Source organism: Pseudochaenichthys georgianus, chromosome 3 (genome assembly GCF_902827115.2).
Source record: "Pseudochaenichthys georgianus chromosome 3, fPseGeo1.2, whole genome shotgun sequence".
Taxonomy (NCBI): Eukaryota; Metazoa; Chordata; class Actinopteri; order Perciformes; family Channichthyidae; genus Pseudochaenichthys; species Pseudochaenichthys georgianus.
In genome coordinates, this window is record NC_047505.1 from 17,367,209 (window position 1) to 17,511,387 (window position 144,179).

At 41.3% G+C, this 144,179-nt stretch overlaps 7 protein-coding genes, 1 long non-coding RNA gene and 2 pseudogenes across 11 annotated transcripts; 5 read left to right on the forward strand and 5 right to left on the reverse strand.

The window, feature by feature from the left end:
- Positions 1 to 6,286: 6,286 nt before the first annotated feature.
- drd4b (dopamine receptor D4b) lies at positions 6,287 to 20,573 on the forward strand. Its single transcript, XM_034104052.1, has 4 exons — positions 6,287 to 6,626; positions 8,134 to 8,246; positions 10,067 to 10,659; positions 17,445 to 20,573. Exons 1-4 carry the CDS (start codon positions 6,378 to 6,380, stop codon positions 17,675 to 17,677), a joined length of 1,188 nt encoding a protein of 395 aa, XP_033959943.1. The 5' UTR covers positions 6,287 to 6,377; the 3' UTR covers positions 17,678 to 20,573.
- Positions 20,574 to 22,845: 2,272 nt separating this feature from the next.
- sirt3 (sirtuin 3) lies at positions 22,846 to 27,343 on the reverse strand. 3 transcript variants are annotated; one of them, XM_034105904.2, is made up of 9 exons: positions 27,190 to 27,343; positions 26,956 to 27,110; positions 26,773 to 26,830; positions 26,135 to 26,323; positions 25,822 to 26,054; positions 25,616 to 25,716; positions 24,954 to 25,115; positions 24,271 to 24,480; positions 22,846 to 23,786 (listed from the first exon to the last, which is right to left on the reverse strand). In XM_034105904.2, exons 2-9 carry the CDS (start codon positions 27,047 to 27,049, stop codon positions 23,763 to 23,765), a joined length of 1,071 nt encoding a protein of 356 aa, XP_033961795.1. In that variant the 5' UTR covers positions 27,050 to 27,110; positions 27,190 to 27,343; the 3' UTR covers positions 22,846 to 23,762. The 3 variants fall into 3 exon arrangements, with proteins under 3 accessions (XP_033961795.1, XP_033961803.1, XP_033961789.1); XM_034105912.2 differs by having other exon boundaries at positions 26,773 to 26,827; positions 26,956 to 27,343; XM_034105898.2 differs by having other exon boundaries at positions 26,956 to 27,343.
- A 137-nt stretch (positions 27,344 to 27,480) lies between these two features.
- psmd13 (proteasome 26S subunit, non-ATPase 13) lies at positions 27,481 to 34,063 on the forward strand. Its single transcript, XM_034105889.2, has 13 exons — positions 27,481 to 27,679; positions 28,325 to 28,403; positions 29,646 to 29,680; positions 29,790 to 29,845; positions 29,934 to 29,977; positions 30,068 to 30,154; positions 31,285 to 31,456; positions 31,561 to 31,640; positions 31,722 to 31,847; positions 32,367 to 32,429; positions 32,942 to 33,022; positions 33,216 to 33,332; positions 33,755 to 34,063. The coding sequence occupies exons 1-13, from the start codon at positions 27,579 to 27,581 to the stop codon at positions 33,848 to 33,850; spliced, it is 1,137 nt and encodes a 378-aa protein (XP_033961780.1). The 5' UTR covers positions 27,481 to 27,578; the 3' UTR covers positions 33,851 to 34,063.
- A 14,427-nt stretch (positions 34,064 to 48,490) lies between these two features.
- On the forward strand, positions 48,491 to 66,276 carry jph3a (junctophilin 3a). Its single transcript, XM_034102536.2, has 6 exons — positions 48,491 to 49,810; positions 55,252 to 56,032; positions 56,803 to 56,927; positions 57,546 to 58,780; positions 59,365 to 61,873; positions 66,190 to 66,276. The coding sequence occupies exons 1-5, from the start codon at positions 49,429 to 49,431 to the stop codon at positions 59,443 to 59,445; spliced, it is 2,604 nt and encodes an 867-aa protein (XP_033958427.1). The 5' UTR covers positions 48,491 to 49,428; the 3' UTR covers positions 59,446 to 61,873; positions 66,190 to 66,276.
- Positions 66,277 to 67,598: 1,322 nt separating this feature from the next.
- On the forward strand, positions 67,599 to 70,514 carry LOC117463669 (zinc finger protein 319). The gene has a single exon (XM_034106035.2). It carries the CDS (start codon positions 67,605 to 67,607, stop codon positions 69,360 to 69,362), a length of 1,758 nt encoding a protein of 585 aa, XP_033961926.1. The 5' UTR covers positions 67,599 to 67,604; the 3' UTR covers positions 69,363 to 70,514.
- Positions 70,515 to 71,816: 1,302 nt separating this feature from the next.
- On the forward strand, positions 71,817 to 80,853 carry LOC117463605 (casein kinase II subunit alpha'-like). 2 transcript variants are annotated; one of them, XM_034105941.1, is made up of 13 exons: positions 71,817 to 72,082; positions 74,493 to 74,872; positions 76,055 to 76,166; positions 76,899 to 77,000; positions 77,142 to 77,192; positions 77,354 to 77,413; positions 77,863 to 77,946; positions 78,427 to 78,537; positions 78,649 to 78,750; positions 78,879 to 78,979; positions 79,287 to 79,435; positions 80,018 to 80,118; positions 80,392 to 80,853. In XM_034105941.1, exons 2-12 carry the CDS (start codon positions 74,766 to 74,768, stop codon positions 80,089 to 80,091), a joined length of 1,053 nt encoding a protein of 350 aa, XP_033961832.1. In that variant the 5' UTR covers positions 71,817 to 72,082; positions 74,493 to 74,765; the 3' UTR covers positions 80,092 to 80,118; positions 80,392 to 80,853. The 2 variants fall into 2 exon arrangements, with proteins under 2 accessions (XP_033961832.1, XP_033961823.1); XM_034105932.1 differs by having other exon boundaries at positions 80,018 to 80,105.
- An 807-nt stretch (positions 80,854 to 81,660) lies between these two features.
- kiaa0895l lies at positions 81,661 to 92,905 on the reverse strand. The gene is made up of 7 exons (XM_034105920.1): positions 92,693 to 92,905; positions 90,953 to 91,716; positions 90,730 to 90,873; positions 85,866 to 85,998; positions 85,019 to 85,324; positions 84,675 to 84,772; positions 81,661 to 84,261 (listed from the first exon to the last, which is right to left on the reverse strand). Exons 2-7 carry the CDS (start codon positions 91,667 to 91,669, stop codon positions 84,100 to 84,102), a joined length of 1,560 nt encoding a protein of 519 aa, XP_033961811.1. The 5' UTR covers positions 91,670 to 91,716; positions 92,693 to 92,905; the 3' UTR covers positions 81,661 to 84,099.
- Positions 92,906 to 100,039: 7,134 nt separating this feature from the next.
- LOC117461410 (microtubule-associated tyrosine carboxypeptidase 1-like) lies at positions 100,040 to 106,558 on the reverse strand (annotated as a pseudogene).
- A 7,123-nt stretch (positions 106,559 to 113,681) lies between these two features.
- On the reverse strand, positions 113,682 to 118,955 carry LOC117442105 (microtubule-associated tyrosine carboxypeptidase 1-like; annotated as a pseudogene).
- An 8,381-nt stretch (positions 118,956 to 127,336) lies between these two features.
- Positions 127,337 to 127,650, reverse strand: LOC139433086 (uncharacterized). The gene is made up of 2 exons (XR_011642647.1): positions 127,560 to 127,650; positions 127,337 to 127,472 (listed from the first exon to the last, which is right to left on the reverse strand). It is a non-coding gene; the product is annotated as an uncharacterized lncRNA (long non-coding RNA).
- Positions 127,651 to 144,179: the final 16,529 nt, after the last annotated feature.

The following is a 144,179-nucleotide window of genomic DNA, read 5'->3' on the forward strand; positions in this document are numbered from 1 at the left end:
TACTTTCCAAGGTCTGACATCATGAATTGAGCTACTTTTAAAGCAAGCAACGATGTTTTCAAATCTGTAATCAAAGAGGTCCGCAAAAATACTATCGGCCAATCAGATTGCTTGATTTGACTTGTCAGTTTTATAAATATATTTACATTTCTTCTGTTACGAAACAAACTTACAAAGCATAAAATGGAAACATTTAAGATTAACTTCGACCTCCGGGGGGTCTTACTATGGAGGAGTGGATTGAGGAGTGCCTATCTCCAGAAAAAAAAAAGCACCTAAACGACGACATGCAGAGCTACGTGAAGAGCAGGTAGACCAACTGGAGAAGTACCACCATTCAAAAGCTTTCTGATGCGGGTCTTGAAACAAAGCAGAGAAAGTATGACCGTTAGTGGCCACAGGTGCGAAAGCTCTCTCCAGAGCTACTGGAAGCCAAATCTCGGGGACCGGAGAAAGTGGAGCAATATTCTCACCACGCCGAGCAACAGCCTAGAACAACCTCAACAAGTAACCACGTAAGCCATGCTACTGATGCTGGACAGGTTTTCAGTGGGTGCAACATACAAATGAATGTAAATAAATAGCCAAATAATGAATCAACGCTCTCTGTCTAATATGTTCGCTAGCTGTTAGTGTTGTTGCATAGCAACCACCTCGCACTATGTTTCGCGCAGAAGGCAACGGAGGGACTATTTTATTTGGAACATCATTATTTACTAATAAAAACTATTTAAATTAGAGTGTGTATTTTTTTTTCATATTGCCACACTTGGTAACCGTTTTATAAAAGCAATAGCTCACTTCAGGCCGTGATATATCCTCATTATATCACAGCTAAGGGGGTTGTCGACCCTCCGCTTCGCGTCGGGCCGAACCACGCCCCTTAGCTGTGATATAATGAGCATATACCACGGCCTGTCGTGAGCTATTGCTTAAATATATATATTCTGCCCAAAAGGTTTCAGGGTGAGTTTAACATCTGCGTTGTGTTTTTCTAAGCATGTGTGCTTTTCTTCTTTCCCCCCGAGGCTTTGTGAAGATGTGTGAAAAACCAATTGCTGCTGACTTTGTTCTAATGATATTCATGCCACAGAAGCTAATAACAGTCCCTTGGAAAATTGTTTGCTTTTTGACTCATCTTTGATTAAAACATTGTTGGGATGAAAACTAGACTCTCTGCCCTCAGTTCAGAGCAAATTCAAGAGCTAAGATTAGTTTGTAAGAAGTATAAAAATATTTGGTCTTTGAGGTTGGAAGATTGAATAAGGGTGGCGATGGGACACGTTTTAACCGTAGACTGAATATATAAAGGTTTTAACCCAGGTTAAACTAGCGTCAGTGTTGTTGCTATGTCGTTTTCAAACAATTACAAATGAAACAGTAAGTTGAATGATGTACCCAAGACACATAGTCAGATGCAAAAAAATTACAATTGGTTGCTAAAACTGCTCCTCAAAGCCAAAGCCAGCTAGTTAGCATGTACAGCTAACTAGCCTGCTTTCACAGAGTTACGATTGGTTTAAATTAATTATTATTATTATTAATCTCAAATTACAGTTAAATTAATTTGGGCAAGATTGGTTGCCAATATATACACTTGTTTGCACGATGGGGAAAAGAGTGAACATCTGAGCAGGTTTTAAGATCAGCTGGAAGCATATTCCAATGTTTGATGGCCTCAGTTGGATGGTTTAATCAGAATTTTGGGCAGATCGTGAGGTTCTCCCCATTTGTTTGGAGCGGAGCTGGAAAAAGCTTCTCAATGTTGGTGTAGTAGCATCTTGTATGCTCTTTTAAACCAATCGTAGTTTGAGAACAGAATGAGAAAGCTTAGGAGGCAGAGCAGAAGTAGTAGCAGCACAAGTAGTAGGGTAGCCGTTGGAGAAGGAGTCCCAGTTCAATCAGGAGAGACGTGATGTATGAGTACATGTTTATTACCGGGACACATGATATGCGGGAATAGTGATTGACGTATTACGACAAGTAACTGTAATGATGTTTTGGCGATTAGGCCCCGGGTTTGCAGGATGATCATTCAGGAGGGAAAGAACCGTTTCCGATGAACCCCCCCGGGTCTAGACCTGGTGATGGTGATAAGTGGTTAGGTCCGGTTGGAAGGGAGAAGGTTGAGCTTGGCCCTGAGTTGGAAGCAGGAGGTGAAGGGGTGGAGGAGGGTTGCGCGTTGACACCTGGAAGACAGCTGATAGAAAAGGGGAGAGCATATATAGAGGGTTTAACAGGTGCGATAATTAGGCTTGTGAATGGAGGGAAGTGATATGTTGGCTAAGGAGTGGCGCTCCCTGTCATCCAGTGGAGGGAGCGAGTATTGCCATGACGAGCAATACGGAGTGATTGGTCTTCCTGCCTGAACTTGCGCTGAGCTTCATTTCAATCAGGAGAGACGTGATGTATGGAATACATGTTTATTATCGGTCACATTATATAAATGAAACATAATGATGACAGTTTATAACAAGTGAATGAAATGTGTTTTGGCGACTAGGCCCAGGTTTTGTAGGACATCATTCGGGAAGGGAAAGAACCGTTTCCGATGAACCCCCAAAAGAAGTGAAGTATGAAGTACTGAACGTGAAGACATCTTACCTTGTGGGATGCAGTGGAAATCTATGGATGAAAATGAGAGGTTAATACATGTGGGAATTTAGACGTACTGATGCCTCCCAGTCGTCCTTCCTGGCCGTACGGGGCATCCCGGCCGTACGGGGCATCCCGGCCGTACGGGGCATCCCGGCCATACAGGGCATCCCGGCCATACAGGGCATCCTGGACGCACAGGGCGTCCCGGACGTGCGGGGCGCCCTGAACGTGCGGGGCAACCTGAACTTAGCAGGGACACATTTATACAGACCCGAAGGTTTACTACCTGGCATACAGGGTTAGATATGGCAATAATATTAAACATGAACACAGACCCGGAGGTCACAACCTGACGTGCAGGGTTAAACATGAACACGGACCCGGAGGTCACGACCTGACGTGCAGGGTTAAACATGAGCACAGTGACACGTATGCTGACGTGCTATGAAACCACCACCACCAGTATAGGCATAATTACCATTTTGTTTAGTGTTTGAGAGACCTTGGATAGCCAGCACACGCTGATGTCCGGCAAATGTGGGATGTGAAGGCGGAGGAGGACCACCGCCCGAGTTGCAGGGATGAGGGAGAAATGCTTGATTGCAGCAGAGGTGGCTGCGCCTATCTGAACGAAAGCCCTGATATGCTATTAAGACGCCACAACCAGTTATGCATTATTTACCATCGGTAAACTTAAGAGCTCTTGGATTGCAGCACGAGCCGATGTCCGGGCGAAGAGGGAGATGTAAATAAGTAAGCACGAGCTGTTAGCTGGAGTACAGTGATGCATGAATATCATAGCCTGGATTGATGCGAGCCAAGTGAGCAAACCCGAGAATATGAATGAAGTGCAGAATGCACGCAGAAAAGACGTACACTTAGTTAAATGCTGAGACATGACCCACGATATAGTATAGCTTAATAGAAGTTAAGTGCGCCAGGATGAGTCATAGATGCTGATAAACTGATTGAGTGATTAAGATTGTCTTCCATCATCTGAGTGAGGATGGTGGGAGGAAGGGGAGAGCAGATTTAAAGGGGTTAGCAGGTGCGATGATTGGCTAGCTGGGGCGTAATGCCCCTGATCACTTATTGAGATAATGTGTGACACCCGATGATGTTGTCTTCCTGATTGAACTTACGCTGGCTACATTAGTCAAAAAGTGGTAATGACATATGCAGCTGAAGTAAACATATTAAGGGACAGTTCATCTCAAACTAAAAACGATATATTTCCCTATTTCCTGTAGCGTTACTTATCAATGTAGATGTGTTTTGGTGAGGGTTGCAGAACACAGGACATATTGGCAGTACAGATGTATACCTTCTACTCAATCAAATCGAACTCGACAGCACTTGGCATTGCAGTGCTCAAAGCGAAACAAAGTACAATACAATAGCTCAACAGCAATGTCTATTGTTAGAAATGATGACACAGAGCTTGATCTTCTTTTTTGCACTGACTGAACCACAGGCATCACACGGGAGTGAAAAATACAAAGTACATATATACAGTATACACTAGATATATATATATATATATATATATATGTATAGCCTCAGAATACAATAAGGAATATTAAACATCTCTAACACTTAAATATATTTTTGGGATAAGCAAAATTACTACGATAATACATTGGTTAAGAGAATGTTAGATTTTTTTTTGTATTCTTTTAAAGCAGATGATTGATGAATTGAGATTGTATGGGCCCAGTAGTAGTGCTGAAATAAAGTTGAATAGCAGTAGAGGCTGCAGCACAAGGTAGTATAGTCAAATAAATAGTTGCAGAGGTACTAGTCAAATAGCAGTGTAATATTTGCAGCCGTAGTAATAGTATCAGGAGCAGCCGTATACTATGCAATACAAACGTACATTACCCAAAGCATTACTTTGTTTGAATCACATCTATTTTTTAATATTGTAATTGAAATCCTCCTGGAGCTCCGTCAGCTCGCAGGCCGACTGCTCACTGCAGATCAAATCAAAATCTTTCTACCGCTGCATGTTCCCCCGCAGAGACCTGCAACACATCCCCCCTCTAGAAGCAGAGATTTAAAAAATACTGAAGGCAGTCTAAACTTCTATACTCAGTGCAAAATATGCGCTGTGAACTGTATTCTTAAACAGACCGACATCACTGCATTGGCAACAGGGTCATCTTTTGGAGAGAAACGTAAAACAGTTATTCAAGTACTGCACTTATCAGTAGCTTGTACTTAAAATACAACTTTCCAATAATACTGACGCAGCTATGTTTCTGGTTACTTTGCAGATTTAGAGTTTATATTCAAACATAATATTTAAATGAATATGCAACTTTGGTTAATACGTGGTCTCACTTTAAACATGTTTCCCCTCCGATTGGAGTTGTTGATACTTTTACTTAAGTACTTTGTGGGATTGCACATATCTGAATATCAGAGATGGAGATGTCCATTTATTGAGTTCTGTACTAAAGGAGGCCCACAATTTACTTGAAACGTTGACTTTAATTAAATGTATTATTTCAACTGATTTCACATAAGTGTATTAGGTTAGATGAAATCAAAAATGTTAAGTTTAAATAGGTCCAATTATTATTATTGCTTTCAACTAACCTAATACAGTCATTTGAAATCTGTTGACATGATACATTTAATTAAAGTCAAGGTTTCAGTCTTTTCAGTGTTTCCATTTCAGGTTGCTTTATTCTTCTACTAAATAATGCAGTGTTGACTTCCACAGATACTTTGCAGAATTAGTTTAATATTATATTATAAAGAAATATATTAGGATGTAGATGTAGTTACCCTGTGATATATAAATAATACAAATTAGCTCCACCATTGTAAGCGTCAAAATCATGTTATGAACACAATGCATCTCTAAATATAATCCAATAACATAAAATATAGTATATGATGTTATATATTAAATAAATGGGCCATTCTGCATGATGAGAACTTTTGGTTGTCAACGTACATTTTGATAAGAATACTTTTTCTACTTTTAATTGGGTAAAAGTTTGAATGTATAACTTTTACTTGCAATAAAGTGTTTTGTTTATTTAAGTAAAATATGTTTGACACATTCAGGTTAAAAGATGAATTTCTCTCTTTGTTTTGGATAAAGACGTAGGTTAAAATACAGATTCTAAATCATTTAATGCACTCGATGTGTAGAATTATTTACATTAAATATGCTCAAGTTGAGTCCTGAGGTATGCAAATAAAATGTTCATCCCGTTTTATCCAACAGACTGGTGTTTCACCTGCAATTGTACAACTTTAAGCAGTGAATGTGCAGGGTGACTTGGCATACTTTAGTCAACACAAATATCATTGTGTTGTGCTGGTTGTACCTTCTGCTGTGACTGTTCAACAAGCCGAGCAGCAGAGCTTCGATAAGAAGATTTGAGCGGATGGATGTAAGCTGTTGCCTTCTGATTCGTACACTCGGCTAACTTATTCCTCCAGGAGTGGGCTGAGAGGACGGCAGGAAAACTGATCCACACAATGCTACAGCAGCCTGGCCGCTTCCTTCGAGGTATATTTGAGATAAAGTGTGAAGTGGGTCTGTATAAACAGAGGAAAGCAGGATCTGGATACTGTGCGCACCTTGGCATCGCGTTTGGAGAGCAGAGCGTAAAATGAGCGTCCGCACAGGAAGAAAACTCACTTGTTACTTAACCTGTACCGCCCTACATGTATCACGGCTGCAGGATACGGCTCATAGATGAAAACTACCCCGGTGAGAGTCGTTCTCTGTCGGACAAGGAGCCCGTCAGTCTGGGACCATGTCGGACATCTCCCCGGATATTAACAACGACACGCTGCCGGCGGGGCGGATCACTCACTTCAACTTCCCTGCGCTGATATTCGGGATCTTGCTGATAGTGATCATCACTGGCGGAAATGTGCTTGTGTGCCTCAGCGTGTTCCTTGAAAAGGCTTTAAAAACCACAACAAACTACTTCATAGTCAGTTTGGCGTTCGCAGACCTGCTGCTGGCGGTGCTGGTCCTGCCGCTCTTCGTTTACGCAGAGGTAAGCCCCGACCTGCAGGTGGATTACCGGAGGTGCGCAGGGGACACAAGGGGCAACGGGGTCCTTATTATCAGGATGTGTGTTGATGATATCTGTGTAGTGAGAGTCGACTGTGGTAGGAAGCTTTAGACAGCCTTCACCTTACGTGGCAAATAAATAAAGTGCAGCCCTAGTTTGTCAACCAACAGCAGCTGAGGGTTCTGCAGAATATCAGTGAAACTACAAAAGACATGCAACTAGACTAGATTAGCAAAACTACTACAAAGACCAACAGAGCAAAATGACCATGAATAGACACCAAATGACCACTAAAACATGCAAAAGGACAACCTAGAATTGCAAAGAGACACACATAACAACAGCGAAATGACACCAAAATCAAATGACAACTACAAAGATGCAAACATGATGAAATATTGAACACCAAAATGTGCAAAAACTACCTCAAATAGCAGCAAAATGATGTGAAAGTCACATTTAAAACCACTAGAAGCTGCAATGAGATGCAATATTATGACAAACAGCCACAGAATCACCACAAAGACATGCAAAATAACAACAGAAGCACTCGGAACAAAGTCACGCATGCAACAAGACACTGACTGTTACGTTGTGTCTCTTTCAGTGTGGGTGTTTCACTAGTGAATGTACTTCATGCTGGTTATTAGGAGAGGCAGGATCCATGAATCATTAGCCCTCATTAAAGTATTAAACACCACCTGCCTGTCTTCCTTAATAGCTGTGTGGCTCAGTCACCCCGTTGAGGCTTCCAACTTAAGTCTTGGAATAGTCTGCAAATTAAATGGAAACTGAACAATCTGGTGCCACTAAATGTTTTTAAAGCTCGGTTGGATACTAGTCAATCGGAAACTATTGGGACCTGTTTATGTGGATAATTATGTAAATGATGCTGTATGATGTCCTTTTGTTGTTCTGTTTATGTTTTTATGTTTCATGTGGAACTACTTGAGCAGGTCTCCCTTGAAAAAGAGATCAATGATCTCAATGGGATGTATCTGTATAAATAAAGGTTTGAAATGAAATGAAGTCCTCCTTAATTAGCTGTACTTGCGATCATGTTACCTTTGGCAGTGGCCGCAGCCAGTTCATCTACCGAGTGTCACGGTTTGTCGGCGTGTCTTCACTGGGTTTAGAAGAAGTCAGTGTGAAAGTTTAGACCTTTAATGTTCACCTCGAGAAGTCAGGCGAGGGGAACGTGTTCCACAGGAGGAATGTTTGGCGCAACACTGAGCTGCGCTGGTGCAAGAGGATTAAACATATTTACTCTCAGATTTAGAGCAGCTAATCGGTATATGTTTGTGTTTCTTTCTCTCTGTGTGTGTGTGTGTGTGTGTGTGTGTGTGTGTGTGTGTGTGTGTGTGTGTGTGTGTGTGTGTGTGTGTGTGTGTGTGTGTGTGTGTGTGTGTGTGTGTGTGTGTGTGTGTGTGTGTGTGTGTGTGTGCGTGCGTGTGTGCGTGTGTGTGTGTGCGTGCGTGTGTGTGTGTAGTTTCAGGGTGGAGTTTGGTCCTTGAACATGCTGGTGTGTGACAGCCTGATGACCATGGATGTGATGCTGTGCACCGCATCCATTTTTAACCTCTGTGCCATCAGCGTGGACAGGTATGTGCGCGTCTGGCCCGATGAAGTAACCTGCATTTACATGACAGAGATGTTCAGTTTGTAGGAAAAGGAAAAGGAAACCACTTAGGGGATGGGGGTGATATGTATACATTTAGAAAAAAGACTCAATTTGTATCCCTTAACCAATCAGACAACACCTTTCATGTTTTCGTGTTGGAAAAACTACAATTTAAAATCATGGAAAGCTGTAGTGAAGTGTTCACGACACTCGATCATAATGGGAGAGAAGTGTTCTGCTCCTACACTGAATTTATGTGGAGTGCTTTGAAGAAGGCGTGAGCAGTCCATTAGTTTTAATTAAAATCCACATAAACAATAAAGGTGTAGTGATGGAGGCGATTCATCCATTTCTATTTTGAACAACTTAAGTGCTGCCATTTTCCAGAATCTGTAGAAGGGAACAAACACACTTTAAGAAAGGATTAATAAAACACTGCTATTAGTGATTACAACAGCTGAGTATGACATGCAGAACAAATGCTGACAAGTGCCAGTTTACTGTAGCTCAAACCAGAAAAAAGAATGAAGATTTAAGCAAATTCAATGTGTTATATATTGGCCTTATTTTATATACATTTGTATAAAAACAGTTGGGAGGAGCCTGAGGTCTAACAATTGTTCTGCCAGTGGCTGCTTCAAATGTGATACTCAAAACGTGTCATCTCCTTTTAAAAGCTTCTCAGAATTATTTTTAGGAAAACCTTGTCTGTCATTTAAAAAAAAGAACCACGTTTTCAAAATGTTAAAGCAGCAACCTTCAGCTCATTGTGTTGGTTTCAGGTGACTGACTCATTTTAAAACTAGCTTGATGATATAGTGGAGCGATTAGCAGCTACACACACAGATACTTCCCTCGGCCAGAAACAGAGATAATAGAAAGTTAAGAGTGGACTTTTCAGGGTCAGGTTGACAGAAACACTCCAAATGTCTGCTCAATGCACAGGAAATACTCGCAAACACATTTACCATATCATCTTTATAAAAATCTTTTCTATCGCTTGTTACACTGCCTCAAATTGGCCCCTACATTTCTTTTAGGAATATAAGTTAGAGTATGGTCGAAACCCATGCAACCATACAGTTTAAATATGGCTCGATTTTTATTTTGCTAAATGAATGGGCTAACAGGTTTATCAATCTTTCCTGATACAGAGTTGCTCATCGAGATTTGATAGCAGCAGAACAAAAAGTAATACAAACAGGCTGTGTCTGCAGTGTAGTTTATTACACAATTACTGTTTTAGCTGAGTTAGCCTCTAATTCTGAAGATAGAATCAAACTCAGCGTGTACGGATAAGCGGGAGAAGATGGGTGGATGGATGGTTTATAGAAACAAAGCAGATGGGAGCTGCAAAAGGTCTCTGCATGGCATATGGCTAATTTACATTTAACTCGTGAAAACCCGTAAAACGCAGGAATGAAAAAACTGCCTTGATATCTTGAGTTACAGGGATGCCCTCGTGTATCTGTTTCTTATTTCATTTGTTATGTAACTGCTTCGATAAAATGGGGACAGTATGAGTAAATTGGAGGAAATTGATTTGACATTCAGAATTGTTTTGACCTCTTTTGGGGGGATATCTGGTCTAAATGGTCTGTTTAGTAAGTAAAAGGAAGTGAGTGAAGATGTACATTACACATTAGAAACCCCAGGAATCATGTTATATAATAAAAGAAACATTAGCCCTTTGAATGGATTTGTAATTACTGTTTGACTAAGTAATTTAAAGATTGAGAAAGAAAGATTTATTAGGTGTTTAATTAGTCTTGTTTTTGACCCTTCTTCATTTGTTTTCTAGGTTCATTGCCGTGTCCATCCCACTAAACTACAACCGTAAACATGTGGACCACCGTCAGATCGTGCTGCTGTCGGCCACGTGGCTGCTGGCCCTGGCTGTGGCCTCGCCCGTCATCTTTGGCATCAACAACGTACCGGACCGCGACACTAGCGAGTGCAAACTGGAGGACAACAACTATGTGATTTACTCCTCCGTCTGCTCCTTCTTCGTCCCCTGCCCCATCATGGTCCTGCTCTACTTTGGGGTTTTCCGTGGGTTACGACACTGGGAGGTGACTCGTAAGGTCAAGCTCCGCAGCAGCATAGAGGCTTGCAGGAGACTGCAGCATGCGGCCGTGGCCACCGCCCTCCCCCCGCTCACAGGCACCATCCCCGGACCTCTGCCCATGCCTCTGCCCAGGATCATCGAGAGGGACTTGGCCCAGTCTCGGTTGGACGACACGGGCGACTTCATGCAGAAGGAGATCCCTTATCCCCGGCAGTACAGAGAGAACTCCGTGCCCACGGTGACCTACAGCCAGGTGCACCGCAAGAAGAGAGCCAAGATCAACTGCAGGGAGAGGAAAGCTATGAAGGTGCTGCCTGTCGTAGTAGGTGAGTGATCACGTTCCCCCTCTCTACCAATCAGAGGCTGGTGTGACAGCACAATCTAAATAAAACACAGCTAAAGAACCATAGCAGTGTTTTTAGTCCCTTTAATCACTACTTTTCATTCATGCCAGGTGTAGTTCAAGCTTTGTAGTACTTGTAGCGCTTTTAGAAATAAAATATGATAAAGACATCATTCACCTATTCACATTCATTCATACAGAGGCTGCCGTACAAGACGCCATCTGCTTAGGGTGACTGACACACACCTACAAACTGTTGGCCATCAGAAGCAATCAGGTTAAGTGTCTTGCCTAATGCCTATAGGCTACAGACATGTTGACTGCAGGGGATGGGGATTGAACCAGCGACCTTCCAATGGTCTACAGGTCTACCTCCTGATCCACAGTTCACTAAAGCAATTTGTGAGCACTTCTACGCTTAAGCTAGAATAATTCATCCAAGGCTGAACGGAAGAAAATATACATGGGTGTCTATTGGACCCTTTCGGATTGAGGGCGAGTGTACATGTGTACATGTCGAGTGAGAAGCAGCTCCACGTCAAAGTGAACACAAATAAGGGTGAGACAATGACAAGATGATCAACCATATGAAATGCTTTTAAGGCAAATGTATTTTCTCTGCTCTCTTACAAGAGCACTTGTGGATGACAGTGAAAATAGATGGTTTCAAGATGGTTGCTCTTGAATTGCAGATACATTTGTGAGATTTAAATTACTGCTTGCATGCTACAAATTTGCTTAAGCTGACGCCTTAGCTGCAAAATGATTCAGCAGGCGAGTGAGAAAGTATTAGATGCAGATGATGTCCACCAGCGGGGAATGAGGACCCTCAGTGTCAGTCTCATCTAAATATAGATGTTTATCCGACCCCCCGAAGTCTCAAAATAGAGTCATTATTCGTCTTCAATCTCAGTTTATATCATATTTTGATCATTCTTTCTAATTCTTGCTTCTCCTCAATATTTGTAAGAAATCAAAAATGTCAGACGATGACCTTTATGGTGCTTGTTTACTTGTAGAAGATCTTAGAAGTAGTGTTTTTTCAAGTTGAAATGTTGTTTCCTCAAGGGGCCTTAGATTATACCCACGTGTGTATTTTAGACATCCGTTTATTCACTGAAGCAGGAAATGAGAGGGGAATGGCTCATGACAGAAGGTGAAGTGTTTTAGTGCTGAACAGTTCAATATGTTAATTACGACCCTGTTTAAAATTGGCACTGCAGCAGCTGTTTGTAATGCCTCTTAATCAAACAGATCAGAAAATAAACTATTAACACCTTTCCAACATCATCTCTTCTAAGTGAATAATAATAGTTTTTCTGAAATGTTTACCTGCGGCCCGTTTTGAAAAATGGACTTTGGATGACAGAACAGTCATTTCGCTTTACCTTGTCAACAGTTTAATTATCGTTGTGTTGCAGCTCAGGTACAGGAGGTTTATGCAGGGGTAAAAGCCTCACCTCTGACTTTACGTCTCTTAACGAGGAGCTGCCATCATAGCTTAAAGCCCTCAATCCAGTTATTATGCAGCACATTGTGTCACGCCGTGCCCACGTGCAATAACAGGCTGAGATCTGGCATCATACATTCACTGTTTGGACCAACCACCCACCAAAGATTACCCAGCATGTACTGTATATAGTATTGTACAATGTACTACTTCTAACTGCAGTGCTCAGCAGGTGTTCAGCCAACATTAGTTTAGTGATGTATGGCAGCACCAAACCGTCCACACTAATCTATGTCAGTAGTAAAGGGTTCAACTGAGCACAGGCTGATTATTTACAATCCCCATCTGTACATCGCCATCAGTGGACTGCAGGGGTAAACATCACATGGGCATACATAACTAACAACAACTGACAAGAATGTAGCCTTTCACTTAAATAAAAAATGTAATTTACTTTCCTATTACAATTAAGAGTGGGGCATATATAAAGCATTGTATTGCCATATTTCGCGTGGCAATATTGTATTGATTCACCATTTGTTATCATTATATAAAACTATTATTTTGCGAATACAAATGTAACTTTTTGGTCACAATTGCTTTTTCTATCTATTAGATCAGTGGTTCCCAAACTTTTTTCCCAAGAGCCCCCCCAAATGACTCCTGTTGGAAGTTGCGCCCCCCCCCCCCCCCCACACACACAACGCGCAACAGCGGTAATTAAAGTTTAAAAGTCTCAAAATGCTACAACTACTGTCACAAACTAGATGAATGTGAAGTATTTTGTTAAAGGAGGATAAAAGCGTAATTAAGGAGCACTATTGGAGTGACTTTGATGGTTATTGGACTCAGGATTAATTCATTTGGATTCCCGCTGTATGAAGAAATTAAATGACGGCGCGGAAGTGGAAACAATTCACAAAAGGTTAAAACACATGCTCAAAGTAAGCCGAATATTGCCGATGTGTTTATGTGGATTCAAAAGAGACCGATCTGATCGGAGCAACTGTGACGATGACGTATTCGTCATCGTCACAGTTGCTCCGATCAGATCATCCAACTGAAACCGGCATGGACAATGACTATGTTTTAAAAATGCGCTTATCCAGAAAAGCCTGGTTTGTACACTTTACGGGAAGAAGAAACATTTCTATTAAAGAAAGAATTATACATTTCTGTCTTTTTAAGCCTTTGATAATAGCTACTAACTTGAATTGTTATTCAAATTAATTAATAAATTGAGGCCTGGTGCCCCCCCTGCGATCTTTGGCGCCCCCCCAAGGGGGGCGCGCCCCCCAGGTTGGGAACCACTGTATTAGATGACATGGAGGGTTTTTTTCGGGGTAAAGTCAGCGGGACAGGCAGGAAGTAGCTAAAAAAGGAGGCCAAAAAAAAGGAAATAAAATACTATATATAGAAATATATTTTCGCAATGCTCAGCTATCATCAAGTGATAATAATTTGTATCTCGTTGTACTTAAATGTACTTAAAGAAATGATCTCATTCTATTTGGAATATTTAAAAAAAAATGCTCGCTTTTGTTCCTCTTTTCTGTCATTAGAAAATACATATTTTCTGCTTCACTGAAAAGTCCATTCTAAGTGTATGGAAACTGCTTTTCACATCACACTTACGCTGCGTTCGGGACGCTGATTGGTTTTAACACCGTTTTGTGATGTCATAACACCCAAAGATAGGTCAAGGTTATAAACTTATATTAAAGGTGAGCACAGAGAAACTTCCCCTCCTTTACCAATCAATGTGAACACCACCAACATCATTCTGCAGCGAAGCAAAACAACGAAATACTCATATTTATATTAAGAAAGTTGGCATGACTTACAACAAACTAGGAAAGTAGTGTGAATATTGGAACAAAATATTATAAATATATACAAAATATACAAAATATTGAACCACAGGCGAGACAGATATGATTAACTAAAAGAAAGGGAACTGCATTTCAACCCTACTCAAACTTGTGAAGTGTGTGGTAGTATATAAAAACTGTCAGGTAAAAATCAAGTGTGCTGTTAATTGGAGTTTCTGTCATGTTATTGTGCCTAAAATACTACGACAGAACTAGATAACTGACACAGATCCTACTTTAACATAGTTTTATCAGAGCCGGCCTCAATTAATCTCATGAATAAGAAGTGATGCATGATGCCCTACTGACAGTACAGCTGTCGCATATTATGCAAAGTCCCCCAATCTCCTGAAAAGAGACACAAATCTCATCCATCAACCTCTCGGCACTGAGGAACGGCTCGGATCCTTTTTTATCACCAACATATAACGACATCAGAGATCAACAGCCTTAGTGCGATTGACAAAGTTATTCATGGTCCTCCTCACCGATAAAGGTGAGGAAGAGTCAGACCTCTGGTTAGTTTGAGGAGGGTCTGTAAATCAGAGGTCGGAGTGCAAGAGCAAAATAACCTTGAATGAAATCTGCCTGTCTCTGTGTGGTCAGCTAAAGTAGGCATTCCTTAGGGTTTCAGCCCTGGTTGATTTGTATTTCTATTTGAGTGAAAACGAAGGAACTGTCTTAAACTTGGACTCCTTTGTTTACTTCTGTAACATGATGACATCACTATGTAATGTTGGGCGGGCAGTGGCTCCGTCCTGTAGGGACTTGGCCTTGGAACCGAAGGGTCACCGGTTCACGTCTCGATCTGAAAATAATACAAAGTGTGGACTGATTGCTGGAGAGGGGCCAGTTCACCTCCTGGGCCCTGCTGAGGTGCCATTGAGCCAGGCACTGAACCCCTAACCGCTCCTTGGCGCCGGACTAACACATCGTACGTGATAGGCTTAAGGCACAGGACATCTCTAAGCGATTGACCAATCACAACAGATCCGTCCAGCTAACCAATCAGAGCAGAATGGGCTCTGGTTCAGACGGAGGGTGAAAAGAGGGTGCTGCAGCACAAGCAATATGAGAGAAATCAAGAGCTTTTTGAACATTAAAGCATGGAGACATGTCCCAGTATGGATTCTTGTTGTGGACACATGAGCTTGTCACAGACACACAGTTAGTTATATAATACTATACAGTAATTCAGTCAGTAGGCCATAGGCTTAATCACCATTTGTTTTTTTAACAGCAACAGAACATCTTTAACTGGAAGTCCACTTGATCTCCAGATTCAAAAGAGTTCTGCCTCTTTATCCACCCTTTAAAACTGTTGCCCCGCAAAAAACTGTGAGGGGAAAGAAAAAAATCAAGAAGTCCAAAATGTATCAAAGTCCCCGGAGCAGTGATGAGTTGAGTTAAACATATGAGACATCAGGGTCATACATCTGCACTTCACCTCTAATGAAGTCAGTCTGGTGGTGAATCATTCTCAGTCACGCTGTCTGACACCTTTTTCAATAAAGCTGGATTTTAGGGTGGGGAAAAAACATGGACTACTAGAAATGAATGACATCAGTTACGAGGAGAGAGGGACTAATCTTTGAGAAGAGACGGGTGAAGGGATGGGGTTATTAATATATTAAGTTCTAATTTCTGCCTGCAGTTACAGAGGTCCTACATTGGAGTAATATTCTCACATTGAGCTCGACACCTAGTGTGGAATATAAATCATTCTGAAGGACGTGTTTCAGATTAGGGTTTTGCACCTGTAGTGCTAGTCTTACATTGGCGCTGGTACCTGCCAACCTTGTAATGCAAGCTTGGACATTTGAGTCTGTGCTTGTTTGCCTTTCACGTTTCACAGATTGGGGATTACATTTGATGTTCGGAAACTTCCCCTATGGTCAAACTTTGACTCTCATCTCTTTTGGGTAAATACAGATGTATTCAGTAAAGTTCGAATCTCATTTCCAGTGGGTCTGTAGCAGCGCTAAAGTCTATTAGTCAGAAGTGAAATACCCTGCCCTCTCTCTCTCGTGGTGGATTCTCTGTTTCCTTTACACAGCGCTGAGTACTAAACCTCTCGATGTAGTACATTTGTAAACACTCTGATGTTTTTTCACTCATGATTTCTAAAATATGTCTTTATATGTCGTAGCTGCTACAGTGTACTGCCATGTGGTTAATGCTTTATGGTTCTCTTACTCTTTCTGCATCATGTATTTATTTTTGCTATGTATATAAATGTCAAATGTGAGGGACTACGGATGGAAATGAGCTAAAAGCTAAAATCCGGCATATTTACATTTTGAAGCATTAATTGTTAAAAATGTTCATCAATGTGCATTGTCCCTCTTTAAATGATTAAATGAAATAAATGAAAATAAAAAGGATCCAGCAGGCATGAAATTGAAAGCACTATGTTGTAGGCATAAACCTATGGTATATTTAATTCATTAATATTGCATAGCCTGACACAGCAGATCCACAGATGGCCGTAAATTAGGTTATTTCATGTGACAAATGTGACTGTTTGGTTGATTCGATACGTGTCTATACTCTGGTAGTGATCATCATGTTAATAAAACTGACAGACGTTGAGCTTTTTCCATTTTATGCTCATTGTGATGCTAATACATATTTTTTTTCTCCATTACATTTTTTTACATAACTTAAGTTATTAGTTACTTTGCAAATTGAGATTAATATTACAAAATATAAATCACCAAATAAATTAGGCCTGTTATATTTCAATACAAATTAAGCTATTCAACAATATATATACTGTACATTAGTTAAAATGATGTTTCTCATATGCCTGTCTTGCAGCACCTCTTTTCAACCTCTGTCTGAAACCAGAGCCCAGTCTGCTCTGATTGGTTAGCTGGCCGACTCTCTTGTGATTGGTCAACCGCTTAGAGATGTCCTGCCCCTTAGCCTATAACATACAATGTGTTGAAGCGCAAACCAATAGAAGCAGACGTGTTACATAGGGAAACATGTAAATATGAAAACCTATATAACACACCATAGGAAAAGGCATAATAGAGTCCCTTTAAGTTTGCAAGGTCTGAGTAATTCCTGCCCTCCCGACAGTAGTTCACAGTTTGCTGTGATACACGGTACAGTGCTCACAGCTCAATGCAGAACGTTTGGATTAAAAATAACTACAGGAGCAGAAGTAACCACGTTGGACTTTTTCCAAATAACTAACTTTATGTAATTCTACTGATCCTGCCAACAAAAACGAGAAAGATGGCAAACAATAATGCCTGAATTGGTTAACAATCCCCGCATTGTCACAGATTTTGTGACATATGGTCACAATATTTAGTTTTACGCCTGGCACAAAGCTCCATGAAGAAGTGAATTCTGTCACATTTGTTACAAACGCCTGCATCTTATTATGTACAATAAATCCTGAATGACCAAGTCTAATCTTCCCATTTCATGCAGGTTGCTTCCTGTTCTGCTGGACTCCGTTCTTCGTGGTGCACACGACGCGAGCCATCTGTCAGACCTGTGACATCCCTCCCGCTCTGATGAGCACCGTCACCTGGCTGGGCTACGTCAACAGCGCTCTAAACCCCATTATCTACACCATCTTTAACACAGAGTTCAAGAAATTCTTTAAGAAGTGTTTTCCAAATTTCCCTCCGAAGACGCTAAAGGAAGGAACTGGGAGGTGATAAGGGATTAGAAAGTGCGAGGCTAACAGTTGGACCGTCAACTCATTACTGGGCTGCCAGCTGGACGTGGATTGTCGATTTGGCCGACAGTTTAAAAAAAAAACTCTTTAACACCGTTTCTGATGATGTGTATTACATTTTAGAGTCAATTTTATCATTTGGTGAAGTACTTTCGTGATCCTCTGGGATTACTTCCAAAACTAAATGATGACCTTTGGGGGCGTAAAGCTGCAGAAAACCGACTCAGAAAATTGTCTGAGGGGAGCTAATCACCATTTCCAGTCTGTCCGCAAAGCACTTCTTTATCGTTTATCAGCCCGTGATAAAGTTATGGTCTGCCAGCTCCAGTTAACTACATGGGATTTGTACAGAGCCTGGTCTGCCTGAAGGGGTCATCAGGGCGAAAACTGTCCCCAGGAGCCCAAATAAGCTTCAACAGACCAGCTAAAAGCAGCTACACGAGTAAATATCCTTTAAGAACGGCCAATGATTTGTACACTAAAATAAACACTTGGGAAATACGCTTTCTTGCTGAGAGTTGGATGAGAAGATCGATAGCTCTCTCATGTCTCTGTAATATGAAGCTACAGTAAGCAGCTGATTGGCTTAGCTTGGCCAAAGGACTGGAGATAAATGAAACAGATTGTGTCAATTGCTTACCAACACCTCTCAGGCCTAACATGTTAAATCTTTAATTGAATCTTTAGTTAAATCATATTAAACTTCTTTTTTTTTTATGTGTAGTTTTACAGAGGGTAAAACATTCACATTCTTAATACACATTTGAATGCTTTTTTGTACTTTTCTTTGCATATTGATCCTGTTAAAACCCAGTATTTCAACAGGGATTTCATATCTAATATATTTAAGATTTGATTCCAGCCGTGCCTCTGTAGGAATGTTTCTAACTTGTGTGATCCAAACTGATCCACACACACAACAACAAAAATGTAAAACGAAAATGTCCAAATATCAATTCAGGCTTAAAATGTAATAAAACACAAGACATGGACTACTTCTTGGGTTGAGGTAGTAACTTAGTAGAAACTAGTGAAGACTCCAGGGTAGCCATTTCCTAGTCTCCAGTCTTTATGCTTAGCTAAGCTATCTGTCTCCTTGCTGTCGGACAGTGGTATCAAAAGTCTTATCCAGCTCTTGGCAAGACAAAGAAAAAGAGGAATTCTTCAAATGTTCTGTTTCTGAACTAAACATTTACATACAGTTGTCATGGTACTGTCCAAAGTCTGGAGAGAAGAACATTCTTTTTGGGAAACGCCCAAAGAAGAAAGCTGGTCAAAGAAAAGTGCTAACCCTACGCTTCATCAACAAAATATCTACCGGGAATCTGAAGTGTGACATAAAGAGGTGTGAGAGAGGTGGAGTTTCCCTTCAGAGGACTTAAAGGTCAGCTTCATCCAGACAACTGACACTTCCCTATCTTGGATCCCTGACTGTCTCTGAGTGTTGAATCGGTAAAATGATTTATAATGGGGAACATGGCACAGTTTGAACCCGCTCACCATAACTTTTTCTAGTCATTTGAACATTGTGTTTTCATGAAAAGAAACATTCATACAATATTAAGTAGCATCATGCCTTAACATTCATAGAATTATTTGTTTAGTCTTGTCATAACAGAAGAGAAACTCTTCTGAGGAGTTCATGGGATTAATATATCTCCTGTTTTATATTTAAACTCCTTCTCAGTGAACCTTGAGTTACACTCATCAACACAGAGGCTGAGGAGTCCCTTTGTATCTTCGATTTCCTCACTTAGCAAAAAGGAAAGTTTATCCACCCACTAATTGTTTTACTATGGCAGTTAACTCCTGCCACCATAAAACAAAATAAATAAATACTAAAACAGGTTATGGTTCATTATTTTCATGTTCAACATATACTTGTCATTATTGCCACATGTGAAATTGTGATGCAGCTTTCTGTACGTTTAAGACCTTTATCATTGCTACAGAAAATCTACTCAAAACATTTGAATAACATCAGACTTGTCTTGCTTAACAACCTGGTCTTATTGAAATGAAAGGAAAAATGGTGTTGTCATGATAACACTTTTCCTTTTTTAAAAGGAAACATTTATTATGTCCACCAACAGCAATGTTTAATTCAAAACACATTTCTTTCAACAAAATCATTTGGTATGTAGTAATTGCGAGAAATAGATGTCCTTGTAATTTGTATATGTTGTGGCAAGGATGTTGGTCAAATAACATACTAAACGAGAAAGTGTTTCAAAATATTTGTTACTAATTTCCAATTTGGGGTCATCTCATTTTCTTTTGCTACGTAAATACATAGAATAATATTACAGTACGTGTTTAAAATCAGCTACACTGTAGACAAATTAATTGTATTTGTTTACTAAGTGATATTGAATATCAGATAGTTTGCTTTCTAATGTTTACATGATAATAAATTAAATGTTTGTTGCTATAATGTACAAAACAAAATGTAAGTGAAGCATTTCCAGATTGTGTCTTCATAACACTGCAAATTAGAGTCATTATATCCTTGTGTAAAGTTTTGTAAAAAAAGTGGTTCTGTTTTGAAAAATGTTGGAAAATATCCCGGGTGGCAGGCTGGCTTAAATTGAAGCCATTGCTGCCTGTCACCACAGTTTGTAGTTTGGTTACTGACTGTGCCTATTGTCTGCCATATCCACGTTTTATGTGGAAACCGTTCTAATAAATGGTGTCATCTGTATAAATGTTCCAGTGGCCTTCGGCTGTAATGTCGTCAGCTCTGTTGGAGGTCGATGTTGTCAAACTATCTTGTCTTTTTATCTGAGATAACTTCATGTGCCAGATGGCATCACGCTGAGCAAACATACCTTTCATTTAACATTTTGGATGAGCCACATTCCGATGCCAATTTTAAAACTACATTTATCGCATGGACGGACTGAGACAATAAGCCCCTGGACACAAGCAACGGGCCCAACGTTTCTACATACTGTACACAAACATGACGTGGCTGCATCGTTTTTAACAATGTAGTTGTTTTGGGTCTCATTGTGGTCATTCTGCATCACTTTTAAGATATTTTGGGTTCAATTCTGGTCATTCTGCATCTCATTCTGATGGTTTTGTGTGCCTTGGTTGTTATGTTGCTTCTTTTCCTGATCGCTTTACATGTATTTGTAGTCTTTTTGTGTCTCTTTGAAGTACTTTTTTGTATCTAACTGTTTAGTGTCTCTTTCAAATGTGATTCCTGCTTTGACCAGTGGATCTCATAGTCAACCCAATTCCAACTGGAGGCACATTCAAAAGCATAAGAAGAAGAAAAAACTAAACGGAAAAAATAAGTGAAATGTACAGATATTAACTTTTGCTTTAGTACTCGAGTCCCTTCAAGAAGAACATAGATAACTACAGGAAAGGGAAAAGTTCCCTTGCAGACGATGATATCATGCAGTGATAAAATACACCTTTTCTTATCATGGACGTCAGCAGCAGCAGCAGCAGCGGTGGGGGGAAGAGAGGTGAAAATTGGAGCAAGGTGTGAAAGTTGTCTTGAAAACTGGTGTGGAGTTTAATCAAAGTCTGCATGACTACAGAAAGAAGAGTAAGTGACTTTTTCCTCAACCAGAATAACTCACATTTAATTCATGTCACACTTAGTCACGTCATGTGAGCCATCTTGGGAAAAGTTGATGCTATACATAGACATTATTATCCAGGCTTTGATCATATTTGGGATATAGTATGTACATGACACATGAGGCACCTGGGTGACAATATCATAGTGAGATTAATGATCGTCTGCATCAGAGCATTGTAGTTTGTATTTGAAACGTCCACATCCAGCAAATCTGTCATTCGTGTATCGACTCAGCTGACTGGCTGTCTGGATTCCACTTCTCCATCCTATCTTTAGTGAATCTTTTGCTCTAATGTTAAAAAGATCTTTATTTGTCTCATACTGCCTGTGCTGCAGCACCTCTTTTCACCCTCTGTCTGAAACCAGAGCCCAGTCTGCTCTGATTGGTTAGCTGGCCGGCTCTGTTATAATTCGTCAACCACTTAGAGATGTCCCGCCCCTTAGCCTGGGCAATGTTTTAGATTGCTAGCCAATAGAAACGCGAGTGTCACATATACCCCTTTCACACCAACATGGTTTTCAGGGCCGGTTCGGAGCTGGAGCTTGAAAAGCACCGTTTTTTCCTGTTCATACCGCAGAGGAGCCGCCTCTAAGCTCCGGAATCCGGTTTGTTTTCAAGCACCAAAAAGTTGTCGGTCTAGAAAGCAAGCACCACATACGTCACGCTTACGTCGGATCTGGGCTGTGTCCAAATAACACGCGATATCCGCCTTTCCGCCAGCTTCAACATGATCTGTGGAAATAACATTGAGAATCAGTTTTAATGTTATACCATAGTAATTAATGCTGCAAAGCTGGGTATCTTGAGCTTGGCGCATGCAGAGGCTAACAACAGCTAGCTCTAACGCCATCGAATAGGACGTATACTTACCTTCTTTCTCCTACGTAATCGTCGTCGTTGATGATGATGATTGTGAAGAACATTTGAAATGTAGCATATAACGACTGTAAAGTTGGTAGTAAAGTCGTCCCATTTGTTCCATTTCGTTTCGACAGAGCAAAACCAAAACGAGTAGCGCTTCAATACAATTTGCCATTGTTGTTGTTGTTGATGTGAGGGGTTTCCGCGCGGTTTGGATTTATGAAGCAGGCACGCAAACGGTTACGTCATGACCAGTCTATGGTCATGACGCAGCACCAGTCGGACTCTGAAGAAACCGGTTCTGAACCAGAAAAAGATCTAGCACGGAGCTAGAACCGGAAAAGCCTTGGTGTGAGAGGGGTAATAGTGATGTCACTATGTTAAGGAAGTAAACTAAGGAGTCCAATGGAGGCGTTTCAGGTGGGGGGGTGTGTGTTGGAAAGAAACTCCCTCTGGCATTGACTTTGGTATTTCAGCCTTTGCAGACCATTTACATGCACACAAACCTATATGACACACTACAGGAAGGTCTGAGCTAATATAGACTTGTATAATGTAGGTTATCAATGTGCAATCATAAGCATCCAACTAGGCCAACAGGAGGTCACTGTAGCATCCAAGCTGTTGGAAAATAACAGTTTTAGGATGCCACACAATATCTTACAATAAACAGCCAACACTTTATAAATGCAGGTATGACTTTTTTAATTCATGCATTAATAAAGATGTTTTAGTGTGCAGTACATAATGCAGTGTGTACAGTGATAGGCAATTATCATAATATGATAACCCAACTGACGTAATTTGATCATTTACAAATGAAAGGTTTTATTTCCGCTGACATGTTGCTCTGTTTCAGTTTAATTAAGATATTGTAAACCATACTAGAGATTTACTCACGACAATATCCTCCCCTTTATCAGTATTATAAAACCAGCTGCCACTTGATTTCAAATTGAAACAGTGATCTTTGTCACACCAAAGGCAGTCCTCTGGCTCCCTCTGCAGGTTATAATACTATCAAATCCCACGAAAGGACCAACATATATCTTCTATCTCCGTGCTATAGAGCTCCATTCTTGTCCGAAATACATTAAAAACACCTCAGCACCAAATGTGAATTATTCCAAAAAGTGATTCCAGTTGGATGAATTAACCTTATTCAAACAACGGCCATTAACAAGGTTGTTTCTTACTCAAGAAATGTCCTATTTCTTTCTTAAGGTTTTGACACATTACAAGTTAAAGAACAATAAAATACTGCACATTTTTCTTATAGTTAACGCAACATGGAAGATCAGCTGCACAGTATATTATATTGCACATATACACCTAGTTTAATTTTTCCGTGGTTTGATCATCTGCATGTCACTTACCTGTGTTCTGTTATATATCAAATAAGAGAGACATTTCTGCATTCCCATTGTAGCAGTTCCTTATATGAAAGTCCGTGAGTTTTGATTCATATAACCAAACATCAAACAAGTATGACCACATGAGCCCCAGTAAGAAAAGAAGTCTGAGTTTAGTCCTGCAGTGTTGGTGTTTTCGTTACAGCGAGTGCAGATAATAAAGTCAAACCTCCAACTTGATGCGGTGAATTCGTCACTCTTCTGTCTCTGTTGCAGCCTGCAGATAAAAGTACACACACAACATCAAAGTGGCTCCTGTTTGAAACTTTACAAGTAATCACTCATACTGCAAAAAATTTACGCATAGCTGGTTTGCTTTGCTTACAGTCAAACTATTTCTGTTTTTACTTTTAAAAGCATTGGGCCGCACGCACAACACACAACTAAAGATACATGGCCAAAGACACTAAATGTTGATAAAGACAGGTAATGTACACTTAGCTCTATGACAGTGTTTAATAAAAAGCTAGTTCTTAGTGATACATTAACTATTGATATAAATATGAAATGAAATGATCCTTTGTAATGTAAAAGAGGTCACAAAGAGATGTATCACTTAACTTATTCAGCTCATTGTTTTTCTTTTTTAAGGCCTTAACTTTAATTGCTATTTGATTTAACATACATGGACCTGAGTGCAGAGCCACAACAACTGGGGACGTAAAAAAGTGTGAGCTTGTAAGCAAAAAATCATAACTCACTTTCTCGGCAGCAGCGGCCATCAGAGCTTCCAGCTCCTGAGTCCAGCCGAGGGCCTGCACCAGGGCTTGCACACCGCTGACCACGTCGCCCAGCTGCACCACATCATGAGGACTGCGGCGCCCGGCGAACGGACCCACCCGGTCCCTGTTGATGAGCAGACGGGGCACAGAGGGGCGCACAGTCCCCGCCAGACTGGCAAAGGGCTCCACCTGCAGCGCAGAGAGTCAAACAGCAGCTTTTAAAGCAAGAGGGGGGTATTTTTTCTTTATTCATGGTGATGATACAGACAGAAAAACAGAGTGAAGCAAAGTTATTACAACCAAGAATCTCAACAACATAAAGTACAACTATTTGACTTTTAACATAAAACCCTGTCCCTCTTATCATATAAAAACATATTGCAAAAATGGCAACAAAGACCTATTCTTTGACAAAACATTGTTTTACATATTTTCTATAGGAAAAGGTTTCCTGGTGGCTCACTGGGATTTTTTTTTTTTTAACCTGTACTGTATCTGGACACAAGAAAGAAATGATTTTGCGTGAAGTACAACTGTCAGTTTCAATGTTTGTTCTCCAGTGTTGAACCTGTCCCTCACTTATGTCCCTTCAACATATTGTTTATACTAGGAAAATGTCAGATTACAGAGTACAGATGTAGTTTAAAATCTGTGGCGCTCACCTCCAGTGATGTTCCCATGACGATCAAGAGGTCTGCCAGTGGGAAATCTGTGAGATACTTGAAGAAGTGAAACGGAAGCTCCTCCCCGAAAAACACAATGTCGGGCTTCACCACGCCTTTACAGGTGGGGCACTTCGGCACCACACCTGACATCACATCTGACTGAGGAAACACGGAGACCAGATGGAAAGTCAATAATAATTACATTACAAATCAAAAATCCTAGTAAAACTGCAATAAAATAAAGGAAAACAAGACATTACTAAGATTTGGAAACACCTCATGTGTGTAACTTAAACTTAAAAAATGTGACTGATCTTCAAAACATCATTATAACACCTTATCTGATGTGAAGAACTGGTTAAAGAAAGAAGACTTTTTATTTATTTTTAAAGGACATCTATGTGAAGATATGATAACATGAGTAGACATCATAGGATCAAAAACTTGTTGAACAGTAAATAAATAAATACATGCACAAATGATCAACAGTGTCTGCAGAACTCCGAACAGTTTAACAAAAATTACATTTAACAGAAAGATTTCACTTTGCGCTTAATATTCACGTGGCTAACAGGGGACAAAATCATTACATTTATTTTAAATATTCTTAAAAATATAAAAGCTAAATGTGTAGAATGAGTGTTTGGGTTTAAACTCACCCGTAACTCTCCTCCTTTGTATTTCCTCAGGCAGACCGTGCAGGTGGCGGTGGCAAAAGTACCGTGAGCCTCCACCAACATCTCAGGAGGAATCCCTGCCACTTGAAACACAGTTAAACAAACATATAGTCTTCAAATGACCAATGATATGCAGTTATTTCTTTATATGATCAAAAACAAAACAGCAAAATAATTTAAACACATACGCCTCTCCAGCCCGTCGATGTTCTGGGTGTACATCCTGAGGAGCTGACCCTTCTTGTGAAGCAGCCGTACAAAGTGATGGGTCAGATTGGGCTGATAATTCCCTGGGTACAGCTCTTTGGCCAGGGTGAAGAAGGGGTTTGGGTTTTGATGGAAAAAGTCTAACTCGAATATCGCCTCGGCGTAAGGCAGGTCATACTGCTGCAGATTGTTGTAGAGACCGCTGCCTGGAGACCTGTGAGAGGGTTATCTTCTGAATACACCTGATATTAATAGGTTTATCTCAATACTGGAAAACATGTCTAATTGTTTTACCTGAAATCTGGGATGCCACTAGGTGTGCTGATCCCGGCTCCAGCCATCACAACCACCCTCTTGTACTGCTGCTCTCTGATGTTCTGGGCCAGGTCCTCCAGGGTCTGCTGCTCCTCGGAGGCACCTCCACCACCACTACCCCGGGAGAGAAACCCTCGAGTCCCATTCCACCAGAGAGAGTTTGTTTGTCTATGAAGAAGCAAAACTAAGATGAGGAGAGTTGTTGATCAAGAATTTTTAATATGATACACATTAGTAAGAGCAGATGGATCCTGATCGGTTTGCAGCAACCCTCGACCACACTGACCCACTATAATCCCTCTTGTATTCCCACCACTCCAATCATGCTTTTTGGGGTTTTCCCTTTCCTGTAGTATGTTATATAGGTTTTTGTGCATGTAAATGGTCTGCAAAGGCTAACATCCCTAAGTTCCCTCCATAGGGAGTTTCTCTGAAAATTAGCATTAGAAGGGACCCTTTTAGTTTTTGGATCATATCTTTCGTCATTGTTTCATTAACCATTATCTCAAGTGTTATAGTTTAATTACTTATTTACAAAAAATATGTGTTGCAACTTCACAAAGGGCAATGTTTTGTGTTTTTTGTTACTATTATGGAAAAACATGTGCATTAAATACCTGCACAGAGCTGATGATGCACCTGCACCAGGGCACCAACTCCTTTGACACAAAACTACTTGGAAAAAAGCATTGTCACAATTAATAATCATAGAATACTTCCTATTATTTTATCATAAAGTTGTGATACTAACAACTACTAAGGTGTGTACTAAAGGTAGTACTCTATGGTTTTCCACCAACCGTGTTTAGAGAGCGTCCTGCTCGTCCTTGAGCACAGGTGCACACAGAAGAGTCTGACAGGTGATATTAATGAGGAGGTCGCTAAAGAAGCCATAACACAAACTTAACAGCTCCCAGAGTGTTACTCCATGACTGCAACTGACTCAAGAGGATACCTACAAACAGAAAAGAGCTGTCAACACAGTGTCTCCACCTAAAACAAAACAAAATATGTAACTAATGCTAGCTGCCTACCCAAAATAATGCTTGTTGTCGTCGTCCTTTGACCTCCTTGTGACTCGGACGTGAGTAACCTTAATGTACATGTAGAGTAGCTAACTTTATTTACACAAAACAGCACGGTCGCTTTCTACCAAGCCAAATCACCCATTTCCTTTAACAATTAAAAAAAGAACTAACTGTGCGAAACATTTAAAATGTTTTGCTAACAAAAAAATCCACTTTAATGTCCAAACAAATCTTAGCTAATGTTAGCTAGCTTTAGAAACGCCTCCTTAATTTCCCATCATCCTTTGCGCCCAGCAGCAGACCCACAACACGACTGGCTACTAACGTTAGCCGAAGATTCAGCAAAACCCATCAGTTCAGATTTTAAATAAATACTTTCGAGTCTTGTTTCCACTATGAGAGATGTTAGCGGGTTCCTCAAACAGCAACAGAGCAACAGCTCCACGCCGGAGATGGCGACGGAGTGGCACACATTGGAGGAGTTTCACAACAAAAGGTAAAACGAGTAATACTGCAGCTAGTCCTGCTAACGCTAGGCTAGCTAACGTTAGCTCCCTCATTCATTGTAAATGCCCGCTGAGTCATGCACAGAGCTAGCAGTAGCTCAGGGTTGGCTTGCTAGCTGAACGTTTCTTCAGTAATATCAGAGCTGAAACTCGGTTTTTAATGTTTCATTTGTTTAACACTTCATTCGGTGACGAATATATACCTTAACGGTTAAAAGCTTTAGACCCAAACTATTGATTTAGGCCAGTACTAGATTAAAGTTAATAACATGTTTTTCTTAGCTGTTTGCTAGCGGGGATACTATGGATGAGTCCTTAGTCACTGCTCCATCTGAATATCATAACTTCAATGTTGTGCTGTTTGATCATACATATCACCGTGAAGGTTTGAAAATCATGACGTTTAAAGGAATCGTCTACAGATTTCTGTTTTAGTCAAATACATTTAAAAAGCTTACTTGGCTTGACAAACAGTCCAGCAACCTGGAAGTTGGAGACACATATATTAGAAACCTTTCATGTTATACTGTGTCAGAAGAAGTATACAAATCATGTAATGAATTTAAAGACGATTGTAGTATGTGTGTAATTTTAAAAGTGATTCTCAATCAGTTATCTGAACTTTTTTTTGACAGATTGTGGCATCAGTTGACTCTCAGGCTGTCAGACTTTGTTAAAGATCCTTGCTTTGATACCGGAGATGGCCTCATACAGGTAACTGCATACTCACATCCTATGATAGACTACCACGAGATATGAGTTGGGATGTACATTAAATCAGAATGCACTTGTATGTCAAAGTGTCATAGCATGTATTGTGAAATATTTAAAATCAGTATCATGATAGATTGAAAGGTGCCTACGATATGACAATCAAGTTATGTTTGAATAAGGGTTTTAGACCGAATCGTTCAAGCATTATTGTTTTGTAATTTGAAATATCTTTTATTGTTTATTTATTTTCATAAATATCCCATTAGCTGCTGTTTGATTCAGAACCCGTATAACTTGAAGCCTTGGCACTGATTAAAATACAGACATACAAGCCAGGGTTTCCGCTAGGATTTTTTCTCGCCGGTTAAATGTCCGGGCAGAATTTATTTTACCGTACTAATTTGAAACTTACCAGTCATATTTCAATAATAATAATAAGAGTTGTGTAGCAGAGTTTCCGTTAGCAGGTAATTACCGGACTATGAGCAGATATGCTTCAGTTTAAAACTCAGTTCACGGGGCTCATTTTTATATTGCTTCAGTTTATAATCGTAACAGATCAAAAAATTCAGATTCATTTTTCAATAAATTATTCCACAAACAACAAACAACATAATTATTACATTCAAACAAACTAGATAAGATAAGATAACGTAAATTATTCAGAAGTTTACATCAACTTTGAATAATAACACGGGAGAAACGGATCCTCTCTTTCCCTCCCTCTCTCTCCTGACAGCACGTCAGTTTCTCATGCAGCTCCTGCAGCTCGCTAAACAGAGGGCGGGGCTTTAGGTGATTTTGCAGAGCTGCCTGTCTCGGTCAGACTCAGCAGCTGATCTGATCTCTCTCTCGCTCCGGTTACACTTCACTCGCGTTTATGTCCATATCGATCAGATCCAGCTCTCCTGATCGGCCTTTATAGAGAGCACCGATCAAACTATTAAGAGTGAATATCGGCCGATAATGACCGGCGGCCGATCGATCGGAGTCTCCCTAATTATTACCAGACATTTTGACCGTCAGGTTTTAAATTTACCGGTTTTTTATAAATTTTAACAGCTAAAAACCGGTAATTACCGGCTAACGGAAACCCTGATACAAGCATGTAAAACATTGGACTATATACACTTTCCTTGTTCCTTCTTCATGATGAACTGTAATGTAAATTATTATTTGTTGCCTCTATAACAAGATGGATATTTTTCTATGATCTGATCGTTCCTTTTTTTCTTTTTAAAGCTCTATGACAACTTCATTAGTGACTTTGAACACAGGTGAGAAAAACTATATCTAACTCTCATTCTAGTCATTATTACCTTCTAGTTAAATATGCTCCGACATTTGCCTGTTTCGATGCTAATCTGTGTTTTGCTTTCTCATCAGAATCAACCCATTGTCCCTCATGGAGATGATACTTTATGTTGCCAGACAGATGAAAGGTACAAAATAATGTAAAAGGATATATTTCGTAGCAAAAAATACTTTTCTTTCTTATCTTAGTATTAACAAAAATGTTTTTGTTTCCAGATCCTAATGATGCCATCACCTTTCTCGAAAAGACCCGGGAAAAGGTGAGTTGATAACGACTTCAAACATTTAGAAAAAGGACTGATAATGGTGGAATTGAACAAAAAACTTAAACATGTCTCTTTCTGTTTCAGGTGAAAAGCAGCGATGAAGCCGCCATTCTCTGCAGGACTTCTATCGGCAGACTTAAGCTGGAGATCAACGATCTTCCTGCCACAAAGGTAAAAGCTCCAAAACTCTGTTCTCTCCCAGATGCAAAACAAATCTCACACCTCATTCACATATAACCCGTTATTGCGCATATTCAACGCCAAGCTGCTGGTAAGGTGCCTGTGTGATGTGTCGGTAACACCGTTAAACAAAGCAACAGCATCAAAGTCACACATCCACAAGTCATTATTTTTCTTACTGAATTAACTTGAGAGAGTTGGCAAACACAGACACAAATAAAGTAGGGAAAAAAAACGGATGCAGATTTGATGTGACCCGGGATTAAAAGAATCCTTATGGAATCAGTACTATGAATCCACAGAACCCTGAGTTTAAGTAAGAAAAAGTCTGATCAAAGTGTTCCTTATTATAAAAGACTTGGTACAAATGACATGCTGGATGATGGTATTATTTCTAAGTACCGTACTTTTCGGACTATAAGCCGCAACTTTTTCCCCCAATTTTTTTTTTGTACAGCTAATGGCCACTAGGGAACCTCCTAAATCTATGGATTTTACAGGTCAAATTAACCACCTTTAACCCTATGGGCTCTATGACCGGTCCGCGCCCGCCACCTTTAACCCTATGGGCTCTATGACCGGTCCGCGCCCGCCACCTTTAAGCAGCGGGCTCTAGCAGGAAAAGCTGGAGGCCGGAAAAGAGTGAGACAGGTAGCGCGCCAAAGTAAAAGTGGAACCGAGAGACACAACGAGAGCAAGACAGACGGACAATTTAGCTGCTGCGGCTTATATGCAGGTCTTTATAGTCCGAAAAGTACGGTAGCCTAACATTTCAAAGGGAAAAATAATATATTGCTTGCAAAACAGAAGCATGTTATAATCAAAGGGAGTACAAAAGAAACATTTAGTTTAATTCTTCTTTGACACTGTTTAAAACAGAAGGTTTACAAATATTCCGTGCCAGACTTATTAACCCATTGTTTAAACTGCTCCTTAGTCAATAAAATATAAATACAAAATCTCATTGTTGTATGTAGCACTTCAAAGTTTCGCTTATCTGGAGCTTTTTTGCTTTTCAGTATTCAGAATTATAAATACAGATAAAATAATTAGCTAAATGAAAGTATAAGAAATAGGATCCACAATAAGCACACATTCCCTCTTTGTCGCTGCACGTCCAGAAACTCATTGAAGAGGTCGAGGGAATGTTGAACAACTTGCCCGGGGTGACGTCGGTCCACGGACGGTTTTACGATCTCTCCAGCAAATACTACCGCATTATCGGGAACCACGCCTCCTACTACAAGGACGCTCTGCGCTACCTCGGATGTGTGGAAATTAAAGACCTGCCAGGTGAGCACCATCAAACACCTAGACTTGTTTTAAGGCTGAAGGAGAACAGAAAGTATTTTGTGTGGCTGGCCGATCTAATGCTGCTGCTGTTGTTTGCTCCACAGAGACGGAGAAGCAGGAACGGGCGTTCACACTTGGGCTGGCTGGACTCTTAGGAGAAGGAGTTTACAACTTCGGAGAGCTTGTGGGTTTTAACACAGTATTCATCATGTTGTTTATTAGCGCTGTTGAGCTCTTGTTGACGATTGCTGTTGTGTTCTTGCAGCTGATGCATCCTGTACTGGAGACCCTGAGGAACACAGACAAACAGTGGCTCATCGATACACTGTACGCCTTCAACGGAGGAAATGTGGAGAAGTTCCAGAGCTTCAAGTCTGCCTGGGGCCAACAGGTGATTAGTATTTTTATAACAGCTCTACAGATTGATTTAGTATCATCAACTCAAATAGTTGTCAATCTAGCATTTAAATAAGCCTCTGTTTGAGGGGTGCATGCAGTTTGAAGGTGCAGATGGGTGACGCTTAAAAGCAGAACTTCCCTAGTACGCAGCTTCAGTTGCCTTTTACAAAGATTCTCAAAATCTCTAGAGGGATGTAATGCCAATCTTCCATAAAATGTTCCTGCTTCTTTTTTCTTCAAAAGTACAGTTGGGTGGACATCTGTTGACTGTCAAGCACTTTGTTTTGTATTCTTGATTGGTGAGATAAGCCTGTTTTAGCTCCGTAACTCTGTATGTAGCATCTCGGATCAAAACCCCTTCAATAAGTAATTGAGCCAAGTTGGACACATGTCAACCTTCAAGATACCATCAGTATGAAGGCCGACTCATAGCACAGGACCGGGTCAAAGGATTATACATGATCCATGGTACTGGGCAACTGTCTGATTTAGTTTCTTGTTTTGTTCCCAGCCTGACCTTGCAGCACATGAGGCTAAACTGATGCAGAAGATCCAGCTGCTCTGTGTGATGGAGGTGAGACTGAAAACCAGTTAGACTTTATTTTAATGGATCAATGCATTCACTTGCAGACATGAATTAAACGCATGCAAAGGATTCATCTTGGAAATACAAATGTGTGCCATTGATCAATTACAAACTTTAGAATTTTTTAAAAACAGGACGAACCCACACTAATATTCATATCCACATTAGACATGGATTGCAATGAGTCGGTGAGAGGGCAATGAACTGACTTGGCTAACTAGTCACACACTACCCCAGGCTCTGTCACCAAGATTTCAGTGATATTTTAAGTGACCCTTATTTGATTTTCGCTGCGCCTCTTCCTGGTCTGACTACGGAATAATCGCTCTCTTAGATAGTCTGATGGTCACACAGATAATAAACACTGACTAACTCAATCTGAAGTTTGTTCAAAGAGTCGTCATGTTTTCGTACATGTCTCATGTGACAGAAGTGACGTCACAGTGAAGGTTGAAAAACAGGAATATTAAATCACTTCAAACGTGTCCTTTCTTTTCCAGATGACATTCACTCGTCCTGCAAACCACAGACAGCTCACCTTCACCGAGATCTCTGAGAGTGCCATAATCCCCGTCAATGAGGTGAGTCGGATGACGAGTACATTTAATCAGCCCATCGATATATGTCAATAAGGCCACGATCCAACTTAATACAGTTTGTCAATTTCACCAACCCCGGAGACCCAAGAAGTTTTCACATATGTTTTTATCGACATGAAAATGTATTTATTTGCGAGTATTGAAGTAAAGTGAACTGATGGAGCGTCTCCTGCAGGTGGAGCTGCTGGTGATGAAGGCTCTGTCTGTGGGCCTGATCAAAGGGAACATTGATGAGGTGGACCAGAAGGTGCAGATGACCTGGGTGCAGCCCCGGGTGCTGGACCTGCAGCAGGTTAGTCCTTCTTCCCCTTTTATTTTATATTATATTATATTTTGCTCTAGATGTGCAATTTCAAAACAACGCTACACAGTCGAAATTCAGACTCTGCGCATGTGTTCACAGGACATGGCAGTAAGGGAATTATCAAAAATGGTGACACAGCAGCAGGCAGTTTTTACCCTTGCAGCTGCAGGGAAATGATCAGAGAATTTAAAGCAGCTCTAAGACTTATTTTGTTCTCGTAAGGAGTGCGAGCGTTGCTGTGGCTCAGTAATGCCACCTAAAGCTGAGTGGCACAAAGTACAACTGTCAGAAGTTGGAAATGATAAACTAAGGGGATTTGACATTAGGGGGTATCTGTATAAATAAGTACAATAAAACACAATTGGAACAGAAGGGGAAGTTAAGACTGCCTGCTGTGTTTTTGTTTTTAGATCAAAGGAATGAAGGAGCGTCTGGACTTCTGGTGCGGAGACGTGAAGAACATGGCCATGCTGGTGGAGCAACAAGCCCACGACATCCTCACCTAGACCCCCTTCTCCCCGTCAGGCCAGGGAGGAAACCTCATCACAAGATTTCTGTTTTGTATTGTTTGTCTTTCTATCAGATGTTGATTCTTCACGCTTTATACCAACCTGTAAAAATACACTGGTATTTTACAAATAAACAACTGGTTGCATCATTATTATCTTCACCATATGGTCTTTAAAAACATTGTCTAAAATATGAATAAAAATGACCAGAAAAAAAATCCCTTTTGTATTATTTATTTATATGCATCTTTGTAAGTCTTATTTGCATGCTGTATACATTTATATATATACTTATGCATTAATGTACTCAAGTAAACTAAATGAACACTGTTGATTGACAATTTGAAGTATTTGTATATATTTTTTCTTCAACGTATATCTGTCTTAATGTAGTGGTCGATATTTCTTTAAAAGAGTAAAAATAACTGACGGCTATAGATCTAATTGTATGTTTATGAGTCATTACAGTTCACTTTCATAATATAAATATGTATTTGTATTCTACATTGATCTTGTCTTTGAAGACCACTTGCAGATCAAGTCTGGGAACGCTGGGACATTAGTCCAAGAAAACAAAATAATAGGATAATGTTATTTACATCAAGTGATTAGAGTTCCATACTTTCTTTGACACTTAACTTTAAGATTAGAGGTTAAATATTACCTGGGTACATAAACTCAAGTACTAGAATATGATTTTTTTTTAAATAAACTCACCAACCGTTTGTAATGTTGGATCGACAAAACAGTCCTTGTGAAGTTGTCACTATGACGATGAGGCAATTCCCACAGTTTTTTCTTATCTATAATGAAAACATTAGTTAAATAATCTACCTCAACAAACAATATAATAATAATGCTTTTTTATTAAGAAACTGGAAATGATTATAACATCCTTTAAATATGGAGTTATAAAGCAAATAGTGCCCACAAATTAGAACAAGGGTGCAACTCACAATTATCTTTATTATTGATATGCAGTGCCCTCCAGAACTATTGGCACCCCTTTAGAAAAACGAGCGAAACAAGATGCACAAAATGTCTTTATTGTTTTTCCTCATATTTCATTCAAAAATCGATTGAGGCAACATAATTGAAAGAAACATTACATTCTTATCATGAAACAAATATTTTTCTCAAAAATACAATTATTGGCACCCCTTCATTTCATATTTGGTGCAGCCTCCTTTTGCCAGGATTACAGCTCTGAGTCTTCTCCTGTAATGAGGTGAACACATGGCACGGATCTGAGACCATACTTCCATACAGCATCTCTCCAGATCCTTCAGATTCCGAGGTTGACGCTTGTAGACTCTCCTCTTCAGCTCATCCCACAAATGTTCTATGGGATTTAGGTCCGGGGACTGTGGTGGCCATGGCAAAACCTTTATTCTGTGGTCAGTAAACCGTTTGTGTGTAGATTTTGAGGTGTGTTTCGGATCATTGTCCTGCTGGAAGGTCCAACCACGGCCCATTTTAAGCTTCCGGGCAGAGGCTGTAAGGTTTTCATTTAATATCTGCTGGTATTTGATAGAGTCCATGATTCCATGTATCCTAACAAGATGTCCAGGGCCTTTGGAAGAAAAACATCCCCACAACATCAAAGCTCCACCACCGTACTTCACAGTGGGTATGAGGTGCTTTTCTGTGTGGCTATCTTTCTGTCTACGCCAAACCCACCTTTGACATTTGTTGCCAAAAAGCTCTATGTTGGTCACATCTGACCATATAACCCTGTCCCATTCAAAGTCTCAGTAACGTTTTGCAAACTGTAGGCGCTTTAGTATGTTTTTAATTGACAGCAATGGCTTTTTTCTGGCAACCCTCCCATACAACTGGTGGTGATGGTGGGGTCTGATGGTCGTTTGGAGACTTTCTGACCCCAAGACTCAACCAACCTCTGCAATTATCCACCTTGGAGATTATTTTTCCAGTCGAACCATCCTCCTCACTTTGTGTGGTGTCAATGTACACACACGTCCTCTTCCAGGCTGATTCTTAACATCTCCTGTTGCTTTAAACTTATTACTTATTGCCCTGATAGTGGACATGGGCATTTTCAACAGTTTCAAGATTTTCTCATATCCATTTCCTAATTTGTGCAGCTCAACTTTTCGTCGCAGATCATCACTGTGTTCTCTGGTCTTTCCCATAGTGATGAATGACAAAGGGGATTTTGCCCTGTGTCACCTCATTTTAATACCCCAGTGAAACAGGAAGTCATGGTTGACCAATTAAGAGTTCCTAATCAGACAGGTTAACCTACAAATGTAATATATGACTGGAAATATACTTCAGTTAGATTTTAATCATAGGATTTTCTAGGGGTGCCAATAATTGTGGCACACATGTTTTGGAGAAAAATATTTATTTAAAGTCAACATTTAAAAAAATAAATTGTAACTTCAGTGAAAAGATAAGGTTGATTGTCAATATTTTTGAGTGAAATATCATGAGGAAAAACAATAAATAAATGTTTTGCATCTTGTTTTGCTCATTTTTACTAAAGGGGTGCCAATAATTCTGTGCCAATACAATACATGTGCCAAAAAACATATTTGAAAATTGAAAAATGGCTACTAGGAGATGCCAGATCCAATGTTTTCATATAAAAAACGTTAATTAAGGAATCTGAGAACCAGCAGATATTCACATTTTAAAGCAGTATTCAGTAAGATAAATGTTCTGTCGCTCAACCAATCGTTTTATTGACAGACCGTTACAGCTTTAACTCTTGTGTTTTTAGAGAGAGCATTTTAGGGCCATGAACAAGACATTGATATTTTGAAAATCAATATCATGACAGACGCTCTGGTCACCACCTCATCCTTAATGAGCTTCTGGGATGGATTTCCCCGGTATGTTTAATGATCACTGGTGCTGAATAATGGCTGTAGAAAGAAGCTCCCTTTGTTTCTGAGGATCTAACACCAAGGTATAATGAAATTGTTTTTTGTTTAGTGGCAGAATTTCAGAAATGCACATGTTCAAATAAGTCCGCTTACTTTCAAACAGAGGTATAATGTGTTACAATTCTGCACTTTATACAGTTAGGATTTCTTAGCCCTGAGAGCCAGATTAACTGAAAAGAGTCCAAGGAAGTTTATTTAAAAGTTTACAGCATTTAATTAAACAAATGATACGATGATACAATGAAATTTGCAAGAGCGGCTGCTTTCATCAGCTGTCCCGTTCGCGTGGGGTAAGCCCATAGCTGTATAATAAGAACTGGATACAGCGTGGGAGGCGGGGCCTCATTCATTCCTATGAGAGTTGCTCATTGGCGCATGATGACAAAATGGCCCAACTTTTGAGAGAGTGAAATGTCACAGATTACCCGGCATGCCTGAGAAGTACCCGTATGTGCACTCATAGAGCATGCGCATATATATATATACAGTGCAATAAGCTTCTTAGTGCAATAATAAGCTACAGGGACGTTAATCTAACGTCGGTAATATTAACTTTATGTAATACAACATTTACGGTACAAGATTTACATCATACAGCCCATGTAGTATAATATTTTACAAATGATGAATTACAGCAAACATGTGCAATATATCCATTATTACAGCTCCGTCGGATGGCAGTAAGGCGATATGGGTCCGTTGTTATTGTGCATCCATGGGTAAAGACAAACGCATGTAGTGCTGAACACGTCACATCACATGCCGAGGGAAATAACTCTCAGAATAACGTTATTAGAACATTTTTACAACTTGAGGAACGAATGTTTTTAATAAGGGCTATACAAGTGTTCATACTGGGTTGTTTATTTAGTTTAAAAAAAATTATCCAACGAGTTACAGACCACTCTTTCCCCATGTAAGTCAATGGGAAAAAGTGTTTCTGGGCCCAGCAACCAAACGGAAGTGTAGTTCCGCCGTTTGGCCAGCACGAATATTCTCATCAGACTCCGGCGCACTTCCTGGGGGCTTGCGGGTGAAAGAGATTAGGCTTGTTTGAGACACATTGCGGCTCGCCTCGAAAGTAGACAAGAGTAGCCGATCGCAGCTGGGGGAGGTGTCAAAAAGCTCGTCTTAAGTCGGACAGCTCGGACTCGGAGTCGGCTTGACTGGCTGGGTTTGCAATGGCGGAAATTGTATGGAGAATGACATGATGAACACCGTCTGCGAAAACAACATGGATGTAATTTGATTTAATCTTGCCATTTTAAATGATGTATTCAATAAATAAGGTTAAACCAAATCATTACATTACAATAGATTTTATTTTAATGATTTGGTTTAACTTAAAGATAAACTTTATTGTTATTGCACATATTACAGGTACTGAGACAACGAAATGCAGTTTAGCTTCTAACCAGGTGCAACAAGCAGTGAAGTGGAAAGTAATGTACACAATCTACAGAATAACATATAGAATGAATGAAATGATGAATAAACAGTGGGGTATGAATACACTAGATATCAGCCTGTGAGCAGTATGAACAGTGTGTATGAATATGCTAAGATATATAAAGTATGAAAACGGTAAGCAGTATAGTATAAAATATATAGATATTAATTTCATGATGATAAACATTGTGGAACAATGATGAAAAATGGGAATGGATGTGGCGATGTAAAACTGACACAAAACAACAACAAACTTTTGCCAGCCAATTGGAGAGTTTCATCAGCAGCACGTGGTAAAAACCACCAATGAGCGCTCAGCTCGAGATACCAGCGAGCCGTTTCCCATCAAGCATTTCGCTTCCGCAGCTCGTGGAGAGCAACTGCGCCAACTCGCCTCGCCTCGCTCTCAAGGCTGCGGGCGTCTTTGTCCCGCGAGATTTCAAAGTCTCATGTGGGCGAGCCTCCAGAGCAAGTCGGACAAAATGACTAACCATCATGCAACGCACTAGCAAGACGTTGATCGCAACTGCGCAGGTCTGCGCAGGTCTTGCTTGTCTCAAACAAGCCTGTTGATTTTCAAATGGCTTCACTTGCTATCAACTGTAGTCTTCTCCTATTGGCCGGAATAGATGGGGGCGGGTCCAAGGCAATTCCTGTCGTTTTTCTACTGCGGTCAAGCCAGCCTCCACTTGGGAAAACACAGTCAAGCCAGCCCGCACGTGATATTGGGGTGCGCGAATATTAGAAGCATTACGGTAAAATCCCAGCGCTTATTCGGTCAATAACAAAAGCACCTATAAAAACAAACCAAACATATTAAATTAAGAAATATGTACTATATAATGTGATCAATAATTATTTAAAACAAACTACGTATAACTACCACGAGTAAATGTAAAATGTAAGGAGTTTCAAAATAAAAGTCCTTTGAAATCTCATATTGAAATCTCATATATGAGCTATCAGCCCTGTGTTTAGATAAGAATAAAACGAAATCTCTCCCTGATGCAAGACTCATCTCACTGCAGGGTGATAGAAGGACACCCCATCTACTCACCCAGAAAAAATCAGGACATTCTGATGTGGAGTTTCAAAATAAAAGACCTTTGAAATCCCATATATGAGCTATCAGCCCTGTGTTTAGATAAGAATAAAACGAAATCTCTCCCTGATCCAAGACTCATCTCACTGCAGGGTGACAGAAGGACACCCCATCTACTCACCCAGAAAAAATCAGGACATTCTGATGTGGAGTTTCAAAATAAAAGACCTTTGAAATCCCATATATGAGCTATCAGCCCCGTGTTTAGATAAGAATAAAACGAAATCTCTCCCTGATGCAAGACTCATCTCACTGCAGGGTGATAGAAGGACAGCCCATCTACTCACCCAGAAAAAATCAGGACCCAAGTGGAGGCTGGCTTGACCGCAGTGTTTTTCTGGTGTTAATTTACAATATTCTAATGTCTGTGGTTATTTAAACATTCCCTAATAATAGTATTGCAGCGTCAATAAGTGAGGGTTAAATACAGTGTGCAACAGCACGTGTCATTTCTCCTTAAATTCACTTTTTCTAAAAACGTAATATTAGTCAAATGCTAACACTAAATTGAAGCTAACAATATTTACTCGCAAAACCGGAAGTCGTTGTGTAAACTTCCGGTTTTCAAAAATAAAAACAGTTTTAAATTAAAACAGTGTATTTCATTTAAATTAGGCCATATAAACATTGATTTTATTTCTTATAATACTCCTATAAACTACTAGACCTATGTTATATATTTCGTTGAGTTGTGTACTTGTTTTATCCTAAATGTTTTAAAACTATTTTCAAAACCAGAGAATAAATCAAGACTAGAAAATGCATTTCCTGCAGAAAATGCGTGCGAATGCTGGAAACTGTGAACATTTATGGCTGAATTTAGCTGAAAATGCAGAAAAAGCTGAATATGTTATTAGCTGAATAGTAGCTGCTTTTAGCTAAAAAAATGCAGAAAAAGCTTAATATTTAAAAGAAAAGGTTTAAAAAAAAGGTGTAAACAACTACGTGTATAGCCTTGATGTCCTGAAATAGCTGAATAATGTAATAGTTGAATGGTTTATAGCTGAAATGAGGCTGAAGGAGTTAGATATTAGCTGTAAGTAGTAGTGAATGAATGTGTACAAACACCTGTGTGTGGTGTAAACCCAGAGATCAAAGTTTAACATGATGACGACTTAAGACCATTTACCAAATGCAGAGAGAGAGAGCGAGAGAAATTCAGTGTGTGTGGTAGATAGCTGTTCAGTGTGTGTGGTAGAGAGAGAGAGAGAGTGTGTGTCTGTGTGTGAGAGAGAGTGTGTCTGTGTGTGAGAGAGAGAGTGTGTGTGTGTGTGTGTGTGTGTGTGTGTGTGTGTGTGTGTGTGTGTGTGTGGTGTGTGTGTGTGTGTGTGTGTGTGTGTGTGTGTGTGTGTGTGTGTGTGTGTGTGTGTGTGTGTGTGTGTGTGTGTGTGTGTGTGTGTGTGTGTGTGTGTGTGTGTGTGTGTGTGTGTGTGAGAGAGAGTGCGTGTGTCTGTGTGTGAGAGAGAGAGAGTGTGTCCGTGTGAAAGAGAGAGTGTGTGTCTGTGTGTGTGTGTATGTGTGTGAGAGAGAGTGCGTGTGTCTGTGTGTGTGAGAGAGAGAGAGAGAGAGTGTGTCTGTGTCTGTGTGAAAGAGAGAGTGTGTGTCTGTGTGTGAGAGAGATAGAGAGATATAATGTGTGTGTCTGTGTTTGAGAGAGAGAGAGAGAGAGAGAGAGAGAGAGAGAGAGAGTGTGCATGTATGTGAGAGAGAGTCTTTAAAAAGCTGAATATTTTAAAAAGTATAACATATTTTGAAAAAGTTGAAAGTTTCCCATCATGAGTTGAAAAGGCTGAATAGTTTGATATTGGAATGGTTCCTGCAGCTGAAATTAGGCTGAAGGAGTTAAATACAGATATTAAATGTAAGTAGTAGTAATTGAATGTTTACAAACACCTGTGTGTGTAAACCCAGAGATCAGAGGGTTCCATGGTGTCTGCTCTGATTGGATGATGTGACTCACGTGTGTGTGTCTCCAATCTGCCAACACCAACACCAACAACCATCTGCAGCACCGAGTCCCATAAGAATGCATTGAGGAGTATATCTGACAATTTTGCCACCTGTTCAAAAACTATGGCTCCTATAAAAAAAAAATTCCATACCGTGAGCATCAGGGAACCCCAATGAACTGAAATATGTTGTTTATTTTGGTTTTGTGTGTAAAATGTGGAGATGGGAGCAGTTTGTCTAAAGTGTACTTCTCCCTGCTGGGAAGAAAGTTCCGGAACAATTTAACATGGCAATCAATTGGGAGCTAGCTGGACTTTTTCTCTCTTCATGCCCCCAAGAGGCATTTTATTTAATATCTTTTCTTAATCTTTTCTTATTTTCCAAGCTAGGAGAGGTTTTCCTACGTTTTCCATAAAAAAATATGTCTGAGGAGTGTAGGGTTTGGGAATTATGGCAAGTTTAAAACATTTTTGGGGGAGAATTTCAGGCACCGCTGCACTCTGTTTTGAGATCAAAGCACTCTAGAGTTAATGAGCTGCTCCATCCACTGTAATGTTAAAATCTGAAAAGGCCTCTCTTCCAAGCTCCAAACTAAATTCAATATCTCAAAAAGCTGAAAAGATATCAAATATATTTTATACAAGTTTTATAGCTGAAGGTATTGTGATCATTTGAAAGTTGGAATGAAGTGTCTGGCTGAAATTATGTGGAAGGAGATGCATTTGGCGCAAAGTGTAGGAAAGTGGATTTGAAGGCATCTCCCATTGACTTCAATGTTACAAAAATAGTTTAAAAAGCTGAATATTTCAAAAAGTATAAAATATTTTGAAAAAGTTGAAGGTTTCCCATCGATTCCTGAACAGGCTGAATAGTTTAATATTTGAATGGTTTCTGTAGCTGAAAGTAAGCTGAAGTTATGGAGAGCTAAAGTATTGGCTGATTTGAAGGCTCTTCCCATTGACTTCAATGTTAAAAAAAGAGTTTAAAAAGCTGAATATTTCAAAAAGTATAAAATATTTTGAAAAAGTTGAAGGTTTCCCATCGATTCCTGAACAGGCTGAATAGTTTAATATTTGAATGGTTTCTGTAGCTGAAAATAAGCTGAAGTTATGGAGAGCCAAAGTATTGGCTGAAATAATAATAAGAGGAAGAATAAAGTTTTTTTGAAGCACTATAGTGGAATGCTGTAAACAGCATTCGCACTAATAACGGTGCGTTTTTTTTGGTCTCCCTTGAATGGTGTCGTCCCTCTTTGCATACGCCTCAGCATTGTGGTTGTCTGCCAGAAGCTGTCATAAATTGACCTGTATACAGTATTAAGCAACACTTTTAAACGTTTTATTTCATGGTTGATTTTAACTATATGTTTTTAACTTTTTTACAAGATAAAGGATTTTAGTCATTGTCCCCGGAACTTCAGTTATCCAAGAAACAGATGGAGCATTCGTTAGCCTTTAGCTCTCTGCTCCATTGGTGTTCACCAAGGAAACACTGGTTTTGAAAGTGAAACTGCTGAGGAGGACACCTCTGTGGATCGGCTCCTAAAAAATAATATGCTGATAAATTAGAAATGAAGTAATCCTAATCAGAAAGGCTTACTGAAATGCCAAAAAATTCCAGGTGCCGCAATGCTTGGTTTCTCCCAATGTATCACAATAGGTGCTTGTGTGGTAGGAATGAGTTCCAAATCCCTGAAATGAGTTAGCATTTTACCACTTCTGGTTCCCTTTTCTCAACGTCCACCATTTTTTGAGTGAGTTTTTGGTTCAAAACCTTAAATAAGATGTGCGGTTAAAACAAGCAATTGGATAATTTACCGGAAAGATCAGCCAGGGAGACTGGATGAAGTCAGGGTTGCCAACTTTGGGTACCTGGCTGGAGTGAGATTTTGATATCATGGGTTTAATTACACATATGCGCACTAAATGACTGCTATCGTGTCAGTAGAAGGACATTATTATATATAGGATATATATACAATATATGCAAATACACAATATTGGACAGACTTTAAAGGGCACAAAGTTTCATTCACTAATGAAAGTCAAACACATGTTTCCACTGTTTTATTGTGTGCATAGGCCTGTTAAATTAAATGAGTTATCGTACGATAAATAAAAATGAACTCGATACATTTCCATTTACATGAGGATGTGACTAGCAGTTTGAAAGGATGTACTTGAATTATTATTATATATTATCATTATGTCAGTGGTCTAAAATGGTCATACAACGGTGCCGACAATATTATTGTTTATCGCAATAATTTCTGGGAAAATGTATCCAACAAAATTAATTATCGTGAGAGGCATATACATGAAACACACAGACACAAACAAATCTACAGACTTACTCCAAACTGCCAAATATATTAATTAACACACTCTCACTCTCATATACTCTTTGACTCTATTTTGGCCAAGTAGAACAATAAACAGCAGACTTTTACTTTTTATCATTTCTACTGGATCTTAGATCTGAGCATGCACAATACGGGTCGGGGATTGACCAACCGGCTCCAACCGCTCTGCTGTCTGTTAACGTTGTTAAGAGTGGGAGCGGATTGACAGCTTCAGCAGCTGTCAACTCAACATTGTAAATAACCAACCAAAAACGATCGCCGGTTCATCTTGTTTTTGGCGTGAGAATAGTTTGGGCAGCGTGAGAGCGTGAGATTGAGAGTGAAAGCGTGTGTCACACGCCAGATGCGTGAGAGTTGGCAACCCTGATGAAGCAGCAGACTCAAAACAGCATTTAGCTAAGTACAGTTACAGCTAGCTACAGTTTGGCAGTGTATGCAATCTAGCAAACATTAGCCAGCTAAAACCCAACCCCAAAATGTATTAATATAAGGTTATACAAAGCATCACTGCTACAGTAGCTTGGAAACTAGCAATACAGGGAATGAATTTGATACATTAATTTCTAGTTTGTCAGACCACAAATATGACAAGAGCTAGCTAGCGGCTTGCGGCTAGCTGAAGAGAGGCAAAGCACAGGAACACTCGGTACGTTCCATCTTTTGGATTTTGACAAGAAAAATAGGCCTGAGTCATCACATAGTTATCCAACCCAGTCTCACGGCATTTCGTGTTATAGTCACAAAATAAATGTAATCTATTGATTTTTTGCTGTCCGTGAGGAAAATAAATGGGGCTCAGAGCCTCAGAATACTGAGATCTGTATTTTTTTAAAGCTCTTTTTCCTTCTAATTTGTTATTATTTACATTGCTTTTAAACTCGTTCTGTGTGACTCGAAAAAAATGGGGAAATCGTGTTGGTGAACACGAATCAATAGATTAATTTCGTGACTATAACACGAAATGCCATGAGACTGTGTTGAGATATCAGTTCACAGACTGTTAGGCAAACGAGAAGGTGAAAGTTACCTTAATTCACCCATTGGCAATACAAAAATATATTAATACATGTAAAACATTACCCATTGAACATTTAAAGGGGACCTATCATGCAAAATGCACTTTTGTACGTCTTTTATACATGAATATGTGTCCCTGGTGTGTCAGGGAACTCACCAAGTGTCAGAAAACACAACCCTCTCTCTTTTCCTCCATACCCAAATCTCTAAAAACGGGGCTGCAACGGAGCTGATTATTATTTGAATTTTTCTGACGTCAGAAAAGGGGTGCTCCACCTATATGGGCAACTCTCCACCTATCAAGATGGGTCTGGATGCAGATCGCAGCAAGGAGGCGGATCCTAAAGGGGGCGGATCCTATAGGGGGCGTTTCCTAAAGGGTTATGAACCCCGCCCCCCACGCATTCTAGGGATGTGAATGACTCTCAGCTTTACTGTGCCTTTTCTTTTTTTTATGCATTAACTGCTGCCATCGTGTGTTCAGAAATTGTGTAGAAGCCTTAATGTTTCAAACAAAGCCCTATTTCAAAGCTCTATACCAAAAATGAGAGGCTTTATTTAAACTAAACACGTGTTTACTTGAGAGTTCCTAGTCACGTCTGTTCTGTCTGTTAATAATAATAATTTGTTTGTTGTTGAGGGTAATGGCGTAGCTCGTTTTAATCATGCTTATGTTCAGAGTTGGGTGTAACATAATATTACTTTTGTCGGTAACGGAGTAGTGTAACGCGCTACTTTTATAATTCAGTAATCACACTACAGTTACTAACATTGCCCCGACACGCGTTACTTCGTTACTTACTAAAATCAGTCATAATAAAACCTCAGCAAACACCTGCAAAGAACACATGCTAAGGTGAAGCTAACGCACAGCTATGTGTTGTTTGTTTATATCACGTAGTCTGTTCTTCTTCTCTGTTTTCCGGTTGTTGCCTGTCTTGAATGACGAATACACACTACCGCCGCCTGCTGGTAAGGAGAGTTATTGCCACTCACGCATGCGCAGTTCGTACGTGCTCGGCTGAAGTCTTTGCGGTGTCTGGTTCCAGTGCAACACATGGCCAACACGCAGGAGAACACGCCGACGCAACAGCGTGAGCCGAGATAGACTGCGCAAAATATACAGATAGCAGGAGACAGAGGACAGCCATGGTCAGATTGGAAAACATTCAGGATCTGGATCAGTCTTATGCAACATTTGAAACTTTAGCAGTCAACTCAAGTTGCTGCCCTTATCTTGTCTCCGTTCAAAGTGAAATGTATACAGAAATAGCCAAATATCATTCTGGGTCTTAACACACCCCATAGTGAAATATATAGCCTAGTGTAAACCTTATACTAATAATAGCAAAATTGTCCATCTACAAAACTTGGATGATATTCAAAGATGACCAACAAAAGTTGTATAAGGCAGACAGTGTGTTTTTCTTTCTGAGTATGTCATGTTAAATATCAAAATTGATCTTTTGGTTGATGAGGTCAGAGATAATTAAATCTGGGCACATATTTTGTGGTTGCTGCATTAGAACACCCAATAAAATGTTTATGTTTAATGAAGACTTTCCTCTTTGTATGTATTGTATATTTTCCTTTGTACAATGTATTGGTATGTACATTTCATGTTTAGTATTTGATGTGTATTGTAATGTTTCAAAAATAATAAATACATTAATTAATTAATCTTAACACCAGACATGAACAAATGAATGATACACATCAGGACAGTAACCTCAACTTCAGTATTTTAGGTGTACAGAAACCTCTACTCATGTTGTTAAATGATATACAGCAATATCTTCCATAAAACGTAGTTGATTGATTTGAATAATAATTACTACCACTGCACAAACAGTAAAAAATGATATGCCTACAATTTATGAATTTGTCTTCTCTGTGGGTTGTATGCTCTTCATTCTTTATGCAAATTAATTATAATTATTATTTTTTAAAGTTTGTTTATGATTCATTCAAAGCATTAAAATAAATGAGAAACAGAGCGTCCTTTAAGAAATACGTAGGGGGCGGGGTTCATAACCCTTTCGGAAACGCCCCCTATAGGATCCGCCCCCTATAGGATCCGCAGTCTTGTCTGCATCCAGACTCTGTTGCACCTATCAGGGGAATGAGAGACCGCTCGAAAGCGCTGGAGGTGCTTTAGTACATATGCCAGGCCTGTAAGTGGCGCTGTAGTCTGCCACAAAAGCAGAATCAGCCCTTGCAAAAACAGGGCTGGAAAAGAGCAAATAGAGCGAATTGAGGCATGGCTAAAATGCATGATCTGTTTGGTATTTTGAAAAAAACTTCACAGACATGTTTTATATAGGTATGGCCCTACAATATATGTTTCAAATATAGCATGATAGGTCCAATTTAAGTTACAGATCTGAATAATTCTTCCATCACCGTGAACTTGTAATTTTGTCAGCCTGCAAGTAAAAGAAAAGCAGGAGGAGAAGGAACAAAGATGGTGACATATGCAGTGCAGACAGCAGCTCATTAATCTGCTTCACGGCTTTCACTGTTATCACATAAACTCTGATTCACTGCAAGGTGCAACATGACTGATGACGCCTTCACATGTACAGAGGTGCAAGAGTTACTATGATCTCCATAGTGGTGGAAGGTAAGTATATATACTCAAGAACCATAATGAATTACAACTTGCAACAAATAATTGCACTTGTACTGGTTTTATCCGCTGTACACTTTTAGATGACTACTTTTTGCAGACAGTTTTAATTACATTGCAGATCCAGATGAATAATGCAGAATATAAATTGAGTGATACATTTTGATATATAATTCAATATTAAGTCATGTTATTGACAATGCATTTAAAAATTAAATATGAACACTTCAATAAATAAATAATAGATTAAAAACAAAAAAATATATTTTTGGATATATTGATCAATATTAGTATAAGTATAAGTATTTTCTTTAATAATAATTGAAGTACTGTAGTGTATATGATATGTATCTATCTACAGACTATTATGTTGACATTAATGTGATATTTATTATTATTTAATTACATTTTTTAATGTATATACATACATTTAAATAAATGTAATTTGCTTGTAATGTGATCATTATGCTTGATTTGTTGTAATTACCTGACTCTATTACCAGTTGTAAAAAGGTTTGATTGTGACAACCATTGAGGAATTGTTTGTAATCTTTTGCATTGCAACACAATAAAGATAACGCAGATGTGAACTTTAAAAAGCCAATTTTACCAGTTTAACCAGATTAACACTGACACAGCCAGTGTCAATGACACCAATGTCTGGTCACCATCAATCCAGCGGTGGATGTGTTCCATAACAGATAGATTTCCAATACCATCATGCCCCAGTTATTGATTAGAAAAATGTTTACCATGTGACTACTCTGAAAGTAAAGATTGCTGTGAAGCTCCCATATATATTATAATGACCGGCAGATGAATGATATGTTTAAATGTCAGTCTGAGTCGAATAAAGCTTATTTAAGTGACAGCTAACGTCCATTGGTTTGCTTATAAGATAATGGTGAAAAAGAGCAACAACAATTAGCTTTGGGAGAGTGTGGAACAGGATCAATGAGCTCACAAACCTCCAGTTATTAGGGAAACAGATTGCTGACTGACCAGATTTCAGTCTCGGAGGAGGAGAGAGTGAAATTAGGCTGTATCATTAGGAAAAGCAGGCTGTATCCCCAAAGGGGAAGAGCAGCGAGCTCCGTGCATGCAGCTATTCGCACCATCCCTCCGTCTCTATCTCTTTAAGAGCTGAGAGAAGGAGTGTGTGTTCAGTGTGTGGGGGAGGGGTATTGGCTGGGGTGGAACAGTCCTGTAATGAGCAGATTTTAGAGAGAGAGAGTGAGAGAGAGTGAGGCCGAAAAAACAGGAGGACAGATGACTTGGTGGAATTGGGATACAACAACAATCCAGGTTATGGGCGATCGCTGAAATGGAGAGGACAAAGGGAAAGGGAGAGGAATAATTAATTTTGTTCTGCTGCACATCCTCATCTCCAGGGGAGGCTCATCTTGAGATCACAGTAGAGCAGAGGGGAGGAAGAGGAGATATTCACTCTCCATTATGTCTGTGTGTGTGCGAGGCTGAGGCTGTGTGTGGTTATGTATGTGTGTCTCTGAGCCTTGTTTCCAGGCCATGCTATAAAGCTCCTACTTCTCAGATTATTTTTTTGAATGGCGTACCAGTGCAGCAGCATCCCTGTCCTGTCTGCCTCTCTGTGAGCTGGTGCAGCGGGGCTCGTGTGGATGCTGTAATGTCTGATTGAGCTGAGCCCGGTCACTGCTGCTGCCACCACCGCCGCTCTGTGGGCCTCTGGGACTGCTGGAAAAGCCTAGGCCTCGCTTGTCTGGAGCACCCCGCTGCACCGGCTGAGGCGACGGGGCGGCGAGCTTCCCGGCTGCAAGGCTGTGTGTAGCAGGAAGGTGGAGGAGGAAGTGGAGGAGGAGGATGAGAAGCACTCTGAGCCTGCATGCCCATGGGAAGCAGCATGCACAGCAGCTGCGTTCGTCACTCCAGACCCGTCGCTGAGGCTTAGACTGCTTCTCCATCGTAAGGCGATGCTCTTCGGGGCAACGTCCTGCTGCTTTTAAAGCGACGAGCCGGTGTTTTACATCCTAAACTTACAGGAGAGGGAGAGCCGAGGCCCTCCATGCTACCAGATTCAAGCGAGGCCTCCTCCCTCTTTGCTCCTTCTGAGTAAACCAGGCCCTTGTTTTTTATTTTTCTTGACGTTCTAAGGATTTGCCTAAACCTGTTTCATGCATGTCCACTGGAGGCAGGTTTGACTTTGATGACGGGGGGTCGTACTGCGGGGGGTGGGAGCAGGGTAAGGCCCATGGACGAGGGGTCTGCACGGGGCCCCAGGGTCAGGGCGAGTATGCGGGCGCCTGGAGCCATGGCTTCGAGGTCCTGGGCGTGTACACGTGGCCCAGCGGGAACAACTACCAAGGCACCTGGGCGCAGGGCAAGCGGCATGGCATCGGAGTGGAGAGCAAGGGCCGCTGGGATTACAGAGGGGAGTGGACGCAGGGGTTCAAGGGTCGCTACGGGCAGCTGGAGAGCACGGCGAGTGGGGCTCGGTACGAGGGGACATGGAGCAACGGGTTGCAGGATGGATACGGCACGGAAACATACTCTGATGGAGGTAAGGCTGCTAAAACTAATTTCCTGCTCACATGTAAAAAAGAAATGGTTCAGAGTTCATATACACCTGTGACTTTTCTGGATAAAACACCTGTACTCTTGGACTGATTTCCAGGCTGGAAGTGGAGCGACTAGCTTACTTAGCCTGCTGCTAAATTCCACTGTAACACAACTCCAATGTAGGCTACATAAATAACATGTAGGTCACATCCACATGCATGCATGCATGGATTACTGAGCAGGCCTACAGAGCCCAGGCTCCAGGGTTCAGCGGACCCATATAATGTATGGTGTGCTATAGTATGTAGTTTAACATCAGTGTGACAGTGTGGATCTGCTGTGGCAGGAAGCTAGAAACAGGAGTCAGACAGACTCTTAATTAGCATAGACAACATATTCAGTTTTACATGACATGTATAAAGTTCAGATGTTTCAATCAAAAGCACCTGAAAGTTCATCTACATCTCCAGAATGAAAGAAATTACTACATGCAAAATGACTATAAAGAGAACGTAAAGATATTTACGAGCCAAAAGATACACAAAAGGAATACAAATATATGCACACAAGAACTACCAAGACACACAAAACAACTACAAAGAGACAACTAATTATTAGGAAGGAACACAAAATTACTAAAAAGACACTTAAAAACCTACAAATACACAAAACAACTACTGGAAGACACCAAAGAACTACAATGAGACACAATTCAAGTAGATAAGATGTGACTCCAATTAAGGAGACACAACAGAAAAACAACAAAGCAAGATGAGTTTGAATAGTCATCTTGTAATGGTAAAAATAGATCAAAACAACTACTTAGAGATAGAAAAGAAGACATGACTATAAAGACACACACGACTATAGAAGATGCAAAATAAAAACTTAAAACCCAAGCACATCTCTTTTAGTCTAGGTGTTGCACCCTAGCTTACGAGGGTTTTGGGACCTTCTTCATGGGCTCTAGCCTCATAATCTGGCCATGACCACATGAAAACATGAGGAGGTCTGTGGGACGGACCGGCCTTCATAATCATTTGATTCTTTTGAAACAGGCTATAGATGTTAAAAAAAGATGTGGATTTCTAATATTAGAAATCTCAGCATTTGCTGTGTTTAGTGTTTAGAGACGCACAGATGCTTAAAAACACACCTTCACCCCTCTGCATCACACCCTGTCGCCATGGTAACTCGGAGACAGCAGGTCAGCGTGTCACTAGAGACCAGCTCGAGGCTCCTCTGCTCTCTGATTGGCTCTCAGCCACTGTCAGTACACTTAGTAAAACTAGGCCGCACGGCCCGCCTCCGAGATTCGCTGAAGGACCCGGATAATGAAAGCCAGGTCAATAAGTGATGCAGGTGGAATAAAAACACGGTGTGGGTGTGGGTGTACTGCACTGAAGGTGGAGGTGTTGTTTACCGAGAGGTGGAGGATTCAAGCAAGTGCATTGAGGCTAACATGCAAATGCTACTGTTTAAGTAAGATATTCAAATATCAAACAAAGAGGCTGAGGCGACAAAAGTATTAAAAAAGAAGACTGCGTCACGCGACATATCTGCTTCCCTCTTCCGCTCACGTGGAAGACCGCCGACAGATGAATGTAGCACGCACCAGCTGACACATTTTCCACAACCCAATAAATGTGCAGGTCGCTGTTTCCAAACGCACAATCACTTTAAGTCCTCTTTACTCAGCGAGCCCTTATTAAAAAATGATAATGAAACCATAAAATAGAACACATGCAGACACAGACAATCCAGGGCTGGCTTCAGCACCGCGGACAGCTCCTGGTCTGAACAGCATCACAAATACTTTATACACTTTAAAAAGGAATGTCGATAAATGAGAAAATGTGAATTACTCAAATGATTGTTTACAAGTACTAACTCACAGTATTCACTTACAAACAGTAGATATTCGCTATGTGTTAGCATACTACATCTATACAGCTGACATAGGCCTACTAATGTTAGCATATTGTTTCTACTTTTCATTTTATACTTCTACTAAACTGCATTTCAGAGGGATATATTACCATTTGTACTAAACATTTGATAACTTTAGTGAGTTTGCAGAGTCAAACATATAACTATAGAAAATAATAACCCAGCAGTATATCAAGTCATTAAAAGGAGAATTGTATTAGCTGCAACACTGTGATGAAAACAGTAATGCTTTGTTTTCTCTGGTCTTTTTGTGGCTGCTTAACCGATATCCACAGTTTCACTTCATCATGTGCAGCTAAGCGGCTCCTCTATTTCCTTTATTGCATGGCATTGTGGGAGATTATAGTCTAGCATATACAAACAAGAAACGTTGTATTTATTTGGCATACTGACTGTTTGGACTTTACTTAAATTAAACAAAACTAATATTTAGTATCAAGTTAGGACACAGCATACGGGATGCGACCCAATTCCTGACTTCAGTATAAACTGGACGAATATATAATAATAAAATGAAGGCATCAATTAATTAACATTTAATACTGCTTTATAAGTACCTTAATCTCTTAGTTGATATTGTTTCTATATGTGAAACAACATAAATAACACAAGCAGCTGGGCTTTAGCCAAACTGCCAACATTAACTTCGCTCAAAAACGGATGGATTCTTGTGTGTGCTATTGATGGATACTATTTTCCCAGAATGCAATGCACAAAGGAAAGAAATGTGTATGGCGTTAAAACATAGTAACAGAAAGCTTATGAAATTTGATTACAACAACTGCAGTATGTTTTTTAAATACTTACAATACTTATTGTTTATTATTATTGTTCATCGTAATCTTTTATATCTCTAATTATTTCAGTGCCATGAACAGCTCCAGTCCCCGCCACAAACCACACAGTATCTGATATGAAAATCACTCAAATCATAGTTTAAGTTTGAGCTGAAACAAGTGGTAAATTAACAAATAAGTTAATCTAAAATAAAAATGTATCTGCAACTATGACAATCAATGAATCGTTAGAGTAACTTTTCAAACAAATCCAATAAAGTGTTTCTCAAAGCTGGGAATCTTTTGCTAGTCCTGTTTTATATCTCTGTACACTGAATATGTTTGAATATAGGACTTAGAAACTAAGCATTTCATTGATTTATTGAGAACATAATCGTTAGACACAGCCCTAGATTCAGTCTGTGCACGATTTCCTGAGGCTCAGCACAGGTTGGATAAAGACAGTGTAGACAGCTGTTCAAATACCTTTCATGGCATACAACTCTTTGTCAGCAGGGGCTGCTGCTGTCGGGCGCTCCTGTAAATGAAACTGACGTGTTGCACAGGAGACAGTAGAGTGTCCTGCCCAGTAATATGAACATGTGGATCCTCTTGACCTCTGACCCTCTCAGGGACTTGAGGAGAGGATGCTGTAATTGTGTTCTTTCCCCACAGCAGACCTGATCTTTGTTTGACTTTATCTGGGTACCTTCGTCCAGGAGGTCTGGGTGTCATTGGCAGTTTATGAGATGTTTATAATTGTGTTTATGTTTATTTGTGAGGAGACTGGAGAAGGACATTATTTAGAAATGTGTGTAGATCAAAAGGTTTTATTGTATATTTTGATCATTTTCAGAAGTTTGGAAGAAATTCACAAGGAAGATTTCATCCCAACTCTCTACTCTTGTGTTGTGTAAATAGCAGAATTCGTCCACCATTCACACATCACACACACAGGCATCCCTTGTCCCTGTTGTAGTATGTTGGTTAGTCTCTGCAATCTGCCAAATCTTAAGAAGCTCAGGGACAAAGATTTCCGATTCACTGGGTAAAAATTGGCACTGGCATTTCCAGGTTTTTCAAAAGTGCGTATGTGCTTTCCTGCAGTGTAGGACATGCTATATATCTGGTGTTTTTCTGGGTGTTTTGGAAGCTTAAAGGTGGGGTAGGTAATTTTGGAGAAACCAGCTCGAGTGTGCTAGAATTTGAAAATACACAGCCGGAAAAAATCTGCCACTTTCTTACAGAGAGAGCCCCTCCTCCAACACACACGAACGCGCACTTGACCAATGAGGGCACGAGATAAGTGTGTGCACAGATGGAAGGCTGACAGGCAGGTAGGCCATCCAGTTACTTTAGCCGGGCTGGCTCAGATGATTGGTCGTGCTTTTTACAGCACTACGGCTTCCACAGATGAACATTTTTTGATGGATTTGTTGTCAAAGCACTTAAGATATGCATTGCTATCGGGATGTTTAGAGCATTCCATGGAATATAACAAAAGGTGTATCTCGAGCCGGTTTCTCAAACTTACCTACCCCACCTTTAAATGTGGTGCTAACATGTCTCAGTTTGTCAGTGAAATATTTCAAAGGTTTTATCCCTGGTGCCGGTAGCAACAACATAAACCTTCAAACAAATGAAGGATAAACGCAAAATAATTATAACTTGTCCAAATGCTTTTTCTTTACACTGGAATATACGTGGCATAGCAAATACTCATCGATAACACGTTGGAAAGTCCACATCAGGGGAGTTGCCCATTTCTGTCTCACTTTAGTTCTCCTTCGCCAAGCTAGCAGCAAGTTGGTCTGTCTTTCGGTCCACAACTTTGGTTCGGACTGAACAATCTCTACAACTACCAAATGTATTTCCATGAATGGGTGTAAAAACAATAGCCAGAGAAAGAATGCTGCTGACATGACTGCTGGTGATCTACTCATTCAGTTTGACACCTTTGCATTTAGTGAAATGTCTTTACAGCAGTTGGATGGATTATCATTACATTTTGTACGGACATTCAGGAGCAAGGTTTGTTTTGCAGGTATTTAATTGTAAATATATATATTGTAAATATTGAACCAATGTATGTTTTTCACTGACAATTGCACAAGATGTTATCCCCAGGGGAACACGAATGCCTGAACCACATTTCATTGCAATACATGTTGACACGTCTCGCTGGAAATGACAAATGTCAACCTCATGGTGGTGTAATAATTAAAAAAAATGGAGAATCACTGAAGTAAGAATGATTAATCCTCTGGCTACCATGAATATCTATACAAGTTTCAGTCCATCAAATAGCTGTCAAATTAAAGAGTTTTGTGCTAATATTTGATGGGTTACAGATCAGATATATAATAGTTACCCTGTTTCAAACTTCGGTTTGACATTACCTTCACTCCTTCTGATTTCCATGGGGTGTCAATCGTTAGAGACCAACGTATGCTCCTGAATCGAATGGCTTGTTTAGTAAACATTCATGCAAATCACTACCAACTGGTTTTGCCAAGGTTTAATGATTGGGGTTGCCTGGGTTGAGGGCTGTGTTCATTGGCTCAAACGCTTGTCAACGAGCCACTCAACTCAATGGTAACCCTAACCCTTCTGGGAAACATGGATTTGAGTTTCTTGCCAATAGTTGTGGAGAAATGTCAGTTTGGACCAAAGTGTAGATCAAAACTGACTGTCACTGTGTCTGCTTGTATTTCAGGAACCTACCAAGGCCAGTGGCTGGCCGGGATGCGTCATGGCTATGGCGTGCGGCAGAGTGTGCCGTACGGCATGGCGGCTGTCATCCTTTTCCCTCTGCGAACATCCATAAACTCCCTCCGCTCCGAGCACAGCCACGGCCCCCCGGCTGTGCTGGAGGACGGCAATGCCACCACGCCAACAGATGGGGTGGTGGCCGGCCTGGCAGGGAGCCCCGTGGGCCGAGGGGGGTTTGCTCTGATGGCTCCGAGTGAAGCTGAGCGCCAGAGGAAGAGGAAAGGCCGCTTCCGTCAGTCCATCCTGAGTGGACTAAAGCTGCGACGCTCAGAGTCCAAAAGCTCGCTGGCAAGTCAGCTCAGCAAACAGAGCTCCTTCTGCAGCGAGGCTGGCATGAGCACCGTCAGCTCTGCTGCATCGGACATCCACTCTAACGCCAGTGAGAGTGAACAAGGAGCCCCTGTGGACGCCACTGTCACTGAAATGTATGCTGGCGAGTGGCGGAGCGACCAGAGGGCCGGCTGGGGCGTGAGCCGGCGCTCAGACGGCCTGCATTATGAGGGGGAATGGGCGGGAAACAAGAGGCATGGGTACGGATGCACCACCTTCCCGGATGGTACCAAAGAGGAAGGGAAGTATAAGCAGAACACGTTGGTGAGCGGAAAACGCAAGAACCTGATCCCACTGAGGGCCAGTAAGATCAGAGAGAAGGTGGACCGGGCTGTGGAGGCTGCGGAGAAGGCTGCGGACATCTCGAAGCAGAAAGCAGAGATCGCCATGTCAAGGTAACGTGGTGGTGGAAGAAGTATTCAGAGGCTTTGCTTAGGTGAAAGTAGCTAACACTGTAATCAAGATCAAAGTATGTGAAATGTCCATAAATCATGACATGGTTACTCAAGATTATCCACAGACCTTGATGTGAGCAGATTCATGTAGAAACAATTGACTTTTTCATGTATCAAAGCTTAAACAGAAGTCCACATTTACTTTTTGTACTACTTTGTTTAATAAAACTTCTAACAACAAGGTGTTTATATTATCTTGAGTATATTGCTGTTAATTTTTTCAAATGTCTTTTACAGCACCACCTTGTATTTTACAACCCTTCTGAGCAGAACAAAATACAATCAGGTCAAATGTTAATTTGAAAACTAACACTTTTAAATTTGATGTTGTGGAGTTCAATATTTGCCTCTGAGATGTAGTAAAATAGAGGAATAAAGTTGCATAAATTGTGAAAACTGATACTATTCAAATACCTTAAAGTTGTACAGAACATGAATCAAATATACTTTAGATTCCACCTCTGTTTTCAGCAACACATGTGGGAGATGGGCACCAAATATGGATTTGTTTCTGTACCAAAATGATAAACAAATGTAAACAGAATATGTAAAAACAGATTAAGAGGATGTGACTTAAAAAATAGTCAGGTGCTTATTTAAAGCAGAGGGAATATTTGGCATAAACAAGTCTAAAAAAAGAAACTCAGAGTGGATAATAAGCATTATAGCTGCAGCCTGTTTGATGGCAGTGTTTCTACCTGTGTGTTCAGGATGAGCCACGCTCGTGGGAAGGCAGAGGCGGCGGAAGGAGTGGCGCAGAAGGCCATGGAAGAGTGTCGACTGGCCCGGATCGCTGCCAAAGAGCTCTCTCCCTCTTTTCACATCTATGGGAACGGTGAGTGGACCACACAGAAGAGTGTCCAGTTTGAAGCTAATGTGCGCCTTCACACATGCTGCTCTATTTCATTTAGGTGTCTGAAGTGCAGAATGACATGTAACATTTTATCAGACAAATGTATATGTATTATTTATTTATTTATATATATATATATAATTTTATATTACCACTAGTTCTTATGTAAAATATATAATAATAATAATAATAATAATAACATTATGTTTTATTATGTTTGTGCATCTTAGATTTTTTGATACATTGTATTCAAAATTATACAGTATTATTTTTTCTTTTGGATTTTCTCCCATCCTTTAAGTTGTATTGCCAGATTTCCCCCCCCCCCCCCCAAGAGACCAGGTTTGTAACAATTAGTCATAAATCGTGACTAAATAGTTTTTTTTCAAGTGTGTTCACTTAGTTAATCCCCTCTAAGCCAACAGTGACTGCCAGCACCAGATCCAGTTTGTATGCAGCTTTTCTCTCTTTTTGCTACCCTGCATGCTAATAACACTCACAAACACCAGCACAACACACTCACACCATACACACTGATGGACTTGGCGTGGATTGGTGCCAAATCACTTCACTGGTGTTATTCTCCAACTGTTTTCGCAGGGCTCGAATGTCAGAGGCCCAAGCACCAGGACGCCAAGGACAAAGATCATGAGGTGATCTCCACGGGAACAGACAGTCCGGAGCTGTGTACGCCGGACACCACGCCGCCTGTAATAACACCTGATCTCAGCCCCGTGCTGAGCGTGCCCACCTCGCCCCCCCACAGCCCTGGCAAACACGCCCATCGCCCCAGAAATGCTTGCTTTATGCGCCAGAGCGCCGTGGACGATCAGGGCAGGGCTGAGATCCAGGTGCTGGTGGAGGGGCGGGGCATGGATCTGCCAAGGGGCGGGGCTAACAATTGGACTGATGACATGTATCCAGATCGTGGAGGCAGCAGCCGCTCCACCACACCCTCCCTCCTGGAGGAGCAGGAGGGCCAAATCAACGGCCATGAGCAAGCCCCAATGTCCAACCACAAACCGCGGGAGAAATCCAATCACAAGTCCCGGGAGCATGCCTCCTCCTACAGAGCGTGGGAGCACTCCAACCAAAAGCCCTCCAAGCAAGCCTCTTCCAATCACAAGTCGAGGGAGTACTCGTCGTCCAATCATAAAACATGGGATCATTCTTCCACCAATCACAAGGCCTGCGAGCATGCCTCTTCCAACTACAAGCCGCAGGTGCACATTTTATCCAATCACAAGGCCTTGGAACATAACATTTCCAATCACAAGACTTCTGAGCATGCTTCTTCCAATCACAAGTCCCAAGATTATATCTCCTCAAATCACAATGCAAAGGACCACGTCTCTTCTAGTTACAACCCTCGAGAGCATGTCTACTCCAACCACCATCCAAAGCAGCACAACCCTTCCAACCACAAGCTTAGCGAGCATGCTGTAATCGACCAAAGGCTAGATGGCCTCACCGGGGGCTGGACTGCTGAAAGCACCCTTAGGTGGAGCCCGGCCCACTCGCGCCTTACAGAACAGGACGAGGAGAGGATCAATGACTATACCGTTGACATGAGGCTCCAGTGCCCGGACTCGCAGAAGTCTCGGGTGCTGGAAGCAGAGTCCCCGGCCTCAAAACACAACAGGTTGCGTTCCCGGGGCCTTCGGCCGGTCAGAGAGGGATCCATGGACTCTGTACAGATGCTGGACAACCTGAATGTGGGGGCAGAGCTGGAGGAGTGGCCGCTGCACAGGGACCTCACCCTCTCCCCACCCCTCAAGTCTCAGCCCATCACTCTGGAGCAGGAAGGAGAGCACCTCACCCTCAAATCAAACTCAGTGAGTCATCACAATCAAAGTTTAGCTTTGAATCATTATTAATAAATAACTCGACAAATGCTGATGGAGCAAATAATTATGTATTTCATAAATATATAACTTTTCCTTTAGAACAATTACATTTTTGTGCATTCATAAAAAAAATGTGAGTAATGCAACAGTCAGTACTTAATAACATCCAGGCACCATTTGTTCTATTCTTGCTAAGAATAGACAATATAAATTGTGACATTTCTTTATTCATTATTAGTTATGCTTATAGCCACAATGTGTATGATTTGAACATTTTGATTTCAGAATCAATTTTGTTGAATTCATCGACTTTGACGTAATATTTTTTTGTTCACACAAACATGTTGAGTTTGTTAGAATCAAGAGAGACTTCTTGTCCATAGCAATGGTGGCTGAGGCTCATGGGCATAGGTCGAATTTAGAGCTGTTTTTCCAAAGCCCCCATGAAGTGCGGCGGTTTTTTAACCATTTAATTTAAACGGCGGTTTTGGTTGCAAAAACGGTGTCATTTTCTGTTTTTTTTAATTCATGCAACTAAACTCTTTCTTCTTTTCTCCCCTCTTGTCTTTTAGGGCTCCAGCTCTATTCTGGTGGTTATGGTCATTTTACTCAATATTGGAGTAGCCATTCTTTTCATTCACTTCTTTATTTAAGCTTATACAGGTATGATCTACTAAGACTTATTGATAACTACGGTATATTATATTATTACTTGCTGAGATGGACATGCTGCCTATTCGACTGGAGCCCGCAGCCCGAGTGACGGACACAGCAGAGCCTTTCTATTGTTGCTTCCGGTCTTTTCACCTCTGTTGAAGCCCGTTTCAGTTCCTCTGAAAGCACCGTTACTTTTCGAATGCTTATTTTGAGCTTGCAACCATAGAAAAAGAAAGTAAGAAAGTTTATTTAGAAAAAAGGAAGAGTGCAGCTTTAAACTAGCGTGGTGTATTGGGACACACATGCACGGATGTCCATCAGCTCCTGCTACATGGACTGGAGATGGCACAGGCAGTTTTGCCCATTTTTCCATGACTCTAGACAAGAATATAGCAACCCTTGTTTCCTAGGTTATCATGAGAAACATGCTAACCAAAAGCATGAAACACACATCATCCTAAACCCCACAGACAATTACCCCTTTTGCCTTTAAACCCTTTCCCCTTTTGGCCCCCATCCACCAGTCTCTACCCCTTATTCGCACTATGCGCTACATACAGAACTATGCTGCAAGAGTAGATCCATTTTAAAGGGCTCCGTCATTCTTCTTTTCCTTTTTCCACTACGAACTGCACACACAACCATTGCATGAGGCTGTGTGGGGTTTTAAAAGTGCATTTTATATCCCTTTAACATCACTGTTCTGTCCTCATTCGTATGCACTCCATCACGTATGGCGGCAGATTTGGAAAGTCAGCCGCCAACGCCACCTTGCGTCCAATCAAAAGTACAGAATCTGACCGAACCAGATTCATCAGCGACCAACACACTCCAAGACCCAAGAGTCTAAACTTCGAGGAACTTCCTGAATTTATTGTTAAGTGAAACATATTCGCACGCAAAAGAAAAACACAACACATACACATTAAACTGCTGACATACTGAGGAGGGCTCAGGCCCTTTGTACAGCCTTGAGACTGTTATGTTATAACCACTAATTCTACTATATATGTGTATGTGTCATTATTATTCAAGTTTGTTACTTTTTTGCAGTTTGCAAGACAGAGAGAATGCTGAGTGCCTCGTATTTATTCATTTCCGTCTCAAATTAATTTGAAAAGAAAAACCCCGACCCGAGATAATTAAACACCCAGGCTAAGAGGAGACGAAGAACTTCAACATTAAAAAAAGGTGACCCCCACCAAACCCCCTTTCCTGCCCAACACACACTCACACACACACACAAACACAAAATCTCCCTTTCACCCTGAAATGGCATGCACTGTTTTGTCTCTCCCAGTCCGCCTTTTCGGACCACTCAAAAGGGAAAATGGGGTTTCTACGGTGTCATTTCCAGACACTCTTTGGGCCGGATGAGATTTTTTTTCAGCATGTTTGTTCAGCCTGCTCAATCTGGTGTCGGTTTGTGAGTTTCTCCCTCTCGTCTCTTTTAATCCAGCAACACAAGGCTACACGAGACAAGGAGAGCAGTGTAAAATAAACGCTAGCTTTTAAACTCTCAGTGGATTACCGAAACGTCCCGAGTTTATGAATGATATAAAAAGAAACTCTCTGCTACTGTATGTTTTATACTTCGCACCCAGTGGCATCATCATGTTGTGACATCATTGCATGCCCGAGCATGCTCTTTCTTACTCTTTGGTTTATGAGGTTGTTTCGAAGTTAATGTGGAGAAAATAATGAAATGTTTGAAATTAACAAGTTTGGTGTGGTTTATTCCTGCTCTCTCAACTACTCAATAAATTGCTTCCGTTTTATATAGGTGGGAAAAATCATAACAAGTGAAACCGACATTCTGGTCAATGTGGTTATTTTATATATAAACTGTTTTTCAATAGATTTCTCAGAAAGCGTATTGTGAAGCTGACCGTTGAGCAAGACCAAGCAAGGAGGCAGAGGCAGAATGTCCAAAATACAACCCGGTGTGGGCATTTATTACTCACAAACATATGACACAGCCTCAATCTACTGTTCACGTGAGCACAGTCACCAGCCACAAGGATCTCACACACCTCTCAACAAAACAGGAAACACAGAGCCTAAATACCCACACTAATTAACCCAACAAGACACAGGTGAGGGGGGAGCAATTAGACACAGGTGAGGGGGGAGGAGACAACACAGGGCACCAGGTGAACACAATCAGGAGCAACAGACAAAAGGGGTTTGGGGGACACCCCCAAGCCCAACCACATGTGAAATGTTACAAGGCCCTGAAGCAGTCAGTCCACAGTGACGAGGTTAACTTCGTCACACGTATATATAGCATCATATATAAATATAAATATAAAACATCACATGCACTGTGGGAGAGGATTTTATCCATGATAACAAATTACATGTCTAAAGGCAACATTCAGAAGATTTAGTGATGAATACCACTGTTATTCAAGGTTACTGCAGGTAAGGAAAGCACACATTTTATTGTTGTAGTATGTCCTTTTAAAGGAATAGTTCAACATGTATGTTATACTGCTGGTTATACAAAGATGGGTGCGTACCCACTAGGTAGGTATATTAAACAACTATCTGGACAGCTAGTTTTCTGCAGTAAGAGAAACATATTGTTTGCTGTGATGACATTGAATGGTAAAGTCAACCCTATGGGCTTAGACAAACACTCTATTTATTACATGTATCATCTGCTACTGAAATATGTCCAAAGGCTGTAAGCATTATAGTTGTGATGAGTCCACTGAACTGAAATAAATCTGTTCACATTAATACTCGTACATTAATGTATATATTGTAATATATATTATAATAAAAGCTATGATTATTGAATTTGGAAACAACATTAAAGACGCCAATAATTATATACATACAATACCATACATCAAGTCAAAATAAACTAAAACCTGTATGTGTAGCTATAACCAGGGAGTTTAACTTGAGCCCTGAAACATATGTAATCTCTGATGAATCAAGCATTACTAATCGTAACTATTTCAATTAATCTATATTGTATTAGCAAAAAAAAATGTTCTATCTCCCTCGATAAACTTTTACAATGCCTTTTTATATGAACATACAAGCATTACTGATGTGACGGTTGTATATCAAAAATATATAAGATCAGCTAAATGTTCTTAACCTGTTAGGCCCCAAGCCTGTTTTTCAGGTTTCAGGCTCGAAAATGACATTCCCAGAACAAATGACCATATCTTCCCTTCTAAAAGGGTTAAATTAATAATCTTTTTTCTCAAAGTAATGATAAACCTGTGAGTTGGATGTAGAAAAGTCAGAATCAATATAGATGTTTTTATTTTAAAGAAAATTCAGATTGAACATGGTAAAAAAACTGTAAATTATAGTGTCCGTCCAAAAGATATGTTGTACTTATAGGGAAAACTACCCTTGGATGATGGGTAGTAGACTAAAAGCTTTAGGAATCCAAATTACAGCATATAATAAGTACCCTGTATCAAGATTGATGCAAAATAAGTGATATTTGACCTTTTTAGACAAATTTAGCAAAATAAAACTCTTCTGGGGCCATTTGGGTGGATTTTCCATATCTCTGGCCCCCCTTCTTCGATTTTGACATGTGACATCTCTTTCTGACCGTTAGAGCCAATAGAATGCAAGGGAAATCGTCCCGCACACACTCATGTTAAAAAAAGGTAGCGTCTCTGCTTGCAGCAGAGGGGAGAAATATCGCTGCTCTCATATCAAGCAACGGAAAAACTGTTTTATTGCTTATGGATTATCAGAACATTTCAAAGGGGATGCAGTCACATTGGATTAACCTATGGATTAACTACACAATCGTTTTTATCGTTGTAATGCCATTGAAGACCAGTTTAGACCAGACAAAGACGAAGGTAAACCATGTTAGCGTTGTGGGCTACCTAGCGCCACTTGTTTTGATGTACGTTTTTGTTGATAACGTCGCGAGTTTGTATCTTTCAGTGTTGAGGTGGTCACCGTTAGATTCTGTGTCTCCTTGCGATCTTAAACGATGTGTTGGATGTGCACCTAGGATAAGTAATAAGGGAGCTAGGAGTGATTATCTGGTATCTGGTATAACACATTAATAGGTTATTAAATATTAAGATCCCCTGAGACAGTGTAGTGAAAAAAAAACTAAAGTACCCGCCGGCGGGGACCTTGGGGCTTAACAGTATGGAAGGTCAGGTTACCTATTATCCAAAATATACTCACCCTTCTGTGAGTGATACAATATAGTGTATATTATAATAATAGACTATTATCACTGACTGAATTTTAATATTGCAGCAATTCTAAATAATGAACTAGGTGATTAAATTAACTGAAAAAAACAATGATATACCATTTTCCCAATATAGGTTTTTTTAATCTGAATGCAAAGGATTGGGTTATTAAAGCTGAAGAATTAATCAAAAAGTAAATAGTGTACCTCTCAAAATAAGTGGAGTAGAACTAGGGTAACAGTCCCTCACAATTTCAGGCTTAATTATTGATTTACATCAAACTAAAGTAAAACGGCCCACCTTCATTGGCAAATTAAGTTGAAACCTAAAATGCAAGATTTCTGCGCCTATTTAACCATCAGTGTGTGAAGACTTTCATGGCTAAAATAAACGGCTGAATAAGAGCAATAGCTCTTGGAACTCCAATAATATGAGGTGTGTGAAAACCTTTTTTAAACTCAAGTAGCCTTAAAATAAAACTAATATTTAAAATGATGTTAAGTGTCAGCGGAAAGTTTGAAAATCAAAAACACAAACACATTATGGCCTGTGAACAATATTATGTTATATTATAATTTAAGGATATTATCATTGATTCATTCATGTGTACGCAGAAGAAAGTTTAACGCTGTAGCTGATGGAAGCATTTTTCTTTTGTTTTGGGTAGTTTCATTGATTTAAAGGTGGGGTAGGTAAGTTTCAGAAACCGGCTCGAGATACACTTTTTGTTATATTCCATGGAATGCTCTTAACATCCCGATAGCATTGAATATCTTAAGTGCTTTGACAAAAAATCCATAAAAAAAATTCATCTGTAGAAGCCGTAATACTGTAAAAAGTACAACCAATCGATTGGATGGCCTACCTGCCTGTCAGCCTTCCATCGGGGCACAAACTTATCTTGTGCCCTCATTGGTCATGTTCGTGTGTGTTGGAGGAGGGGCTCTATAAGGAAGTGGCAGACTTTATCCGGTTGTGTATTTTCAAATTCTAGCGATCTCGAGCCGGTTTTTCAAACTTACCTACCCCACCTTTAATAAAATATATTTAAATAATGGCACGATGGCACAAGAAATACGAGGTTTGTGAGTGCTCTCCTGTACTGAGATGACTGAATCAACTTAAAATAATACAATAAAACTGCTTTTTTCCATTGTTATGGCAATGGGATATATCAAGTTGCAGTTTTATATGGACAATACCAGAGGTGGGGGAAGTACTCCGATCTTGTACTTGAGTAAAAGTAGTAGAATTTGGAAACAATATTAAAGACACCAAGAATTATATACATACAATACCATACATCAAGTCAAAATAAACTAAATTAAAACCTGTATGTGTAGCTATAGCCAGGGAGTTTAACTTGAGCGCTGAAACAAATGAAATCTCTGATTAATCCAGCATTACTAATCGTAACTATTTAAATTCATTTATATTGCATTAGCAACACTTTTTTTTCTATCTCCTTTGATGACCTTTTAAAATGCCATATGAACATATAAGGCACTTTTACTCAAGTAAAAGTACCCAAGTATTTGCATCACAATATACTTTAAGTACCACAAGTAAAAGTTCTCATTCTGCAGATTAGTCCATTTCAGAATAATATATATGATATGTTTTATAATGATTGATCATTAAAGTGTTCTCAAAGCTGGTAAAGGTGCAGCTGGTTTGAATGACTTTGTATACTGCAGGGTAGCTTGTGAATTTACTCCAGGTGGAACTAAAGTCTGATTTAACACTTGATTATATTTCACATCATTCATCAAAATCTGTAAATTAACTAAAGTAAATAAGTGTTGTGGAGTACCACTTACTTCTGAATTATAGTGGAGTAGAAATACAAAGTAGCATAAAATGGAAATACTCTAGTAAAGTACAAGTATCTCAAAATTGTACTTAAGTACAGTACTTGAGTAACTTAGTTCTGTACAATACTTTAAAGACAATTTTCGCAGTAGAATCACATCAACTTTGGCTGTGGTCTAGACTCATCCGCTTAAACAGTGTTAAAATAGTAATTCAGGTATATTTTGGTGAGTGAAATACCATTATTTAAAATGCCACTTTACACTGCCTGATGCCTTCACGAGTAAGCTGAATTTAGTTTAATTGAATGCTGTTACTGGTGCAAGTATTTTTTTAATAGGCCTACTGTTTGGTAGTTTAATTTAGTAAAAAAATATTATTTTTTTTCATTACATGTTAATATAATTAAAGTTAAACTTTTACAACAAGGTGTGTGTAGACTAACACAGCAAACACACACTATATTTTGTAAGGAGAAGAATAGCTCTTAATGTTACTATAAGGGCTGATATTACGCATTCAATGTATTTAAGGCTATACTTACTACTGTTAAAGTTGTTTAAGGGATTGTTATGGAACAAGTATCTGAAAATCGGTGAGGACGACAGTTGTGAGTTTACAGTGTTTACGTTGCTTGAAGAAGAGACACACTCCCCCCTACAGTCAGATTGTAGAATTACAATTGCTAAAATCTTTTCGGCTCGTATTGTGTTTATGTGGATGCCCTTGAAGCTAACTCAAAAAGCAGGAAATCGCCACCCAGGGCTGTTTTGGGGACTCCCGAGTGTACCTCCAGGATGAAGCGGCTGTAGAAGCAGCAGATCGGCGGCGACAGCTCACTGCGTGGCGGCTTCCGGTGTCCGTCCGTCTGCAGGAGGATGGCGTCCGGCTTCAACCGCATCCCCTCCACCGCCGGTCTTCCGAGTCCGAAATATACCGAAGGTTGTCGACTTCAGGCTAGAGACGGCAGTGAAAAGCATTGATAAGTGGATCCAGTAAGGTATGTTTTTTATTTTAGATTGCAAATGTTGTTATTTGCAGATGTGCGAGGCTCCTCTAGAGGAGGTGAATTTCCCCCCGCAGCTCCGGGGAGGCCTAGTCTGATTTGGGGTCCGTTTACAGCGGAGCTTCGTATCGACCGGTTATTGTGGCCTTTCAGAAAGCGGCAATCGAAGCGACGGTAGCTCACAAGCCTCTTCGCTTCTGTCGCCTTTCCTTTTTGTGCTTTTGTTATTGTGTGATACTGATATTGGGACGATAATACTGAGCAATGTTTTGTTTATTAATGTGTGAAATAGCGGATAATAATCTCGGAGGAAGTCCAGTTAGCTGGAGCTAGCGGTTAGCTGTTAGCGTCGCTGCCGAAGCTGACAGGCTAACGTCGGGTAGCTACATCCTGGAACAGAAACCAAACCATTAAATAAACCGGCAGAAAAAGAAAACAATTCCCGAGATAAGAAATATAGATATGATTAAGACATTTGTATTGCGTAGCAAACGTTTTAAATACACATTACACTGAAAAAGGGGACTATTGCGTGCCTGATTGGTATTTCAGGAAATAGACCGAGCCCAATTCAGGTTAAACGTTATTCTCTAATATTTCCGTTTATAGAAAGTGCGTGAGCTCTCTACACGACACCATACGGTCTGTCTTACTGATACAAATGTGTACATATCACATAACGATATATTTCCTGAATAACTGAAGGATAAGTTGCAGGCCCCTCAAGCTAGCTTAGGTGGTTTGTTTCAATTGTATTCTACAAGACTTGATCAGCCACTCACAATATTGTGAAACTGGCTAGAGGACCTCCTCTGGATGAAATGTAAACACACGTTATGCATGATCTATGTATAATATATCATTGTAATGTAAACTGGCAGCTTATCAGCCCTGCATTTCATACTCAGGCACAGAACTGATTGTATGTACTCATGTCAATAATTTTGAATGAAAATTCAACTTAGTAATTTGTCTGTATGTTTTTTTCCCCTTTAGGTATGAACACCTTAAACAACGTTTTTAAGGGCAGATATAGCACTCAGCCTCTCAGTGTGCTTGCTACCATTTATTAAAACACATCCACCCTCTTCAGTTCAGCACTGAAACACCCTTCATCTCCTGAGAGCTGCGAATTTGAAGGATGACGGAGGCGTGGCAGCAGCAACATGCAGTGGCTCCACCTTCGGTTGTGCACACACTCCCCCCGGGAACGGAAAACTCTCTGGGCTGCACAGTGTATGGAGTGGTCCTGCAGCAAGATGCCTCCATGCAACAACCCCAGCACGGCCAGCAGCTTACTGTTCAAGCCCAGCAGCCCTCCTTACAGGTAGGGGGCGAGAGAGGGCACAAGTGTGGAGCCTGTGGCCATGACATCTCTCACCTGGCCAACCCTCATGAGCACCAGTGCATGGTGAACCAAGACCGATCATTCCAGTGTACCCAGTGTATGAAGATCTTTAGCCAGGCTACGGACTTGCTGGAGCATCAGTGTGTGCAGGTGGAGCAGAAGCCTTTTGTGTGCGGTGTGTGCAAGATGGGCTTCTCTCTGCTCACCTCGCTGGCTCAGCATCACAACTCGCACGGCAATGGAAACAACCCAATGAAGTGCTCCATCTGTGAGAAAACATACCGGCCAGGTTCTGGAAATAACTCACCAACCTCGTCAGCTGCCAACCCCCAACAGCCCTCCACTGGTGAGACGTCCAGTGACGGTGCAGCAATCAGTGCCTCGTCTCCTCCTTCCTTTGAGGCCTCTGCACCAGACCGACCATACAAGTGCTCAGTGTGCCATAAGTCCTTCAGGCATTTGTCAGAGCTAACCCGCCACGAGAGAGTGCACACCGGTGAAAAGCCATATAAATGTGACACTTGTGATAAAAGTTTCAGCCAGTCTTCACATCTGGCGCACCACCAGCGGACACACAGCTCCGAGCGGCCGTACAAATGTGCCGTGTGCGAGAAGAGCTTTAAGCACCGCTCTCATCTCGTGCGGCACATGTACGCTCATTCAGGCGAGCACCTCTTCAAGTGTAATTTGTGTGAAATGCACTTTAAGGAGTCATCGGAGCTCCTGCACCATCAGTGCCAGCCGGAAGGGGAGAGACCTTTCCGCTGTGGTTCTTGTGGAAAGAGCTTCAAACGCCCATCTGATCTGCGGCAGCATGAACGCACGCACTCAGAGGAGCGACCTTTCCAGTGCGAGGAGTGCCAGATGAGCTTCAAACAGCAGTACGCTCTCGTACGCCACCGACGCACACACAAAAATCCAGCTGATCGCCCCTTCAAGTGTAACCTCTGTGACAAGGGGTTCCTCCAGCCATCCCACCTGCTTTACCACCAGCAGGTTCACGGCATGGAAAGTCTGTTCAAGTGTGCGTCCTGCCAGAAGTCTTTCAGCCAATCAGGAGAACTACTAAGGCACAAATGTGGCGGGGAGGTCGAGAAGCCCTACAAGTGCGAGGTGTGTGGCAAAGGTTACAAAAAGAATTCAACGCTGCAGCGCCACCAGAACTCTCACTGCACAGAGAAGCCGCTGAAATGCTCCCTGTGCGACAAGCGCTTTGTGTCTTCCTCCGAGTTTGTTCAGCACCGCTGCGACCCGACCCGCGAGAAGCCGCTGAAATGTCCCGACTGTGAAAAACGCTTCAGGTACTCTTCCGAGCTGCAGCGCCACCGCCGAGTTCACACAGGGGAGAAGCCTTTCAAATGCGCCAGCTGTGACAAGAGCTTCAAGCAACGCGAGCACCTGGCCAAGCACCAGAGCGTGCACTCGCGGGAGACACAGTTTAAGTGTGTGTGGTGCGGGGAGCGTTTTGTCGACCTCACAGCACTGCAGGAGCACACAGTCCAGCACACTGCTGAGGGGGAGAGTTTCCCTGAAGCACAATGCATCCCATGAACTGAACTGCTCTTCTGTCCTGGGGAGCAAACATGACATTCACCCTCGAAGGAACTTATGCCAGCCTCCGCTCCCCCATTTGTAGTGTATAACAAAGAACCATTAATTAGTGTAATGAGTCGTGACTGAATTCATCCTCATTCTTTGTTGTTTATTCATCGTCAATAACCGTCTTATTTTGGAACACATGGGGAAAAAACGAATGAAAAAGGTGTAACAATATGGTAAGATCTGGGTTTTGTTTTGTGCGGGACATTATTCTGTGGTTGCATGTGATCGTCTGTTTTGTAACTGTTAATTCTGTTGTTGAGAATGATGGAAAGACCTTCCAGACAGTTGTCAGATATGTGTGTGTGTGTGTGTGTGTGTGTGTGTGCTCTTGTCTAAACTCCTCTGAGATCCATGTGCCTTTTTGTACCGATTCATTCTGTTTTTTTTCTTAACGTCACGTCCAGTTTTAGCCGATAATTCCCTCCCATCCGTATACAGCGGCTGGCTTGTGCAGCAGTATCTTTTCACATATTAGATCTTAGGTAGTATCATCTGTTTGTGCATGAATATTTATCACACTTTAATATCACTGTTGTATTATAGGTTTGGTTTATTTAGGAAAACATCCTATGAAGAAGAAAAAAAGTGGATTTGTGAAAATGTATAGCCCGTGTCCTATGAACTCTGTGTTGTTGCATCTTTGTATTAAAACAAGCGACATCGAGGTAACTAACCCATACCTTTCATGTCATACAAACACTTGACATGTGCAATAGAATATGCACAATGTAATATTTATGACTACTGATTCATGGCATAGTCTACTCTGTTATATTATAGATGTGTGTATAAGCTTATGTAAACATTGAAAACTGTATAGTGCTTATGTTACCTGCTTTTGTATTCACTAGGAATGAGCTTGCAGTATCTTGCAAGACATTTTAGTTTCAATTCCACATGGATTATCGGAAGATTTAACCCGACAAGACTTTAAAGCATTATATAACTCACTTGCCACAAACTAGCTGCATTAGTTACTGTGCGATAGATTTAACAAAAGTAATATTATTTTTTAAGTTTTTTAAGAATTTGCCTTGGAACATCCTCATGGGATCCTAGCCCCAGACGTTCAGCAGATAAATACGAGTAGCCTCAAAGTTACGAATCATGTGTTGGTTTATGTCGGGCATAAGGTAAAACATTTGTGTACTTTGGCTTACTGTGTGGATTTTTATATTCACAAGCTTTGCAGTATATTTAATAGAAGGTTTTTGAGGTTTACAAATCATGGGGAAAGGGAAATACAGCGGGGTGGGATGGGACTGTGTGGTTGTGCCATGGTTGAAGTCCTGGAGGGAGGTGAACGAGTGTAATGAAGCGTTGGATTTACACATAAGGATATCAATATAGACTCCTGTTCATACTGTATACAGACAATTAAAATAAACCACCCTTATTAAAAAAAAAAAGGTGTACATTTTTTCCATCACAGCCAATTCTACAACATGTATAGTATGATGATTTCAATTAGAGATGCCTACTTTCATCATAAGGTATACATTATTTTCACTTTATATACAATATTATTTTCTCATAAAATCCCTATCTACTGACAAAAACATTTTTAGAATATAGTAAAATGATGTCTTCGATTGATTAGCAAAATAGTTACATATTAATCAATCATTTAGATTGCTGCTGCCTTGGTGAATACATGAATGTAGGCTAATTGTAGATATCGTAATAAAATATTAAGAATAAGTATTGGCGAGTACAGACAATGGCTCAGATCCTGATCAATTGAAGCATTTGCTGAATTTCTGTTGATAACAGTCATCACAACAACAAAGAATATTTGATTTCATAATCAGCGAGCTCTTAGATTGTTTATGGACACCTGTTTTTATTTATAAGAAAAACACCTTTTAGAGGCACTATCAAACATTTAATCACAACTTCTTGTTAAAGATGTGATCTTACAAAACATAACATTTCAAGATGTCAATAATCACGTTTTATGCTCTGGTCATTTGTCAATCAATAATATATTATTGATTGACAAATGACCAGAGCATAAAACGTGATTCAATGAATATATATATACATATATTATTGAATTCCTTTAAATTTAAAGAAATTAAAAGATCAGATAATTTACTTAGCATTTATGTACAGTTTCACTAATCCTATTATGAGTAGTAACACCTAATCTAAAATGTAATAACTATACTGTTTTTTTAATGTGTCCTTCTTTAAAAGTATTTGTAACACCTTGTTTGTGTTGTGTTGTTTGCTCTTATATTTATATATATATTTTTCTTTCAAAAAGTACATCTTTAAATATACATCTTGATCTAAATACATTCTTACAAAAAAATCGTTTCTCTTTTTTTGGTATTATTATTATTTACAAGGTATGTTTAATTGCTTCTTTTTTTGTTGCATTTTCGGGTCATTGAGCTTTTGATTCACATCCGGGTGATGTTTACCGCAAGAGGGAAGAGCATCCTGGTTCTGCTAACGAACCGCTGCTAAATGTACCTCCACCACCCATCCGAGGAAATTAATATATCACCGAAACTGCTGATATACACACATATTATCACTGTCGTCAAACCTGGAGCTGCTGCACCAGCTGCACGGAGAGCAACGCACGGCTAACGAGGTGCTAGCGAGCTAACGTTCATGTCGGGCGGACTTCCTGTGAGCTCGGATATTTCTACGACGAGGTTAGCCGGCTAACTTTAGCCCCCGTTATTGATCTCACATTTTATCAAATGTCGACACTAATGAGTAGTTTGTAGTTTATACGTGTCTATTTGACCTTAAAATCCATTACAGTTTGTATGATAGTGTATTTCTAGTTCAAGGTTTACATTTTTTGATTTTATGTTTTGCTAAGTAAGCTAGCCTAGGTCACCGTAACTAGCTAGTTAGCGTAGGATGAAATATCGCAAATGGTGTAAGTCCTCACAGATATGTCTACATTTTAGGATAACTCGGCGCTAACCAACATTATTTGTGTTAAGTAATCTCTCATTTAAGTGCACATTTCACCTGTTTTGCCGGTGAAAAAGGCCCCGGAGAGCCCGTGTCGTGACGGGGTCCACACAGTTTAATGTAACGTTAACTAAAGGTAGTTACATTAAACTGTTGGCTGGGTTAGGGGCCAACTAGATAAGACATTGGTTTACCATAATACATTATAGTCTCTAAGCTGATCTAGTTTAGGTTTTACAAGTTCAAATACCTGGTTTTCAATAAAGCTAGGCCTGGTCTAAAGTGATCCAAACGAGAAAATGATGTGAAATCACACCTTTTCTGTTTTTCGTTGAGGTATTTAAAGCTTCGACAAACCTAAACCTAGGTTTTAAACTGAATTGCATTTATGGTTGTCTGTTGCAGTAATACTTTGTCTAACCCTGGGTTGTTGTGATGTGGATAGAGTAAATGCATTGACGATATGAAAAGGAGATTTAGACCGTTTTATTGAATATAATTGTTAACCCTGTCCAGGTTTGATGAGAAAAAACGATAGATTTTCTCTTTTTAAAAATAGAATTAATCACAAATCTAACGGTTCTGTTTTAATCCATCCAGATTTACGAATGATCTGGCATTGTTGGGGGTTTTCCTTCTGATAATAAACCGCTCCCATTCTGAAACTAGGTGTTCATATTTATGTGTAAGAAGAGGGTTATTTGGTCGGTTGTGGTCTGTATACACAAAGATAGTCAAATGGAAATAAAATAAATGATTCACCTATGATTCTTTTGATTCTAAATGTTAACATTGTCTTTGTATGACTAACCCAAAATACATTTGTTGAGAGCTATGTCAATTCAGAGATATTTTAGTTGGAGATTGCCCTTGTCTTTTTCCTTAAATAAAAAATAGAATAAAAGCGTCACTATCTTAAATTGGAACCTGTGCATAAAGAGTTAAGAACACCCAAGTGTATCAAGTACAGGTTCAACACATTTCAGTACAGTGTTTTGGATTTAAAGTTAAGATGGTATTGGTTGTGAAAAAGCAGTGGCATTACCATTTATTGTTGTTATCTTATAAGAGGACTATGATAAAATAGTCTGTGAGCATGGGGAAGCTGTGTTCTTGGAGGGTGGCACAACCTGACAATACATTGTGTCACCAACTGGATGTGTGTTCTGTGTACAAGGTCTCCTTGTTTAGGTGCAGTGGTTTTTCAGGTTGACCTTGTCTGATTTTGGCCTGATCAGAAAAAAAAGCAAAAGACAGACAGTTCAAAAATACTGCTCTGGGTTTGCAGCACTCTGTAGGGTCTCCGTGTTAATCTAGTCCAGGTTTAACAAGTCAAAGGGTGGTCGTTTTTGGTCTACACTCTCTCTACCGTGGTCTTCATTGAGAAAAGGTAGTGAAATCTTTCTTTTTTAATTTGAACAAATCCCAATCTTGAAATCATCAATTAATGTTACTCTCATGCTCATTTTTAAAGCTCAAAACATTTGGAGTATAACACTGTAGAGCCACAATGATGAGTTGATCGATTTGTCAATAATCAAAATTGAATCAGTGCCAATTTTTTTTTTAAATCTCTGGTTTTTGTGACAGGTACATTTACAATGTAACAGCAAAGGGAACAACATTCTGTGTTTCCCCTAGGTTTACTGCTTTGGGGGGGTGCTGCCTGGGTGAGGGGGGGGTATATATATTTTTTTTAAATCCTCTGGAGCAGAGTGAGGAGCTGTGGATTATTGTTATTGATTAATGCATCAGTAAACACTAAACTCATGACTTAAAATGAAAGTATTTAGTTTATTTAATAAAAGAGCACATGTTCAATGTGAAAAGTGACCATAGATTACTTCAGTTGCAATTTGATGCTATATATATATAAAAAAAAAAACGCCGGGCCGCGTTGTACTCAAATAAGTACAATCTCAAGGTAGAAAATATAAATAGTAGCATTTTTAAAGCAGCCAGATATAGGTAGTATATTTTTGCTCTGTGTGACTTCACAACTGTATTACAGTCCAAACCATCCATGTAAAACAATAAATACATAGAAAAAATAGTTGCAGCCCTACATACAAGAAATATTGACCTGTTGTTATTAATGCCTCAGGTTATTCTCTCTCTTCTCCCTGTTTGTTTCTGCAGCTGGCGGCTCTTCATCCCATCCTGCCTAACATCTTGCTCAGGGGCTTCACACACTCGGTCATCGTAGCTCTGTCAGTCTGCACCACCGCTGCATCACACCAACCTGACGCCTTTCCTCAGAGGGCGCAAGCAGCCAAAGCCGATGGTAAGCAAAGCACAGAGACCTTCTTAGAGCCACAAATTCTGGAGAGTCGCTGCGCTGCCTTCCAGTATCGAGCCACGAAGCATTCAGAGGGAGGTAAAGGTCCTCGACACGGAGCCGCGAAGCTAGCTATGCCCGGATCCACGCCGGCCAGCAGCAAGGCTCGGGTGTACACCGATGTCAACACACAGAAGAACAGAGAGTATTGGGACTATGATGCACATGTGCCAAACTGGAGGTACAGTTACAGTGTTTTACTATTTATTGGCTCTTTTTTCATTGCTGCGTTTCAAAATATTGTTTCATTCTGTTCACAGCGAGTGGCTTCTTTTGTGTAAAAAAGTTACAGCCGTCCATCGAAATCTTGTCTATTGTGATTGTGTGCAGAATATGTCTTCTGTATCCTTGTTTTCAACACATACTTTTACTGGGACCATTTTTATGACAGTGTCAGCATTTCATCGATTTTGAAAAGATAGCAGCCTGTCGAAGACAGTCCTTAAAGTGTACATTGTTTTACTGCATTTCCTTATACAAACAGAAATGAGATAATTATACAAAAACCAGTATATAAAATACAAATGCATGATGTTTGAATAAACTTTATTACTGTAAATTAAGTGAGTCTTTCATATGAGACAAAATTATTATCGTTATTGTATTTGCATGAGTTTCTGCCCTGTCAACCACACATTTTGTTTTTATTTGAGAACCCAACACATACTTGTAATGTCACTCATTTAAAATATTTAAAGTTGCAGTTAAAGGTGGGGTAGGTAATTTTGGAGAGACCAGCTCGAGTGCGCTAGAATTTGAAAATACACAGCCGGAAAAAATCTCCCACTTCCTTACAGAGCCCCTCCTCCAACACACACGAACGCGCAGAAGGCAGGTAGGCCATCCAGTTATTTTAGCCGGCCCGGCTCAGATGATTGGTCGTGCTTTTTACAGCGCCACGGCTTCCACAGATGAACATTTTGTTATGGATTTTTTGTCAAAGCACTTCAGATATTCATTGCTATCGGGATGTTAAGAGCATTCCATGGAATATAACACAAAGTGTATTTCGAGCCAGTTTCTCAAACTTACCTACCCCACCTTTAAGCTGTAATTCTATTGAATATATATATATATATATATATATATAACACTTTGTATGTCCAAAAATATTGAAAAAATGCCTGGTATAATTTCACAGAGACCCAGGTGACATCTACAAAGTGTTATGTCCAACTAAGAGTCCAGACCTAAATATTTTCAGAAACAAACATTTAAAACAGACAGTGTTCAGTTATTAAATTTTGAAAGGTTAGTAATTTATTGTTTTTTTTAACTAGTCTTCTTAAAAAGGAGACAGTTGTTTTTGCTCATGAAGATCTATTTTTGTTTAAATGTAGCTAAATGTTCCTCTCTTCCTCAGCAATCAAGACAACTATCAGTTGGTGCGTAAACTGGGTCGAGGGAAGTATAGTGAAGTGTTCGAGGCCATAAATGTGACCAACAATGAAAAAGTTGTGGTGAAAATCCTCAAGGTGAGTCTTATTTTTCCTTTATGTGACATTTTCCTACCTTGTGTTCCAACTGTCTGGACAGCTCAGTCGTGACTCTACATTTATTTTTCAAATCTTTCTAAATTGGATATACTGTTAAAAGTGTAGTTTTTTTACAGTGTATATGTTAGCTTATTATCTGGATTCGCACCAAGATTATCTCGGCAGGTGGTGATCCCCCTCACAGCAGATGGCTTTTTCTTTCTTTCTTTTTTTAATATAAAGTTACACCCGTCCATCCAAATCCTGTCAAAAGGGTTCTGGTTTTTTTCCCAGTATAAATATCTTTGTTGTCTACACGTCACTGACAATCAGTGACATGTTTTAGGACAAAGTGAGCATATTGATAAGATATATGGCGCTGTCCAAGACAAACTGCTATCATTAGAAGAAACCTGAGTTATTCTTTAACTAGCTCCTATTTTCCAATGAGTTTGTGTCTAAGGGACTTGTTCCAGTATTGAGCAACAGCACTGTAGCAGGCAAATACAATTCATTTTCTTTTTTTCGTTTGATTGATCTGGTCTGGTGGGTTATGCTGATTTACCAATTTGCACTCAATAAGAAGTCTCAGAGTCTCTCTGTAGCAACCTCTGCTGGTCAAATGTTGGTAAATTCCAAGTGAGAATATATAAACATAGGGGGCCATTTAGAAAGGCACATATATCATATCATCATATTGTTGTATTTTGAACCCCTTGTTTTCTTCCGCAGCCCGTCAAGAAGAAGAAGATCAAACGTGAAATCAAAATTCTTGAAAACTTGCGTGGAGGAACCAACATCATCCGCCTGGTGGACACGGTCAAAGACCCGGTGGTGAGTTAGACCCATCCCTTTGATGCATGTGGGCCCGCCAGTGGAGATAATCCAGTCATGCGAGTAACCGTGTGTGTGATAATGATCTCCACCTACCTGCTGCTGTCCTCAGTTAAGCCTTGTGTTGTCCTCTCTTTGCAGTCCAGAACACCAGCGCTTGTCTTTGAGTGCATCAATAACACAGATTTTAAGGTACTTAAGTTTGGCCGTCATCATACGTGTAGAACTACCATTGGTATCATTATTAATAACATGCATAATAACCCTCTAGTAAGAGTGTATTGTGTATGGACACCAGTTGAGCTGCTCAGTTTTTTTTTTTAATCATTTCTCCAAACAATGTTGTTCTGCAGGAGCTTTACCAGAAGCTGACTGACTATGATATCCGTTTCTACATGTATGAGCTGCTCAAGGTAAAAACCCATTTTGTCTACCTTTCCATTTATCTAAATTCTATAATGACTTATTTATGGAATGCTCATCGTTGTTTACCACTTTTAAACAAAAAACTGTGAGTGTGGACGTTCATTTATAGGGTTATCTTCAGTAATAGACAGTAAGCAGAGTAATGCTGAGAAAATTGTAATAAGACAGGATTTGGAAGTTTCATACATGTAATCTTAGGCATTCTGCTATTTTCTGAAATTTGTATTAATAAATGATTAATCAAGTAGAACAAAATACAATCAATAATGAAAACAACCCGAGTTATTATGAGTCTTTATGAGTCCTGACTTAGTTTAATCATTGAGAAGAGAACTCTGGAGCGGTGATATCCACTAGGATAAAGAGAGAGCAGGGCAGCATGGACTGTTACAGACTAGCTGCAGTGTTGACTGTGTGTCTCTGTCTCCTCTCTAAGGCTCTGGACTACTGCCACAGTATGGGGATCATGCACCGGGACGTGAAGCCCCACAATGTGATGATCGACCACCAGATGAGAAAGGTACTGGCTACGACATTTTTAGAGCGCTTTCCCATTCTTTACAACCCCTCGGGACGCTTTACATGTTCAAGTGAGCATTCACACACATTCATACAGAGGCATTGGCTGCCATGCAAGGTGCCACCAGCCCAAGTCATCTTAACATTAACAAAATGAAGGCTATTATGACATATTTAGGAAACTGTGGCCGATCTAACACACATAAAAGAATGTGTCGGAATACTTTATTTATCCCAGGGGAAATGGGGTTTTGTAGCTTGGTTTTAAAAAGAGATTAAATAAATCATAATAAATAAACTTAAGTTACAGTAAGAATGTGCATTGAAAAAATAATGAATAAACCTAAAAATGTTATTGGTAACATTTCCAATGAAAATAAACAGTTAAATTAATTTGCGATATTAAAAAAAAAAAAAAGATTGACTCTGAAGTGTTACGCTGCATTGTAAAACGTTTTAATTTTCCCTCTCTGTGTCTCAGCTGCGTCTTATAGATTGGGGTTTGGCAGAATTTTACCATCCCGCTCAGGAATACAACGTCAGGGTGGCCTCGCGCTATTTCAAAGGCCCAGAGCTGCTAGTGGACTATCAGGTAAATGCTTATACAGATATTTACTCTTCAAATGAGGACAACACACACAAGTCCTTGTCTTCTTTTAAATCGTTTCTTGGTGTCTGATTCTCTCTTATTTCCTCCCTCCAGATGTATGACTATAGTTTGGACATGTGGAGTCTAGGCTGCATGTTGGCCAGCATGATCTTTCTGAAGGAACCGTTTTTCCACGGCCAGGACAACTACGACCAGGTGACCAGTCTATTATTTGAACACTCAAATGTCAAATCAAGAACTAAATATTGGGACCAATATGCATTTGTACTTGATAATGTATCCAAAATATGTAATTAAGGGATTACATTTGTTATTTTTTCCAGCTGGTCCGCATTGCTAAAGTTCTGGGCACCGATGAGCTCTTTGGTTACCTGCACAAATATCACATAGAACTGGACACTCGCTTCAAAGATCTGCTGGGACAGTGAGTTCTAACTGAGGGAGTGTGTTTGTACCAAAAGCTGACGTTTTGACAGTAGGAAAAGCACAAGTGTCAATTATAAAGTGAACAATGGCTGAATTCTATTTAGCCGTATCAGTGTCCTGGTATTGTAGGTTTAACAGTCACACTTTAATAAAACACCATCATTGTTAATCTTATTAGATTACACCCTTGCTTTAGTAAATGTTTAAAAAGTCAAAGCTGCTAGTACTGTTGGATTGTCACCACAACTGTTTAATTCACATAACAAAAAAGAGACATTTTAGTCATGAGAAATGTTTGTGTGCAGACAAACGAGGAAGCGTTGGGAGCAGTTCATCCAGTCGGAGAACCAGCACCTGGTGAGTCCGGAGGCTCTGGACCTGCTGGACAAGCTGCTGCGCTACGACCACCAGCAGAGGCTGACCGCTGCCGAGGCCATGCAGCACCCATACTTCTGTTAGTACTCACACCAACACATACGGACAGAATCCATGTTTTCTAAATACTGCCACTAGTCAATTATAATTTACAGATCTAGTTTCTCCTCTCCTACTTATTGTTAAAAACGCTGTGTGTGTTTGAGGTACATTTTATTTTCACTTTTAAATATCAGTCCAGATTAAAGAGTCTGTTTAGCTTTCGCCTCTGCAATCAGATCAAATCCAGCCACAAGGATTCTCCCTCTCTAATCCACATTTGCAAAATAAATCATGAAGAAAGAACATGAAACGTGTACAGTAAATTATATTTTCCTTATCAAACTGAATTCCATATTTCACTACTACTCAAAAGAGCGTAATCGCCTCGTAAATTCATAGTTACACACTTCATTTAAACTTGACATAAATTAGGCATCACATTTTACAAGTCTGGTTCCACTGGTATGTTTATGCCCTTTTATGGACATTGCTGCATGTTTATAAAACTGGCCGGGCACCAGGACAAATACGTACCTGTATTTACTTAATTTACTCGAGGTCTGGATAAGTATATCAGATGCAGTCAATGATAATAACAATTCAAATGTTTCCCCATCAGATCCTGTGGTGAAGGAACAGGCAAATGCCAACACAGACGGCACAAAGGCCATAAGCAGCTCCAATGCAACATGATAACCAGAGAGCAGGTAATCCACGCATGTATGTATATTTACACTCATATCATTATATATAAATCATATTTTCATGAAGGTTTTAATATGTATTTAATGTGTTTGAGTCCTGTTCTGAATTGTATATACTGACACGCTTTTTTTTATCGTTATGTCTACACCATTTGTATCATAGTAAACTCAGAGAAACAGCTCTCAGTAAAACGCATGGCACTTTTTATAATTCTCCTTATTATAAAATCTATCAGATGATCATTGTTTGACATTTAGTCTGTTTATCGTCCCTCTTTCGCCCAATCAGGAAGAATCTTCGTTACCTCAACTTGTGACCTTTTCGTGGCAGAAACCTCTGCCTCCACATCAACAGCCATACTGGAGCAAGATGTCAATTTTGCAGCATACACAAAACACGCACGGATTAAACTTTCTCCTAAAAAGTCCAGGGGGGGAGGGGGGGGTCTGAGCTGCTTGGTCCGAGTCACAGATAAATCAGGTCTGAAATCAGATCCAAACCCCCCCCCCCCTCCTCCTCCACCCTCCTCCTACTCCTGCCTCCCAACACCCCCAACCCGTTTTTAAAATGAGCAAAGTGACTGTTGTTGGATCAGTATCAAGCCAGTGTTGTGCCGTAAGACGTTTGTCCGTCATTACGATGCTGTGGTGACCTGAGATCCAGTTTTAGCACTGAGTGGCATGGAGGCTCTTTTCTGCTACGGATAGAACAAAAGCTATATTGAAAGAGAATAAACCATTTTTATTTAAAGATGCGTGTGTTGGACTTTCATTGACTCAGAAAGAGGTGAAATTCCACCTTTTCTGTTTTTCAAATGGCCCAATCTACAATCCAGATAGCAGTGGTGGAAAAGTACATTTACTCCAGAGTATGTACTTGTCATGCCATGTTCTGCCTCTACTCCACTGCAATTCAGAGGGAAATATTTGTACTTTTTACTCAACTACATTTGTCTGACAGCTTTAGAGACTTAAAAATTACGTTTGTTTGTAAATAGAACATGTGAAAAGTTTATTACAAAAATGTGACTACCCAACAGTTAATTAAAGTGTAGCTGCAACAATCAATGAGAGAACTACTTTGATCATACTAGTAATATTTCATGTAAGAACAGTTGATGGTTCTAGACTACCTTTTCTCCTAATTGTAATGCATTTGTATTAATGTTGAGGTCTGAGCAAGACAAACTTGATGGCATTTCCCACTATTTTCACAAAACCAAAACATGAGCAGAAATAACCTCCAGCAACCAGAGAGTACAATCCTGCTATTACATTAATGTTTGAGTTATAATCTGATGATTTAATATATAATAGTATGAAACGGTTTTTTTCTATCCGACTGCAGACTGACGAGATTTTACCAGTCGTGAAAGAAGATATCAGATTTTTTTACTTAAAGTAAAAGTTGCAATATTACAGCTACAGGTAAATGTCCTGCTTAGTACGTTTAAGTGTTACTAAAATATAAGTACTCATTATGCATAATGTCACATCTAGAGTATTAAATTGTGGGGCTCACAGAGTCCAGTTATGTACACAAGAAACATTTCCTAGGTGAATTTGTCAGCAGTGATTGTTTTGATGCTTTATGAAAAAGACCAGAGCTCATTACATGTGTACTTTTTAATAAATAAACTGGAACTTCAAGATGTTTTCCAGAACATAAAACACTTGTGCAACATTCGTGCATTACAAATAGGTGCATTCGTTTCGGCGAAACCAGGGCAATGGTTTGATGAGTTCAGCATACGACCAACTGCTCCAATTTAAAACGTACATCTGCTTACCCAATGGCTGAATTTGTAAACACAGCAGAATCAATTGTTCAATTACACAATGGTCTTTGGATCCAAAGTATTTCAAATGCATCACGAGTAGAATTCACATTTTGTCAAGTTGTATTTTTTAGTTACAAACTGGAACTACTAATGCTGTTTAGCCCAAATCCCGACTTTATTTCAGCTCAAAGACGGCTTGGCCCAAACTGAATGCCCTGACTGACATCTGAAGTTTCAAACGCATAATAAAAAGCAGTCTAAAACCACACAGCTAGCTACAGCAGATGAGCTTTACACCCATCGAAGGCACACCCACAACACCCCCGCTTTCCCCTCAGCCAGTGACTCATGCCTGAGTGAAGAACCATGATGAATGGCTGCTTCTCTAAAAGCCTGACAGTGAATTTAAATTGCCGCTTTGGCACTTTTTTTTTTACATGTAAAAGAAAAGTTCTACATTACTGCAAATTCACTCATTGGCTTAGTTTGCAGAGAGCTAGAGGAGAAGATTGCTACCACTAGTATCGACATGGCTGGTGTTAAATATGAAGCAACAGCCGGTTAGCTTAGCATAAATAAAAACAGCTAGCTTAGCTCTAAATTCCCTTTTTTATGTAGTGTTATTTCTGGTTGTACAAAAGTACAGAAAAAAACCAGCTCTGCTTTTGTTCTGAAAAGTTGTGTATTATACATCAGGCTGTAATTAGCTTATTAAGCTAACATTAGCTCCATTAATTAAAATAAAGTTATGAATAGCTGACTCATTGTCGATATATATTAATGTAAAGTTTCTTAAATGCACTTGATTAATGTACACATGATATCATGCTAAAGCCAATAATTAGCATTTAGTAGCTAGAGTAGATCTAGCTAGTCCTTGTGTTAGAAAACATGTAGGATCCGACTGCTCATTCTCACGCATAAATGTATTTCTAAATATCCGGATTTTATCTTCACAGGAAAAGGCTATCATAATGAGGTTCTAACTGATGTGTTAATGGCAACATCTTCTTCAACGCTTCTGAAAAGTAAATGTCTCTAAATTAAGGAGCGGGACAGAGCCGCTAAAATTAGCATAAACACTGTGATAAAGGGCTGCACAGTGGATGTTTTGGTCATGAGTGTAGCCTTTAACTACATAAACAAAAATGATAAGTTAGTGATATGCGTCTTGGCTTTTGGAGATTGGAGGCATGCTAACATTTGAGCAAAAAAACCCACTATTTATTAACCTTTTCCTTTCTCCTGGTTCTTCGGTTTTTGGTTTGAGTAGACCAATTTTGCAAACAACATACCTATCTCTTTCGAGCCCTATGGAGCCAGCCTCAATGGATACATTTGAGTTTCCAAGCTATGATTGTTCAATCAATGCTCAGTGTAGGGTCAATTGCTGTTTTTATATTTCGGACAGAGCCAGGCTAGCAGTTACATGAGACTGATATTAATCTTCTCATCTACATCTCTGTAAAAAACAATATCCTTCACTTTAGCATGTAAAGTTTGGCTTCTGCAGAGGGGGAGCTCAGGGACGGGGTCACATCACAGTAGCTTATTGATATGAAAAGACCACCAAGGACACTGCTTAGACAGTAAGAGCTGATTTTCTTCTTAATAACACTGATATTTTTAAAAAGCACCCTGGGGAAGCTTAAATACTTCACCAAGTCCACTGGCACTTGACAACTTAATGATTGATGATCTCAGTAAATATATCCCCAGGGTTTATAATATGTCCGTCCTTGGTGTCTTTTTAAAAATGCAACATATCTAAGGCATAAAAGCAATGCTGTATAAAATAAAAAAGGTATAAAGCTAAGACCAGAGACATTCATTGTGTTCTCTTAAAAGTAAAAAACTTAAATAATTGCATAAATAAGCATGTGATTATGTATAAATCTGTACATGACATGTTAGTGGTGTCCTGTACAGGCGCTGAGTGCAGTGATTATGTATGAGTCTACATATGTAATGTTGGTTACATCGCAGAGTTGCAGTATTGAGGTAACTTCATAATAGGAGTAAAGGCGAGGAGGGCACATGCAATTGGGCAAAATGTAGATAGAGGTGTTAGTGTGTTTGTCCCTTTTTGTTCGTAACATTCAAGTTTTTACAAAATGTGCTAAAATAAAGCATAATACTGATTTCTTTTAGTGATATCGAACACACCACGTGCTCCACGTCTTCTTCTTCTTTGATTCAGGTGGTGCGGGGGGGTCTCAGGGTAGCTGGTGTTGAAGCGCTGAATCGTCCAGTTCGTTGACGGAGAGGATGTGATCCAGGTATTGCAGGTAACGCTCCTGGTCCCGCATGAAGTGAGGGATTCTGGTCCGTGGGAGGACAGCCAGGGGACGCAGCCTCTCCACATCTTCGAAAGACACCTGAAGAGAGGAAGAAGAAGGTGCATCAGTGGAGGGGAACACCTCCAGGACAGTGGTGGGGGTACATTTTCTCAAACTCTACATTGTGACCTCTCAGTTTATAGCATTACATTTTATACTGAAAACGTCCTGCAGGGGTCAGAAGCTGCACATCACCCTTCTTTAAATCTGTACAGGAGTCTGCATTAAAATCAATCCAAACAAGCCGATAAGACATGGATATATTTTATGTATTATTATCTTTTGATATTTTAGGACCTGGTTTAAAGTTGTTTATCTACTTAATTATTCCCAGAAGTTGAAATAGCTTTTTTAAAGGTGGTTTAGAGATAAGGGTTCCTTACTTACCTGCCATATATTAATCGTTGTATTAGGAACAAAGGCTCTTATTATTTGAAGCTGACGACACTGACCTTGCCTAAAGAAGTCAACATCTTGAAGTCAATATTCCTTCGATGCCTAAGGATACGAAGGATCCCATCCAGGTAAACCTGATCTTTACTGAAGCAACCTGAGAAAAACAGACACACAACATTCAGGAAGAATTCAAATAAAAGTATCATCTTTCAGGAAGACCCCTTCATAATATAAGATAACTTATGGAGAGGACTGGGTTTTGTCTCTCAGTCTACATTAATGCTACTTTCTTGTTCTCCAATTGGTATCTTGTAACAATAGGCTGTATTAGATTTGGATATAGCCTGTGTGCGTGTGTGCGTGTGTGTGTGTGTGTGTGCACGTGTGCATGCTGACTGACCTGGCTCCGAGGTGTCCGTCTGCCCTCTCTTGGCTCTCAGGCAGTACTCCCAGCGGACGTCGGGGTCCTGTACGAAGCGGGCGATGTGGCTGAAGAGGCGGCTGAAGCTCATGCTGGCGGCGTGGTACACGGTGTAGTACAGCAGGGCGGCACGCCACAGGTAGGGCTGTTTCCGTAGCAACACGCTGTGCAGGCTGGCCAGGCCCTCCTCTGTGGGATTGGCCGGTTTGAGGCCGAACTGCTTTCTGCCTTCAGTGGTGCACCACGGCTGCAGGTTGTTGTTCACCCCGCGCAGGTAGTGTGTGCCTGAGGAGAGCATAAAGGGCCATGAGTCAATCAACATGGCATCTTTGGTTATTTTATTTCCATTTTTTTCACTTTCTATTATTTTATTTTTGTAACCATTATTTTATGCCGTTTTTCTTAGTTTCTTTACATTTTTCAGTTTATTTATCTATTTCTACCATGTTTTTAGTAAGTAGTATTCATAAAGTTAATTTTCCTTCCATTATAATTGGTTTAGTTCTGTTTTTTTTCCTTCTGTGTCCTTGTTATGAGAAGGTAGTATCTGATGCTAACCTAACTGATAGTACTGATCGGTTTACGTAAATGTTATTGGGACTATTTCATTATATGAGGTTGGTTGGTTTACCACTGCTATCTGGATTGTAGATTCGGCCAGGTGGAATTTCACCTCTTTCTGGGTCAATGAAAGTCCAACACACGCATCTTTAAATAAACCTGAATTAATCAACTCTGAACTTCAAACCTTCTGCAAATACAGATTCCTGTTGTGTTTGATGATTCATTAAATATCCGACTACTCTGTGTTTGAGCGGCAGCATACCGATCTCATGTCTCAGCATCCCCTCCAGCCAGTACTGCCGAGCTCCGGCCAGGTTGATGGTCAGGGTGGGGCGACAGCTCTCCACCACCATCACCGCCTGAGAGAGCAGCTCGTCGGACAGACGCACCACCACCTGCACACACGCACACACATGATATCTTATTCTTCCTCCATATCCTGCCTGGATTTTTGCCAAGATAAACTTTATTCAGTCAGAATGTTCAGAACTAAATGTACAAACAGTTTCCATTTTAGGCAAATAGAAAGGTTAACTGTAGCTGCTCAAGGCCAGACCTAGTTTGTTAGCGGCCCTATTGTGCTTTTGGGGGTTTTTCCCTTTCCTGTAATGTGTTATATGAGGAATTGAAGTACGTGACTCTTTCCAGAAGACGTCACAGATGACCCGTCGCAGATGACCCGACTTTCCGACACCCGCGGCTGATATTAGCGCCACCTCGATTTACGACTTTGTTGTTATCTCCTGTGTTTCGGACGATATAAGCCTGATGTTTGTTGCTGTTCCTTTGAGCAACATGTGTGTGAGTTAAACCATATCCTTTGTATGTGATTTAACTCTGCTCCTTCTTGCAAGAATAAATTAGTTACCTGATCATTGATTCTCAACCTGGTGTCGAGTGATATTTTTCTAACAATTACCTTAACATCTTGAAGTACCTGAGAACGACTAATTCAATACTTCTCACCAAAATAAGTACATGGTTGCAACTAACTAACAAATTAAGAATGATTTAAATTGTCTAATTTTCTGCTGTTTATTAGTCAAGTTATGCCTACATTGTTTTTCCTCATATATTTTCAGATTTATCTACACGTTAATTTCATCTTTTCTTTGAGTCGTGTTATATCCAGAGGCTGAATTTGTGTGCTAGTGGTTATATGTGATGTACTTGTGCCAAGCTCAGGTTCAGGTGGTAAAACATCAAACAAATCTCACTGCAGGACGGTAAGGGGGTGATTTTAGCAGGGCAGGTCAGGGGGAGGGTAAACACGGTGAATGAATGAATGAATGAAAACTTTATTACAGACTCAGGGTCCAGATAAAAGACAAGACATTACATAGATAAAAGACAAGGCATTAGATATAATAAATTACATACATAGCATAAAAAGAATTCATAGTTTAAGAATAATTTAAATCAGTGTCCTACAAAGAGACAACTATACCAATGTCTCCACAGCTGCGATTGGTAGCGTGTAGTACTAAACCTTATGTTCGATAAGGCCAAGAGGATTTCATTATCAGAGTCATTAAGCCGGCAAATACATTTATACATAAGATTTCTTAAAACAGCTTGTAGAGTATTGACTCCTGCAGCCACACACATTTCACTTGCACTCGACCATCGAGGTCTCTTCAGCAATATTCTCATGGCATCTTTATAAGCTACTTGAAGTTTCCGTAAACTTGCTTTTCTGTAGTTTGACCACAGATGTGCCGTTTAGAGCGGTGTGCAATATGCTCTGAACAGAGACATCTCCACTCCATCTGTACACGCACCAAACTTACGTAGGAGAATGTTTGCTCGTGCATACATCATGCGGCATTGCCTTTAAATATCTTCATCATCTGTCATTTGTTCTGTAATAAAGTGTCCAAGATATTTTAACTTATTACAGACACTAAGATTAATATCAGACAATTTAAAATCAGGAAATTTAAGACATTTATCTTCTTTGGTTCTAAAGATCATGACAGCACTCTTGCTGGCGTTGTATTTGATGTCATGCTCCACACCATACACAGAGCACACAGCAAGAAGCTGCTGAAGACCAGCGCTAGATGGACTCAGCACAACAAGATCATCTGCATACATAATATGGTTCACTAGAGTACTACCAATCATGCATCCAGTATTACAGGCTCTCAGTCGCTCGGACAGATCATCAATATAGAGGTTAAAAAGAACTGGGGACATCATTCCACCTCGTCTGACACCATTGCTACCCAAATGGGGCTGAGACCCTATTGCCCCATTTGACTTGCATAGTCTGGTGGCCATACCAGTAGACCAGAACTCTCACAATGTATTTGGGCACCCCGCTTTGACTCAGTTTAACACATAACTTCCTATGATTAACACGATCAAAGGTTTTACAAGCATCAATGAAACACAAGAACTGAGGAGTTATTACCTCTATATTTGTTGACAATTTCCTTCAAGGCGTATATACACAAGTCAGTGCCATGTTTAGCCTTAAAGCCAAACTGGTTATCTGTTGAGTTAATAAAGTCATCTAATCTGTCCAGCAGAATTCTTTCTAGGACTTTTGACAGTATGCTGGCTCACGCTATGGGCCTATAGTTGTCTAGGCTTCCCACTTTACCGGCTTTGTCCTTAATAACTGGACCAACAGAACAGACAACATTGAGTCTGGTAACAAGCCATGACTCATAAAGGCAGTAAAGCAAATAGAAAGAAGAGGAGCTATCTTTACACTGGCATATTTAAGATGTTCAGCAGAAATATGATCGACACCACTGGCTTTGTTGTCTGACAGCTTTTTTATAGCTTGGCATACCTCATGTGGCGTTATCACCATTGACTCATTGTTATCACTGTCATCTACAGTTCACTTTGGACACAGTTGAATAAGGTACTATAATGCTGTCGCCATAACTCCACAATGTTGTCTGTTCCAGATGTTCCGTCAACAGTGCATTGTAGAGATATTTTGCATTTATTAATAGCCCTCACTTCTTTCCAAAAATCCATAACATTGTTACTGAGCAGCTTCTTAGCCATGGAATCGGCCCTCATGGCTTGCTCATTTTTACAGATGAAGCGGATAGCATACTTGTATCTTGCATTAGTAAGCTTCTTGTACTCAAATGCAGACCCTTGTCTGGGTCTGCCTGCCATAGCCCATGATTTGGTGGCTTCACAGGCTTCAGCATGATACTCAGCTACATACCTATTCCAGCCAGGCCTGATGTTAGGAGTCTTATTGTTACTTTTGTAGTAAGGCTTACTGCCTTCATACAGAGCACTTACTATATCACTACATGGAGCAGATATCACTCCTATGCTTTGCATCCTTACAGTTAACATCACTACACATCATTGCATCTCTAGGTAGATGAATATTAGTTAAGGATGTATCCGCCTGAGCATAATAGGATGTAATGTCTTCCTTTGTGAGGGTTGACCAGTCTAGTTTTTCTGTTTGAGCACTATTTACATTTCTGGTTAGCCCAGGTAGATGTTCGACATTTATTGACATAGCAACAGGTATATGATCAGTCGTTGCTGTCCCATACAGAATGCTCATACACTCAAGTGAAGCATGAGCATCAGCTGTACTAATACAATGATCAAGCCATGACGTAGTATGCCAGGCCTCGCTAATGTAGGTATAACTATCTGCAAGGCAAAAGCACCTTGCTTGACAATATAAAATTGTTATCGTGACAGAACTGAGCCATGTGCTTGGCAAATAATGAGTTCCTGTCTGAGATATCTGCATTCATATCCCCAATGACATACACACAAGAAGAAGTATTGCTTTGAATAAAGGAATTAATGAAAGCAAGCCTATTTAGATATTCATCCTCATTCTGATGACATTCATAGGGTGTATACACATTTAGAATAATAAACTCCTTGTCATTGTGAGTAAACTGTATTGCAATGCACCAGTCGGCACAAAGCCTAACCACATGTATTGATGAATCAAGGTTCTTATTCCACAGGATAGCCACACCCCCTGATATCCTTCCTCTGACTATTCCCATGCCAAAGTCAGTAGTAGACTCCCCAGCCCCATGGAAATTATCATTGAAAGAGTTCAGTTTTTCCAAGTCTTGCTTCGCTAAAAATGTCTCTTGCATACATAGTATGTCACAGTTCTCCAGAAGGTGGTCAACTACAATGCGGCGAGCTTTACCCCCTGTGCTCTGGCCCATACGAAGGCCACGACAGTTGTACGACAAGACCCGAATAGTCATTTAGCGAGACAAGTGAGTGCCCATTGCACCAGCAGGCACACTCATTCCCCCCGCAGTAGGTGCAGTGTTTGAGCCGATAACTCCCGCTCTGCGCGGCTCATAATATCGCCGGACAAATGCCCCTTCTGGCCAGATCTCCGGATTGTACATTTCGCTGACCTCATTGCATTCAGCAGATACTTTAAATGAACCGTATCTACCGTGTATAGTGCCAATTTGTTGGCAACAGGCAACCTCACGGCCAAGTTTTTCTTTCAGATACACAGACAAAGTTTCAGCATCTAGGTCTGGTGAGAACTTGGAAGCAAAAACACTCACCAGCTTAGTCTTGATCACTTTGATGTTGCCAGCAGCTCCGGTGCCAACAATAGGCACGTTACCGGATTTATTTTTCCGCTCGGGAGCAAGACCACCAACAATGTATTATGTGTTAAAGACATCACTAGTAACACACCTTTCTTTAATAAAGTTCTCACAGTAAAGTCTAAAGCTTGTGGCAATTGATGATAACACTGCAAGCTTTATACTTACATTTTTACTATTGTTAAATGAGATCAAAGATGTTGAGAAATTGTTTCTTAACTGGATTTCCTTTATCAAACTACACTCATGTTGACATATATCAAACCACAGGCGTGAATAATAACAATTCAATTAAGAAGAAGAACATTATCGTCACAAGTTTATGTCCCTGCCCGGATTGAAAAATACAGAGTTTGGACGGGTAGCTCGTCTGCTGGGGTGTCTGAAGTGTCCATGAGCAAGGCATTTGTTTGCGCATACAAGCATTTTGGGCCTAAATGTGGGTCACTTGAATAAAACCAAAACCTTTGCTTTTTCCTGCTGAACGTCAAAATACCTGCTGTTGTTTAAGGCTCTGTGCTGCATGTCACTCACCTCTCCCACACAGCCTTCTTTCTGCAGATATTTACGAACAGCAGCCCAGACTTGACTTTTAGGGAGGATGCTGCCGCCTGTCACCACCTCGAAGTTCTCATAGCAGCCAAACTTCCTCAGGACACACTCCATGATCCCAACCGCCTGCAGTGGAACATACAAATCATCATCACCATCATCATGTGAACTCACAGGTGATATGTACGGATGTGCAGTACTGTACCTGTTCCAGGAAGAGGCCGGATCCCTCTCGGTACTTGTCCAACACGCTCCTCGGCTCCGGCTGGGCGTACTCAAACTGAGGCTCGTACTTGTAGTCGGACTGGAAGAAAGTCTGCTTCTCCTGCTCCAGGTTGAGGGGCCTGAGGGCCACCAGCAGACAGGGCCTGGAGGATGTGGGCAGTGAACTCCCGGCCACCCCCTTAGGTATGTGTGGCAGGGAGGTGGCAGGCCGCATTTGCCCCCTGCTGGCTCGTAGACCAAGGGAGTAGTTGACGGAGCAGGTGCTCTCGCTGCGCCGCATCCATCCTGCGCCCAGGCTCGGGCTGGTCAGGCTGCGTGTGGGGGGCAAGGGGGCGGCCGGACCACTGCGCCAAGGGGGCTGCACCATCCGCCTGTCTGCCATCTGCTCCTGAGACCCTCTCAACCGCTGGGGTGTCATCTCCAGGCTGAGGGGGCGGCGGAGCGGCGGTCTTGGAGTAGCCCCACCTTTTGATGATGATGGCCTCCTCTGTGCCTGGCTGCCATTCGTCTCGGTCGGAAGTCCATTTTGGGACACCTTCTCTTTCTTGGCATCATTGCTCTTCTTGGCGGGAGGTGTGGGCGTCCCTGTGGTTTTGGTTGGATCTGCTCGGACGTTTGGCTCCATCAGGTCCCTGCTGCTCCCAACACTTTCACCCTCAACCTGATCCATGAAGACTTCAACTGAGTCTAACACCATCACCACGCCCGCTACGCCTCAGTCTCAACCTTCCTCCAGCCCCAACGCTGTGGACACACAGATTCATGCATACTGCTTACTGTTGCGAGTGATGGTGTTTGTGTGACAGATGAGGAAAATGGGTTGATGTCGGTCACTACACGTGGTGGAAGTCCTGCATTCAAACCTACATTATAAAAAGTAAAAGCAGTAACTGCGCAAATATGTTCAAATGTTAATGTCATATATTGTGTTTTTGGATTGATACAACTGCTGCTGTTAGGTGTATGTTGCATTTTTCTTCTGAAGATATTTAATGTTGTTTTAATTGTAACTCTTTTGTATATAGAAATGCTATGTGATCATCTTTGAAAATATAACGTATTATAACTTAGGGTTACAGCTTATGATGCAATCTCCAGCTGATCCAGGGGGAGACTGAAGCAAAAAACCTTGTAAATACTTTATTAAAATAATAGGAGAATTGTATAACACTTCATCCCTGTCAGACAAATGCAGTGTAGTAAAAGGGACAATATCTCCCTCTCAGGTGTAGTGAAGTAGAAGTACAACGATAAGAGTGAAAACCTCAAGTAAACACAAGTACCACACATGTTTACCCAAGTACAGCAGTTGAGACATTTACTTAATCCACCACTGATGCTGCTTATTGATGCTGCTGGTATGAAAGAGGAGGACATGAGGCTGATGTCAGTCACTGCTGATGCTTTAATTAGATTACAGTTGAGAAGCATGTCAGTGAATGTGTCAGTATGTATGGGCACAGATTAACCAACAGGAAACAGACAGTCCATGTTGTCTGGACAGGAACAAAGCACCCATCAGAAATCATTAAGTATACAGCTAACCACTAGTAACATACTAAGCTAACAGTTACTTATATTACATGAAAGAACAGAATACAGTTTAATTTTGAATTCTCCATGGAGACAGTAGACCAAATAACAGACACATGCATTAATTCTGAAGACAACTCTTAAAGAGCCATTTAACTCACAAACTTAAATAAATAAGCTTACTTACCGAGGAACAGCGAGTCCCAGGACTTCTTTAAAGATGCCTGCCGTTTCGTTCACTCATTCCGGCCGCAGCTCCACAAACCGGGCAGAGGAGGCTGTGTGTTTGCCGGGGAATGATGATAATTAGCGGATAGCGGTTCAGTAAGGAGCGGGGCCTGAGGCGCCTGCCTGGGCCGGCCAGGGAGGAAGCGGCGGTTGTGTTGGAAGATATGACGCGTTACGCCGGGTACGTCTGTACGTCATGACGCTACCCCGTTAGTCTAGATGGGTCCACGCACACCCCTCGGAATTTTTTATGCCACCTGATTTTTCTTAATCCTTAAAGTGTCTACTTTCAGAATCTGCCAGGTGCCAAGCTGAAATAATGTCCGAAAGGCTACATTTGTAACCCTTTATTGCACCTAACCCAAAACCGAAACATTAAAATGTGATGTAGCAAGAGGCATAACGCATAACCTTTGAAGTAAACAACATACAGAGACAAATGAATACATTTTTCCATACAATTCTGACCCTAGGAATTCAATGGGATGGTTATTTTTGACATTTGACAACATTTTGACTGTATTTCTGGACAAAAACAGCAAGAAATGACCAAACATGTGTGTATGACCAACTACCTTTTCATTTTTTAAAGTGCATAGTGAATATTCGTTCACAATCAGTTTTTTTCTAATACTTTAAGTGTTTATTTTTGGATAATATTGGGTACCAAGCTGATGATGTTGGTGACCGGGGCTCGGCAGTTGGTTGACAGTTGACAGAAAGGTAGTACATGTTTTTTCTGAGTTGCCTTTATTTCAGTTAAAGTTATAAAAACAGTTTACATAGACAAACTAATAAAATGCGTCTAAATTCGTTTGTCAGTCTGTAAAACACACAAGCATCAAGTAATCACCATTTCCTTTGTTCAGACCTGGAGGCCATCTTGTCCCAGTGCTCAAAGGGGGAGCACGCCTCCAAAGTACTCCATTATGTGCCGTATGATTAGGCGGAGTCTTGGACGCGATTGGTCAGGAAATGTGTGATTTCACGAGTGTCAATTAGGTTAAAAACTATCCGTTTTAAGCAGACCTTGTTGTTCTTGAAGATATAATATTTATGGCGATGCAATAATGAATTTACTTAAGCCTTTAGGGTTTTATTAAAGGTAGACAACAGTGTTTAATTTTGTATTTAAGCCTTCACTCCGTTTTTAGAACCATGACCTGATTGGCCAGGTTGGAGTGGGAAGGCGGGCCGTCTCCTATAAATGTGGTTGGGAAGAGAGGGGAAGGGGCATTCGTTTTTGTGTTTGTTCCTTGCTGGTGAATGCAGCACCAGGCATGCAGTTTGTGTTTCTGTGGAATAATGTGGAAGGCTAAGAATAAAACGCCTGTTTATTTTTGCAAGAAAACCCTCTCTCCACGTATCGTTCTTTCACCTGCACCTCACATCGTAACAATTACTCATACTAACCATAGGAAAAAGGAAACATTGTATGCTTAATCATTTGGTCCTCCTCAGAGTGTTGGTAGCTGTCTAATGTTTCTAATTTCTTTATTCAGGCTGATTACTTCATAAACTGCTGACAATGAGGAAAAAGGAAACCTTGTAACACAGCTGAAGTGCCTCCAAAGAGGATTAGATCGATAACATGTATTTTACATGTCTCAACTTCTGAGTATGGTAATTTTATCATGCTCGGCAAATGCAAGGGGGGGGCCAGCGAGAAGCTATCGTATCTACACAGTGTTCGTGATATGAGACTCTGCGAAACAGCCACCTCACCATACCGCATGAAGGATATTTGTGACCAAATACCATTGACGTTAGAAGGCTTGCCTTTGGATAAAACTGGCTATCATCAAAACTGCTACAAAACCTTCACAGGGAAATTGGATCGTTTAAAAGTGTCAAAGGCTTCTACATCTGGTGAATCATCGTCATCGATAAAGGACTCCCTACGCCATCCCAAATGTCTCAAGTCAAACTGAAGGGGCTTGGTGTTCCGTCTTGTTCCCAAATCAGTGTATCTTCTGTGACAAAACAACAACCAAGTTCAAGGGGAAGACTGAAGAGCTAAAAAAGTTTCAGAGTTGGAAACACAAAGAACCAGCCTGGAAAGTTATCGAACCTAGGGCACAGGAATTGAAGAAAGGGGATCTTTATCGCAAGGTGCAGGGCAAGGACCTCTTTGCTATGGAAGCTCAGTATCATCCATGCAGAAATAACTTCAACAATGAGTACCAAAACCATGAGCGTGGAAGGAAGAGAGGAAAAAAGGCAGCAGACAACATTGACAGCCTGCAGGCCCGGAAAATGGCAGCACATGACAAGTCCTATTGTGTAGTAAAGGATTACATTCTTAGGAATGTGGTTGAACACAAAGAAGTCGTCCAGCTAAGATCCATGTGCAACTTGTACAGGAAGACACTGGAAGGTGAAGGTTTTCCTAATCCTGAATACCGCAGTGAGAAATTGGCAAGACGTTTACAAGGAGACAAAGACATATTTCGTGAACTCACATTCTCAAAGGTACCACACCATGGTTGTCTTGAGTTGAACCTTATATACAGCTCAAGCATTACTGTAGATGAAGCAGTTAAATGTGCGTACAAACTTGGAACATCTGATCAACTACAAGAAGCAGCACTCACCCTCAATTCTCACATTAAAAAGGCATTCAAAGAGTCAAAGGATCTACCATGGCCCCCAACTGCACAGGAGCTGGATGCTGTGAAAATGGATGAACTGCTCCCAGAGCATCTTGTACAATTTCTGAGCTCAGTGGTGACTGGGACACTTGATGAAGAAAAGTGTGAGAAGACGCAGAGGCTGGTCTATTCGATTACACAAGATGTGTGTCGAGCAGCAACTAACAGCAAGTGGAAACTCCCAAAGCACATCCTCCTGTGTGCCACACTTTGGCACCTCTATCAAAGCAAACAGGTGAGTGATCAGCTAACTTATTGCTTATGAGGTCCTACATTGTCATTGCTCAACTATGCTTCATACAGGTATTTGATATTGATAAAAAACACATTTGTTTATCTTTACAGCTCACAACCATCCTTTCACGACTAGGACACTCGGAGACATATGACTTCAGTATTGAACTTGAGGCCAAGGCTTTTGATGAGATGTCCACCAACCTGACCCCTCAAATAATCACTGGCGAGGGAAACCCTGTTTTTCACAGCGAGTGGGACAACCTGAACAGAATCACTACCAATGTTCATGGTTCAAATGTGGTAAAAAGCGCCGGGGGAATCATGATTCAAGAAGTGAAGGAGAGCCATGTGAGCACCAAGAAAAGGACCCTTCCTCTCTATGACAGGTCATCCAAGATGAAAAGCCTTAAGATCACGCCTCCCGAGACGCTGCCAGAGCTGGCATTCAAAAGAGTTGACCCCAAATTCCCCAAGAATGCCAACTTTACCCCTCCTGCTGAGAACCAAGTGTCATATGATGCCTCAATGTTGCAGTACAACACCCACCTCCTCAGCAGATGGTTGAGCAGCCAGGGCAAGCAACAAGTGCCTGGATTTGGTGGTTTTATTTCAAGCACAGGGAAAGTGCCTCCTAGGAAATCTACCATCGACTTTTACTCCCCCATCAACCAGCCCATTACAGACAACGCCGTAGTGTATGAGCTACTCAAGAGATCCGAAGCAGCAACTGAGGAGGTTGGACAGCCATACACCATCAACACGTTTGACCTGGGAGTCGTCATGAAAGCCTGTCCTATAGTATGGAAGTACGAGTCGTCATGAAAGCCTGTCCTATAGTATGGAAGTACGAGGAGGAATTCAGTAAGCATGTGAACCTCATTGGCAAGTTCCACACAGCCATGAATTACATGGGCAGACTCACTGGGCGCAAGTGTCTTGGAGCGGGCTACGCCGAGATCCTCATAGAAGCTGGCCACAACTACACCAGGTAATCTATGCACTAATTCCCTGAATACTCAATTAAAAAATAAGTGGGAGCTTATTGTAGTTGTTGTAATAAACTTTAATTATCATTAATTTCCTCCAGGTACCTTACCTGGTTTGAGGCCTTTCTCACAAACATCGACCTCTCCCATCCTGGTGCTCTTGATTACATCAAGCTTGGAGCTATAGCTGTTGCACGATCATTGATCCCAGGGGCTCTCGCAGCAGTGGACAAGACCGTGGAGGAGACATTCATGAGGTTTGCTAAGACTTCAGGTATGTCAGTTTGTAGACACAAACATAGTCACCTATATTTAATTTCCATGTTCATGTTGGTTGTGACGCTAAAATTCAGACTTCTCCCTCTCTACATTGCAGGTGGTCTACTAGGTCTCTTCAAACAACTGTGGCGCATACCAGAAATGGTGCCGCACAACCTCTGCCCGCGCTCAGCTCTATGAGCTTACTCTTGAGATGTGTGGCATGATTGACGACCCTGACCTCCTCTACCATGCCAGCAGGATCAACCTCTCCATCTACCTTGACCACGGCTCTGGCAAACATCGCACACTGATAAATGTGACGGAACTGTCGGAATCACTGGGCCCTGACTACTGTAGCACACTGCTGGGATTCTACGTCTTTACTGGGGAGGACTGTACCAGCGCTTTTAAAAGGCAAAGGCAAGGTGAATCCCCTGAAGAAGCTGGAGAAGACTCCTAAACTCCACAAAGCTTTCAGGCAGCTTGGTGCAGACTGGATGGTCACTGATGAGCTTCAAGAGGAGATGGAGAGCTTCACATGCATTATGTATGGCCAAGCACGGATGACAACAGTTGACACAGTACGGGTGAAAATGATGAGAAAGATGGTCGGCGCTGACAAAGTCCTGGACTCTAAGTCAAAAGTAGACCTGGAACGCCTGCCTCCCCCCAAGGTCCGTCTCATTCCACATGTCCAGCGAGCCAACTACAGAGTCGCCTTCTATAAGAGAGCAGACAAGGCAATAATCGAGAGCCCAAAAGCACATGATCCAGGCATGGGCTGGGAGAAGACAGGAGAAGAGGAGGTGTTGGAACCGGTCTGGACCCATCCTCCCTCCTTCTCTTGTTGAGGTACTGGCTCAGAGAGCAGAGTCAGAAGAGCACGCAGCTCTTGACAAGGTGACCGATTATGCCAACAATAACTTGTCTGTGGGTGAAGTGGATGAGAGTACGAGCATGAGGATGAAAAGCTGGAGATGGAAGAAATTGAATAGTTTAGGTCAGCAAGTTGGTAGTGACATGAAAAGGTAAATGTATTCATTGTTCAAGTTGTAATTATATCACACTTTACATAATCTTTCATGTTTGATTTTGGTGCAATAAAGAGTTAAAAATAAACCCAACAAGATTTCATTTCATTTAAAGGATTAGAGAAACTGATTGTGAACATATGTACCCTATGTGTTGAAAAGGTAGTTTGGTCGTTTCTTGCTGTTTTTGTCCAGAAATACAGTCAAAATGTTGTCAAATGTCAACAATAACCATCCCATTGAATTCCTAGGATCAAAATTGTGTGGGAAAATTTATTAATTTCGCTCCAAGTTGTCTACTTCAAAAGTTATGCCTCTTCTACATTATATTTTCGATTTTTGGGTTAGGTGCTATAAAGGGTTAAAACTAGCCTTTGGGACATTATTTCAGCTTGTTACCCAATATAATCTTAAAATAAACACTTGCAGGATTGAAAAAAAACTGATTGTCAACAAATATTCACTCTATGCGTTTGAAAAATAAAAAAGTAGTTAGTCAGACACACATTTTGTTGCTGTTTTTGTCCAGAAATATAGTCAAAATGTTGTCAAATGTCAAAAAAGGTTATGCCTCTTGCTACATCAAATTGTAATGTTTGGGTTAGGTGCAATAAAGGGTTAAAAATTGAGTCTTTCGGACATTATTTCAGCTTGGCACCTGGCAGATTCTGAAAGTAGACACTTTAAGGATTAAGAAAAATCAGGTGGCATAAAAAATTCCGAGGGGTGCGCGTGGACCCCTATTTCCATCTAGACTACTTGCGTCCTTAAAAAAAAAAATCTGTCAAATACAGAATAAGGCACATGGACATCAATGTTCATCATATAAGCGGTGCAACTTTATATTAAGGTAAACAAATTAACCATCAACTAGTTGTTAATTAACATGCATATCAGCAGTATATTGGCTCTTAGTCATTATAAAACACTTAATGCCTTATTCTACATGACCATATTCTACAAGTAATAGGCCATTAGTTGAGAGCAGCCATATAGATAGAATAGTTGCGACAGCGGAAGTCCAAAATGCTTGATCACCACGTGGTTCAGGGAGACTCAATAGTTCCCCGGAAGTTCGTGGCGGGACATTTGAATCACGATTTGAATGCATTAATACCAGGATAGAAATGCAATTTTTGGTAATTAGTGGTCAATAAAGGTTTTGATTTGCAATATTTATACAACATATCGATATGTGTATGTAGTTACATCAATGTTTTTTTTTTTTTAAGTAAAATTTGCCAATATTTGAGGATTAAGATAAAATAAGAAGTACTTTATTGATAACAATTGGGGAAATGTTTACGCTGCAGCAGCAAAAGACAAGGCATTGTACATTAGACAGTTAAAAGACTAGAATTAAACAATCGAAAATGTAAACATCTTAAATAAAAATAGCATTACAAAAAGTAGAAAATAGAGTGTGAACAGCTATCTTACCTGTTAACATATACATGTTAGGCTTACGTTGCCTTGGTTAAAGAGCCTGTTATTTATTGCTTTGAATTCTTTAAAACAAATGTTATCTTCTTAAACCTGTATGGTAGTCAGGAGCATCACAAATTAATGTTTATTGATATATTTAGAGGGAGGGGATGGGAAGGAAGGTTTCAAAATTCTGATTAGATACATTTCTACCATTTATTTAATTCATGGTGGTTTCAGTAATCCCATGGTAATTGAGGACATAAGTAATCTAAATGAGTAATGTAATCTTGACTTTCAGAAAGGACAGGAGACTGACAGGTGACTATCAATGATTGTCAACTGACAGCACAATGAGTCAAAGGACTAGCAGCAGCAGCATGATGATGATGTTCAATGTGTTGTTTTAGGAACATCCATTGTAAATAAATGGAATTCAATAAACATTGAATAGCATATCATGCAGTTTGTCTGTGCCTTTTCCTCTGTGTTGTCCTGGCATATAGTCTCCCCCATGGTTTGCTGTGCTGCCGGGGGATGCTCCAAGCGCTCAGAGAAAGGAGTACAAATGTACGGCTTCCCCACTGACACAGAGAGGAGGAAAGAATGGCTGGCTCAAGTCAGCAGGAGCAATTGAACTATCACAAAAGACAACAACAGCAACAAAACATGTGAGGTAATCATATTTTTCACAAAACGAAGACCACACCATTGGGAAGCTTAACGTCTGTTTAATCAAAAATAAGGAACAGAGAGAGGCTTGCAAAACTCTGGGAGTTGAGACTCAGGTGCAGGGTGAGGGTCTCATTGCAGGTCTTCAGGCTCCATTGAATCCTCCTGGGGTTCTTGTGCTGAAAGAGAGAGACAAAGACAGGAGAAAGGGTTAGATACATCTAGCAACCAGAGGATGGGAAATTGCTGACCTATTTTAAACTTACCTTGTGTTTTCACTCTCACTTAAGTCCCTATCCCATTGCCATCAATCCAAAATCAGCTGAGCTGCAACATAATAATTAATTTAATAATAAATAGTTAATTTCATCTTTTCTTTGAGTCGTGTTATATCCAGAGGCTGAATTTGTGTGCTAGTGGTTATATGTGATGTACTTGTGCCAAGCTCAGGTTCAGGTGGTAAAACATCAAACAAATCTCACTGCAGGACGGTAAGGGGGTGATTTTAGCAGGGCAGGTCAGGGGGAGGGTAAACACGGTGAATGAATGAATGAATGAAAACTTTATTACAGACTCAGGGTCCAGATAAAAGACAAGACATTACATAGATAAAAGACAAGGCATTAGATATAATAAATTACATACATAGCATAAAAAGAATTCATAGTTTAAGAATAATTTAAATCAGTGTCCTACAAAGAGACAACTATACCAATGTCTCCACAGCTGCGATTGGTAGCGTGTAGTACTAAACCTTATGTTCGATAAGGCCAAGAGGATTTCATTATCAGAGTCATTAAGCCGGCAAATACATTTATACATAAGATTTCTTAAAACAGCTTGTAGAGTATTGACTCCTGCAGCCACACACATTTCACTTGCACTCGACCATCGAGGTCTCTTCAGCAATATTCTCATGGCATCTTTATAAGCTACTTGAAGTTTCCGTAAACTTGCTTTTCTGTAGTTTGACCACAGATGTGCCGTTTAGAGCGGTGTGCAATATGCTCTGAACAGAGACATCTCCACTCCATCTGTACACGCACCAAACTTACGTAGGAGAATGTTTGCTCGTGCATACATCATGCGGCATTGCCTTTAAATATCTTCATCATCTGTCATTTGTTCTGTAATAAAGTGTCCAAGATATTTTAACTTATTACAGACACTAAGATTAATATCAGACAATTTAAAATCAGGAAATTTAAGACATTTATCTTCTTTGGTTCTAAAGATCATGACAGCACTCTTGCTGGCGTTGTATTTGATGTCATGCTCCACACCATACACAGAGCACACAGCAAGAAGCTGCTGAAGACCAGCGCTAGATGGACTCAGCACAACAAGATCATCTGCATACATAATATGGTTCACTAGAGTACTACCAATCATGCATCCAGTATTACAGGCTCTCAGTCGCTCGGACAGATCATCAATATAGAGGTTAAAAAGAACTGGGGACATCATTCCACCTCGTCTGACACCATTGCTACCCAAATGGGGCTGAGACCCTATTGCCCCATTTGACTTGCATAGTCTGGTGGCCATACCAGTAGACCAGAACTCTCACAATGTATTTGGGCACCCCGCTTTGACTCAGTTTAACACATAACTTCCTATGATTAACACGATCAAAGGTTTTACAAGCATCAATGAAACACATAAGAACTGAGGAGTTATTACCTCTATATTTGTTGACAATTTCCTTCAAGGCGTATATACACAAGTCAGTGCCATGTTTAGCCTTAAAGCCAAACTGGTTATCTGTTGAGTTAATAAAGTCATCTAATCTGTCCAGCAGAATTCTTTCTAGGACTTTTGACAGTATGCTGGCTCACGCTATGGGCCTATAGTTGTCTAGGCTTCCCACTTTACCGGCTTTGTCCTTAATAACTGGACCAACAGAACAGACAACATTGAGTCTGGTAACAAGCCACGACTCATAAAGGCAGTAAAGCAAATAGAAAGAAGAGGAGCTATCTTTACACTGGCATATTTAAGATGTTCAGCAGAAATATGATCGACACCACTGGCTTTGTTGTGACAGCTTTTTTATAGCTTGGCATACCTCATGTGGCGTTATCACCATTGACTCATTGTTATCACTGTCATCTACAGTTCACTTTGGACACAGTTGAATAAGGTACTATAATGCTGTCGCCATAACTCCACAATGTTGTCTGTTCCAGATGTTCCGTCAACAGTGCATTGTAGAGATATTTTGCATTTATTAATAGCCCTCACTTCTTTCCAAAAATCCATAACATTGTTACTGAGCAGCTTCTTAGCCATGGAATCGGCCCTCATGGCTTGCTCATTTTTACAGATGAAGCGGATAGCATACTTGTATCTTGCATTAGTAAGCTTCTTGTACTCAAATGCAGACCCTTGTCTGGGTCTGCCTGCCATAGCCCATGATTTGGTGGCTTCACAGGCTTCAGCATGATACTCAGCTACATACCTATTCCAGCCAGGCCTGATGTTAGGAGTCTTATTGTTACTTTTGTAGTAAGGCTTACTGCCTTCATACAGAGCACTTACTATATCACTACATGGAGCAGATATCACTCCTATGCTTTGCATCCTTACAGTTAACATCACTACACATCATTGCATCTCTAGGTAGATGAATATTAGTTAAGGATGTATCCGCCTGAGCATAATAGGATGTAATGTCTTCCTTTGTGAGGGTTGACCAGTCTAGTTTTTCTGTTTGAGCACTATTTACATTTCTGGTTAGCCCAGGTAGATGTTCGACATTTATTGACATAGCAACAGGTATATGATCAGTCGTTGCTGTCCCATACAGAATGCTCATACACTCAAGTGAAGCATGAGCATCAGCTGTACTAATACAATGATCAAGCCATGACGTAGTATGCCAGGCCTCGCTAATGTAGGTATAACTATCTGCAAGCAAAAGCACCTTGCTTGACAATATAAAATTGTTATCGTGACAGAACTGAGCCATGTGCTTGGCAAATAATGAGTTCCTGTCTGAGATATCTGCATTCATATCCCCAATGACATACACACAAGAAGAAGTATTGCTTTGAATAAAGGAATTAATGAAAGCAAGCCTATTTAGATATTCATCCTCATTCTGATGACATTCATAGGGTGTATACACATTTAGAATAATAAACTCCTTGTCATTGTGAGTAAACTGTATTGCAATGCACCAGTCGGCACAAAGCCTAACCACATGTATTGATGAATCAAGGTTCTTATTCCACAGGATAGCCACACCCCCTGATATCCTTCCTCTGACTATTCCCATGCCAAAGTCAGTAGTAGACTCCCCAGCCCCATGGAAATTATCATTGAAAGAGTTCAGTTTTTCCAAGTCTTGCTTCGCTAAAAATGTCTCTTGCATACATAGTATGTCACAGTTCTCCAGAAGGTGGTCAACTACAATGCGGCGAGCTTTACCCCCTGTGCTCTGGCCCATACGAAGGCCACGACAGTTGTACGACAAGACCCGAATAGTCATTTAGCGAGACAAGTGAGTGCCCATTGCACCAGCAGGCACACTCATTCCCCCCGCAGTAGGTGCAGTGTTTGAGCCGATAACTCCCGCTCTGCGCGGCTCATAATATCGCCGGACAAATGCCCCTTCTGGCCAGATCTCCGGATTGTACATTTCGCTGACCTCATTGCATTCAGCAGATACTTTAAATGAACCGTATCTACCGTGTATAGTGCCAATTTGTTGGCAACAGGCAACCTCACGGCCAAGTTTTTCTTTCAGATACACAGACAAAGTTTCAGCATCTAGGTCTGGTGAGAACTTGGAAGCAAAAACACTCACCAGCTTAGTCTTGATCACTTTGATGTTGCCAGCAGCTCCGGTGCCAACAATAGGCACGTTACCGGATTTATTTTTCCGCTCGGGAGCAAGACCACCAACAATGTATTATGTGTTAAAGACATCACTAGTAACACACCTTTCTTTAATAAAGTTCTCACAGTAAAGTCTAAAGCTTGTGGCAATTGATGATAACACTGCAAGCTTTATACTTACATTTTTACTATTGTTAAATGAGATCAAAGATGTTGAGAAATTGTTTCTTAACTGGATTTCCTTTATCAAACTACACTCATGTTGACATATATCAAACCACAGGCGTGAATAATAACAATTCAATTAAGAAGAAGAACATTATCGTCACAAGTTTATGTCCCTGCCCGGATTGAAAAATACAGAGTTTGGACGGGTAGCTCGTCTGCTGGGGTGTCTGAAGTGTCCATGAGCAAGGCATTTGTTTGCGCATACAAGCATTTTGGGCCTAAATGTGGGTCACTTGAATAAAACCAAAACCTTTGCTTTTTCCTGCTGAACGTCAAAATACCTGCTGTTGTTTAAGGCTCTGTGCTGCATGTCACTCACCTCTCCCACACAGCCTTCTTTCTGCAGATATTTACGAACAGCAGCCCAGACTTGACTTTTAGGGAGGATGCTGCCGCCTGTCACCACCTCGAAGTTCTCATAGCAGCCAAACTTCCTCAGGACACACTCCATGATCCCAACCGCCTGCAGTGGAACATACAAATCATCATCACCATCATCATGTGAACTCACAGGTGATATGTACGGATGTGCAGTACTGTACCTGTTCCAGGAAGAGGCCGGATCCCTCTCGGTACTTGTCCAACACGCTCCTCGGCTCCGGCTGGGCGTACTCAAACTGAGGCTCGTACTTGTAGTCGGACTGGAAGAAAGTCTGCTTCTCCTGCTCCAGGTTGAGGGGCCTGAGGGCCACCAGCAGACAGGGCCTGGAGGATGTGGGCAGTGAACTCCCGGCCACCCCCTTAGGTATGTGTGGCAGGGAGGTGGCAGGCCGCATTTGCCCCCTGCTGGCTCGTAGACCAAGGGAGTAGTTGACGGAGCAGGTGCTCTCGCTGCGCCGCATCCATCCTGCGCCCAGGCTCGGGCTGGTCAGGCTGCGTGTGGGGGGCAAGGGGGCGGCCGGACCACTGCGCCAAGGGGGCTGCACCATCCGCCTGTCTGCCATCTGCTCCTGAGACCCTCTCAACCGCTGGGGTGTCATCTCCAGGCTGAGGGGGCGGCGGAGCGGCGGTCTTGGAGTAGCCCCACCTTTTGATGATGATGGCCTCCTCTGTGCCTGGCTGCCATTCGTCTCGGTCGGAAGTCCATTTTGGGACACCTTCTCTTTCTTGGCATCATTGCTCTTCTTGGCGGGAGGTGTGGGCGTCCCTGTGGTTTTGGTTGGATCTGCTCGGACGTTGGCTCCATCAGGTCCCTGCTGCTCCCAACACTTTCACCCTCAACCTGATCCATGAAGACTTCAACTGAGTCTAACACCATCACCACGCCCGCTACGCCTCAGTCTCAACCTTCCTCCAGCCCCAACGCTGTGGACACACAGATTCATGCATACTGCTTACTGTTGCGAGTGATGGTGTTTGTGTGACAGATGAGGAAAATGGGTTGATGTCGGTCACTACACGTGGTGGAAGTCCTGCATTCAAACCTACATTATAAAAAGTAAAAGCAGTAACTGCGCAAATATGTTCAAATGTTAATGTCATATATTGTGTTTTTGGATTGATACAACTGCTGCTGTTAGGTGTATGTTGCATTTTTTCTTCTGAAGATATTTAATGTTGTTTTAATTGTAACTCTTTTGTATATAGAAATGCTATGTGATCATCTTTGAAAATATAACGTATTATAACTTAGGGTTACAGCTTATGATGCAATCTCCAGCTGATCCAGGGGGAGACTGAAGCAAAAAACCTTGTAAATACTTTATTAAAATAATAGGAGAATTGTATAACACTTCATCCCTGTCAGACAAATGCAGTGTAGTAAAAGGGACAATATCTCCCTCTCAGGTGTAGTGAAGTAGAAGTACAACGATAAGAGTGAAAACCTCAAGTAAACACAAGTACCACACATGTTTACCCAAGTACAGCAGTTGAGACATTTACTTAATCCACCACTGATGCTGCTTATTGATGCTGCTGGTATGAAAGAGGAGGACATGAGGCTGATGTCAGTCACTGCTGATGCTTTAATTAGATTACAGTTGAGAAGCATGTCAGTGAATGTGTCAGTATGTATGGGCACAGATTAACCAACAGGAAACAGACAGTCCATGTTGTCTGGACAGGAACAAAGCACCCATCAGAAATCATTAAGTATACAGCTAACCACTAGTAACATACTAAGCTAACAGTTACTTATATTACATGAAAGAACAGAATACAGTTTAATTTTGAATTCTCCATGGAGACAGTAGACCAAATAACAGACACATGCATTAATTCTGAAGACAACTCTTAAAGAGCCATTTAACTCACAAACTTAAATAAATAAGCTTACTTACCGAGGAACAGCGAGTCCCAGGACTTCTTTAAAGATGCCTGCCGTTTCGTTCACTCATTCCGGCCGCAGCTCCACAAACCGGGCAGAGGAGGCTGTGTGTTTGCCGGGGAATGATGATAATTAGCGGATAGCGGTTCAGTAAGGAGCGGGGCCTGAGGCGCCTGCCTGGGCCGGCCAGGGAGGAAGCGGCGGTTGTGTTGGAAGATATGACGCGTTACGCCGGGTACGTCCTGTACGTCATGACGCTACCCCGTTAGTCTAGATGGGTCCACGCACACCCCTCGGAATTTTTTATGCCACCTGATTTTTCTTAATCCTTAAAGTGTCTACTTTCAGAATCTGCCAGGTGCCAAGCTGAAATAATGTCCGAAAGGCTACATTTGTAACCCTTTATTGCACCTAACCCAAAACCGAAACATTAAAATGTGATGTAGCAAGAGGCATAACGCATAACCTTTGAAGTAAACAACATACAGAGACAAATGAATACATTTTTCCATACAATTCTGACCCTAGGAATTCAATGGGATGGTTATTTTTGACATTTGACAACATTTTGACTGTATTTCTGGACAAAAACAGCAAGAAATGACCAAACATGTGTGTATGACCAACTACCTTTTCATTTTTTAAAGTGCATAGTGAATATTCGTTCACAATCAGTTTTTTCTAATACTTTAAGTGTTTATTTTTGGATAATATTGGGTACCAAGCTGATGATGTTGGTGACCGGGGCTCGGCAGTTGGTTGACAGTTGACAGAAAGGTAGTACATGTTTTTTCTGAGTTGCCTTTATTTCAGTTAAAGTTATAAAAAACAGTTTACATAGACAAACTAATAAAATGCGTCTAAATTCGTTTGTCAGTCTGTAAAACACACAAGCATCAAGTAATCACCATTTCCTTTGTTCAGACCTGGAGGCCATCTTGTCCCAGTGCTCAAAGGGGGAGCACGCCTCCAAAGTACTCCATTATGTGCCGTATGATTAGGCGGAGTCTTGGACGCGATTGGTCAGGAAATGTGTGATTTCACGAGTGTCAATTAGGTTAAAAACTATCCGTTTTAAGCAGACCTTGTTGTTCTTGAAGATATAATATTTATGGCGATGCAATAATGAATTTACTTAAGCCTTTAGGGTTTTATTAAAGGTAGACAACAGTGTTTAATTTGTATTTAAGCCTTCACTCCGTTTTTAGAACCATGACCTGATTGGCCAGGTTGGAGTGGGAAGGCGGGCCGTCTCCTATAAATGTGGTTGGGAAGAGAGGGGAAGGGGCATTCGTTTTTGTGTTTGTTCCTTGCTGGTGAATGCAGCACCAGGCATGCAGTTTGTGTTTCTGTGGAATAATGTGGAAGGCTAAGAATAAACGCCTGTTTATTTTTGCAAAAACCCTCTCTCCACGTATCGTTCTTTCAACCTGCACCTCACATCGTAACAATTACTCATACTAACCATAGGAAAAAGGAAACATTGTATGCTTAATCATTTGGTCCTCCTCAGAGTGTTGGTAGCTGTCTAATGTTTCTAATTTCTTTATTCAGGCTGATTACTTCATAAACTGCTGACAATGAGGAAAAAGGAAACCTTGTAACACAGCTGAAGTGCCTCCAAAGAGGATTAGATCGATAACATGTATTTTACATGTCTCAACTTCTGAGTATGGTAATTTTATCATGCTCGGCAAATGCAAGGGGGGGGGCCAGCGAGAAGCTATCGTATCTACACAGTGTTCGTGATATGAGACTCTGCGAAACAGCCACCTCACCATACCGCATGAAGGATATTTGTGACCAAATACCATTGACGTTAGAAGGCTTGCCTTTGGATAAAACTGGCTATCCATCAAAACTGCTACAAAACCTTCACAGGGAAATTGGATCGTTTAAAAGTGTCAAAGGCTTCTACATCTGGTGAATCATCGTCTCGATAAAGGACTCCTACGCCATCCCAAATGTCTCAAGTCAAACTGAAGGGGCTTGGTGTTCCGTCTTGTTCCCAAATCAGGTATCTTCTGTGACAAAACAACAACCAAGTTCAAGGGGAAGACTGAAGAGCTAAAAAAGTTTCAGAGTTGGAAACACAAAGAACCAGCCTGGAAAGTTATCGAACCTAGGGCACAGGAATTGAAGAAAGGGGATCTTTATCGCAAGGTGCAGGGCAAGGACCTCTTTGCTATGGAAGCTCAGTATCATCCATGCAGAAATAACTTCAACAATGAGTACCAAAACCATGAGCGTGGAAGGAAGAGAGGAAAAAAGGCAGCAGACAACATTGACAGCCTGCAGGCCCGGAAAATGGCAGCACATGACAAGTCCTATTGTGTAGTAAAGGATTACATTCTTAGGAATGTGGTTGAACACAAAGAAGTCGTCCAGCTAAGATCCATGTGCAACTTGTACAGGAAGACACTGGAAGGTGAAGGTTTTCCTAATCCTGAATACCGCAGTGAGAAATTGGCAAGACGTTTACAAGGAGACAAAGACATATTTCGTGAACTCACATTCTCAAAGGTACCACACCATGGTTGTCTTGAGTTGAACCTTATATACAGCTCAAGCATTACTGTAGATGAAGCAGTTAAATGTGCGTACAAACTTGGAACATCTGATCAACTACAAGAAGCAGCACTCACCCTCAATTCTCACATTAAAAAGGCATTCAAAGAGTCAAAGGATCTACCATGGCCCCCAACTGCACAGGAGCTGGATGCTGTGAAAATGGATGAACTGCTCCCAGAGCATCTTGTACAATTTCTGAGCTCAGTGGTGACTGGGACACTTGATGAAGAAAAGTGTGAGAAGACGCAGAGGCTGGTCTATTCGATTACACAAGATGTGTGTCGAGCAGCAACTAACAGCAAGTGGAAACTCCCAAAGCACATCCTCCTGTGTGCCACACTTTGGCACCTCTATCAAAGCAAACAGGTGAGTGATCAGCTAACTTATTGCTTATGAGGTCCTACATTGTCATTGCTCAACTATGCTTCATACAGGTATTTGATATTGATAAAAAACACATTTGTTTATCTTTACAGCTCACAACCATCCTTTCACGACTAGGACACTCGGAGACATATGACTTCAGTATTGAACTTGAGGCCAAGGCTTTTGATGAGATGTCCACCAACCTGACCCCTCAAATAATCACTGGCGAGGGAAACCCTGTTTTTCACAGCGAGTGGGACAACCTGAACAGAATCACTACCAATGTTCATGGTTCAAATGTGGTAAAAAGCGCCGGGGGAATCATGATTCAAGAAGTGAAGGAGAGCCATGTGAGCACCAAGAAAAGGACCCTTCCTCTCTATGACAGGTCATCCAAGATGAAAAGCCTTAAGATCACGCCTCCCGAGACGCTGCCAGAGCTGGCATTCAAAAGAGTGGACCCCCAAATTCCCCAAGAATGCCAACTTTACCCCTCCTGCTGAGAACCAAGTGTCATATGATGCCTCAATGTTGCAGTACAACACCCACCTCCTCAGCAGATGGTTGAGCAGCCAGGGCAAGCAACAAGTGCCTGGATTTGGTGGTTTTATTTCAAGCACAGGGAAAGTGCCTCCTAGGAAATCTACCATCGACTTTTACTCCCCCATCAACAGCCCATTACAGACAACGCCGTAGTGTATGAGCTACTCAAGAGATCCGAAGCAGCAACTGAGGGGGTTGGACAGCCATACACCATCAAACACGTTGACCTGGGAGTCGTCATGAAAGCCTGTCCTATAGTATGGAAGTACGAGTCGTCATGAAAGCCTGTCCTATGTATGGAAGTACCGAGGAGGCATTCAGTAAGCACTGTGAACCTCATTGGCAAGTTCCACACAGCCATGAATTACATGGCGACTCACTGGGCGGCAAGTGTCTTGGAGCGGGCTACGCCGAGATCCTCATAGAAGCTGGCCACAACTACACCAGGTAATCTATGCACTAATTCCCTGAATACTCATTAAAAAATAAGTGGGAGCTTATTGTAGTTGTTGTAATAAACTTTAATTATCATTAATTTCCTCCAGGTACCTTACCTGGTTTGAGGCCTTTCTCACAAACATCGACCTCTCCCATCCTGGTGCTCTTTGATTACATCACGCTTGGAGCTATAGCTGTTGCACGATCATTGATCCCAGGGGCCTCGCAGCAGTGGACAAGACGTGGAGGAGACATTCATGAGGTTTGCTAAGACTTCAGGTATGTCAGTTGTAGACACAAACATAGTCACCTATATTTAATTTCCATGTTCTGTTGGTTGGTGACGCTAAAATCAGACTTCTCCCTCTCTACATTGCCAGTGTGGTCTACTAGGTCTCTTCAAACAACTGTGGCCGCATACCAGAATGGTGCCGCACAACCTCTGCCCGCGCTCAGCTCTATGAGCTTACTCTTGAGATGTGTGGCATGATTGACGACCCTGACCTCTCCCTCTACCATGCCAGCAGGATCAACCTCTCCATCTACCTTGACCACGGCTCTGGCAAACATCGCACACTGATAAATGTGACGGAACTGTCGGAATCACTGGGCCCTGACTACTGTAGCACACTGCTGGGATTCTACGTCTTTACTGGGGAGGACTATACCAGCGCTTTTAAAAGGCAAAGGCAAGGTGAATCCCTGAAGAAGCTGGAGAAGACTCCTAACTCCACAAAGCTTTCAGGCAGCTTGTGCAGACTGGATGGTCACTGCTGAGCTTCAAGAGGAGATGGAGAGCTTCACATGCATTATGTATGGCCAAGCACGGATGACAACAGTTGACACAGTACGGGTGAAATGATGCAGAAAGATGGTCGGCGCTGACAAAGTCCTGGACTCTAAGTCAAAAGTAGACTGGAACGCCCTGCCTCCCCCCAAGGTCCGTCTCATTCCACATGTCCAGCGAGCCAACTACAGAGTCGCCTTCTATAAGAGAGCAGACAAGGCAATAATCGAGAGCCCAAAAGCACATGATCCAGGCATGGGCTGGGAGAAGACAGGAGAAGAGGAGGTGTTGAACCGTCTGGACCCATCCTCCCTCCTTCTCTTGTTGAGGTACTGGTCTCAGAAGCAGAGTCAGAAGAGCACGCAGCTCTTGACAAGGTGACCGATTATGCCAACAATAACTTGTCTGTGGTGAAGTGGATGAGAGTACGAGCATGAGGATGAAAAGCTGGAGATGGAAGAAATTGAATAGTTTAGGTCAGCAAGTTGGTATGACATGAAAAGGTAAATGTATTCATTGTCAAGTGTGTAATTATATCACACTTTACATAATCTTTCATGTTTGATTTTGGTGCAAATAAAGAGTTAAAAATAAACCAACAAGATGTCATTTCATTTAAAGGATTAGAGAAACTGATTGTGAACATATGTACCCTATGTGTTGAAAAGGTATGTTTGGTCGTTTCTGCTGTTTTTGTCCAGAAATACAGTCAAAATGTTGTCAAATGTCAACAATAACCATCCCCTTGAATTCCTAGGATCAAAATTGTGTGGGAAAATTTATTAATTTCGCTCCAAGTTGTCTACTTCAAAGTTATGCCTCTTCTACATTATATTTTCGATTTTTGGGTTAGGTGCTATAAAGGGTTAAAACTAGCCTTTGGGACATTATTTCAGCTTGTTACCCAATATAATCATTAAAATAAACCTTGCAGGATTGAAAAAAAAACTGATTGTCAAACAAATATTCCCTCTATTGCGTTTGAAAAATAAAAAAGTAGTTGTCAGACACAATTTTGTTGCTGTTTTTGTCCAGAAATATAGTCAAATGTTGTCAAATGTCAAAAAAGGTTATGCCTCTTGCTCATCAAATTGTAATGTTTGGGTTAGTGGCAATAAAGGGTTAAAAATTGAGTCTTTCGGACATTATTTCAGCTTGGCACCTGGCAGATTCTGAAAGTAGACACTTTAAGGATTAAGAAAAATCAGGTGGCATAAAAAAATTCCGAGGGGTGCGCGTGGACCCCTATTTCCATCTAGACTACTTGCGTCCTTAAAAAAAAAATCTGTCAAATACAGAATAAGGCACATGGACATCAATGTTCATCATATAAGCGGTGCAACTTTATATTAAGGTAAACAAATTAACCATCAAACTAGTTGTAATTAACATGCATATCAGCAGTATATTGGCTCTTAGTCATTATAAAACACTTAATGCTTATTCTACATTGACCCAATTCTACAAGTAATAGGCCATTAGTTGAGAGCAGCCATATAGATAGAATAGTTGCGACAGCGGAAGTCAAAATGCTTGATCACCACGTGGTTCAGGGAGACTCAATAGTTCCCCGGAAGTTGTGGCGGGACATTTGAATCACGATTTGAATTGCATTAATACCAGGATAGAAATGCAATTTTTGGTAATTAGTGGTCAATAAGGTTTGATTTGCAATATTTATACAACATATCGATATGTGTATGTAGTTACATCATGTTTTTTTTTTTTTAAGTAAATTTGCCAATATTTGAGGATAAGATTAAAATAAGAAGTACTTTATTGATAACAATTGGGGAAATGTTTACGCTGCAGCAGCAAAAGACAAGGCATTGTACATTAGACAGTTAAAAGACTAGAATTAAACAATCGAAAATGTAAACAATCTTAAATAAAAATAGCATTACAAAAAGTAGAAATAGAGTGTGAACAGCTATCTTACCTGTTACATATACATGTTAGGCTTACGTTGCCTTGGTTAAAGAGCCTGTTATTTATTGCTTTGAATTCTTTAAAACAAATGTTATCTTCTTAAAACCTGTATGGTAGTCAGGAGCATCACAAATTAATGTTTATTGATATATTTAGAGGGAGGGGATGGGAAGGAAGGTTTCCAAAATTCTGATTAGATACATTCTACCATTTATTTAATTCATGGTGGTTTCAGTAATCCCATGGTAATTGAGGACATAAGTAATCTAAATGAGTAATGTAATCTTGACTTTCAGAAAGGACAGGGACTGACAGGTGACTATCAATGATTGTCAACTGACAGCACAATGAGTCAAAGGACTAGCAGCAAGCAGCATAGATGATGATGTTCAATGTGTTGTTTTTAGGAACATCCATTGTAAATAAATGGAATTCAATAACATTGAATAGCATATCATGCAGTTTGTCTGTGCCTTTTCCTCTGTGTTGTCCTGGCATATAGTCTCCCCCATGGTTTGCTGTGCTGCCGGGGGGATGCTCCAAGCGCTCAGAGAAGGAGTACAAATGTACGGCTTCCCCACTGACACAGAGAGGAGGAAAGAATGGCTGGCTCAAGTCAGCAGGAGCAATTGAACTATCACAAAAGACAACAACAGCAACAAAACATGTGAGGTAATCATATTTTTCACAAAACGAAGACCACACCATTGGGAAGCTTAACGTCTGTTTAATCAAAAATAAGGAACAGAGAGAGGCTTGCAAAACTCTGGGAGTTGAGACTCAGGTGCAGGGTGAGGGTCTCATTGCAGGTCTTCAGGCTCCATTGAATCCTCCTGGGGTTCTTGTGCTGAAAGAGAGAGACAAAGACAGGAGAAAGGGTTAGATACATCTAGCAACCAGAGGATGGGAAATTGCTGACCTATTTTAAACTTACCTTGTGTTTTCACTCTCACTTAAGTCCCTATCCCATTGCCATCAATCCAAAATCAGCTGAGCTGCAACATAATAATTAATTTAATAATAAATAGTTAATTTCATCTTTTCTTTGAGTCGTGTTATATCCAGAGGCTGAATTTGTGTGCTAGTGGTTATATGTGATGTACTTGTGCCAAGCTCAGGTTCAGGTGGTAAAACATCAAACAAATCTCACTGCAGGACGGTAAGGGGGTGATTTTAGCAGGGCAGGTCAGGGGGAGGGTAAACACGGTGAATGAATGAATGAATGAAAACTTTATTACAGACTCAGGGTTCCAGATAAAAGACAAGACATTACATAGATAAAAGACAAGACATTAGCATATAATAAATACATACATAGCATAAAAAGAATTCATAGTTTAAGAATAATTTAAATCAGTGTCCTACAAGAGACAACTATACCAATGTCTCCACAGCTGCGATTGGTAGCGTGTAGTACTAAACCTTATGTTCGATAAGGCCAAGAGGATTTCATTATCAGAGTCATTAAGCCGGCAAATACATTTATACATAAGACTTCTTAAAACAGCTGGTAGAGTATTGACTCCTGCAGCCACACACATTTCACCTGCACTCGACCATCGAGGTCTCTTCAGCAATATTCTCATGGCATCGTTATGAGCTACTTGAAGTTTCCGTAAACTTGCTTTTCTGTAGTTTGACCACAGATGAGCCGTGTAGTGCGGTGTGCAACACGCTCTGAGCAGAGACATCTTCCACTCCATCTGTACACGCACCAAACTTACGTAGGAGAATGTTTGCTTGTGCATACATCATGCGGCATTGCCTATAAATATCTTCATCATCTGTCATTTGTTCTGTAATAAAGTGTCCAAGATATTTTAACTTATTACAGACACTAAGATTAATATCAGACAATTTAAAATCAGGAAATTTAAGACATTTATCTTCTTTGGTTCTAAAGATCATGACAGCACTCTTACTGGCGTTGTATTTGATGTCATGCTCCACACCATACACAGAACAAACAGCAAGAAGCTGCTGAAGACCAGCGCTAGATGGACTCAGCACAACAAGATCATCTGCATACATAATATGGTTCACTAGAGTACTACCAATCATGCATCCAGTATTACAGGCTCTCAGTCGCTTGGACAGATCATCAATATAAAGGTTAAAAAGAACTGGGGACATCATTCCACCTTGTCTGACACCATTGCTAACCCCAAATGGGGCTGAGACCCTATTGCCCCATTTGACTTGCATAGTCTGGTGGCCATACCAGTAGACCAGAACTTCTCACAATGTATTTGGGCACCCCTCTTTGACTCAGTTTAACAAATAACTTCCTATGATTAACACGATCAAAGGCTTTAGAAGCATCAATGAAACACATAAGAACTGAGGAGTTATTACCTCTATATTTGTTGACAATTTCCTTTAAGGCGTATATACACAAGTCAGTGCCATGTTTAGCCTTAAAGCCAAACTGGTTATCTGTTGAGTTAATAAAGTCATCTAATCTGTCCAGCAGAATTCTTTCTAGGACTTTTGACAGTATGCTGGCTAACGCTATGGGCCTATAGTTATCTAGGCTTCCCACTTTACCGGCTTTGTCCTTAATAACTGGCACCAACAGAACAGACAACATTGAGTCTGGTAACAAGCCATGACTCATAAAGGCAGTAAAGCAGATAGAAAGAAGAGGAGCTATCTTTACACTGGCATATTTAAGATGTTCAGCAGAAATATGATCTACACCACTGGCTTGTTGTGACAGCTTTTTATAGGCTTGGCATACCTCATGTGGCGTTATCACCATTGACTCATTGTTATCACTGTCATCTACAGTTCACTTTGGACACAGTTGAATAAGGTACTATAATGCTGTCGCATAACTCCACAATGTTGTCTGTTCCAGATGTTCCGTCAACAGTGCATTGTAGAGATATTTTGCATTTATTAATAGCCCTCACTTCTTTCCAAAAATCCATAACATTGTTACTGAGCAGCTTCTTAGCCATGGAATCGGCCCTCATGGCTTGCTCATTTTTACAAGATGAAGCGGATAGCATACTTGTATCTTGCATTAGTAAGCTTCTTGTACTCAAATGCAGACCCTTGTCTGGGTCTGTCCTGCCATAGCCCATGATTTGTGGGCTTCACAGGCTTCAGCATGATACTCAGCTACATACCTATTTCCAGCCAGGCCGTGATGTTATGTAGTCTTACTTGTTACTTTTGTAGTAAGGCTTACTGCCTTCATCCAGAGCACTTACTCTATCACTGTACATGGAGCAGATATCACTCCTATGCTTGCATCCTTACAGTTAACATCACTACACATCATTGCATCTCCTAGGTAGATGAATATTAGTTAAGGATGTATCCGTCTGAGCATAATAGGATGTAATGTCTCCTTTGTAGGGTTGACCAGTCTAGTTTTTCTGTTTGAGCACTATTTACATTTCTGGTTAGCCCAGGTAGATGTTCGACATGTATTGACATAGCAACAGGTATATGATCAGTCGTTGCTGTCCCATACAGAATGCTCATACACTCAAGTAGCATGAGCATCAGCTGTACTAATACAATGATCACGCCATGACGTAGTGATGCCAGGCCTCGCTAATGTAGGTATAACTATCTGCAGGCACCTTGCTTGACAATATAAAATTGTTATCGTGACAGAACTGAGCCATAGTGCTTGGCAAATAATGAGTTCCTGTCTGAGATATCTGCATTCATATCCCCAATGACATACACACAAGAAGAAGTGTTGCTTTGAATAAAGGAATTCATGAAAGCAAGCCTATTTAGATATTCATCCTCATTCTGATGACATTCATAGGGTGTATACACATTTACAATAAATTCCTTGTCATCGTGAGTAAACTGTGTTGCAATGCACCGGTCGGCCAACTAACCACATTTATTGATGAATCAAGGTTCTTATTCCACAGGATAGCCACACCCCCTGATATCCTTCCTCTGACTATTCCCATGCCAAAGTCAGTAGTAGACTCCCCAGCCCCATGGAAATTATCATTGAAAGAGTTCAGTTTTTCCAAGTCTTGCTTCGCTAAAAATGTCTCTTGCATACATAGTATGTCACAGTTCTCCAGAAGGTGGTCAACTACAATGCGGCGAGCTTTATCCCCCTGTGCTCTGTCCCATACGAAGGCCACGACAGTTGTACGACAAGACCCGAATATCATTTAGCGAGCAAGTGAGTGCCCATTAGCACCAGCAGGACACACTCATTCCCCTCCGCAGTAGGTGCAGTGTTTGAAGCGTAACTCCCGCTCTGCGCGGCTCATAATATCGCCGGACAATGCCCCTTCTGGCAGATCTCCGGATTGTACATTTCGCTGACCTCATTGCATCTAGCAGATACTTTAAATGAACCGTATCTACCGTGTATAGTGCCAATTTGTTGGCAACAGGCAACCTCACGGCCCAAGTTTTTTCTTTCAGATACACAGACAAAGTTCAGCATCTAGGTCTGGTGAGAACTTGGAAGCAAAAACACTCACAAGCTTAGTCTTGATCACTTTGATGTGCCAGCAGCTCCGGTGGCCAACAAATAGGCACGTTACCGGATTATTTTTCCGCTCGGGAGCAAGACCACCAACAATGTATTATGTGTTAAAGACATCACTAGTAAACACACCTTTCTTTAATAAAGTTCTCACAGTAAAGTCTAAAGCTGTGGCAATTGATGATAACACTGCAAGCTTTATACTTACATTTTTACTATTGTTAAATGAGATCAAAGATGTGAGAAATTGTTTCTTTAACTGGATTTCCTTTATCAAACTACACTCATGTTGACATATATCAAACCACAGGCGTGAATAATAACAATTCAATTAAGAAGAAGAACATTATCGTCACAAGTTTATGTCCCTGCCCGGATTGAAAAATACAGAGTTTGGACGGGTAGCTCGTCTGCTGGGGTGTCTGAAGTGTCCATGAGCAAGGCATTTGTTTGCGCATACAAGCATTTTGGGCCTAAATGTGGGTCACTTGAATAAAACCAAAACCTTTGCTTTTTCCTGCTGAACGTCAAAATACCTGCTGTTGTTTAAGGCTCTGTGCTGCATGTCACTCACCTCTCCCACACAGCCTTCTTTCTGCAGATATTTACGAACAGCAGCCCAGACTTGACTTTTAGGGAGGATGCTGCCGCCTGTCACCACCTCGAAGTTCTCATAGCAGCCAAACTTCCTCAGGACACACTCCATGATCCCAACCGCCTGCAGTGGAACATACAAATCATCATCACCATCATCATGTGAACTCACAGGTGATATGTACGGATGTGCAGTACTGTACCTGTTCCAGGAAGAGGCCGGATCCCTCTCGGTACTTGTCCAACACGCTCCTCGGCTCCGGCTGGGCGTACTCAAACTGAGGCTCGTACTTGTAGTCGGACTGGAAGAAAGTCTGCTTCTCCTGCTCCAGGTTGAGGGGCCTGAGGGCCACCAGCAGACAGGGCCTGGAGGATGTGGGCAGTGAACTCCCGGCCACCCCCTTAGGTATGTGTGGCAGGGAGGTGGCAGGCCGCATTTGCCCCCTGCTGGCTCGTAGACCAAGGGAGTAGTTGACGGAGCAGGTGCTCTCGCTGCGCCGCATCCATCCTGCGCCCAGGCTCGGGCTGGTCAGGCTGCGTGTGGGGGCAAGGGGGCGGCCGGACCACTGCGCCAAGGGGGCTGCACCATCCGCCTGTCTGCCATTGCTCCTGAGACCCTCTCAACCGCTGGGGTGTCATCTCCAGGCTGAGGGGGCGGCGGAGCGGCGGGTCTTGGAGTAGCCCCACCTTTTGATGATGATGGCCTCCTCTGTGCCTGGCTGCCATTCGTCGGTCGGAAGTCCATTTTGGGACACCTTCTCTTTCTTGGCATCATTGCTCTTCTTGGCGGGCAGGTGTGGGCGTCCCTGTGGTTTTTGGTTGGATCTGCTCGGACGTTTGGCTCCATCAGGTCCCTGCTGCTCCCCACAACTTTCACCCTCAACCTGATCCATGAAGACTTCAAACTGAGTCTAAACTCATCACCCAGCGCCGCTAAGCCTCAGTCTCAACCTTCCTCCAGCCCCAACGCTGTGGACACACAGATTCATGCATACTGCTTACTGTTGCGAGTGATGGTGTTTTTGTGTGACAGATGAGGAAAATGGGTTGATGTCGGTCACTACACCGTGGTGGAAGTCCTGCATTCAAACCTACATTATAAAAAGTAAAGCAGTAACTGCGCAAATATGTTCAAATGTTAATGTCATATATTGTGTTTTTGGATTGATACAACTGCTGCTGTTAGGTGTATGTTGCATTTTTCTTCTGAGATATTTAATGTTGTTTTAATTTGTAACTCTTTGTATATAGAAATGCTATGTGATCATCTTGAAAATATAACGTATTATAACCTTAGGGTTACAGCTTATGATGCAATCTCCAGCTGATCCAGGGGGAGACTGAAGCAAAAACCTTGTAAATACTTTATTAAAATAATAGGAGAATTGTATAACACTTCATCCCTGTCAGACAAATGCAGTGTAGTAAAAGGGACAATATCTCCCTCTCAGGTGTAGTGAAGTAGAAGTACAACGATAAGAGTGAAAACCTCAAGTAAACACAAGTACCACACATGTTTACCCAAGTACAGCATTTGAGACATTTACTTAATCCACCACTGATGCTGCTTATTGATGCTGCTGGTATGAAAGAGGAGGACATGAGGCTGATGTCAAGGTCACTGCTGATGCTTTAATTAGATTACAGTTGAGAAGCATGTCAGTGAATGTGTCAGTATGTATGGCACAGATTAACCAAACAGGAAACAGACAGTCCATGTTGTCTGGACAGGAACAAAGCACCCATCCAGAAATCATTAAGTATACAGCTAACCACTAGTAACATACTAAGCTAACAGTTACTTATATTACATGAAAGAACAGAATACAGTTTGAATTTGAATTCTCATGGAGACAGTAGACCAAATAACAGACACATGCATTAATTCTGAAGACAACTCTTAAGGAGCCATTTAACTCACAAACTTAAATAAATAAGCTTACTTACCGAGGAACAGCGAGTCCCAGGACTTCTTTAAAGATGCCTGCCGTTTCGTTCACTCATTCCGGCCGCAGCTCCACAAACCGGGCAGAGGAGCTGTGTGTTGCCGGGGAATGATGATAATTAGCGGATAGCGGTTCAGTAAGGAGCGGGGCCTGAGGCGCCTGCCTGGGCCGGCCAGGGAGGAAGCGGCGGTTGTGTTGGAAGATATGACGCGTTACGCGGGTACGTCTGTACGTCATGACGCTACCCCGTTAGTCTAGATGGGTCCACGCACACCCCTCGGAATTTTTATGCCACCTGATTTTTCTTAATCACTTAAAGTGTCTACTTTCAGAATCTGCCATGTGCCAAGCTGAAATAATGTCCGAAAGGCTACATTTGTAAACCCTTTATTGCACCTAACCCAAAACCGAACATTAAAATGTGATGTAGCAAGAGGCAAACGCATAAACCTTTGAAGTAAACAACATACAGAGACAAATGAATACATTTTTCCATACAATTCTGACCCTAGGAATTCATGGGATGGTTATTTTTGACATTTGACAACATTTTGACTGTATTTCTGGACAAAAACAGCAAGAAATGACCAAACATGTGTGTGTATGAACCAACTACCTTTTCATTTTTTAAAGTGCATAGTGAATATTCGTTCACAATCAGTTTTTTTCTAATACTTTAAGTGTTTATTTTTGGATAATATTGGGTACCAAGCTGATGATGTTGGTGACCGGGGCTCGGCAGTTGGTTGACAGTTGACAGAAAGGTAGTACATGTTTTTTCTGAGTTGCCTTTATTTCAGTTAAAGTTATAAAAACAGTTTACATAGACAAACTAATAAAATGCGTCTAAATTCGTTTGTCAGTCTGTAAAACACACAAGCATCAAGTAATCACACATTTCCTTTGTTCAGAACCTGGAGGGCCATCTTGTCCCAGTGCTCAAAGGGGGAGCACGCCTCCAAAGTACTCCATTATGTGCCGTATGATTAGGCGGAGTCTTGGACGCGATTGGTCAGGAAATGTGTGATTTCACGAGTGTCAATTAGTTAAAAACTATCCGTTTTAAGCAGACCTGTTGTTATTGAAGATATAATATTTATGGCGATGCAATAATGAATTACTTAAGCCTTTAGGGGTTTATTAAGGTAGACAACAGTGTTTAATTTGTATTTAAGCCTTCACTCCGTTTTTAGAACCATGACCTGATTGGCCAGGTTGGAGTGGGAAGGCGGGCCGTCTCCTATAAATGTGGTTGGGAAGAGAGGGGAAGGGGCATTCGTTTTTGTGTTTGTTCCTTGCTGGTGAATGCAGCACCAGGCATGCAGTTTGTGTTTCTGTGGAATAATGTGGAAGGCTAAGAATAAAACGCCTGTTTATTTTTGCAAGAAAACCCTCTCTCCACGTATCGTTCTTTCACCTGCACCTCACATCGTAACAATTACTCATACTAACCATAGGAAAAAGGAAACATTGTATGCTTAATCATTTGGTCCTCCTCAGAGTGTTGGTAGCTGTCTAATGTTTCTAATTTCTTTATTCAGGCTGATTACTTCATAAACTGCTGACAATGAGGAAAAGGAAACCTTGTAACACAGCTGAAGTGCCTCCAAAGAGGATTAGATCGATAACATGTATTTTACATGTCTCAACTTCTGAGTATGGTAATTTTATCATGCTCGGCAAATGCAAGGGGGGGCCAGCGAGAAGCTATCGTATCTACACAGTGTTCGTGATATGAGACTCTTGCGAAACAGCCACCATCACCATACCGCATGAAGGATATTGTGACCAAATACCATGACGTTAGAAGGCTTGCCTTTGGAGAAAACTGGCTACTACATCAAAACTGCTACAAAACCTTCACAGGGAATTGGATCGTTTAAAGTGTCAAAGGCTTCTACATCTGGTGAATCATCGTCATCGATAAAGGACTCCCTACGCCATCCCAAATGTCTCAAGTCAAACTGGAAGGGGCTGTGGTGTTCCGTCTTGTTCCCAAATCAGTGTATCTTCTGTGACAAAACAACAACCAAGTTCAAGGGGAAGACTGAAGAGCTAAAAAAGTTTCAGAGTTGGAAACACAAAGAACCAGCCTGGAAAGTTATCGAACCTAGGGCACAGGAATTGAAGAAAGGGGATCTTTATCGCAAGGTGCAGGGCAAGGACCTCTTTGCTATGGAAGCTCAGTATCATCCATGCAGAAATAACTTCAACAATGAGTACCAAAACCATGAGCGTGGAAGGAAGAGAGGAAAAAAGGCAGCAGACAACATTGACAGCCTGCAGGCCCGGAAAATGGCAGCACATGACAAGTCCTATTGTGTAGTAAAGGATTACATTCTTAGGAATGTGGTTGAACACAAAGAAGTCGTCCAGCTAAGATCCATGTGCAACTTGTACAGGAAGACACTGGAAGGTGAAGGTTTTCCTAATCCTGAATACCGCAGTGAGAAATTGGCAAGACGTTTACAAGGAGACAAAGACATATTTCGTGAACTCACATTCTCAAAGGTACCACACCATGGTTGTCTTGAGTTGAACCTTATATACAGCTCAAGCATTACTGTAGATGAAGCAGTTAAATGTGCGTACAAACTTGGAACATCTGATCAACTACAAGAAGCAGCACTCACCCTCAATTCTCACATTAAAAAGGCATTCAAAGAGTCAAAGGATCTACCATGGCCCCCAACTGCACAGGAGCTGGATGCTGTGAAAATGGATGAACTGCTCCCAGAGCATCTTGTACAATTTCTGAGCTCAGTGGTGACTGGGACACTTGATGAAGAAAAGTGTGAGAAGACGCAGAGGCTGGTCTATTCGATTACACAAGATGTGTGTCGAGCAGCAACTAACAGCAAGTGGAAACTCCCAAAGCACATCCTCCTGTGTGCCACACTTTGGCACCTCTATCAAAGCAAACAGGTGAGTGATCAGCTAACTTATTGCTTATGAGGTCCTACATTGTCATTGCTCAACTATGCTTCATACAGGTATTTGATATTGATAAAAAACACATTTGTTTATCTTTACAGCTCACAACCATCCTTTCACGACTAGGACACTCGGAGACATATGACTTCAGTATTGAACTTGAGGCCAAGGCTTTTGATGAGATGTCCACCAACCTGACCCCTCAAATAATCACTGGCGAGGGAAACCCTGTTTTTCACAGCGAGTGGGACAACCTGAACAGAATCACTACCAATGTTCATGGTTCAAATGTGGTAAAAAGCGCCGGGGGAATCATGATTCAAGAAGTGAAGGAGAGCCATGTGAGCACCAAGAAAAGGACCCTTCCTCTCTATGACAGGTCATCCAAGATGAAAAGCCTTAAGATCACGCCTCCCGAGACGCTGCCAGAGCTGGCATTCAAAAGAGTTGACCCCAAATTCCCCAAGAATGCCAACTTTACCCCTCCTGCTGAGAACCAAGTGTCATATGATGCCTCAATGTTGCAGTACAACACCCACCTCCTCAGCAGATGGTTGAGCAGCCAGGGCAAGCAACAAGTGCCTGGATTTGGTGGTTTTATTTCAAGCACAGGGAAAGTGCCTCCTAGGAAATCTACCATCGACTTTTACTCCCCCATCAACCAGCCCATTACAGACAACGCCGTAGTGTATGAGCTACTCAAGAGATCCGAAGCAGCAACTGAGGAGGTTGGACAGCCATACACCATCAACACGTTTGACCTGGGAGTCGTCATGAAAGCCTGTCCTATAGTATGGAAGTACGAGTCGTCATGAAAGCCTGTCCTATAGTATGGAAGTACGAGGAGGAATTCAGTAAGCATGTGAACCTCATTGGCAAGTTCCACACAGCCATGAATTACATGGGCAGACTCACTGGGCGCAAGTGTCTTGGAGCGGGCTACGCCGAGATCCTCATAGAAGCTGGCCACAACTACACCAGGTAATCTATGCACTAATTCCCTGAATACTCAATTAAAAAATAAGTGGGAGCTTATTGTAGTTGTTGTAATAAACTTTAATTATCATTAATTTCCTCCAGGTACCTTACCTGGTTTGAGGCCTTTCTCACAAACATCGACCTCTCCCATCCTGGTGCTCTTGATTACATCAAGCTTGGAGCTATAGCTGTTGCACGATCATTGATCCCAGGGGCTCTCGCAGCAGTGGACAAGACCGTGGAGGAGACATTCATGAGGTTTGCTAAGACTTCAGGTATGTCAGTTTGTAGACACAAACATAGTCACCTATATTTAATTTCCATGTTCATGTTGGTTGTGACGCTAAAATTCAGACTTCTCCCTCTCTACATTGCAGGTGGTCTACTAGGTCTCTTCAAACAACTGTGGCGCATACCAGAAATGGTGCCGCACAACCTCTGCCCGCGCTCAGCTCTATGAGCTTACTCTTGAGATGTGTGGCATGATTGACGACCCTGACCTCCTCTACCATGCCAGCAGGATCAACCTCTCCATCTACCTTGACCACGGCTCTGGCAAACATCGCACACTGATAAATGTGACGGAACTGTCGGAATCACTGGGCCCTGACTACTGTAGCACACTGCTGGGATTCTACGTCTTTACTGGGGAGGACTGTACCAGCGCTTTTAAAAGGCAAAGGCAAGGTGAATCCCCTGAAGAAGCTGGAGAAGACTCCTAAACTCCACAAAGCTTTCAGGCAGCTTGGTGCAGACTGGATGGTCACTGATGAGCTTCAAGAGGAGATGGAGAGCTTCACATGCATTATGTATGGCCAAGCACGGATGACAACAGTTTGACACAGTACGGGTGAAAATGATGAGAAAGATGGTCGGCGCTGACAAAGTCCTGGACTCTAAGTCAAAAGTAGACCTGGAACGCCTGCCTCCCCCCAAGGTCCGTCTCATTCCACATGTCCAGCGAGCCAACTACAGAGTCGCCTTCTATAAGAGAGCAGACAAGGCAATAATCGAGAGCCCAAAAGCACATGATCCAGGCATGGGCTGGGAGAAGACAGGAGAAGAGGAGGTGTTGGAACCGGTCTGGACCCATCCTCCCTCCTTCTCTTGTTGAGGTACTGGCTCAGAGAGCAGAGTCAGAAGAGCACGCAGCTCTTGACAAGGTGACCGATTATGCCAACAATAACTTGTCTGTGGGTGAAGTGGATGAGAGTACGAGCATGAGGATGAAAAGCTGGAGATGGAAGAAATTGAATAGTTTAGGTCAGCAAGTTGGTAGTGACATGAAAAGGTAAATGTATTCATTGTTCAAGTTGTAATTATATCACACTTTACATAATCTTTCATGTTTGATTTTGGTGCAATAAAGAGTTAAAAATAAACCCAACAAGATTTCATTTCATTTAAAGGATTAGAGAAACTGATTGTGAACATATGTACCCTATGTGTTGAAAAGGTAGTTTGGTCGTTTCTTGCTGTTTTTGTCCAGAAATACAGTCAAAATGTTGTCAAATGTCAACAATAACCATCCCATTGAATTCCTAGGATCAAAATTGTGTGGGAAAATTTATTAATTTCGCTCCAAGTTGTCTACTTCAAAAGTTATGCCTCTTCTACATTATATTTTCGATTTTTGGGTTAGGTGCTATAAAGGGTTAAAACTAGCCTTTGGGACATTATTTCAGCTTGTTACCCAATATAATCTTAAAATAAACACTTGCAGGATTGAAAAAAAACTGATTGTCAACAAATATTCACTCTATGCGTTTGAAAAATAAAAAAGTAGTTAGTCAGACACACATTTTGTTGCTGTTTTTGTCCAGAAATATAGTCAAAATGTTGTCAAATGTCAAAAAAGGTTATGCCTCTTGCTACATCAAATTGTAATGTTTGGGTTAGGTGCAATAAAGGGTTAAAAATTGAGTCTTTCGGACATTATTTCAGCTTGGCACCTGGCAGATTCTGAAAGTAGACACTTTAAGGATTAAGAAAAATCAGGTGGCATAAAAAATTCCGAGGGGTGCGCGTGGACCCCTATTTCCATCTAGACTACTTGCGTCCTTAAAAAAAAAAATCTGTCAAATACAGAATAAGGCACATGGACATCAATGTTCATCATATAAGCGGTGCAACTTTATATTAAGGTAAACAAATTAACCATCAACTAGTTGTTAATTAACATGCATATCAGCAGTATATTGGCTCTTAGTCATTATAAAACACTTAATGCCTTATTCTACATGACCATATTCTACAAGTAATAGGCCATTAGTTGAGAGCAGCCATATAGATAGAATAGTTGCGACAGCGGAAGTCCAAAATGCTTGATCACCACGTGGTTCAGGGAGACTCAATAGTTCCCCGGAAGTTCGTGGCGGGACATTTGAATCACGATTTGAATGCATTAATACCAGGATAGAAATGCAATTTTTGGTAATTAGTGGTCAATAAAGGTTTTGATTTGCAATATTTATACAACATATCGATATGTGTATGTAGTTACATCAATGTTTTTTTTTTTTTAAGTAAAATTTGCCAATATTTGAGGATTAAGATAAAATAAGAAGTACTTTATTGATAACAATTGGGGAAATGTTTACGCTGCAGCAGCAAAAGACAAGGCATTGTACATTAGACAGTTAAAAGACTAGAATTAAACAATCGAAAATGTAAACATCTTAAATAAAAATAGCATTACAAAAAGTAGAAAATAGAGTGTGAACAGCTATCTTACCTGTTAACATATACATGTTAGGCTTACGTTGCCTTGGTTAAAGAGCCTGTTATTTATTGCTTTGAATTCTTTAAAACAAATGTTATCTTCTTAAACCTGTATGGTAGTCAGGAGCATCACAAATTAATGTTTATTGATATATTTAGAGGGAGGGGATGGGAAGGAAGGTTTCAAAATTCTGATTAGATACATTTCTACCATTTATTTAATTCATGGTGGTTTCAGTAATCCCATGGTAATTGAGGACATAAGTAATCTAAATGAGTAATGTAATCTTGACTTTCAGAAAGGACAGGAGACTGACAGGTGACTATCAATGATTGTCAACTGACAGCACAATGAGTCAAAGGACTAGCAGCAGCAGCATGATGATGATGTTCAATGTGTTGTTTTAGGAACATCCATTGTAAATAAATGGAATTCAATAAACATTGAATAGCATATCATGCAGTTTGTCTGTGCCTTTTCCTCTGTGTTGTCCTGGCATATAGTCTCCCCCATGGTTTGCTGTGCTGCCTGGGGATGCTCCAAGCGCTCAGAGAAAGGAGTACAAATGTACGGCTTCCCCACTGACACAGAGAGGAGGAAAGAATGGCTGGCTCAAGTCAGCAGGAGCAATTGAACTATCACAAAAGACAACAACAGCAACAAAACATGTGAGGTAATCATATTTTTCACAAAACGAAGACCACACCATTGGGAAGCTTAACGTCTGTTTAATCAAAAATAAGGAACAGAGAGAGGCTTGCAAAACTCTGGGAGTTGAGACTCAGGTGCAGGGTGAGGGTCTCATTGCAGGTCTTCAGGCTCCATTGAATCCTCCTGGGGTTCTTGTGCTGAAAGAGAGAGACAAAGACAGGAGAAAGGGTTAGATACATCTAGCAACCAGAGGATGGGAAATTGCTGACCTATTTTAAACTTACCTTGTGTTTTCACTCTCACTTAAGTCCCTATCCCATTGCCATCAATCCAAAATCAGCTGAGCTGCAACATAATACAGACAGGTAATAATCAACAGAATCACAAGGACATTATATGGCTCTACTCACCCATAAGTTACGTTTTTGTTTACTGTTTGAAAGTCTCAAATATGCACTCTAAATCCATATATCAATAGCGATGTATCACAAAAATAGCTCTCTTCCTTATTATTGTGTAACGTTAACTATTTATACTAGCTTGAACTCCAAGATGGATATCCTCATTTCACCACCTCCACCCACTACAATCACACGACCCAATGTTACGTTAAGAAGCCCCTTTTCTCTAATTCCACAACGTTGGGTTGAAATAACATTAGGAGAACGGATTAATAGGCTGGTGGTTAACGTGGTTAACGTGTGTTGCTAACTTCATCCGGTATCCTAGCCTAATCTGTTATCTGTAAACGTTCCTTAAATCAGGGCTCAACGCTAACTTTTAAAAGTGGTTGCCCGGCTGGCAGGAAGTTGTTGTATATGAGATTTGGTCTTAATATGCTCTCCTCAATATGTCTAAATAACTCAAAATTAGGTATTTCTATGTTCCCTATTTTAAAGTGAAGTCTTGTTCATAACCAATAAGCTAGTAGATTGACTCTAATTGACCTGAACAGGTCCCCTATTCTAAAGTGGCCTCCTCTTCACACTTTGTAAATACATTATAGCACACAACTACTGAAATTAACCTCAACAGTACATGAACAAAGTAGGCACACGTTGAAATATCTGTTTTATTAATGAACCACTAAAGAGAGGTTCAGACACACCAAAACATGGCAAGTGTTTCCAAGGCTGAGAACACATAGTGCAGCCTGTACTTTTTAATAAAAAACGATTTTTAACAAAGTTTATGTATTTGTGATCATACTGTGTGACCTGCTTGTATGTACTTACACACTAGGTGTACTGTTCTCTCTATGTGTTGTACTGTCTCAGTGTGAACATAGATTAAACAGCCAGCCAAACTCTTTTGAGAGCCAGGGAATGAGCAGCCATGCTCCTTTATTGACTTATTTGCAGTCCACTGACATTCAAACGGAGTGAAACTATAAAAAAACAAGTTATAAGGCACTTAATGATCTCATACATGCAAGTGTAACATACACAGATTACTTGTAGAATATGGTCATGTAGAATAAGTCATTAATAAGTGTTTTATAATGACCAATAAAGAGCCAATATACTGCTAATATGCATGTTAATTAACAACTAGTTGATGGTGAATTTGTGTACCTTAATATGAAGTTGTACCGCTCATATGATGAACATTGATGTCTATGTTCCTTATTCTGTATTTTACATTGTTTCAATAAAAATATATATAACTCAATATATTGAGATAGCTAAGTCAATATATTGAGATAGTAAGTCAATATATTGAGATAGCTAAGTCAATATATTGACTTACAGGATTTGTTTTGTTTCCTGTGTTGCAAACAGGCTTCCATAATATTCCATTACTCAATTTTTTTTAAACATATTTGTAATGCTCCTGAATTTCCTAATTTTGGATCAATAAAGTATCTATTTATCTATCTGATAGTTGTGTTAACGAGCAGTTGAACAAGTGTACCTAATAGAGTGACCAGTGAGTGTATGTTGAGCAACTCCAAATATAAACCTGAAGCATATAGCAGTGGTTCCCAACCTTTTTTCCCAAGAGCTCCCCCAAATGACTAGATGACTAGAAACTAGATGAATGTGAAGTATTTTGTTAAAGGAGGATGAAAGTGTAATTAAGGAGCACTATTGGAGTGACTTTGATGGTTATTGGACTCAGGATTAATTCATTTGGATTCTCGCTGTATGAAGAAATTAAAGGACGGCGCGGAAGTGTAAAAAAAAGTTTAAAACACATAATCAAAGTAAGCCGGATTTTGCCGATGTGTTTATGTGGATTCAAAAGTCGTAAATAATCTACAAAATGGAGGAGACCGATCTGATCGGAGCAAATGTGACAAATAATCCAACTGAAACCGGCATGGACAATGACTATGTTTTAAAAATGCGCTTATCCAGAAAAGCCTGGTTTGGACACTTTACGGGCAGAAGAAACATTTCTATTAAAGAAAGAATTATACATTTCTGTCTTTTTATGCCTTTAATAGCTACTAACTTGAATTGTTATTCAAATTAATTAATCAATTATTTTTTATATTTTATTGTAATGTAGAGACGAGGCTTTTAGTGACAATCATGTTTTGCTTTACAATTATTTGTAAAAAAAAAAAAAAGTCTAAATATGATATTTGGCCTCAAATCATCTGAGGCCTGGCGCCCCCCCTGCGATCTTTGGCGCCCAAGGGGGCACGCCCCCCAGGTTGGGAACCACAGGACTATAGCATATGTTTGCACACTTACGATCAACCTGATCTCACCAGAATGCGTGACTCCACCACGACTCCTTAACACCGCATTGCGTGGTGGAGTCACGAACTTTGCTACATTTACGTGTCTGCACCACGCAAACAACCCCAATGTAAAGTGAATGAGGCTCCTTTGTCATGGTGCACACACGCATTTCTACAACGTCCAGCAGTGAGCTTTTATTCTATAAAACGTTTTTTAAATCTACTTTATAGCTTGTAGTAACTCACGGGAGGCTTCTTTTATTTTATTTGTAGGCTATTCATAATAATTTGTATTTTACGTTCCCACAGAACTAAACTGCATTCTCAATTACGTTTAGCTAGAAACGTATTTTCTCCCACGTTACGTTCGTTATGAACGTATCTTAAATACGTTTATTTTCTACATATCTTTGCCATTTATTGTCTTGCTTATATAATAATGATAATAGTCATTTATAAATATAATTTTAAAGCACACATTTGAAATCAGGTGTCTTTACGTCGTTGCTTATTAACATGTAATTGCTGCTATAAAGATAATAACGTCCTCTGTGGTGTTTAATAAAAGTATGATAGTTGTTCAAATAATAGCCATGAGCAATCACCAGCCTTCTATATATACAAATATATTGTGGTTTTTACATCACATTTACATTTGCAAATACATTAATATTCATCTATTAATCGCTAGGCGTATACAAAAAGAAGGGCAAGGACCTTCAAAATGAGTGGCAATAATATGAAAATAAGAAATAAAATGCTCCCCACTCAGGCCCGGCTCCAGGATGAAATGACTGAGGGGGCTGTTAAAAAATCAGAGAGGGCGATTTTTTTTCACAACAACGAAAAATACTGGCAATGTAATTAATTGACACACCAAGCTTTTTTCCTTCTCAGTGCTCTAGAATCTCTGCTTCTTTATTTGTATTCCCGATTTACCCCTCACATTCTGTTATTTTCCTCTGATCTTTAACAATAGTACATTATTAGATCGCTGCACTTTGGTTAAGAGACTAACATTGATTTCCTCAATGTATAAATTGACAGGCTCTGTAATTATAAAATGTTGACTGTTCGACATGAAGCTAGAAGCTACCTTACAGCAGTGATGTACCTGAACGCGTTCAATGAACGATCGTTCATGAACGCGTTCATATTTTGGGCGAACGTGAACTGAACGTACTGTATTTCTGCTAGATGAACGTAATTGAGAACGCGTTCATTCTCAGCGCTGTATAACGGCGCTCAAAAGTGCGTTCATTCTCAGCACTGTATTATAACGGCGTTCAAAAGTGTGCCAGATTTCATATGCCTTTCAGCCGAAAACCCAGTTAAAACACACCGTAAACAGGCTTCAAAATAATGCGGAAAACCACCCAATCTGGCAAGAGCAAGCTGCCTGTGACGCGTCACCCCTGGCTGTCGCACTAAAATATAAATATACTAAATATATCAGACTCCTCACAACAAACAATGTGGAACCGCGGAACCGGCGAGCATTGAATGAATGAATGAATGAATTAGTATGGACGAAGCCGAGAGCAGCTGCAGCAGCACTCACTCAGAGTGAGACTCTACTGCAGGGGTGGGGAACCTCCGGCCTCCGGGCCGTATACGGCCCGCGAGACAATTTGGTACGGCCCTCGAGGTAATTTATAAACACACGCAAAAAATTAAAAAATTAAAGAAATCTAGACCACTAAAAAATTAAACAAGCTAATGCCTGTTTTTACTGGCCAAGGTCAGGGTCCTTGAACACAACACGAGCCTAACGTGTCATCACGTGGTATATGTCTCGACTGACAGGGGTGCAGTTCTGACGGAGAGCACCAGAACGCCACTCCAGCACTTCAGAAATTGCAGTATCGATAAGTCCATACACATGCCGCAGTTTCTGCGTGGCTGTGTCTTTAGTTGAAAGCCCAGTGGCGATCTGCTCATCTGTCATACTGATCAGACAGTCAATAACCGTGTTGTTATCATTAGCATCTGGTTAGCTAGCTATGCTAACGAATATAAGAAGCTTTGTCTATAACCAGTGAGGTTAAGGCACATCTTTATATGATCATTATAGTTATAAAAAAAACAAGAGAATAAAGTAAACAGGTATAAAATACTATATGACAGTTATTAATAAAGAAGAATACAGTTTCAAAGGGGAGTGTCAAATATCCATAAATTAAAAGAAAATCTGCTTACAGTTGTGTTTGGGTGTTGAGAGATGTGTCCATAGATCTCCTAATGTTGCTCTCATAGTGCAACAAATCTTGCCAGGGGAGCATGCCCCCCGGACCCCCCTAGAGGAGGTTAGGTCCCCCCCACTTAAATCATGTTCACATGGATACTGTAGGAAACTAAATACATTTGCACACATCTTGTGTCCATATCTTTCTGTTTTGGTGGTCACGCCACACCCTGCACGTGCATGCATACGCGAGTCATGGTGAGATATCTGGATTAAGAGGTTGCTTTTTCTTTGCACAGAATGAAATGAATGGGCTGTGATTTTAGTTTTTTTAAGCAGAGGTCAATAACTTGTACGGCCCTCTGAGGATATTGTAAAAATTGAAATGGCCCATTAACATCGTACAGGAGACAAATAATAGCTCGCAGCAACGTATTGAAAAAATAACTATGAACTAAAAATTAGTTCATTTTTGAAACCATGAACTTTAGTTCAAAATTTTGAATTATGAACTATGAACTGAACTAGTTCATTTTAAAATGTGTGAACTGTGAACTGAACTAGTTCATGTAGAAAGTGAACTTTCCCAACACTGCCTTACAGTACACCATTGATCCTGAGTCCTGTTAGTTAAAGTGTTTCATAGTTAGCTTAGCTAAGCATCAACCTAGCACTGAAAGATATGGATGTTATGTGAAAGTATTTCTGAGAAAAAGTCAGCTGAAATGGTGGCATAGTTGCCACTGCTTTACGTATCGACAGCATGTTTGGACGTATTTGCAGCAGTAAATAAATGTGGCTGTTTGGCCAATGACGTTGCCATAACAACACCTGAATTTAAATGTGCAACCTCTTTTTGTGACAGATTTTTGCATGAAATTATAATTATTCTGAATGATATTCTTATTGACAGCTAATTTCTATGTGAGCATTATGAGATGATAAAACAAGAATACAGTTTGAAAGGGGAGTGATTTGTAAAATATCCATAAAGAAAAATCTGTTTACAGTTCTGTTTCATATGGGTGAGATGTATCCATAGATCTCTTAATTTTGCTCTCAAAGTGCACCAGATTGATGCTTTTAACTTCAATATTAAAAAAAAAAATCTTCCCGGGGGAGCATGCCGCCTGACCCCCTAGAGGAGGTTAGGTCCACGGTGTTTACACGCTTATTTATACAATATGTGTGCTTATGCTAACATCATAAGACAAAAGTTGGTTCCGTGTTGTGTGTAGTGAGAACGCGCTAGAGTGAGGGGGGCCCCCAAGCCAAAGCTCACTTAGGGCCCCCAAAAGTCTAGGGTCGGCCCTGAATACGGTTTATATAATACATAACATATTATTATTATTATAGTAGTAAAAGGGCTCACTTTGGCAAAAACCTGACCCATACAGGCATTGCAGCCATAAATAATAACAAGTAACCATCATGTGTGGTGCTATCTGTAGTTGTCTGTCTTATTTTTTGTCGATTTTATATTGTTTTCACAGTGCTGTGAAAATGAATTTCCCCCTGGGGAAAATACATCTAATCTAAACTAATTTAATATTCAATCCCGTACTTGGCGATTGAGAACATACATTCGTAATTTACCTCGTTTAAAGCACTTTTGTTGTAATACTATGGATTTAGTTGACACTACAAGCCGACTTTCTTTTGTCCAATATTTTTGTGGGAAGGTACATTGAATTAGAAGTAGAACTAGAGAATGCAATTCCTGAATAAATTGCTAGTGGGAATGCTTTATGCTGAAAAGCTGACGCTGAATTGATATGCTGAAATGTAATGTGTAAGAAGAAAGTGAAGAATTTAGATTGAAATGATACATGAACACTGGGGGCTTGAATGTGTGATGAGAGAAGAAAAGAAAGTAAAAAGGCTTGGAAAAGCAGCAGAATATTTGAACTGCAAACTTTTGAACTAACTTGATGGCGAATGATCTATCGCCATGGCAACGGCATTTGATGACACCCTATAATACGCTTGGATGTGTTGATGGCTGCATCGTTACCAAACCTGTGAAGTTTTGGGCAGTTTGGAGCATTTTCACTGAAGTTATGAGAAAACCGTGGTGTGGTGGGGGTCGATGAGGCTGAACTTACAATAGGGTTGAATGGAGACATGTTGAAAGTGTTTGTCACTTCATGCCCTCAAGAGGCATTTTGTTTAATTATTTTGCTTAATTTATTTTTATTTTTCAAGCTACGAGATGTTTTCCTACATTTCTCATGAAAAATGATGTCTCAGGAATGTAGGGTTTGGGAATTATGGCAGGTTTAAAATAAAATATGAAGGCAAAATTAAATCTGTCCTCCACTCTGCATCACACACTCTAAAATCTGAAGAAGGCCTCTTTACCAAGGTCTGAACAATGTTTAATATATCTAAAAGTACGAAACAGATTGTTACACGAATAATTTCAGAAAGATGTGTAACATTTTAAAGTTGGAAGGAGGTTTCTGAGTGAAAGTATGAACGAGCAGTTAGCAGTTGAAGTTGCATGAAGATTGTTCAAGTCTGAAGAGTTTCTCCATTGACTTCCATGTTAAAAATGTGATAAATTATGGGATGTATCTCTGGAATTATGAAAGTCATGAATAAGAAAAGTAATAGCCATCGATTCCCGACCGAGCTGAACGTTTTGATGTTTGAACGGAGTTTCTGCGATGTTCAATGTGGGAGAAAAAGAGGTGCAAAATAAGCCTTTCAAATGTCCAGGAGAAGCAAGCCAGTAGTGAAAAGGAGGACAATGGGGCCTCTGGAGTGGTAGAAAGCACTGAGGGTGAAGGTAAGGAGCCATCCATGTCGGACCTGGTGGCCCTGCTTCAGGCTCATATGGGGCAGACGGAGGCTCAAGCGGCAAAGCAGAGCGAGATAACTACAAGACGGGAACAGCGGTTTGAAACAATGCGACAGCAGTTTCAGCTTTTGCAGTTAGAAGTTCAGGCCAGAACATCTCCAGTACCAGATTCTCTGTCCGCAGACCCTGATCCATCAGAGGTGGAAGTCTTACCATCCACCAGCAACCATCCTCAGGTGCAAGCGGAGTTTTTTACCATGGCTGCCCATCCAAACCTTGCAGGTCAGACTCGCACACACCATGAGCCCAGAATGGAAAGATTAACGGACAATGATGACATTGAACACTTTCTGATTACATTTGAACGGATTGCTATAGCATGCCGGTGGCAGAAAGCAGATTGGATTTTTCACTTGTTACCATTGCTTACTGGCAAAGCTAGAGGTGCTTATGTGCATATGGACATTGATGATTCCCTTGACTATGACCAAGTAAAATCTGCTATTCTTTCTAAGTATGACATCAACCCTGAGACCTACAGGCAAAGATTTCGTTCCTTGGAGTTTAACCCTGACGAGAACCCCCTCCAGAGCTCCCCTCCAGCCTTTACCCATCATTGGCACCCCATTTGAGCGCCTTGGGATGGACATTGTTAGTCCTGTTGAGAGGAGCAAGGGGGGAAACCGGTACATGCTAGTCATAACAGATTACGCCACAAAGTACCCAGAAGTTTTTCCATTAAAATCCATAAAAGCAAAATCAGTTGCTTTCTGTTTGGTTCAGTTCTTTTCAAGAGTAGGTTTCCCTCAGGAAATATTAACTGATCAGGGAACTAACTTCATGTCCACTCTGCTGAAACAGGTGTATCACTTGCTGGGTATTCGGAGCCTGAGGACCACACCATATCACCCCCAAACTGATGGATTGACGGAGCGTTTCAACCAAACCCTGAAGCAGATGCTACGGAAGTTTGTCAACAACAGTGGCACAGACTGGGACCAGTGGCTGCCATACCTCCTCTTTGCTTATAGGGAAGTACCCCAAGCCTCCACTGGTTTCTCTCCATTTGAACTTTTGTATGGACATGAAGTACGAGGACCTCTCTCACTGTTGAGGGAGATTTGGGAGGGAAACAAGGCGAGGGAGGGTTCTGTTAACATTGTATCCTATGTTGTTCAGATGAGAGATCGATTGGAGAAAATGAGTCAGCTTGCCCAATCTCACATGGCAGTGGCCCAGCAACAGCAGAAGTCCTGGTATGATCGGTCAGCTCGGCAAAGATCCTTCAACCCAGGACAAAAGGTACTAGTTCTCCTCCCAAGTGATAACAGCAAGCTGTTGGCAAAGTGGCAGGGACCATTTGAGATCAAGAAGCAACTCGGGCCCACAACATATGAGGTATCGACCCCTGGGAAGCCACGCTCCAGTAGAGTACTACATATAAATCTCTTGAAAGAGTGGGTGCCGCGACCTGAACAAGAAGCAAGAGTGATGCTCATCAGGGATGTGCAAGAGGAAGAGGAAGTGGAGGAGCAATACCTATCTCCAGGGGGGGCTACGGTGAGCCATGACCTCAGCCACCTCTCAGAAGACAAACAGCTTCAGGTGAGAACAATCTGTAGGTCAGAATTATTTCAGGAGAATCCTGGGAGAACAGATATTGTTGAGCATGACATTGTGGTTAGAGAAGGTGCTTCTGTGAGACGGCTGAGTTACAGGATTCCGGAACGCCTGCTGGCGTCACTGAAAAAGGAGGTCGATCTGATGCTGTCCCTGGGGATCATTGAGATTTCGAAAAGCGAGTGGTGCAACCCAGTGGTCCTTGTGCCAAAGAAGGATGGCAGTCTTAGGTTTTGTATTGATTTTAGGTACCTGAACTCAATTTCTTTGTTTGATTCTTATCCAACACCAAGAATCGATGAACTGCTTGAACGGCTTGGAAAAGCCAAATACTTAACCACATTAGATCTTTCCAAGGGTTACTGGCAGGTTCCACTGACTGAGCGGTCTAGGGAGCTGACAGCCTTTAGGACACCATTGGGTCTTTTCCAGTTCACGGTCATGCCATTTGGGCTGCATGGTGCTCCAGCGACCTTCCAGAGGCTTATGGATCAGGTACTTTGTGATTTATCTGGTTTTGCTGCAGCATATCTGGATGACATTGTCATTTACAGCTCCACCTGGGAGGAGCACATGGAACATCTGCACACTGTCTTGGATCGCCTCTACTCTGCGGGGCTGACTATCAATCCATCGAAGTGCGTCTTTGCCGCTGCAGAGACGGAGTACCTGGGCCACATCATTGGACGCGGGGTGATACGGCCACGGGTCAGCAAGATTCAGGCCATCGAGTCATGTCCTGTGCCACAAACAAGGAAGCAGCTCCGATCTTTTCTGGGCATGGCAGGCTTCTACCACCGCTTTGTACCACAATTCTCTGCCAGGGCAGCTCTACTCACAGACCAGATTGGATCCCGGTCTTCAAATCAGATACAGTGGACAGAGGAGTCCATGGCAGCTTTTCACGACATCCAGGGATCATTGAGTAAGAAACCTGTTCTTTACAGTCCAAACTTTGATGAACATTTTATCTTGCAGACGGATGCTTCTGATAGGGGTCTGGGCGCTGTGCTTCTCCAGGGGTCATCAGACGACCGCCATCCAGTGGCCTACATCAGCCGGAAACTGTTCCCCAGGGAGGTCAGGTATTCAACCGTGGAAAAGGAGGCACTGGCTATCAAATGGGCCCTCGACTCTCTCCGGTATTACCTCCTGGGTAGAGAGTTCACCCTGGAGACTGATCATAAAGCGCTTCAGTGGATGGGAAGGATGAATGATACCAATGGAAGGATTACCCGGTGGTACCTGGCACTGCAACCATTCCGCTTTAACATTCAGCACATCCCAGGCAAGGACAATGTCACAACTGACTACCTCTCTCGCTGTTTCAGCGAGAGTCTTGAAGGGGGGGGGGAGTGTGTGATGGCCACAGCCACACAGGGTAAACCAACTACACTGCATCCTCATCTTCAGTAGTTTTGCTTTAGTGCAGCTACAATAAAACATGCCAATTAACACCACATTTGCTCTAGATGGTAAACTCTTTATTTGATTGTAATCTGACATTGCTTCAAACATTTTAGCACAGCTAAAACACAAGTATTTGTTTGTATTAATTACCTTCTTTGTCTCTTGAGTTACCATGTCCATTGGGGGAGGTTACTTCCTGGTTCAGCAAAGGGCGTGGCCGAGCGCTGAGGGCTCATAAATACTGCAAGGAGCCAATTGGGACAGATTGGGACAAACCACCTGCTTCCATGTCAAAGGGCGGATTTGGGTTTTGTCAGTGTCCTGTGTATGATGTGACTATTAATTATCCCTTGGGTTCAACTTGGTTTGGCCAAGCCACTATATAGGTTCCTTGGTTTTTCATTGTAGGAGGTCCGTTTGTTGAGTTAACACCTGTTATGTTTCTTTGAGGTATTTTCTGTTGACCTCTTTTATAGGCCTTGCTATTTATATGATGTTTTGTGGATTTTTGGGTAAATAAAAACCCTAGTTTATTTAAACCACTCCTGTGTCCTGTTGTCTTACTGCTTGGTCCGTGACAATTGGTGGCAGTGGTGGGATCATTCAGTGGAGGACACGGGTGTTTTTTTTTCCACCTTTTCTTTTTAAAAAAAAAAAAAAAAAAAAGATGCAGCGTCCGGGACGTGGAGGGAGAATTACAAGGAAACCGGGAGGACCGACAAGCCTTTCAAATGTCCAGGAGAAGCAAGCCAGTAGTGAAGAGGAGGACAATGGGGCCTCTGGAGTGGTAGAAAGCACTGAGGGTGAAGGTAAGGAGCCATCCATGTCGGACCTGGTGGCCCTGCTTCAGGCTCATATGGGGCAGACGGAGGCTCAAGCGGCAAAGCAGAGTCATGCCTAAACAGTGACATTTTACACGATAAATACGGGTTTAAATAGCTGCATTTGCCACGGAAGGCGAGTGGCAGCTACAGTAAACCTTCTCTTACTCTGGCATCTTGTGGCAACTCCCGTTGAGCAGCGGCAGATGCCTCGGCAAGTTGTGGCATATGCCGGAAGGACTTGCCACAGCTACCACAGAGTAGCGGCCTCTGTGGCATATGCCGGATGGACTTGCCACTGCCTGCAGATGCCATGAAATGCGCTTGCTGTCTCTCGCAGATCGACAGCTTGAGCAGCTGTCAACTCAACATTGTAAATAACCAACCAAAAACGGAGAGACAGCAAGCGCATTTCGTGGCATCTGCAGGCAGTGGCAAGTCCTTCCGGCATACTTTCCGGTTTACTTTGACGCGGGGGTGAGCAGCAGAGGTGGGGAGAGGCGGGGCTATTGCCTCATCATTATCAGAAAATTATCGTATAGGGCGTACACACGGAGCCGTTGGACCCCCCAGAGCGTTGCGTATGCCGTTCTATCCACCTTGGGACCCGTTATCGTTTCCTCAGTCGTTTAGTGCCGTATTCGGTCGTCCTCGTGTGGCCGAATGGTCCTTATGACACTAAACAGTAACGCGAACGACCGTTTTCGTCCTCGTGTGGCCGCAGCCTAAGACATGAAATGTTGCATGTGTTTATGTGCAGATAGTGACATGATGAGTGATATGCTATTAAACACCACCACCAGTTATATGCATATTTACCCGGGTTAAGGCTTGAGAGATTTTTGGATTGCCAGAACAGAGCTGATGTCAGGGCGGATGTAGGAGGAGGAGGCAACGGAGGACCACCGCCCGAGTTGTTGCAGGGATGAGGATGATATGCGTTGATTAGCCGCAGAAGTAGCTGCGCCTATTCTAAAAGAGTGCTCTGAATAAAATTGGGGTGATAGACCACTTTTGATGACTACTTGCTTTAAGTAGTATTTGAACCGGGATTGTGACAGGGGAGTATTCCCTGAAATGAGAAATAATGGCGAGAGGGGGCTAGAGGAAGATCTGAAGCGCAGGTAATTGATCAAAGATTTGTGGGGGCAGAACGGGGAATCGATGCGAGCCCCAATGACGGAGAAAACACCTCTGCACTTGGAGTGCTTAAGGCTTAGGCTGTAGTGACTGGCGTACAAAGACAAATCGGAAAAGCAAATGTCTCGATGGGGGTCGAACGCGAGGGAAGCTGTGGAGAATGCGCCGGGCCTAAGGAGCGAGTAAAAAGCTAAAAGAAATAGAGCATCAAGTAGAGCGTCTATATATGGAGTGAATATTCCTTCTCTAAGTTTGGAAAGCATGAGGCGCATAATGGAGAGGGTAATAGGTCGTCTGCGGTCTGAAACAGGAGGGGAAGCTTTAGTTAGTCCTTTGAGAATGAGCTTAACTGCCTGGTTAGAAAATATACTAGGAAAGCTGGGATCATAGCATCGAACGTTGAACTAAACCCCGGCTACATTACATTACATTGCTACCAAGCCCCGAATGTATTGGGGTTTGAGGTGACGGTCGGTGAAGCAGTAGCTCATGAAGAGGGGGGTGCCTAACGAAAAAGCAAAACATGGCGAAGGTTCTCCAGACTAAATCATACGTTTTAAGTGTGGAAGCGGCTAGGCCCTTCTTCATGAAGAACCTGGCGGACTCGAGGTGTCTACCTAAGAGGCTCGTGTTTAGAAGAGGGAGAGGAGATGGAGAGGGGGAATCCAGACTGGTTGCAGCCTGGCTTCTGGGCAGAGATTCCGGAACGTCCGATGATGAAGTTATGGGTGATGGAGGACCATGTGATGTTTCTCATGAATGGCATGATGTCAGGGCATGGAGAGCGCGCTTTATTAATGATCCCGACCCCTGCTTGCTTATCGCATAGCACAGATATGCGTTTCCGGAGCCAGAGGTGGCCCCATACGTGGCAAGCTACTGCGATTGGGTAGATCTCGTGCAGGGCAGAGGATGTGGCGTGATTAGGGAAGGAGAGGGGCCAGGGACCTGCAAACCACTCTCCCTGGAAGAAACCCCCAAAACCAGCGGATGGGGCGGAATCCGTGAAAAGCCTCATTGAGTCTGAGGAATGCGCTATATCGTCGTAGAAAAAAGTGACTCCGTTCCATTGGTCGAGCAGGAGGGACCAGAAGCGCAGGTCCAAGCAGCATCCTTCGTTTAAGGGGACGTGATCGTGGAGGTTTTTAACAGCTGTTGCTGCGTCCAGGAGGCGGGAGATGAATGAGCGTCCCTGTGGGATGACGCGCATGGCGAAATCAAGGTGCCCGAGGAGGGAGAGCAGCTGCTGTTTAGTAATGATGTGTTGTGCGCAGTAGGACTTAGTGATGTCGCGTATGCGCTGCAGTTTGTCAATTGGGAGAGACGCTTTCATCTCTATGGAGTTGAGAGTAATGCCCAGGAACTCCAGAATGGTGTCGGGGCCTATGGTTTTCTCCTTGGATAGGGGGACGCCTAGCTCTTGGAAACAGTGTTTCAGTTTCAGCAGTGAAGCGCCTGAGTTGTCGCATGGGGGATCTATGAGCAGAAAATCATCCAGCAGGTGAAGAACGGATGGGATTCTGACTACATTCAGCAGGATCCAACAGAGTGCCTCGGAGAAGGAATTGAAAATGCATGGGCTACTTCTGCACCCGAAGGTGAGGCGGACGGCGAAGTAGAGCTTGGACTCCCACCTGATGCCGAACATATTCCACTGGGACGGATGAATGGGAATGATTTTGAAGGCATCGGTCATGTCTGCCTTGGAGAGCCAGGCTCCTTGACCTGCGAATTTAATTAGCTTAATTGCGTTGTCGACCGAGGCGTAGTGGAGGGAGAATGGCGCTGATGGGATGAGGCTATTGACGCTGGAAAAGGGGCCGGAGCGGGGTGCAGACAGATTGTAGATTAGCCTCTTTTTTCCTGAGTATTTGCGAGTGGCTATGCCTATTGGACTAGTGCGAATCACTGAGAATGGGGATGAGTGGAAAGGGCCGATAATATACCCTTTGCTGAGTTTTTTCTCTATGAGCTGAGAAACAACTGCGGGTTCTTTGGTGGCAGACTGCAGGTTTTTTGCCACGAAGGTCACAGTGGGGGAAGAGAGGACTCCTACCCTGAAGCCTTGGCGGGGATCCTGGGCCGGCCGCAGCGCCTGGGGCACACAGACTTCGGGTGCGAGTCCTTGCAGAAACTGACGGCTTTGTCTGTCGTTTGGGGCTTGGAACGCAGAAGGGGCTCTGAAGGCGGAGAGAGGCACTGAAGGGCAGAAGGGGGAGGTGTGGCCCGGGGTCCCGCAGCTGTTGCATGAGATGATTTGGTGGCCGCCTGTATTCATCACGAGCAGCTCGGTGTCCAGCATGGACCAGTCCAGGTGAATGTTCGAGTGAGCTATGTGAAGGGTGGTTTTACTTGAAAAGCTCTTATGATAAGCGTAGAACAAACTTCTCCCATATTTAAGATTGAGATCGCCGATCAGACCCAGATAGGCATCTAGTTCTTGCCTCCTCCCTGGATATACTGAGCATATGACATCTCGGTATATGCCGAATGCAACCAGGAACTGGCCTATGGAAAGGTCTCTGTTGAGACCGGGGTCTGATGATTTGAAGACTGCTGTGATGTTTCCCCCGGTGGTGATGGATTTCTCGCACTCAGTGGAAGGCAGAATAAGGCTGACCAGGTTAATATCCTGCCCTTGAAGTATTTTAGACCTGAGCCGGGGGAAATATTAGCGGCTTGGGGAATGTAGGAGGGGCTGAGATGGCGGAAGCCAGAGAATGAGGGGAGGCATCGGTGTGTGGGACTGCGAGGGCCTGACCCGGCGTGAGCCCTGGCAGCGCCATAGCAGACAGTACAGCCCTGGTGGCTGCTGAAGTGGAGGCTTCAGCTGAAGCCTTTTCCAGGGACTGGAGGCGGGTGTCGATTCTCTGCATGGAGTTGGCCAAGGATTGCAGGGTGTTGGCCAAGCTGTTGTCCATGTAGGGCTGGTTGGAGGTGTTTACGGGCTGGACAGCGATGGGGCGAGGCTGGGAAGGAGTGGTCTTCTTTGACGGAGGAGCTGCTGAAGGGCTCGACTTCCTTGTTCTTTTACCCTCACGCCCGCGTCCGCGCCCTGGTCTGTCAGAGGGGCCGGCTGGAGCTGCTGGCAAGGGCTGGGAAACGAGGAGTGGGACTTGGTCCGAGAGCTCACGAAGCTGGGAGAGGGGGAGACCTGGGACTGGTAAGATGCCCTGCTGCTGTAGTTGGGAGGTGAGGAGCTCTGCCTCTGCTGTCCGTGAGGCTGAGCCGCTGCGGGTGAGCAAGCGAATGCTCGTGCGCCGGTAACTTGAGGAAGTCGAAGCTGTGTCAGCCAGTACGTCGGGGCCGGGATCGGGATCCTCCTGAAAGAGATCGATCTCAGATCAATCCGAACTGGACATGATGAGGTTTCTTTTCTAGAAGCGCTATCGCTTAGAAGGTTTTGTTTGCGATTGCCAATTGCTTGCGACTGACAATTGCGTTGAGTCACCTGAAATGACAGCTGTCAGAGGGGAAGGAGCAGAGTTTAAAGGGTTTGATGGCACGCTATGATAGGCTCTTGGGAATAGAGCGAAGTGATTGACTAAGCTGAAGAGTGACGCCCCCGGTCACTTATTGAGAGGAGAGAGAGTAGAAACACGGAGATAGAAATACATGAATGAGTAAAGACGGTCTTCCTGGTTGAACTTCCGGGAGGGACTCGGTGTTGAACCGCTCCTTCTTCGCATCGAAAGGAGCCTGTTGAGGTGGTTCGGGCACCTAGTAAGGATGCCACCTGGGCTCCTCCCTAGGGAGGTGTTCCAGGCACGTCCAGCTGGGAAGAGACCAAGGTGGAGGGATTATATCTCTTCGTTGGCCTGGGAGCGCCTTGGGATCCCCCAGTCAGTGCTGGTTGATGTGGGCAGGGAAAAGAAAGTTTGGGGCTCTCTGTTGGAACTACTACCTCCGCGACCCGACCACGGATAAGCGGGAGAAGATGGATGGATGATTCTTTAAATGTAGTTTAATGCAAATACTGGCTTAAAGCACTATACTGTAATTTAATAAAGGTAAAACACTTAATGCATGGCTTTTAAGTCACTGTTTCGTCCAGTAAAATATGTGAGTTCTTGTTGCACCACTGGTTGTATTCAGAGACATGAAAATATTTACATACACATATTTGCATAGACAACCAACACATTTCAACACATTCACTTCGCGACTGTCACGAGTCAAGTATGAGGAATGAGAAGTGTGTTTCTTGTGTAAACATTGAACTCTGTCACTCTT

What these genes read in the sequence shown, in the direction of transcription:
- LOC117463669 (XM_034106035.2), top strand. Translation starts at nt 67,605, where the DNA reads ATGACGGAGGCGTGGCAGCAGCAACATGCAGTGGCTCCACCTTCGGTT.
- kiaa0895l (XM_034105920.1), bottom strand. Translation starts at nt 91,669, where the DNA reads ATGGTGTTAGACTCAGTTGAAGTCTTCATGGATCAGGTTGAGGGTGAA. An exon ending in AAGAAGGCTGTGTGGGAGAG is followed by an intron (nt 85,999 to 90,729) that starts GTGAGTGACATG and finishes GCGTGTGTGCAG; the next exon opens with GTGGTGGTGCGTCTGTCCGA. An exon ending in GATGCTGAGACATGAGATCG is followed by an intron (nt 85,325 to 85,865) that starts GTATGCTGCCGC and finishes TGCTCTCCTCAG; the next exon opens with GCACACACTACCTGCGCGGG.
- LOC117463605 (XM_034105941.1), top strand. Translation starts at nt 74,766, where the DNA reads ATGCCCGGATCCACGCCGGCCAGCAGCAAGGCTCGGGTGTACACCGAT. An exon ending in ACATGTATGAGCTGCTCAAG is followed by an intron (nt 77,414 to 77,862) that starts GTAAAAACCCAT and finishes CTCCTCTCTAAG; the next exon opens with GCTCTGGACTACTGCCACAG. An exon ending in GCCAGGACAACTACGACCAG is followed by an intron (nt 78,751 to 78,878) that starts GTGACCAGTCTA and finishes TATTTTTTCCAG; the next exon opens with CTGGTCCGCATTGCTAAAGT.
- drd4b (XM_034104052.1), top strand. Translation starts at nt 6,378, where the DNA reads ATGTCGGACATCTCCCCGGATATTAACAACGACACGCTGCCGGCGGGG. An exon ending in TGTGCCATCAGCGTGGACAG is followed by an intron (nt 8,247 to 10,066) that starts GTATGTGCGCGT and finishes TTTGTTTTCTAG; the next exon opens with GTTCATTGCCGTGTCCATCC. An exon ending in GGTGCTGCCTGTCGTAGTAG is followed by an intron (nt 10,660 to 17,444) that starts GTGAGTGATCAC and finishes CATTTCATGCAG; the next exon opens with GTTGCTTCCTGTTCTGCTGG.
- jph3a (XM_034102536.2), top strand. Translation starts at nt 49,429, where the DNA reads ATGTCCACTGGAGGCAGGTTTGACTTTGATGACGGGGGGTCGTACTGC. An exon ending in GGAAACATACTCTGATGGAG is followed by an intron (nt 49,811 to 55,251) that starts GTAAGGCTGCTA and finishes CTTGTATTTCAG; the next exon opens with GAACCTACCAAGGCCAGTGG. An exon ending in TCACCCTCAAATCAAACTCA is followed by an intron (nt 58,781 to 59,364) that starts GTGAGTCATCAC and finishes CTTGTCTTTTAG; the next exon opens with GGCTCCAGCTCTATTCTGGT.
- psmd13 (XM_034105889.2), top strand. Translation starts at nt 27,579, where the DNA reads ATGAGAGATGTTAGCGGGTTCCTCAAACAGCAACAGAGCAACAGCTCC. An exon ending in GAGGAGTTTCACAACAAAAG is followed by an intron (nt 27,680 to 28,324) that starts GTAAAACGAGTA and finishes TTTTTTTGACAG; the next exon opens with ATTGTGGCATCAGTTGACTC. An exon ending in TCGAAAAGACCCGGGAAAAG is followed by an intron (nt 29,978 to 30,067) that starts GTGAGTTGATAA and finishes TTTCTGTTTCAG; the next exon opens with GTGAAAAGCAGCGATGAAGC.
- sirt3 (XM_034105904.2), bottom strand. Translation starts at nt 27,049, where the DNA reads ATGGCTTCTTTAGCGACCTCCTCATTAATATCACCTGTCAGACTCTTC. An exon ending in GCATCATCAGCTCTGTGCAG is followed by an intron (nt 26,324 to 26,772) that starts GTATTTAATGCA and finishes GCTTCTTCATAG; the next exon opens with ACAAACAAACTCTCTCTGGT. An exon ending in TGGCCGCTGCTGCCGAGAAA is followed by an intron (nt 23,787 to 24,270) that starts GTGAGTTATGAT and finishes TTTTATCTGCAG; the next exon opens with GCTGCAACAGAGACAGAAGA.